Raw genomic sequence first — 126,024 nt, 5'->3', positions numbered from 1 at the left:
AAAGAGCACACGCTACAGGACTGCCCCTTGTGGAATACCTCTGGATTGTTTATATCTTCCAGAATTAAAGCCATTGAGTATACAAAAAAAACTGTCTTGAGGAACGGAGATATCCACGCAAGTAATTAATTCGGAAATTGCAGAGTATGCAATCTTTGCAATAATATGTATAGTGTTCCCCGCTATCATAAGCTTTTGCTACATCTAATGTCACCAACGCAGCATGCATTTTTTGGTGCCGCGCAAGAAAAAAACGACTCTCAAGGCCGGTGTGAGCATTCCATATATATGGAATCTTTTTGACGGAAACCAATTTGACAGGGACTAAGGATATTATTGTGGTCCACAAACTCCGAAACACGTAGGAGTGTGACCCTTTCAATTAACTTAACCCCATTTGAAGTCAATGAAATTGGAGAACAGCCACCTCCAATGTTTTTAGTAAAGGGATCACTTCGGCGATTTTCGACTCAGGAGGAATCCATGCATGTTTGATTGAAAAATTCACCAGCAGCAATAAGGAGGTGGGGGACTCCTCAAAGAGGATTCGTAACATTTTGATGTTACCCTATCAGGGCCAGGAGCAGCAGTTGGTAACCTCCACACTATCAAGGAAAGCTCGGAAAGGGTAATAGGGGGGACATGCTGAATCTGGTGATTAATAGCCATAGGTGAATAGTTGGTATTGCCAGGTAGCACTCGAACTTCAGCGTCCTCCTTCAGTCCAAGTGCAACGGGGCATTTCATATCTTCGTACTTTTCTCTGGTAATGTTCATGCCTCTCGTCAACAAGAATATGTGGACTTGAGATCTGACATTTGTTATTAGATTTTTGAATCCAGATATTCTAAGACCGTGGAAAACTGCAGCATGATTTCTAATTATTTCTTTATTTCGATCTGAACCCTCACAGCCATGGGCTTTTCGCAGTGCTGCACTCAGAGCAGTGAAAGAGGAAAGAACAATGAAACTCAAGCAGTCGCTGCTTAAAGAATGGTAATCATCTTTGCCCACATCAGTTCGCATTGAAAAATACAATAAGAAATGGAGCGCCACGAATGAATACAAGAAGAGGGCTTACTCGGACTGGTCGGTGCATCTTCATGGAAACGACTGAACAACGCTAACAAATGGGACAGAAGAGAACAGCGCGTGTGTCTGTCTTCTTTTCTTCCGTCCCGTCTTTTAGCGCTGTTCACTAACACGACCATTTCCTCCCCCACTTTTTCACTAATCCTAAGGATTTATTGATTGTGTGACTGGTGCAAACCGGGACCTCATTTTTGACAATACGCGTCGTTGACGATTGCGAACAGCCAGCATGCTGAGCGTACCATCGGCTCTTCATTTTCTTTTGCCTTGACGGAGTAGGCATGCAGGGGCTCTTACTACGCTGCTCGCTGGAGAGAGGTTGCGCAGAGGGTCGCTTAATAAGGCGCAGAAAAAAAAAAAACGTAATAACCACATAAATGCCAAGGCTTGGCGTCGGAGCAACACAAGAGAGCTTCATCTTCTGCGCCCTTTTCTTCCTCTCCCCGTCACTGCTGACCCGAGCCGCCCTCGATCACGCTTTGCGTTTTTTCCTTTCTTTAGGGAAGTCCCGTTTCCTATGACCAGCCGAATCAGACACAGCCCCTGTTTTACCTAGTTACTTAGCTACTGTAATAGGAGGCCACACGTGGAGCAGTTCTTTTACTTACATGCAGGCAAGGCGGAGCACCCGGAGAAACCAACATAACGAGCAACGCGAGTTCCTTTTTAGCATTTCGTTCCGGCTCTTGCACGCGTGCTGGCAGCGTTACGTATTGCAGCCAGACATGCTTGCGTGCTTCACTTTCCGACGGTGCTTCCACTGGGACTGCGACAAGTGTCTTTTTCTCGCTTTCTCCCTGCAGAGGGTAAACGAGTTACCTTCCTCGCTGTCGGTGCTCGGCTTCGCATCGGACTTATATACTACTCTCCTCGAAATTGTGAGGCTGCTTGTACAAGGCTTAATTCTCCACGAGCATGTTTTCTCCGGGTAAACTCTGTGCATGCACAGGTATGCTGCTGGAAAGTGGTGAAATTTCATTAACGGCGCGGAGACCCATCGCAATGTGGCGGAGCGCACTTAAGGCTACTTGAGTACTTTGAATACGAAGGCAATGTTTTTATTATTTTATGCACTTTTTATTTTTATTTGTTTTTATTTTCTTCTCTTACTTTCTGAATACACACCTACTCGTCAGCATACAGCCGGAAGGCCGCGTATATACTAAGTTCACTTTTGTTCGCCGATAAATAACGCGGTATTGTGGCCTGCGGGTCTGAGAGTCCTGGGCTGAATTACCCCCCCCCCCCCCCCCACACACACACCTTCGGTAGAAATATTATTTTTTGATACCACTCTGACGTCATCTGGCATTTCTGGGACCACTGCTGCTGGACAATAACGCCGGGTTTCGTTGTCGATGAGTCACTTAATGCTTACGCATTAATAGCGCCTTCTGTGTGTATCTATAAAACTGTATGAGGAATGAGTCACTCTTGCGCATCCCCTCGTCCAGCTGGATTCCGCTGTTGGACTAACACCGGCGGTCTCCATTTGCCCTTGTATTGGGCTGTATGCAGCAGCTGAAGAAGAAGCCGGGCGTTCGGCTGAACACCGTCTGGTCACGGTGAATCATATCGTGAAAAGTACATTGTAACGCCCCGCGCGGCTGGCATTGCGGCTGATACCGAAAAGGACGAAGTGTTCCCAGCACGCGCTAGAGGCAACGCTCGGTATTAACTGCGTTCAGGTGAATAGCCACCCGATTCTTGGCCGATCCACCAGTGTGGGTATGTGCCATTTTTTGATAGGCTAATAATAATAATAATAATAATAATAATGACCTTGGCCACGGCCGGGCGCTGCCGCCGCCGCTCCGCTGCTGTGTCTTCTCTGGCAGCCCTCACAAAATGTGGCCGCGGTCGCCTTCCTGGGCGACCTGCACATTGTGGTGACCTCGGACAGCCCGAACGCCCTCCAAGCCGGAGCGCCCCAGCTGTACCCTCGAGTTGGTCTTTTTCTCTCCGTCTTCCTGACTTCACTCCAATTTTTCTGGCTGATTTATTAGCAGTAATGTTAGCCTTACGAAAATTAAAATCTACCGTTTCCCAGGTCGTGGTTATGACAGACTCTCTGTCCATTTGCTCTTCCTTATCCTCACCCACTGACTCTCGGCCATTACGCCTCTTTAAGTTCCTGATTCTGCTCCATCTAATTTCGGTAAGGTTGCTTTGGGTACCCGGTCACATGGACTTTCACTTAAATGAGGTTGCAGATTCCTTAGCAAGAGCCTCTCTCAGCGGCCCAATTGTTGCTGTCCTGCCATCGTGTGCATATACAGCTGCGGTGAGGTTTCGCAGCTACACAATATTTCAGGAATTTGCTGCCTCGGCTCTTACATCATCTCCCGAATATCAGCATCTTCTGCATCCTTGGAGTAGCAAAGACTGGCGCTCACGCAGACTAGAGGTCTCTTTCACGCGCTTGCGTTGCCGGGTTCCCCTTCTAAATTTCTACCTTCACAGATCTGGCCTGGCAGCTTCCCCACTGTGCCCTTTTTGTGCCGAACCTGAGACAATAGATCACTTCCTGCTGTTCTGCCGCCGCTTTTCTCATTTGAGGAAGCGTCTTTTGCAAATTCCATTTCATCAACGGGGCTTGCCTGTGTCTTCCGCGGTTGTTCTTTCCATTGGCGCTTCTTTGCTTGGACGAAGCGACAGGAGTGTGCGCTCTGCTGTGCAAAATTTTCTTCAAGAAACGCAGCGACTCCCATTCTAATTTCTTTTTCCCGCCCTCAGTCAGTACGACATTGAAACATTACAGGCATTGTGTACTATTATGCACATTAAGCAATTGTCCCGTGTTTGATCTCCAAGTTAACTGGACCCCTTTCCTTCCCTCTTCCAATCTCTCAGACTACATACTATTACCACTCCTTTTCCCGTCAAAAATTTCCTGTATCCAGTAATTAACCGCCTGTGTCTTGGCCACTCCCCCGTGGTGGGTATGTGCCAGCAACGTCTGAGGCCTTCCTTCCTTCCTTCCTTCCTTCCTTCCTTCCTTCCTTCCTTCCTTCCTTCCTTCCTTCCTTCCTTCCTTCCTTCCTTCCTTCCTTCCTTCCTTCCTTCCTTCCTTCCTTCCTTCCTTCCTTCCTTCCTTCCTTCCTTCCTTCCTTCCTTCCTTCCTTCCTTCCTTCCTTCCAGTGAGCAGAGTTCAGATCACGACACTCTTCATCGTCTGCATGCATGTCCCTTCCGCAGCGCGACTGATGCGCCACGTCACCGCTGGCGACTTCGTCACAGCTGCTGCATCTGCTACAGCGCGCAGGCGCGCAAGATGCCGCGTCATACACTCATTCCTCGCCTCGCTCTCACTTCATCAAGTGTGGCCACGATGTTAGCTCGTGCATATATGTGCGCAGGGGTGGAGGGTCATGCGGTCAATCTATCACGTGTCCACGCCGATGCAGTGACCACTAGGCTGCATGACAATAGCCGTCGTCGTGAGGAACGTCCACAACGACGACGACTACTACCGTGCAGCCTAGCCGCCACTACGAAGGCCGTGTTTGCTTAACGGGGTAAAAGACGAGCAACTGCTCACGTCACATGTCCCGAGTTTCCGTATCTCTTATGGAAGTCACGTTTGTGCAAGGGGTTTATCGATATCTCAAGAATTTGATGGTTCTTTGTAAAGAGTGATGTGCCTGTTTAAATTCTTCACGCGGCAATTACGGTGGCACGACCCACTGATCACGTGACCTTCGCACGCGGTGATGTCATATCATTCGGGTGACGGTAACGAGACCACGAGGGGCCTTACTGTAAGAGCTAGTGCTCTAAACGTGTTACCGGCGTCTTCAAAAATGTTTCACTCGAAGGCATCCTCACACTGGCATCTTCCATTATTGTTCTCGCCGAGTCTTCCTGTTCTCTCTCCTATCGTCGCGCACGAGTAACACAGGTAGCCCACCCTGCATCACGTAATCTCATGTGACGATTTACTGAATGCATCAAGTTGCAGAAAGTGAAACCTGCACTGAGAATACCAAACACTGATGAAAACTTTCACTGGTACAAGAATTATCCAAAGCAGCAGTGGCTTGGTCGGTTAGTGTTTGATTTCCCTCATCACGGAAGACTTTTATAAATAATTTTGCGTTAATTACTCAACGAGTCTTTTTTTTCGGCAACCGAAACCACGTCAGATGTCTCAAATACTAGCAGGAAAATCGAGTGAGGCAAAACTTTAAGCAAACGCTTATGGTTTACTCCAACTAAAAGGATACCTCAAGTGACACTGTACTGTCAGCATTTCTCAGTTCTTGCTTGTATTGTCTCATAATTTGATTTCTTAATTAGCAGACTACCTTATTCGGCTGGAAATTTTTGTTATCTCTTTCACGGCGTCTTGTGCATCGTATTAGTGCTTCATTTAAATGCGGGACACTTGTGATATCATATCCTTCCTTGTAACATTTCCCAGCATTACGTTCGCCAATGGACAAAATTAAAACCTTGCTTGGATATCCAACCTCGGAGAGAGGAGCGAGGGTTTTATGAACAACAACTGCCTAATGTGTGCCGGGCAAGCTTCCGTTGTCAAGTGTACATGCTTTGCAGCGTGCAAGGGCAGCGTGCTCATGAAGACCGTCGCAAGTCCTTCATTAGTGGCCCCAAACCACAACCTACTGAGAAGCCGATACATGGAAGTGAAGAGTTCCCTGCGCTCGAGTCGGAAGCTCGGGACGTGGTAGCAAGCGACGTCGCTGCACGACCTGATCCGAGCAAGTCGGCAACGGCCTCCGAGGGTGAGCTGGCTGTTCGATCTGCTTCTGAAAAAAGTGTCCATGTTCCTCAGCGACCAGATCACAGCAAGACTCGACAACATGGAGGACATCCCCTTGCCTTAAAAGAGATGCAGACACCAGCTACCGTGGCCAAGAGTGGGTCCCAGTCCCCGTCTTTTGTCGAAGTGGTGCGCCAGTGCGTGCAGCAAAATAAGGAGCTCAAAAGCCGGAATCTCTCCGACCTTCTACGCGTTTTGTCTCATGTCGTGCGTTCATATAGCCAAGCGATGCAGCCTGGCACTTTGAAGAACTTTATACAGCTGGTGCTTTCCTTTGAGACCTTGATCACCGCCTTCGCAGAGAACTTCAACTCCTAGATGGCTAGTTTTCTTCAACCTGTTGCAACTAAAAACCCTAGAAAAGTGCCGTTTATCATGCAATGGAATTTCGCTGGGATTATAAGTCGATTAGCAGAACTAAAATTGTTCTTGAAAGAGACCTGTGTTCCAGTACTGGCCCTCTCGGGGGCTGGCTTGCCAAGCGGGAGGTCTTTGCCCGGATACGTCGCCCACAAGAATTGCAGCATAAAGTCTTTTCCCGCAGGAAGTGCCGCCCTTTACATACGAAGGGAGATTCCTCATGTGGCTTTGAACGTCAGCGATCTTTGCACCGACAGTATTGAGGTAGTGGCTGTGAGGATTCGGCTCGCCTTCCGAACTCTGTCCATTGCATCAGTATACGTGTCCCCGCGGAAGAAGGTCGATATGGCTTTGTTCCTCCAGCAACTTTGTGACCGCTGCCCAGCACCCAGAATCATCTGCTGTGACTTCAACGCCCACCACCCTGCCTGGGGTGACAGGAACACAGATCCTCGCGGACGCCAACTTGTAGAAGTCATCGACAGTTTGGACCTGTGCGTGGCCAATGACGGAAGTCCCACTTTCTTTCGGCCTCCAACCTCACCCACATCTATAGACCTAACCTTACATTCACCTGACGTCCGTGTGCAGTGGTCAACTAGGGCTGACCGAATGGGAAGTGATCACTACCCGATATTTGTGTTTACTACCGACTTCCATCTGCGTGGTCCTAAAATTTGCCATGTTGTTAATTAGGACAAATACAGGGAGCACTTAGCCTGTGTTTCCGGTGATGTGACAGACAAAATGATTTATGCTAAGATGGCTGCTACCACGGCGCTCAAGCTACCTGATCATTTTCCGACTCCGGATTTAAAACTCAGGAACCTCTGCGCAGCGCGCAGAAGGGCGGAGCGACAACTGTTGCGGAAGAAGGACGACAGAGCCTTGAAGACAACTTTCAACAGGCTCAACTCTGCCATTAGTCGTCATGCGAACAAGCTCTGTAGGTCCCAGTGGACATCCTTTTGCGCTAGTTTGACTGTTTTCTCCCCGATAACGAGAATTTGGCGTGTCGTTGGCAGTCTTGCTGGTGGCTCTCGTCCGAGTAAACCTTTCGAGGCGCTTGCATTGCGCACGCAGAAGCATCTCGTGTGCTTGGCAGAGAAATTTGCGGATGCATTTGTAAATTCCAGACCAGGCATTCATCCCTGCGCTCTGCCTGCTACGTCTCCGTCTGTTATGGACGCCCCGTTCACACTTCGAGAACTACAGACAGCGCTCCGCAGCCTGCGGCGTCGCTGTGCACCAGGTCCTGACGGCATTACCAATCAAATGTTACAGAACCTGCCTCTGGAACACCGGAAGATGCTCCTAACCTATCTCAATCGAGTGTGCGAGTCTGGTGACGTTCCCCCTTCATGGAAGGTGGCTTGTGTAGTCCCACTGCTGAAGGCCAGCAAAGAGATGACAGACGCGGCCTCGTATCGTCCTGTATCGCTGACGTCGTGTGTGGCTAAGCTCATGGAGAAGATGGCAAGTAAGCGTTTGTCTTGGTGGCTTGAGGATAGAAGGGCACTACCAACATGCATGACTGGATTCCGCACAGGTTTAAGCGCGCAAGATAGCGTCCTGGACTTGATAAGCCACATTGAACATCAGAGTGCTTTTGGACTTTCAACACTAGCTATTTTCCGAGACGTATCAAAGGCTTATGATAGCGTCCTCCAGAGCTCAATACTGAATAGTCTGCAGGTCATAGGCGTACAGGGCTATCTTCTGCGATTCATTCACTCATTTCTCAGTGATCGTAAATTTCGAGTGCGGTTAGGCAGTACAATGAGCTCCGAAAGGGCGGTATCGCGAGGGGTACCACAGGGTAGTGTCCTGTCCCCAACGCTCTTTAATGTTGTCATGGCTGGTCTTCCCGCAAAAGTGCAAAAACATTGTAGGCATGTCCATATGTCGATATATGCAGACGACATTTGTCTTTGGTTAACCGGATATCAACACAAACGCTTAGCTATATTAGCGCGACAGGTCGTGCTTTCAGTTAAAAGTTACCTTCAAGGTGTTGGGTTGACTCTCTCGGTGGAAAAAACTGGCTTCGTCCTGTTTCCAGGTAGGGGACGACGGTATGCGCGGCTGAGCATAGACCTCGATCAGTCTTGCCTTCGTCAGGTTAACCACATACGTTTTTTGGGCGTCACTATTGACTCACGTCTACAGTGGCGACGAGCTGTGGACTCGATTGTGGCTTCACTATCTTCGCGTCTCAATGTGCTTCGTAGAGTTGCTAGTGAGCAATGGGGAAACCATCCTGCTTCAATGATCAGGCTTCACGATGCCCTGGTGACAAGTCGCATAATGTACCAGCTCCCTTTAATTTCCCCCTCGGTATCGCAGCTGAAACGCCTTGAGGTTTTGCACAAAATGGGACTAAGGAGGGCTCTCGGCGTTCCGCAGGCTGCTCCAAACAATGCAGTACTGTATGAGTCTCAATCGAAACCTCTCCGGCTAGCTGCTTTACAAAGACTTTTGCGGAAAATTGGCCGCCTCAGAGAGACTGTTGCCGGGAGAGCGCTTCTACAGCGCCTTCGAAAGAGATCTGAGTCCCGGGCGTACTTGGCTCTAAATACTCTTCGTTCTCTGGGTCTCGACCTTCGAGATCGACCGAAGACGTTGGAGCCACCTTGGTCCTTTCCGAGCCTCGATTGTTCCTTGACAATTCCCCACGTTCGCGCTAAGCGGAATTCTCCTTTAGCGGCAATGCGTTCGCTCGTACTGGAACCTCTTGAGACCGAATATGCCCGTCATTCTTCAAATTTTTACAGACGGCTCTGTGGACAAGGTCAGAGGATCTAGTGCAGCTGCTTTTCATATTCCGTCTTTGAAGTATGATTGGTCTGTTCGTTTTACTAAAGTCGTGTCCTCCACAATGGCCGAAAGCGTTGCCCTTGAGGCAGCTCTAAAGAAGCTACGGTGTTGTACGCCTCAACCTACTGTCATAATTACGGATTCAAAATCTGCCCTGCAAAGGTTAGAGTACGGGTTCTCCACTGATGCCTTGAGTCTTAGATCCCTACGTTTGGTGCAGAATCTACATAGCAAAGGCTTCTCTATACGTTTTCAATGGGTGTCCTCGCACATAGGTGTCTTAGGCAACGAGATAGCAGACAACCTCGCCCATACAGCTCTCTCCGGGATTCCAGTACATGGAGTCCCTCATGAAGTCAAGCAAATGTTCAGAGATGTGGTGTTGTGCCACTTCAGTTCTTTGTGGAGCTTTCCTCATCAGCCATGTGTGACCAAGGGTCTCAAAAGGTACCAAGCCACTTTGCTGCACCGCGTTCGCACGGATTCTGCTCGTACGCCGGCGTGGATGTATAAGACTAGCCTAGCGTTGTCACCATTGTGTTCAACGTGTGGTGTGTATGGTGACATAGAACATTACCTCTTGTGCTGTACTTTGTACAACGCGGAACGGGCTGTGTTATTCGGATCCCTCAAGAAGTCAGGAGTTCCTCACAGTTCTCTTCAGGACATTGTTTTCCCGCGCGGGAGCCAGTCGAGTAGAAGGGATGCTTCTCGCCTTCTTCTACTTTACCTGCAGGACGCGGATTTGGCCTCCACATGGTGACCTCAGGAGTGTCTATTTGGGTTTTTGCGGACAGTGTTTCTGTGATTTCTATTTAAGTGTCGCTACGGTGGAGCAATTGCCGGCAGCAACTGTAAGGCTAATCCCACCGGTAGTTTACAACCACTCAACTCAACTCATGAAGACGAAAAAAATGCTCCCCCGTTGCATTGCACCCAGAACGCATTCCAACTCGCCCTGTCCAGCATTCCTCCTTGCAGGCAGCCCTGAAAAAAAAAGTAAAGTTGATTTTTAGGAGTGGAAAGGCGCAGTTACTCGCACTTCACGATGGACGCTTCAACAACGTCGGGATGGAAGGAGCTTAGGGGGAAGAAAGAAGAGAGAAACGGGTGTTTGGGGAGGGCTGCGAAAACATTTCGAACGCTTCCCCTCTCTCACTTGGTAATGGCGCTCTCTCATGCTGCCGCAGGAGCGACCAGGCAGACACAGTTTCCGGGCCGTCTGCCCAGGGGGCGCCACGCGTACGGGCCAAGCAGTGGCGGGAGACGGCACGCGTCGTCCCGTTGCAGACGCCCTCGCAGCCAAGTGGTGGTGTTGGACGTGTCTTTGGTGAGCTCCTCCGGCCGCCCATTTCCGCGTGTGCGGTGCTTTCCAAGTTTCGCTTCTTCGGTGCGCGGAGTAGAGGCAAGGATGCGGCCTCTCAGCCGGCTTTGGATACTCTGCGGCACAGGTGAGTGCCGCGATGCTCCTCTTGGCTCCTCCTTTCTTTACAGCGGGTGTCCGTGGCTTCCGCGTGGCCGTCACTCGCCGAGCACATGGTGTTGCACCCCGAAATCTTCAAATCTTTCTTCCCACTCGATCGATAACTGCAATAAAAAATGAAAAGAAAATCTGAAGCGCCTGTATTATTTCTCTTCGGAATCGTATGTACCTCCACAGGACAGCTTTAAACGGTGCCGTGCTAGTAAAGTACCTGCTTTAGATTTCGTTCTGCTGCACATATTTTTTTTTTTGCGTGAGACGAAGCCAGCGAAATGCTCGAAGGCTGCAAAACTCATCCGCTGCTGGAGTATGCAAAGAAAAATTCAATGTTACATAATTTATTTCGGTTGATATAGTACGATATTACTGAAGAATTAAGGGACTATATGTAGTATATCGTAAGGTGCGCGTCTATATTAAATGACAGCAGTGATGTTTGTTGAAATATTTCAGTGTTGTGCCTCAGTAGATGGTGTCTAATGCTGTTGTCACACCTGCACCCCTTTTGGTCTTTTACCCGGATATCTGTGAACTGACGAACGTAATATTTTAAAACGAAGACACCGTGCAGAATCGCGCTTGCCTGCGAATGCCCTTAGACAATTCGATTCAGGCCTTTCAGCCCTCTGTCCTCAAATCTGGACATAGAACTGGCGCTGAATTTTGTGCACTTATAATTTTTATTTAATACAAGGTGTAACATTTTACAGCACAGAGCTAAAGTCGAAGAGTGAATACTGTCAGATATGCCAGCCTAGGCTGCTTTTTACTCTTAAACAAAGGTGCCAGGCAGAATCGAAATTGGGATGATATGAACCAATCGTCGACACCACACCATTACACGCAGCATACAATGAAGAGCACTGGGGAATAGCTTAGCCCGTTACTGAAATAAGCACTGAGAAAACTCTCTCTCCGCCTCTGCTCTACAGCGCATGCTAAAACGACGCCGACCCAAGGACTTCATTGTGATGTCCTGGGATCCTCGGGAAAAGAAATGACGCTCATAATAATACTTTTGAATCGTGTGTTCTCCCCGGTATGGCATATGTCGGAGAATATGCCGGATTTCTTAGGTACAAATCATTTTATAATGTGTGACTCCAGCCTCTCTTGCTATGTACATCCTATAACTGAAAGTGTAGCTTATCGCTTCATCTCGGAGAATTTTCACTGCCGTATGTCAACTACCTCCATAAACTAAGCTATACATCAGGTACGTATAAGTATAACCGCCCGAAGTTGCACCAGGGGTATTAGAGATGGCGTAATAAAGGGCTCCTGATTAACCTACAGCCCCTCAGGGTCGCAAACGGGACGTTATGTCACACAGTACGTATGCGTTTTTTAGCTATATATGACCGGATGCTTTCTTTAAGTGTCACTCTTGCGTATTGTTCATAAAGGCATGCATTTTTTTAAAAGCGTCGAATAAGCAGTCGTGAACCGCCATGTGAGAAAGCGGAGAGGCGAAAAAGGTTACAATCGGCACACACTTTGTGCGGAAACACGTGTTCTTGGCCGTTTCTGCACTTCTTCGTACGATGATGTATAAGTGTTGGTTAGACCTCGGCGTGGTACTGTTAAAGAACTGTCCCACTGCACATCGTTAGTGCTACTAAACACGAAGTATCTGTATAGTTTAACTGCACTTTTATTTTTACGCTCCGGTGAAGTATTCAGTGCAGAGAACACAGCCTGGAATCGCTAAGCTTTTGTACCGTAAAAGAAAACAATGCTTAATAGCAATCACGAATATCAGGTAGGGAGACAGCGCACATCGATATTATAAAAGGTGGAATATCCCGATTCTGTGAAGCAGAAGCACTGTCCCAGCAACGTGGCTTCAGCAAAGCCACTTCGGTCAAAGTTTACTTGCGAATCTAAATGGGCTCTCGCCATCCACACATGCGGCGTGCAGCGGGCCACATAAAAGCACCGTGGTGTGCACGATGTCCGACTCTAATTGCACAAGTTTTCCGCTTAGAGGTCCGCGCACTTTCTGCAACTCTTAAATAGAACCAGCAGTACACACTTGTGTGTGTGTGTTCGCTTTGATTGCAGAGCAGCTCACCTATCTATGAATGTTGAGTATGCCCATTTCTTCATGTATGGACACATTAACCCATTAGCTTTCGCATCATACACTTAGGGCGGAGCTTAAAGTTTTTTTTTATTTCCTCGTGGCGGAATCCCCACCTGCGAGCTCAGTTCAGCGATAGTGAAGACAGCGCCGATGCGGAGCCTTGATGGGAGCATGGTTGTTCTGTGGAGGCAATAGCCGCCAAGACCATGTCGCTAAATGCACCGGCCAAGTCTACTCGACTTTGTCAGAAGAGTACAACGAGACTGATCCCGAAGGATCGCTTCCATTCCACGAATGTCTGAATATATTTCCCAGCGCATTCGGTTGTTCTGGGCTGCGCAGATTGCCCCCTTGCGATATTATTACAGGTCCCCATTGTTGCCCTATCTGCCCCACCGGTGGCTGTGCTCGAAAAAGCCATCCGCCGAGGCAGTGGCTGCCGGGACGGTGATATGAGCACTCTCCGCCATCTGTGAACCTATGCAAGAGGAGTAGCTGCCCGGCAAGGATTTCCTGCTATCGCATTCTATCCTAAATGGTTGGTTAAGCGTCGTACTAGAAGTTTTTAGTGCGGTGGCACTTACAGTGGCCATGCCCCGCATTTAGTCGTTGTGTGTTTGTCTGTCCGTTTATCTGAAACCTGTTTTGTGGCAAGCGGCTGCCCAATTAATCGAGAGAGGCTGCTCAGGAAGAGCAACCTGGGTGGCAACCCAACCCAAGTGCCACCGATGGCAGCAAATGCCATCGCAGGACAGAGGCGCATCGCTTGACCAATGCACCACTGCGCCAGGAGTGGTGGGAAGACTCCCAGGAATCTGTGAATGGAGATAATGACCAATTCCGTATATATGAACATTAACCTATTATCGCTTTCCGAACAGCTGCCATCCGTGAAAAATGAATCTGAACACCGGAACCGAAGGGAAAACCCATCTGCTAGCGCCACTAATTCACATTTGGCCTAACTACGCAAATCGACCATCATTTGTTCTTCCCACGGTGCTCAAACACACATCGATAATTTGCAGGACGGGCTCGACATTTGAAGCACAATCGAAATGGTGTAGTCCGCGTCTACAGGAATTCACTGCGGCAAATGCATAAGCCAGGCGTTTAAATTATCATCATCATAATCAGCCTGACTACACCCACTGCAGGGCAAAGACCTCTCCCATGTCTCTCCAATTAATCCTGTCCTTTGCCAGCTGCGCCCACCCTATGCCTGCAAACTTCCTGATCTCATCCGCCCACCTAACCTTCTGCCGGCCCCTCCTACGCTTGCCTTCTCTTGAAATCCACTCCGTTACCCTTAAGGACCAGCGGTTATCTTGCCTTCGCATTACATGCCCTGCCCAAGCCCATCTATTCTTCTTGATTTCGACTAGGATGTCATTTACACGCGTTTGTTCCCTCATCCACTCTGCCTGCTTCCGGTCTCTTAACGTTATACCTATCATTTTCCTTTCCATGGCTCGCTGTGTTGCCCTTAACTTAAGCTGAATCCTTTTCGTTAGCCTCCACGTTTCTGGCCCATAGGTAAGTACCGGTAATGTAGAGCTGTTGTACACTTTTCTCTTGAGGGATATTATTAACCTGCTATTCATGATCTGAGATAACCTGCCATATGTGCTCCACCCCATTCTTATCCTTCTAGTTATTTCCCTGTCATGATCCGGATCAGTTGTCACTACCTCCCTAAGTAGCCGTATTCTTTTACCACTTCCAGCATCTCGCTTCCAATTGTGAACTGCTGTTCCCTTGCTAGACTGTTAAACATTACTTTGGTTGTCTGCATGTTAACTTTTAGACCCACCGTACTGCTCTGTCGGTCTAACTCATTGATCATTATTTGCAGTTCATCTCCTGAGTGACTCAGCAAGGCAATGTCATCAGCGAATCGCAGATTTTTAGGTATTCGTCATTAACTCTTATCCCCAACTGTTCCCAATTCAGGCCTCGGAATACCTCCTGCAAACTGGCGGTGAATAGCATTGGCGAGATCGTGTCCCCTTGCCTGACGCCTTTCCTTATTGGCATTTTATTGTTGACCTTATGGAGGACTGTAGTAGCTGTACAGTTCCTATATATATATATATATATATATATATATATATATATATATATATATATATATATATATATATATATATATATATATATATATATATATATATATATATATATATTCCAGTATTTTCACATAATGCTCATCTACAACCTGATTCAGCATTGCCTGTATGACTGCTCAGGTTTCCACTGAGTCAATTGCTTTCTCATAATCAATGAAGACTGTATATGGGGGTTGGTTATATTCTGCACATTTGTCTGCCATCTGATTGATAGCATGAATATGATCCATGGTGGAATATCCTTTATGAAAGTCTGCCTGATCGTTTGGTTGATTAAAGTCTAAGGTTGGCCTGACTCTATTAGCTATTACCTTAGTAAATACCTTGTAGACAACGGACAGTAAGCTGATCGGTCTGTGATATTTCAAGTCTTTGGCGTCTCCTTTCTTATGAAATAGTCCGCGCCGATCATTAGGAAATAACTGCCTTCTTTCCTCAAACGCAGCGGTGGCCTCGCATGCGTCAGGTGCGGAGTTCGATCCCCAGTGCCTCCGGGTACCCACCGGTGATATAATGGGTACAATCTTTCCCCTGGTTTGGGGCTCCACTTATTTGGGGTGAAACGCTTGAGAAACGGGTCTTTGACCCCACCTTAGGTAGAAAAAAATACTCTGCGCCATGGCGCTCTTTGGCCACTTATTTCCTTGCGCTTTAAGAACCCGTCATCATCATCTTCTTTCCTCAGGTGTTGCACCATTTGTCCTCGCAATTCATCCGAAATTTTTTCCAAAAGAGTGTGGGCGGCGTCCGTGTACGTGTTGGTCGCGCATTGTTGCTTCATTGGGCGAGGACCGCTGTGTCGAGCAACAGTGAATGCATGCACTGCCCCGTCCGTGGTGCACAAACGCCGGTAATCTATTACAACTCGCGGGAGGCGACTGCTTCGTGTCCGAACTGAGGAGGCCAGCAAGGCGAAGAGGAGACACATACCAGATTTCACCCTCTTTCTCCTCATCAGTGCACTGCAGCTTATCCTATAACTCTGGCCACTTGTGCAGATTTTCTCGCAACTTTGGTCATCATTCGCCATCGGTTGTTAGTGACAGGTATACGACGCTAGTCATGCAATTGCCGCTTTTCTCTCGCCCAGTGGCACCTTTAACCCTCTCAGGCGCCCCTGGTCCTTTCGGTACCAAATGGCTACTTTCGCAAATAAACAGTATTTAAAGGGAAAAAATAGTAACACCAGTCAAGAAATAGCAAGCAGAGAGAGCAGACGACACGAGGCTGATAAGCAACTGATCTTAACTTGAGCGTAGAGAAACACACATAGGCGTGAGTGCGAGGAGGGCGTAGAGGGAAGCTCGGAATGCTGCACAGCCGCGAGATGAGAGAAGCAGCCACGCGGTGGCTCCTTGCGTTACCTCGGGACTGACTGGGCAGCATTTCTCTCTAGCCTGTCCTTGAAGAGCAAAAGGGTAGGAAAATACTTTGTTTAAGTCGCCCATCTTGCGCACGGTACAGTGCAGCATGCGAGAACACGTTTGAAGAACCGTTTCCCCGTCAGAGATGAGTAAAGATCAACGCATCGCAGTTGCGGCAGAGACAGCTAGCAGAAACTAGCGAAGGCGTTGGTGCTATGCCTCGGCAAGCGAATGACCGAATCGCAGGCGGCCGTGTCCCGGCATAAATGAGTCAGTAAATACTGAGCGAGTAGCGATTAATCCATATTTATGAGAGTGATGGAGACACGAGAACGAAGCGGCGAGCAGCGAAGCTTTATTCGGCGAGCGGCACACACATCTTGAGGAAAGGTAAACGGCCGGGCATGGCACTTTTCGCAATTTCTCCCGCCATTTCTTCAATACCTGACCCTTATGGGCTCTCCGCACATCATTTGCATAGTAAAGGGATGCAGATAAAGTTATACTGATCGCGTACAACCTTTTTCTTAACTCCGCTTTATTAGAACCAGGGCTGGCACGCTTCCAGAGGGGCAACACAGCCAAACAATATAGCCCACCCATCACAACACAGTCTCCACACAGCAAAAGTATCGTTATTATTTTATATTTCAAGAGAACATCAAGAGATACCACACACTGGCTCAGAAGTCGCGGCAAAGAGCAGCTAATCAAGACAGCCTAGCAAGAACCTACAGCCCATACAGTAAACCCAGTCAAAGAAGCAATATTCTGTTATAATGAGCAAGAGGCTATATAGCCAGGACCAAGCAAAATCTAGCAAACCTTTCACACTCAAGACAACCGAAGAACAAATTGCGACACAGCATAGAATGAACAGAACCGAGCAAGAATCTGCACACCCAGTACAGAGGGATACAGGAGTAGGATTTTATGGTAATCATCATCAGCCTGACTACGCCCACTGCACTGCAAAGACCCCTGCAATGTCTCTCTGTTAACCTTGTCTTTTGTCAGCTGCGGCCAACGTATCCTCGCAAACTTCTTAATCTCATCCGCCCACCTGACTTTCTGCCGCCCTCTGCTACGCTTGTCTTCTCTTGGAATCCACTCTGTTACCCTTAAGGACCATCGCTTGTCTTGGCTTCGCATTACATGCCCTATCCTAAAACGCCCATTTTTTCCTCTTGATTTCGACTAGGATGTCGTTAACCCGCGTTCGTTCCCTCGCCGCCTCTGCTCGCTTCCGATCTCTTAATTTTAACCCCATCAATTTTTCTTTCCATAGCTCGCTCCGTTGTACGTAAGCTGAACCCTTTTCGTCACCCTCCACGTTTCTACCGTAAAAAGTTCAGCTTAAGAGTATAGGCAGACAATCAAGCAGGACATGGCTTACATCTTACTGAATACGAATTTGAGCTTATAGTCTATGCGTCGTACATAAGGAGAAGCGTAGGAAATTCAGCTTGCGGATCGAGGTTAATATACCTACGGAAGAAGACGTCGTACAAATCAACAAGGACTTAGAGAGCCAAAGAGGAGGAACAAGCAGGTAGAAAGAAGAAAGGAAAAAAATTGAAGTTATAAGACGGCCCTAGGTCTGGCCCGCACCCGTCGCTGGAAGGCTGTGATGGTAGCCGAACTTACCTCATTTTTCTAAAGAGAGGGAAGGTTGACGGGTTTCCTGACAGCACAGAGTGAACAAGGGTGGGGAAGCCTCAAGGTGCTTGCCAACGTTTCGACAAGAGGAATTGTCCTCTTCGCCCAGATGAGGACAAGTTCTGTTGCCGAAACGTTGGCAAGCACCCTGAGACTTCCCCCTCGTTCGTTCTCTTTGCGTTGTTTTTCTCTCTCTCCTATATTCATCCCCTTATATTCCCCGCTCTTCATGTTTAGCAAAATTTATTTGATTTTCTTTTTCGGTTATATTCCCCTTTCTTTTATTCTAATTACATTTTTGCATCACCCGCGATACATTAGTGGTGAGGGTGAGGTCTTCTATCGACCTCAACGTATGTAGTCTGTCTGTATGTATGTAAGAACATAAACAGAAAGGCCAAATAGGCGAGTAGCGTAACGCTTACATGCAGAGTCAGTATCCAACTTATGCCACTATTGGTCAATGGTGCCACAGGCACTGTTCTGTCTTTGGTCACTGCTGCAAAGCTCGCCCTTCACCCTCATCTTTATTTCGGCATCATTGACGCTGAGGAACGTAGTTGAAAAGCCAGTTAGTGGCTTGATAGAGACTGCGTCCCTGTACGTGGAAACGGTAGGCGGAACACCCTAATGCTGCGTGTTTCAATGCTTGGTTTGGTTTGGTTTGCTTTATGGGGGTTTAACGTCTCAAAAGGTACTAAATGAAGGCACAGCGCACGAAAGGCGGGACTGAGAAAGAGACAAACACAGCGCTGACTTACGACTGAAAGGCTTTATTGCTCGCAGCAATAAATAGGCGAAAAGGAGCACAATCAGCAGAAGAAGGGCATCAGTGATGATTGTCAAAGAACACAAAAAGCACACAATCACAACCTACACAAGCGAACCTAACTGTTAAGATAGTCAATTTTTTTTTTGTGTTAGCGCGACGGAAGGCTTGCTGACGCAGTTGTCAAGTCCCTGGTGAATTAAAAGAGCTTCCACGATTTCCCGCGTACGTTGGTCCTTATGTTTATACAGTATTTTAGTACGACCGAAAAAAGGAGTGCATTTACAGGATAGCCAATGTATAACCAAATTGCTTTTGGGGGGTGGCTTTAGGGAGCGTTTATGCTCACTTAGGCGATCATTAAGGCAGCGCCCTGTTTGGCCTATATAAAATCGTCCACAGGATAGCTCTATCTTATAGACAACATTTTTACGGCACTGCAGATAGGGTGATTCGTGATTTTTTCCGCATTCGGCAGGGGGAGCTCCTTCACCGTTTACGGCTTTACACAAGCGCTGCAGTTTGTTCGGGACAGAAAAGATCACTCTGACACCGGCTTTTCCTGCAATTCTTTTCAGGTTATGTGATACCTTGTGCACATAAGGTATCACCGCGTAGTTTCGGTTTTCTGCTGCAAGCGAACTCGTTGTTTTTGTTCTGAATTCGGCAAGAATTTTCTCCGCTACAGCACGCAGGATGTGGTCTGGAAAGCCGGCCTTTTTCAGCCTCATGATCTGGCTTCTGAAGCTAGATTGCATTTGATGGGAACATGACCTGGAAATGGAATTTTTGAGGGCGGCTGTCGCGACGCCTCGTTTTACTATTTTTGAATGAGAGGATGAGTAAGATAGAAGCCCTTTTGAGCTCGGGGTGAGTAGCACCAGCATACCCCTTCGTCGCACATCATTATCTGTAGGTCCAGAAAGCGAATGCCGTCATGATCTGGAACTTCCATCGTTAGTTGAAATGGTTTTAGATTAGATCTGAACAATGAGAGGATGTCATTGGCTTGATCTGCAACACTGTGGCCGCTCCTTAAACTAAAAATCACCAGAAAGTCATCAACGTAGCGGAACACACGTACCACAGAAGATCCAAGTAAGGCTTTTTGCAAATAAGGCTTTTTGACAACTGCGTCAGCAAGCCTTCCGTCGCGCTAACACAAAAAGAAATTGACTATCTTAACAGTTAGGTTCGCTTGTGTAGGTTGTGATTGTGTGCTTTTTGTGTTCTTTGACAATCATCACTGATGCACTTCTTCTGCTGATTGTGCTCCTTTTCGCCTATTTATTGCGTGCGAGCAATAAAGCCTTTCAGTCGTAAGTCAGCGCTGTGTTTGTCTCTTTCTCAGTCCCGCCTTTCGTGCGCTGTGCCTTCATTTAGTACCATGTACCGACTAGCCCAGACAAACACCTTATTGCAGTACATCTCAAAAGGAACTCAGGCTATGAGGGACCCCGTAGTGAAGGGCTCCGGAAATTTAGGCCACCTGGGGGTCTTTTACATGCACTGACATCGCACAGTACACGGGCCTCTAGAATTTCGCTTACATAGAAATTCAACCGCCGCGGCCGGGATCGAACCCTCGTCTTTAAGGGCCAGCAGCTGAGCGCCATAATCACTCAGCCACCGCGGCGGCGCTGTTTCAATGCAGTCAACAAAAAATAATATGTACAGGAGAAGCATTAGTTGAACACAAAGGTTCCAAAAACATTTTAGGTACACCCCCATCAAGAGACGGATACACGTGAACATACATGCAGGCACTTTTCTCCACCAACGTAGCTGAAAGCTAAAGTAGTCCCAACAGCTGCAAAAGCATTGAATTTGTAAGAGGTTACGGATATGCAAATACGCTTGTTTCCACTTAGCAGCAGCATAAAATCGCGTTCACGCTTCCTGCTCCTCCCAGCACATGTACAGAAGTACTGGTGTTTGTCTCTCATAGATTTACCCTTGCGTTTCGGTCGAAGCTTTTCCGGTGGCTGTAATGACCGTCGGTATATTTCACAGTTATGTTGCTTGTGTTCTCTTCTCCACAAAGGAAGGCTGGTAAGGTCAACGCGGAAAGGGTTTAAACGCCGTGACGCCTTCAAGGACACTTCCCAAAGGCGCCGATATGGTGCGAGCGGTGTTTGTTTTTGGCGGTTTGCTTCACAAAAAGTGTGCATGCACTAAACTGATTTAACACGCTGACATATACATCACGAGAGACACTGCTTTACCACAGGCGTCGAGCCGTATGTGTCTTCCCCTAAGAGGCCAAAAGTCAGCCTCTGAAGGTATAACAAGTGTATAAATATATTATCCATATTTATTTATTTATTCACCAGTAATCAGGACTCATTTTTATTTGCATATTTAGGACCACTGCACCTGCACACAATGGCTACAACAGGAGAAGAAATAGTAGGATGATAGTACAGAGTTACACGAACAAAGGTCAGCAGCTCTCAGTGGCTTCCATGAACTTCTACAGCAGCAAAGGGCGAATAATTTCCAGCAGTTACACGTTTTCGTTGTTGATTACCCCCGCAATGCCCGCTGGAATTCCCAATTCTCACTGCTGGGATTGTCCTGACGGGCGCCCTGCTGTAATAACACTTGGCGGCCGCGACGAGTGCTTGGTCCTGTTTACGTCTGCGTCGCAGATCGTCTTGTGCAGATGAGCGGCGCCACTTAATCACTTAACACAGGTCACAGAATTATGGCGCCGCCGGCGGACCCCGGCGAGACTCGGGGCCACGACGCACGCTTCCCGTTACCGCTTTATATGCGCATCTCCGCTTCTCAGATGGAGACAAGGTCGCCAGAAGCTGCACATGCTGCTCTGTTGCTCACAACGAAGGCTACAGGGTGAGAGAGGAGGATAAGTGTGGAGAGAAAGGATTCGCGCTTCGGAGTACTCGAACGCTCACTGTTGTCGTGTGAAGAAGCGTTGGATGTGAAATTGCTTTCAGCTTCGGAGTAGCCTGGCATCCGAGAAGGAAGGCGGGAAACAGTGAATTTGGTAAACTGGTTACCTTCCACTGCTGTTCAATAGCACAGATAAGAAAGACACGAAACATGCGGGAAGATACATCAGCGGCGTTGTTGGTGTCTTTCAGCATGCGGTTTTTGTCCCTGCTTCTCGCGCTGTTTAATCTGGTGGGGAGCGATTCAGCGGGGTCTGTAAACAGGTCTCTCTCGCGCAACCCGCGTGCAAAATGTCAATAAACCCCTTCTCCTGTATGCATGAGGTCTCTATCTCTTTCAGTATACCGTCGACATCGCCAGCTGAGTAAACAGCCTAGAAATTTCTCTGTCGCTCCACAACTAGTCTTTAGAAAGGTGATTGTCCTTGTTATCTAAAAAAGACAAAAATAAAAAAAGAATATGGTTCAGCGGGGTCTAGTGGCGTATCAAGCTTTCGTGCGCCATACACACTGGTATTTAATTTTTTGTTCTTTTCCGAGAGTTACTCAACGTTTCACAAACGCTTGAGTGTGTTTGAAATGTCTGCGTCCTTTAATAACAAGAAAGGGGCGAATCGTTTAGAGCCTGTTTTCACCATGACGTTGGGCGAGTTAAAAAAACAATAGTAGAACACTGAGAATTACAAAAGGAGACGGTGCGACCGACGAAGACAAAGTAGGCACACAAAACGACAGCACCGTCGCCTACTATGTGCACCTACTTTGTCTTCGTCGGTCGCGCCACCTTCTTTTGTAATTCTCATGCACCAACTAGGCCATACAAGAGTTCCAGTTAACACTGGGACGATGTTTACAAAAAACAGGGAGTTGTAAATGTGGTAGAATACATATTTGGCTGTGTTTTCGAGGGCATTACGCGGCACACACTTCCCACACTGGCTCGAAATTTGTTTTAGGAAACATACGCAACTGCTGATTCGTTCGCTTTTTCTGCGTGGATCACGTGAGTGCGGGCTTGAAATGGAGCGTCCTTCGTCATTATGTTGTATAGCATTTATTCAATTTTCTGACTTTTTATTTTTGCTCAAGAACAGTGTGCTTCTTGACTTCCGCTGGTCGTTTCATTGTCGTGTCGTTTTCTACGGTCAACACTGTCGTTTCTTTGGGTGACATACCGAAAGAGCAACCATAGCTTGAGAAACGACGTAAATTATTAAATTATTATTAAAATATTAGTATCCACAGTGGGCGACTTTAGAAAAATTGGTATTTGGCGATTTCCAAATCTGTTGTCCTTATATCTGCAATGGAGTAGTTACCTCACTGTATGTATTCTGTTGTATGCCACTTCTACCCTTTTCCGCTAAACGAGCAGTCATCTGGTCCCACAATTCCACCTAGATGCCTTCCGCTTGCATCAACTACCACAATTTGCGAAATGGAATGGTCCGCTCCGGTCTTCTTTTTACAATTAAATGTTTATTCTATCTCTCTCTCTCTTTGTCTCTGGCTGTAAGCGTTGAAATAGGCAATGCTTGTGCTCCTCAAAGAAATCAATCTTGACAAGCTCTATGCAAGATGGCGAAGTGCATATTGCGACCACGCAAAACGACGAGGGACGAAGAGAAGAATGCACAAGACACGACGCGGAACTGCAACTGAGGTTTACTACACTGAAAACCACATATATGCAAGATTCGTAATCACACCTGATAAACAGCAGACACCATCACGTGACACTGGCATGCGGGCGCGCGTGGCACAGGTTAGCATCAAGATAGTTGAATTCCTTCTTCTATGATAAAAAGATGTCGCATATTGTGACAAGCGAATCACCGCAAACCTTGGCACAGCCCACTCGGCTAAGATTTTTGGGTATGTAGACGATTATGCCATTTTCTTGAAAGGCCTATCTTGAGAAGGGGCCATTACAGTAGTGAACCAGATTCTTCAAATCTTCAGTGAGTGTGCCTTTCGGTTTAGCTTCACCTATGAGCTGCCGTCGCAGGGATGCTTGCAGTTTTAAGACATCTGTATTGTTACGAATACTAGTGGAACCCAGGTGTGCTGGAGGTACCAGCCTCGCTCAAAAAAAGGTATTTTAAACCACCAGTCAGCTCATTCAAAGCTTATAAAAAGGGGGAATAGCAAAAAACTGCCTGCGCGGCACTCTTTTACAAGTCTTGCCCACATGAAATGCAGAACAGCGTGCAATTTCAGTTACAACGACTGACTAGTGCGGGTTCCCCTTGTGAGCTGGTCACTTCGGTGATAGAAGCCCTCGCCAAGGAAGCTCGATGCCCACCGAAGAACTGCCTAAGTGAAGAACCGCACCGCTGGAGACCCGTGGCTATGCCGTACTTCCACCAGATTTCACATCGCCTCAGAAAAGTGGCCATGAAATATGAGGTCCCGGTGGTCTTCACGGCGGCCAAGAAGCTTTCAGGCATGTGCAATATGGTGCAAGGAAATGGAAAAAAGAACGGGTGCCGCACTAAGCACGTAGAAAGGTTCGCTCCCTGCAAAACAGGGGTGGTGTACCGAGTACCCCTCACATGTGGGAATTGGTACATAGGGCAAACTGGACGTTGCCTGAATGTTAGACTTCACGAGCACCGCGCAGCCGTTGAATCATTGGCGGGGGCGGTGAACTGGCGAAACATTGTCGCAATTGCCGTGACTGCACGCCCTAGTTCCGAGACACAATTGTCCTGAAACAATTACCGACCCAGCTTAGCAGGGAAATTTTTGAAGCCTACAGCATTATAAAAGAAAATGACCGTTGCATAAGCACCTCTTCCGTATCCTTATCTAAGAAGGAATCCAACTATCTTCATGCTAAGCTGTGCCACGCGCGCCCGCATGCCAGTGTCACCTGATGGGGTCTGCTGTATATCAGGTGTGATTACGAACCTTGTATATATGTGGGTTTTCGTGTAGTAAACCTCAGCTGAAGTTCCGCGTCGTGTCTTGTGCTTTCTTCTCTTCGTCCCTCGTCGTTTTGCGCGGTTGCAATGTGCACTCCCCTGTTAACAACCAACTAGCCCGCCTTTGCCTTTTAAAATTCATGCAAGATGACTTAGACTTTAATGGCGCTTTTCTCTCTACTTTGCAGTTAAATTTCAATGCACTTTCGTCGCTACCGCGCAGCTGACTGGTTTCGCGCGTGGTAACTGGCACTTACTGGCGTCTTGATTTCGAAGAACATTGCCCCCCGCGTTATCTTTCGAATGAAAATTTTGCACGCAGCCAATCATAGGCATCTGACTCTCTTATAATTCATGTACCGCAGGGAGTTCCACCCGGCAGGAAAGAAAACAGCGAAGCATCTGCGCGCAGAAAAACAGTCGTGATGCGTCCGGAAAAAATGAATGTGGATTAGCTCAGCTAATCCAGGATATACAAAGCGAAAGCTGTCGGCGTTCATTGGCGTTGACAATGTTCTAGACGCCGATGCTTTCGAGGAAAGGAAGGGTGCATGCGCTGTGCTCTTAGCGGCTGCCCTGCGGCGGAGGATATAAGCCGCTCGCCTCGGCAGAAGGCGCAATGGAAGACGACGACGCGGCTGGTGGCCGCGTGTCTAGCAAGCGGCATCTTCAGAGCCTACAAGAAGCTGCTGCTACTGACCCCGAAGTAACTGCCTGGCATGAGGCTCCCCGTCTACATAAGAATGAAGAGCGGAGAGCTAAGCGCATGTCAGAGACGCCCGAGGTGTACTTGAAGAACGTCTCGCCAAGCGTCTTGACCTACCACCAGCCGCGTCTTCTTCTTCCATTGCGTCTTCTGCCAATGCGAGCGGCCGCTCCGCGGCTGATTCTCTGGCAAGCGGTTATACAGTCGGCCTCCGCGATAAACAGAGAGAGAGAGAAAGAAAGAATAAACTTTATTTTGCTCTAGTTTTCTTCGTCTGCGGTGTCAGATAACTTGGGTCATCTTCTCTTGCACAGGGTCGTCTGCCCCTATTCCAGGGCTCCGCTGGATGCCGCCGCCAGCTTGGCCCGCCGGATTAGACCAATTTGGTCGCACCGGTGGTCGCTGGAGAGCAACCCCTCCCACTGCTCCGCACTCGGGTTTGGTATGGCTGGGACCACGGGTATTCTCGGACATTCCCACGGAATATGATATAACGTGGGTGTTTCGTTACACCACGGACATGTATCTTTATATTGCGTGGGGTGAATTTTGCTTAGTATATGCAGGTTACGGTAGGTACCCGTTTGCAGCTGTCTCCAAGCTACAGCTTCTTCCCTGCTAAGTTATTTGTGTGGTGGGGGGGTAGCGTCTTCTGACCCCCTTAAAATAATCTAAAATCGCCGTATATCCCCGAGGGATAGGTACGAAAACCTCGGGGCCACCTACGCGGGAAGCTCGGCTTTTCGTATGCTCTCGAGCCACCCTGTCGGCCTCTTGGTTGCCTACCACTCCTTCGTGACCTGGCGTCCATACTATCGTATGCAAAAGTGGTCTTCCTTGCTTATCCTTTTGGGGTGCGCCGCAAGAGCGGAGTATGCGGAGCGCGCTGCGGCTCATTCTGCCGTTCATATAGTTTCGGCAGGCTGCTTGCGAGTCTGATATGATCGTTAAAGACTGCTTGGACCGGTAGCCGTCCGCTCCGCTAGAGCTACGGCCGCCTCTTCGGCCTCGACTACCGTGCAGTCGTTTAGAGATGCGCTAGTGATCTCGCGTAGGTCCGAGCCTATCACCGTCGCCATCATGTTGTAATTGCGTTGTCCTGTAATTTTGGCGTATCTGGCTGCGTCCACATACACCGTTGTGTCCCTCAGGGCTAGTGTTCTTTGTATATAGGTGGCTCTGGCCGCTCTGCGTGCAGTGTGCAGATTTGTGTCCATATTTTTGGGCAGTGGAGCCGCCTTTAATGTTTCTCTGTGTTCGTCGGGTATTGTGTCTGTCCTTTGAATTTCTACTATAGCGCTCCTTCGCCACCCAGTTTTCTTAATACTTCCCTGCCCGTTGGTGTAAGCATTAAATGTTGTAGCTGGGTTACAAGCTGACCTCTTTTGAGCTCGTCTAGCGTGTTTAGGAGTCCTAGGGCCATCAACTTTTCGGTCGGTGTGCTGTTTGGTAATTGTAGGGCAGCTTTGTAGGCGCGGCGTAGGATTGCTTCTGCTTGTTGTGTTTCTCCTTGGGTAAGGTTACGGTAGGGGAGACAATAGGTCACCCTGCTCACCACTATGCTCCTTACGAGTTTAAGCGTGTCTTCCTCGCGCATGCCGTATCGTCTCTGCGAGACCCGCTTAATCATGCGAGCAACCTGCAGCGTCGATGCTTTTAGTAGGGCGAGGGTGTGAGTACAGCGCTAATTCGATTGTATCCACATTCTTAAGATTCTAATCATGGGTTTCTCTGGGATCGGTTTGCCTTCGAGGTAGATTTCGAGTTTTAGCTCGTCGTCGTCTGCCGGAACCGTGCGATTCTGTTTGCCTCGCCAGACGCGGAGAATTCCCAATTTTTCTGTCGAGCACGCGAGGCCTCTGGCCTTGGCATAGTTTTCTACGCATGTCGCGGCTTCTTGAAGTTTCTCTTCCTTTCCCTCTAGCGACCCTTCGGTCATCCAAATTGTGATATCGTCGGCGTACATGGCGTGGTGTATGCCGTTGATTGTTTCTAATTGTTTACCTAACCCAATCATCGCTACGTTAAAGAGCTTGGGAGAGATGACGGAGCCCTGGGGTGTTCCTTTGTTTGGGGTGGAGAATTTATCCGATCTAAGTTCTCCTTGTCCAATCGTAGATGTTCTGTCCGAAAGAAACGCTTTAACATAGCCATGGATCCTCCTCCCGCAGTTTAGGTCGTCTAGACACGTAAGGATGGCGTCGTGGCTAACATTGTCGAAAGCTCCCTTTATGTCAATTGCCATTATAACGTGTTCCGCGTTGTAGGGTACTCCTAAGAGTACTTGTTCTTTGATTTGGAGAAGTATATCCTGGGTGGATAGTGTGGCTCGGAAACCAAACATAGAGTGGGGGTACAGCTCATTATCCTCCATATACTGTTGTAGCCTGCGCGTTACCACTCTCTCGTATAGTTTCCCTAAGCACGAGGTGAGCGATATTGGTCTTATTTAGTATTTATTTATTTATTTATTTATTTATTTAGTAAGGAACCCACAGCACCGTGGCATTACAGTGAGGGGGGGGGGGAGGGGCAATGTACAAAAAAAGAAGCACACATGACACCTCCGCTGACACATGACACCTCCACAGATTTTTAATCTGTAGCTTTTTGCCCGGTTTAGGAATCATGACTACCTCGGCATGTTTCCATTGCGCCGGTACCGTTTCCGCTTCCCAATGTGTATTGAGAAATTCGGTTAGTTCCTCTACCAGGGTGTCGCTAAGGTTGCGGATGAGCGCGTTTGTAACTTTGTCCGCGCCTGTGGCCGTATTTTTAGTCGCGCACTGCATAGCCGCGTAGACTTCCTCCCTCGTAATGGGTCTGTCTAGATCGTTATTTTCTTTGCCCCTGTACCCGTCCGTGTAGGCTGCCGGGTTTGAGTCCCCGTAGCATTTGACGCGAACCTTCTCGAGGAGCTCCGCATCCGGTCCTTCGTTTGATGGACCAGGCGGTATATGGCTTTATTATTTTCCGATTTAGTTTTGGTTGGCTCTATGAGCGATAAACACACTCTTGCGGCGAACGTCAAACGATGACGCATAGCGCGCGACAGTGGCCACCTGCGCCGCGCGTGACGTCACGCGCGGCAGCGGCGAAAGGTCAGGCAACGGAGTAGGTGGCGGCCACCTGCACCGTGCGTGACGTCACTCGTGCTCCGACATACGCCGGCTCGCGCGAAGCGCGGTATTGACTAGCGTAGTGAAGTTTTTCGCTTCAAAGAGAGCGCTCTGGCGACTAATGCATTCAACGTAATCCTGCAGGTGGGCGCTGCGGAATATATACCAGGTGCGGACAGTATAGTAAATAATTACTTTTTATTATGTGACACTCAGCCCTACGGACAGTATATGGAAAGGGGACTAGTCCAGAAATTACGGTACTCCAGTTGTTTACTTCATTTCGTGTCTTTCTTCCTTTCTTTTATTGCCACTCTCTCCCTGCCAGCGCATTGTATCGGAAGGCTGAACTCTCTAACATTCGTTGAAGACAGCGTCGGGATTCTTCCTTTCCGAAAACGCCTAAGCCGAAGTCGCCACGCACATATTCCGCTTTTAAGTGTTGACCTTCGTGATCGTGTTCACCAGTATGTCCTCGTCAGTTTGAATAGTTAGTTACGCCGCATTTGACGTCAGCTCCAAGCCAAACACAGCGAGCTGTTGCAACTGGTTTTTGTGTTTTTTGGATGTTTATGGAGTATATTCACCTAATAATATATCGGAAACCAAAGTTATTGCCATGGAGTAGCAGCTCAATAGAAATGCACTTCGAAAGAGTAATCTAGCCCAAAACAACAAATATACATAGTGTTCGGTGGTTGCTAAAAACTAAACGCTCACGCCTGTTACTGCGGTCTTTATGGACCCAGAAATTTGACGATTTAAAGTTGAATCCTTTCTTTTCTTGTTGCACTGGAGCTGAACACACTCGTACAGGGGTCACCATTCCTGCCACACACAGAAGCAGGCTGCGATCGGTGAGGCCCATTTCTGTGGCCAAAGACAAGGCCAACTGCAGTCGACGGGCAGAATGTATCACCTCATTATTTTGCCGCACTTCTTGATGCTCGCAGAATTCTGTTAGTTTTTCACGCATCTTGCACGCACAAGAACTTTCAATTAATCGAAACTTCCCCGCGCGGTATCACTCTGGAATGATCCCCTAGCTGATTCAATTGGATTCTTAACTAACCCTGTTTCATTCCGAGAGCATGTGTTGAGCTGGTACTGCTAGAATAATCCGGCTATATTATTTTGTTGCCATGCTTGCCTTCATATTTTATATATTCTTTCGTATTTTTGTACGCATGTGCATGCACTCTTTTCCGTTGTGACCACATGTACTCCCTTTAATTCTTAGAGAATATGTTATGTTTTTTTAATTATGCGCTGACTAGTGCTTTTCCCTTTGTTTACTGGCATCTACTTTTATAATAATGTCCCCCTTAGCGCAATCTCTTTTGGTGTGGTGCCGTTAAACAAATAAATATATACGGTGGCCGCTGCATCCGCCTGCAGACCAGCCCCTACGCCGCTTAAAGGGGCACTGAGGGCAAATTCAAGTCTTGCTAGGTTACCGCGCTCTAATGAGGAAGAAGCTGCTTCCACTCAAAAAAGAATATGATATAAGCTACAAAAGGTAAAAAAAATGAAATAACAGGTGTCGTCACTCCCGGCCATTTCTTCAAGCAGACTGTGGTGCGTCAAAACAGTTTCTTTGGCGCTCATCCCTGAGGCTGGGCTGCATTGCCGTTCACTTCCGCACGGTGATCACAGAGTCTTTTCTGGTCTTTCTTTCGTTTTCATTTGAGACACGAAACTGTGTCAAGTGCTGCAGCAGAAGGACAATATTCTAACCTGACAAACGTCACATCACCCAAACATGTGTACACTCTGCAGAAGACAACAATACAGCAAGTAGCATAGGTTAGTTCAAAATGTAATAAATAAGACGTCAGAAGAAATATTCCTGCTGCATCAGCCCATATTAAAAAAATATCAAAGTACATAAGGAACTTATTTATTAAAACGGCAAAGAAAGTGTGTTTTAATAACTTTTTCGAACCTCATGGTTTATTTAGAGATTGTAAATTTTTCTTGGGTACTAGCATTATTGTTCAGAAACGTCGATATTTGAAAGTACGAGGCCTGTTTTCCGTAGTTTGTGCGTATCTGCAGTGGCATTGAGATTGCATCATTAAAATTGTGACGTCACAAGTTTGAGTCGAGAGACAGAAAAAATATTTAATCGCATATTCTCCACAAAAAATGCGTCTTTTGCTGCTGCACTAACATCAACATCGCCAGAGAGTTACGTAGAATAAGTGTTTACTGGAAACGAGAATTGCACGGACTTCTCTATGCCCCTTTAAAGCGATTCGTTTCGCCGGCCTTAGTACACGCACATTGCGTTGCCATCAGACCAGTGCGCTGAAACGAGCGCGGGCGTCACGTACTGCTGGCACTAAGCGTAGACACCCACGCGCCGAGTTCAGGGGTCAAACCATGCCAACGCATTCCGCAACAAATCCGCAACAGCTTTGCGGGATTGGAAACAAGCAGGCAGGAGAGCGCTTCCCACATTAGCCCACTTCTGTCACGGCCGCCTTTCGCCGTCGACGGCTGCATTCGCAAGCCGACGTAATTTGCGCGGGCGACCGCAAGGGGGGCGGACGCTGACGCCCGGAAAAAGTTTCGTGCGGATAGGCAGACAGCCGTAACCTACGGGGCGTTTGCCGCTGTCGAACACGACGTGTGTGTTTTAAGAGCGTTAACTCTTAGCGTTACTCATCACGTTTCTCGATTTCTTGCGGTCTGCTACCACCTCCCTTCAGCGTGAAATTTTCTGTCCGAGGAATTCAAGATGGCGGCCCCATAGTAAATGGACATAGCAACCCAATTGGTAATTGATTAGGGCCGTGATTAGTATACCGATTTGGCGATTGATTGGTGACGTCACTGATATATCCAAGCTGGGCACCCATTGATGGCGTCACCGATAAATCCAAGATGGCGGCCGCCATGGGTAATCAGTAGCAACCCAATTGGTGATTGATTGGTGACGTCACTTATCAAAGAGCTAACGCTCACTACTTCAACGTCTTCCAGACTGTGCGCGGCATCATTTTTTTTTCCTTTGCCTGCCTGCCGGCCTTCGATAGCCGAACCACTTTTCTTAATCATTTCTGGACGAGTATCCCGACATACTCTTACCAGAAATTTCACTCGAGCTCGAGTTGTCAAGCTGTCTAAATTAGTTTTTGGGGAAAGGAAACGGCGCATCTCACATGTCGGCGGACAGCTGAACCGCGCCGTAAGGGCGGTGATAGAGGAGGATCTGAGAGAAGAAAAATAGAAAGAGGTGCCGTAGTGGAGGGCTTCGAAATAATTTCGACCACCTGAGGATCTTCAACGTGCACTGATATGGCACAGCACACGGACGCCTTTGAGTTTCGCCTCCATCGAAACGCGGCCGCCGCGGTCCAGTTCGAACCCGGCTACTCCGGCTCAGTAGCCGAGCGCCCTAACCATTGAGCCAGCGCAGCGGGCTGTTTACAAACTGCTTTTTTCTCCACCCTTCCTGGTCCCCTCCTGTGTCAAAGAAAAAAAAATGTTCCGATTCTGTTCCGATTCTTACCCAGCAATCCTGGAAAGGAGTCGCGCGTGGTGGGTGGCAACCTCGCACGTGTTCCCGCCGTAACTGCAGCGGAAAGAACCGCGTTCGCACGATGGGAGACACAAGGAGAGATGCAGCTTCCATTCTTGCACGTGTATTTTTTTTTCTCGCGAACGTGATTGATATGCGCTGATGTTATGTCTGAAGTATTCAAAGTAACTACAGAACTATTCAAACTTTTAAATCGCGCATATTTCTATCGTATCCTAAACAGTGTGCGTGCTACGTTTCTTGCGATAATATCCGGAACACAGCCTGAAACTGCGAATGAGAAAGCGCAGTCGAATTGGACGAGACGCGTTACAACCGTGTGGCGTTAGATGTTCGACACCAGTTCGAGGCGAAGGCAGACGCGGCACGCACCGAAGCGGAGACGACGCTGAGGACGCCACGCTATATACAGAGAGAAGGGGTTCTGCGCAAACACCCCGGTCGTCCGAGGCGATGGAAAAGCCAGACCACTCGACCGCGTTTTATTTTTATTGTTCCTCACTGTGGATTCTTCTGCCGAGCGGTCCACTCCGCGTTGTCGTATCTTCAGCCTCCCGAAAAGTTCGGCGGCCATCTCATGATCGAGGAGGTCGCGACGTCGCCGGCTTTCCCCCTGCATTCGCCCATTGAGCTCTGGGCAGCGTGGCGACGGTTCCGCCGATCGGACGAAATTCACGCAGCGTTGTCGTAAGCCCAACGGGGTCGCGATGGCGGGGCGGGGCTGTGTAGTGCCACGATGGCGTTAGACGCGGGACATTAACGCGGCGGCGAATTCATTCGGTTCTCGATAGCTCGGGTGCGTGGAGCCTGTGCGCACTTCTTACGCCAGCTGCCGCCGGAGATCGGTGGGAAGTTGCGGATGACCCTCAGTTTAATGACCCGCTGTACGCTTGGAGGTGATGCAGCGTTCGAACGCGTCTGCGCTCTGTCCGGCTGTATAGCGAAAGTAATGCACTTAACTAACAGGACGGAGGGCAGTGGCGCAGATGCTGAGCAGATTATACGCTCTCGCATAAGATAAAGAGGAATGGCTTACATCCAGCACGGCTTCGTCGGGCAACGTTCTCTCCTTTAAATTGACTCTCGCTACACGGTTTGATGGAAGCGCTGCGTGTTGCCACGCAAAGTTACCGCCCTCAAAAATGTCGCCTCTGAGTCTTTGGGCAAACCATGAGCTCGAGAAAATACGGCGGGAAGCAGAGATGCTTTAGGGCGACATGGGTATGCCCAAGCGATTAATCGAACGCCTAGGGTGGTGATGCCTCTCGCCTTGTTTCTCCTCTGAAAAGACGCCTGAACCGGTCACGGCGGCAGAAGCAATGCTATTAAAAGCAGTCGTTCTTCCTTTAACAAGAAAAGGTCCTTCTGAATCGGCGCGGGGTAGACGGGTATACAAGGAAGTAATTAGATTACTTAATGCAATAAGAGACTTAGAATTACATTTTTGAATAATTTATAATGTGTTAAATTGCTTTTCCGCGCTAGTAATTATGTGATGTGATGAATTACTTCTGGTCTGTATTCTCGCAAGAAAACTGATTCATTACTTTCTAATTACTTTTAGCAACAGCGCACCGCTGCTTTCTTTACTGACAAAGCGAGCAAAACTTTCGAGCTCTTCTTTAATGCTCAATTGGCCCTGAGCTACAATAAATTAAGAAACATTACATGCTTCTTAAAGCAATCAGAAGTGTGCTGTTTGTATCTGTAGAAGTAAAAAAAAAATGTGCCTTGAAAATGGCGCAGTATCTGTCTCATATATCGTTGGACACCTGAACCGCGCCGTAAGGGAAGGGAAAAAGGAGGGAGTGATAGAGAAAGGAAGAGAGAGGTGCCGTAGTGGAGGGCTCCGGAATAATTTTGACCACCTGGGGATCTTTAACGTGCACGTATATATATATATATATATATATATATATATATATATATATATATATATATATATATATATATATATATATATATATATATATATATATATATATATATATACTGCGGAAGCGTGTTACGTCCGCTGCTATGGACGAGGGTGGCGCTGGTGAACACTCTCAAGGTTCGCTTACATGCAATAAACATAAATACCCACGAGAGCAGCAGATTGGACAGCCGTCGCTGTAGCTGAGTTGGCAAGAGCACCGGACGCGATACTCGGGGGTCGTGGGTTCGGTTCCCACCGGCGGCATGGTTGTTTTTCTGCTGGTTTATAAGTAATCTTCTTTAGGCGATAGATTGATCTAAGTATCATTATCCCACTGACTAGCACTACACATTAAAAGAAATTTAAAAAAAAAACATTCCCCTATGCACGTTGGTTGCGGTGACTGTTGGCTCCCTTCATAAGTTTGTCAAAACGAGTCCCTCATTTCCTTCACCTTGTCTGATATATATATATATATATATATATATATATATATATATATATATATATATATATATATATATATATATATATATATATATAGATTTAAGAGAAGTGGGCATTTCTACAAAGACACTTTTATTTATCAACGTTTCGACCGCGGTGCGGTCTTCTTCAGGACTTCACAGTCCTGAAGAAGACCGCACCGCGGTCGAAACGTTGATAAATAAAAGTGTCTTTGTAGAAGTGCCCACTTCTCTTAAATCTTTATTCTGCGGAGCCAACGCAACCTACGTTCGTAATATATATATATATATATATATATATATATATATATATATATATATATATATATATATATATATATATATATATATATATAGTATAGAAAGCTAAACGTATTTGGTTGCTAGAGGCAAAAATTCAAAGTTGAAAACGCTTCATTTAGCCATAGATTTATTTTGAGTCGACGTTTCGGACAGAGCCTGTCCTTTCTCAAGGACAGGCTCTGTCCGAAACGTCGACTCAAAATAAATCTATGGCTAAATGAAGCGTTTTCAACTATATATATATATATATATCTATGGCTAAATGAAGCGTTTTCAACTATATATATATATATATATATATATATATATATATATATATATATATATATATATATATATATATATATATATATAGTTGAAAACGCTTCATTTAGCCATAGATTTATTTTGAGTCGACGTTTCGGACAGAGCCTGTCCTTGAGAAAGGACAGGCTCTGTCCGAAACGTCGACTCAAAATAAATCTATGGCTATATATATATATATATATATATATATATATATATATATATATATATATATATATATATATATATATATATATATATATATATATATATATATATATATATGCATAATGGAACACAATGTTCTTAGTTTTAGAACTCGGTTAGTGACTCACTTTGCGCATGACCGTTGTCATCGTTTGCGTAACACGTCCCGTGGCCATGTTGTGGCCGCATCACATCACGAGACGATGACGTCGCCATCACGTGGCCAACCAAGGGGCGTCACGTGAAATCACGTGAAAGCGGCGGCATCGCCAAGGGACGCGTGGTCATCCGAGCTCGCTCCGTGCGTATGTTGGTGGATTCTCTTCGTTTCATCTCAAACAGCAAAAGCATAAATCGCAACAGCATAAAGAGCGGTGCTGGCTAAAAAGAGCTTTCTTTTTCTTTATATGTTTGTGCCCGCCGCCGTTTCACGTTTCGCCCGTGTTTTCTTTTCATGTCCATACATCGTGCAGCAGGTGGATTCTTTAGGCCTTCCGGTGCCTGTTATACTTGACTCCGGAAGAGAAAGGATAGACGCGCAGAAGGGACTCATCCTCAGAACAAACATACTGCGCAACGGTAGAGGCGGCCGGTTTCAGCGCTTTCCGAAAGATATCCGAAGTCTTTCCTTCTCGCGACTTTAATGCTCGAAGCAGGCAGTTGTGATCTCTCCTGGTGAAATATGCAAGAGTACGAAGGTACACCGAATGGTATGCAGGGAGAGTTGAGAGCCAAGAGCTGAAAGTGAAGAAAAACATCCTAAGCCTGTATTTCGGCTCTTGTGTCAAGAACAAGAGGATCAGGTGGAAAGCGGCGCTTAAAAGCAAAAACCAAATTTTTTCTAAAAATAAATATTTGTTTATTTATTTAGTCCTCAACTGCCCCTCGGGCAGGGGTTTTACAGGAGGGGTGGGCGGCTTCACAGACGATTTCAAGGGTGGGTGGCTTCACAAAAGAAAATTTGCAATGGCTGTCCTGAAATTTGCCGCACTGGAGTGGTGAACCGCTTCTTCAGGCAGATCATTCCAGTGTTTCGCTGTTTGTGGAAAAACGAGTGAAGGTGCGATGATGTGCGCGCGTGCGGCGGGTATACAGACTTGGAACGACTGGTCCGGGATGAATGGTGGTGAGCGGGAGATGTAGTGCTGTCGTCAATTGGAAAATGATAGAACTTCTGGTAGAGAACGAGTCTGCCTGTTTTACGTCGTGTTTCTAGATTGCGAAGATTTTAATTAAATTTTAGAGCTGTGACACAAGTATAGGAAAAATAGTCATTAAAAATAAACCGAGCTGCCCGGTTTTGGATAGATTCAATGGATTTAGAAAGATTAGCCTGATGAGGATCCCAAACTGAGCATGCATATTCTAGCTTGGACCTTATAAGGGTTTTGTAAGCAAGGTTTTTACGGAAGGGGAGCAGAATTTAAGATTTCGCCTTAGAAAGCCGAGATTGCGGTTAGCCTCGTTAGATATTTTCACTATGTGAGAGGACTATGAAAGATTCTGTGTTAAAATAAGACCTAGATATTTATAAGATGTCACAGAGGATGTTGCTGTGCTACCAAAAAAATACGTGGGCACTACGTGAGAACGGCGGCGGTGAAAAGTAATTAATGACGTTTTGCTGACATTTAAAGACGTTAACCAGGTTTTACACTATTTTTTATACTGTTTGTAAGTCGCGCTGAAAAATGAGGGCATCTGAACAATCGCTAATCGGTCGGTATATAAGACAATCATCAGCAAACAGACGGATGTAATACCCCTGTCACACGGGCACTTTCGATCCTCATTGAGTCAATGCTCATCGAGCTCAATGCAGAACGACTGTTGTCACACGGCCACTTTAAAGCGCAATCGAGCTCGATCCTGCTTGACTCGATGCCGCTTCCCCAAGAGTGCTTGAGGTTCCAAGCGCAATCGAAAGCACTCTCGCTCTCATGAAGCTATAAAAATAAAGACTAGTTAACAAAACAAAACCACAATTGTTATTTTAATTGATTAAAATATAATACAGAACCCTTTTCAGGTACTATGCCTGCTTATATGCAAACATTTGAAAATAATCTCTGCACCACGCTCCAAGCTTCGCCGTCAGTGTAAACAAAGATGGCGTCCTCCTGCTCGTCGGCGCGGAAACTGTCGAGCGAGCGCGAGACAGCCGCTCTCATCGACTGCTGGCAGGACCGCCTAAATGATTTGCGGCGTCAGAAGAGAAACGCCGCAGTCTATGCAAAAATCGCGGAGGCGTTGCGGACCCTCGTTTCATCGCACAACAGCAGAAGTGCGCCACAAGTTTGGAAACCTGACGCAGATACGATGTACCGATTTGGCTACAGATTTGGCAGCCGCTGCCCCCGACTGCACAGTGTTGCCGGGCATCGCCATGTTATGACTGTCGGCGGAACATTTGGCGCCGCCTAACACACACGAGGGAAACTTCGCAATGAGCATTGAAAATGCCCGTGTAGCACCGGATGTTTCGAGCGTGCTCGAAAATCTCGATGCAGATCGAGTTCAATGAGGATCGAAAGTGCCCGTGTGGCAGAGGTATTAGAAGATATATCGTTAGGGAGGTCACTGATGTATATTAAGAAGAGCAATAGGCCGAGAACGGAGCACTTAGGCGCACCAGAAATCACAGGAGACAGCGGAGAGGAATGGTTATTTCCGAAAACAAACTGATGACGGCCGATTAAAAAACTACGTAACCAGTTATAGACGAGGGGATGAAGATTTAGGCGTGAAAGTTTCAAGAAAAGTCGATTATGAGGAACCTTGTCAAAAGCTTTCTCGAAGTCTAAAAACAGTGTATGTTGAAGTCTAGGTGGGAGCTGATGTCATTGATGAATACTGGAAGTTGTGTATCGCAAGATAAATTCTTAAGGAATCCATGGTGACTGGAATGGAAAAAGTTGTTACATTTAAGAAAATTAATTATTTGGCTAAAAATGATATGCTCCATCAACTTAGAACGAACGCTGGTAATGGAAATTGCCCGGTAGTGAAGACATGAAGATGATGACCCTTTTTTAGGAACTGGAATGACCTTACCTGTTCTCCAATCCAGCGGCACCACTCCAGACGAAAGAGACTGTTGAAAAATGTACGACAGGATGACACTGGTAATTCCTTTGGTGTTTTTGAGTACTTTGGCGTTGATGTCGTCAAACCCAGCAGATGGGGTTAGCTTCAGTGATTCGGTTAATTTGCAAATGCCGTGAGGTTCGAAAGTGATATCTGGCAAGCTAGGACGTTGAAGGTTAGGAAAACAAGGAAGATTGCCTTCGGGTTCTTTGGTGAAAACTGAACAAAACGCAGAGTTTAGAGTGGTCACAACTTCGGTATCAGGATTAGGAAGGTCGTTTTGGTCAAGTAATCTTATGGATTTCTTCGGGCATGGATTTATAACCTTCAAAAATTGACTGGGGTGAGTACGCAGCATATCAGGAAGGGAGGTAGAAAAGAAAGATCGCTTAGTTTTTGCAGCTAGAGACTGGAACATTTTATCAGCGCTGCAGTACTTTTCTCATGAGCGTGAAGTGTTATTTTCTTTGGCGATGCGATAGAGTCGTTTCTTTTTATTGTTAAGGCACTTTAACGTGTTATTGAACCAGGGGGAAGACGGCCGTTCGGTTACGGTAATTGTGGGAATAAGGGCTTTGATTATTTCCTGCATTTTTTATTTAAAAATTAGCCAGTTATCTTCAACTGAACGACATGAGAACGTATCAAGAAAAGAGAAACTAAACTGAGTTAACTTTTCATTGAAAGCGATGTAATCACCTCTGTCGTAGAGGGTTATTTTCTTCACCTTTTTTCGGGTATGCTATACGACATTGATAAGGAGCGTGAATTACGGCATGATCGCTGAGCTCGGGCAAAAAAGTTAGCGCAGAAAGGTTATCAGGATGTGTGGTGAACAAAATATTGAGCAGACTGGAGGACTGATTATTATGCCTTGTTGGGGCGGAGATAAGCTGTGACAAGCCAAACGTTAGGCACGTGTTAAGGAAATTTACTTTAGGTGTTTTTCGACATTGTTAGTGCTATGTCCGACCTCGTTATTGCTGGAAAGTTGAAATCCCCGAACAAAAGGACAAAAGGATTGGTGTGCTATGAAAGAGATGTGCCAGAGTGCAAAGTGCCTCGTGGAAAAATGCGACAAAGCTTGGATTGGCGTGTGGGGTCGGTAACATGATCCTAGTATTAAAGGTGGGTGGGAAATTTTAGTGCAAACGAACAGCATTTCCAACGGAGAGGAGATATAAATTTAAAACAGTGTAGACTACGGTTAGTTGCTATTAACACCCTTCCACCACACCTCTCATCGCGATCGCAGCGGAAGATATCAAAGTTAGGTAAAGCAATCTGAAGTTCAGGATTGGGAATGGCAGAATGTAACCAGGTTTCAGTTATAATGACAACGTTGCTATCTGTAGTGGAAACAAGGTTAGCAACTGAGTCAAGCTTTGGCAGAATGCTTCTAGTGTTAGTATATAAAGCGGAAAAAGGACATTTTGGTGGTTACTCTTGACCTAACTCTGAGCTATGCAGGACGTTCAACAACTTTCTCTGTAGGGTGATCATAAACATAGGTAGTGTGTTTCATGGTCAAACGGTCACGTCAAAGTTTATAATATTTACCTTTGGATTTCGCAAATTAGACAAGCTTTTTGCTGGCGAGCCGAGTGTTCGGTGAATAGTCCGATGACACACTGAAATTGGTGTCTTTCAGTTTACCCGCGTTTGTCAAAATACGATCTTTAACTTTGAAATGAGCGAATTTAACAATTATTGGTTTTGTCTTATTGACGGCGAAAGAGCCAATCCTGTGTGCACCTTCAATGTCGACACTGTGTAAGTCGGTGTCAAGCTTCGTTTTGAAGAATTCAATCACCAAACCTTCGGCTTCCTTCCAAGTTTCTTCTTGGCTATCTGATATGCCATAGAAGAGAAGATTTGACCTACGGGCCCTATCCTCGAACGCATCCACTTTTGACGACAGGTGGAATAGTTTGTCTGCATTTTATTGAGCGACAGATTCTACGTCATCCAACTTTTCTTTCAGTGCGGGAACAGAGGAACAATCTTGTTCAATTTTTAGGAGCCGTTTCCTTATTTCTTCGAATTCCTTGTCATTTTGCGATAACTTTGCGTGCATTGCTTTCACTTCATTGAGCAATGATAACTGCCCTGATTTCAGTTCGTCGAGTGCAGACAGTATGTCACCAGTAGTTTCAGTGGAGCGAAGATTAGGGCCCGGGTTTAACTCGACATCGCCCGACAACACTAACAAAGATAGAGCAACTTCGGCACAGTCGTGCGCAATGGAGAAACAACAGCGTGGGCTCGGCAACGCTAAGAGCGCCCGGTAGCGCGTACGGGGAGCATATAACGAGGAGCAGTTCGTTACCTGCGCGGCAAAGAGGCGATGAATGAATGAGTGACCTTTTGAAGCGAAAGCTTCACTACGCTAGGTAAAGCCGATTTCATCGTGCGTTGCCGGGCCTTACCATATGTGGTCCACCATGGTGTCGCACCACTTGACAGTTGACCTTGGCCTTTCGATTCGCCGGGATAAGGCGGTAAAATCAGCCGCAGCGTTCATTGGGTGACCAACCTCTCGCAATGAACCACCCATTTAACGGCCAGGGTGGCAGTGTGAACGCGCTGTGTATACAGCGTGCGGCACGCACTCAACGTTACAGACGCCAAGCAGCGACTATACTTGCCCGAAACACCACAGCTTTCGCTCTCTAACCGGGTGCAGCAGTAGTTAAACTACAGCTAATTTTTTCGCCCCTGACCACATTCGGCCGCCTCTACAGACGTAGTCTGAGATGATCCTTCGATCGTACAGTGGCCCCGCCTCAGGGTGACAACTATTGACCCCAGCATAGCGATAACGCAGCTGAATGACTGCACGTGTCGAAGTACCACATTGATTTCGTTGCTCCAATAATGAAAGCGCTGCAGGAGCTGACATGCTGCCGTGGCGCCTGTCTCAGAACCTGGCTGCGAAGCAGTTCAAAGGCGCCTTTCAGGATCCCCGAGGGGAGCAGGCAATTGCGTCACCGCTGTCCCACGTGCCGATCTGAAATCAATGGGAGGCCTCTCCAGCGGAGGCATCTCCAATGACTCGGAACACAACACCCCGCGATGCATTGTGGGAACAAAGGGGACTCGTCTTCGAACTGCCTTTGTGCGCGAAAATAAGAATAAATAATTGGAAGCATTTGTTTACCTGATATGAATGTACACACATTCGTGCACTAAACGAAGGCGGCGGTGAAGGTGGCTCAAGTTGGGCAATAAAAGCGGGCGCGCCGTGCGGCCTGGCTGCGGACGCCGTTGGGCAGAGGTGTGTGTCAGTCTGCCACCCGAGAGGGAGTCTTGGAATTGAAATTTCACGTTACCGACTGCGTCTGTTGAGGAGAGCCCGCGAGCGAAACAAATAAATCTCGCGAACATTTCATCTAATGTCTCCTGCCTTGTAGAAAACGGTTTCCTGTCTGATAGAGAAAAGGGTGGCGCAGTTGCTTCATCGCGTTGTTGACGCTTTCGATGTTTCTCCTGGTGCTTTCACTCTTTAAGGTCCACTAAAGAGGAATCTTAACTCGTACGTTTACTTCGGGAACTCGACCTAAACGTTCCGAGCATTCTTTGAAACTTCATATTATTGCACTGTGCGGCCGATTTCTCCAATTTAAATCGGGTTAAACGTCCCGGCTCCCGCCTTTTTTAAACGCAATGTTGAAGGCAGGAGGAGTAAGCTAACGCGTGGAGTGCCTGTCAGCCAGTCGCGTGGCGGCTTCGCTTCTGCTTTTATTTTGTTTTTTAGGTTTATGTGAACAAAGTTTCAGTCGCAGAGAACATAGCCACAAATTAGACCCACAGAAATAAAACGACTCTTTGATTTACGTACCACTCCGCCGAAGGCAGAGCGGCAGGCTGGCACGGGACTGGCTGAAAGGCACTCCACGCGTTGGTTGATTCCTCCTACTTTTGGAGGTGAGGTCAAGAAAAAAAAAAGCGGGAGCCGGGACGTTTAATCCGATGTAAATAGGGGAAATCGGCCGCAGAGGACAATAATTCGAAGTTTCTAAGAATGCTCGGAACGTGTAGATCGAGTTTCTGCGGCAAAAATACGAGTTCAGATTCCTCTCCGGTGCACCTTTAAGAAGGGCAGTAAAAACTTAACTTTACTGTGGAAAAAAGTGTGAAGGATGCTGTTTCATATCTGATTGCTTTCTCCTTTTCTAGTCCATAATTTCCGTCCTTGAGACCACAGAACAAGGGTGGCATTCACAGAACTTCTCTAACGCTAGCGTGTACCGAGATTTGTCAGCAGGCATGATTCAACAATGCTGGTACTTCCATTCAATCATATAGTTTCTAAAGTTATATAATGTTATTCACCTGAGCTTCGTTTTTCTGTCTCACATTCTGAAAGAAGCTGGCGCTCCATACACGGCTGCCAGGCATAGCTTTGGCGGAGAAGGGTAAATGTTTCCGCTGCTTTGCAGGCATGTAATGCGGGAGAGCAAAATTTACAGCAATTTTTAATATGAATAGTATAAGTAGGCACCTGTGAAGAAAAATGCTCCGTGAGTCGTCTTCTACATCGAAGCGGTCCTGCAAAAATGTAAAAAAGGGAAAATCCCTCCTCCCAACCCTGAGTGCAGGTATGACCCGACTACACCACCCAACATCACACTTGGTACTTGTTGGTTTTCAGAATATGTCCACTCTCAGGATGCATGATGATGATGATGATTAGGGCGACAAGTGCCAGGCCCGTATGGATTACACCACCAAACAAAACGCATTAGAAGTATTGGCAGAAGTACCTATGCATCCACTGCTGTGAAAGGAAAGCGCTCTTTCCGCGATAGGCTGGCACTGATATCAACGTTCCGCGCACAACAGAAGCCAACAGTTATGTGCTTTGATGCTGACGGAAGCGACTGATTAGTCCGGGAAAATGACCTCTCGGACACGGCACACTTGCCGCTGAGCTCAGCCCTCTTTTTTCTCATGGTTTCATGTCAGATGAGTGTGCTTGAAAGTTTTCTGACACAAGTTCCGATCGTCACTACCGGCCTATGAAGGGGGAAGAAAACTTGCAATTATTTTAAGATTTTAATTAGGCACCTCGTTAATATTGCATAAAACATAAATTGTGCAGAATATTCAATAGTTTGTAGTGGGAAAATTCAGTTCACAAATGCTGTACATTAATTTCGAACAAACTGAAACTCAAAAATCGGACTAGCAATTATATTTTAAGCTAGTTAGGCTTTAAATAGATAATACGACAATTAAATGTAACCATAAATAAATTCAGTGTACCGCAGTAAACTAAATTAGAAAACACCACTTTGGTCGTTCCTTGCTACACGAGATGCCGCACGAAGAAAAAGCCGCCACTTTGATGTTTTTTTAAACAGTGCTTCAGTGGACAGGAGGCAGCACCTCTCAAACAGCACATGAACCGTAACGTGCACATCCAACTGTGCGATATTTTAATGCTGATTTATGACTCGCTTAACCGTATGGTGTAAGACTTACTTTCCATTCCGTGCGGTCACATGAAAACGGGAATAAAGTTCATTCATTCATTCAACCGTATGGTGCTTCAAAATTATTCTTCACAAATATGGATGCCGGTGCTGAAGAGGTTTCAAGCAAGATTCGCTCGATTGCTAACACTGTTTGCAGGAGAACCTTGAATGGTATATAACGTCCCGGCCGCCCGCAAACAATGCCAATTTGGTGCATGGTAGCCGTTGTCGCCTATGTGCCGTAAAAAAGCGACACAAGAACACAATACCCTTGGACAGCCTCTAGCGTAGCCTCCGCATTCTTACTGCACGCCGCAGACCTTCGGTATCCGGCGATGTTGTGCGCATGTAGCACACTCTCGTGTAGACAGCGCCTCGGGACCAGGAGGACTGCTGGCTACGCGCGCCTTCCCACAGGCGTTCATTTGCTCCGCTCCGGAGGCGGCGTCGGCCAGCGATCGATGATGCGTCGAGGAGCCCCTTTGTGTCGCCGCACCGTCGTTTGGTCGTGGCGCGAACCTCCAGGTGCTCTGATTGACGGCGACTCATTACAGCAGCCGATTCGTGCTCTGATTTACGGCCTCCGTGTGCTGTTACGGGACTAGCGACGTGTGCGGTGGCACGTAGTCTTGGAGCAGGTCGTGGCTGTGCCGCAGCGCTTCCTTGGCACTGATTCTCAGAACGTGCGCGTAAAATATGCAGGCGCCAGCAGAAGCCCACTGTGCGCTGCTGCTCTAATCGCAGGTATAAAACATTTATCTGCCGAAGGGAAGGGGGGAGGGTTTAAGGAGACCTTTAGTCCAAGACTAGGGGCCTTGGCCGAAGAGGTCTTGACCCGGATGAGCTCTTCTTGGCCCTACCGGGTGGCGCTAGTCAGCTGTTCCTCCCTTTTCTCCAAGGCCGGGCTATCGCTCATTAAGTATTGCATTTTCTGTAGACATGTCCAGGTGATGGTGAGTGAGCGCAGGTGGATCACCGCATCAGGGTAGGCATTTGGTATCGTGAGGGATGTAGACATACCCCTTCAACACCACCATTGCCTTAATAACCATCATCATTAACAACAACGCAGAAGTTCGGTCTAATGCCTAGACCTCCCAATTCCCTCTGATTATTTCTGCTTCGCGCCATCCACGGCAACGTTATCCAAATAAATTTTCAAAGTTCGCCACTCGACCGGACTCTCGGCCGCGCACCACTGCGGCTCCTTTGTCACGACGACTGCTCGGGCACTCCATCCATGTCAGTCCTGTGCGCTTGATGCCCCGCTCAGGTATAATGTGCCGGTGACCGTTGAGCTGAAATACCCTAAACTCACGTTCCTTCTATAATACACGATGCCTTCTAGTGCCTATAGCGCCACACTTACCGTGTATTTTCTATCGCTCGCTGCACCATTCTTAGCCTCATTTCTAGACTCATTCTTAGCCTCAAAGTTGGGCTATGCGCGTGCACAAATTTCAAATATGGTGCTTATTAAGGGGGTCATTATTCTGGGGTGTAGATGATGGAAGTAGCCAGACTATGCATGTAGCTGTGCAGTTAGCACGCACGGAGGATAAATGTAAGGGTTGCCGTGCAGTGGGCGGACATGTGCCTGCGGAAGAAGTGAAGAAAGTCAGCAGCCATCGGCCAGGACGACCGGGGTTGCCGGCTGGGCTGTGTTTAGCCATCGTAGGCAGCACTCCGCAGGTAGGCCGCCAGTACAACGTCTTCCCGAACCACCTCCCGCACGTAAACGCACAGTGGTGATCGCGTGAACAGGCTGCGCGGGCCTTTCTCTTCCCCCTCGACGTTGAAGCGTCATCTGCTCTGGTGCAGCGTAGACTGTTTCGTTCGGCTTCTTCTCGCCAGTGAAGGTCTCTTAATCTGGCGATATACTGTGGCAACAGTGCCGAAAAGAATGCGCTCCCGTGCTGACGGTGACAATCATCGCCACGGCACCTAGCTGCGGTCTGTCGGGAACAAACCACATCCACGCGCGCAACGTCCGGGCGCCAAGATTGAACTCCGGACGTATAGCTTTCACAGGGCATGTCGGAACAAGTGGCGACAAACCTTAGCGTATACGGTTACTCTAACGCGTAAGAGGTGGGCGCATGTCCCGAGGCAATTACCATAAGCTCTCGTCGAGCGGGCGAAGGAGCGTCGCACTCTGCGGGAGGGGGGTCACCTCCAGTGGACGCGCTAATGAGCCAGGCACGGTGCGCTCGAAGCGAGCGAGGACCTCTCTCAAGGGAAGCCTGCAGGCAGTCGGATTCGGCCATTAGTGCCGTTTCTCGCCTTCACGTGGAGTTGCGTTTAAGCGCACAATTTGAGCGCTTTTATTTATTTTTTGTCAAAGTGAATTCACACGGCAAAAGGCGTGAGAGGAGACAGGGAGAATTTCTCCTGAGACAGACGAGCGTGGAGGAGGAGGGCCATTTCCAAAGGCACGCCAGTTTTGCGCAACGTGTGGACAGGGAAAAAGAACCTAATTTCTTCACCAAGAAACTTGCCAAAAGAATGGGAACTTAGCAAAAGAAACGTAAAAAGAAGCAGCTAATTTAGGTGTCACGACGCCTGTCGGTATACGTTTGGGCTCCTAACAGTTTACTTCAGAATTAGGCCTTGGCCATTTCTCAATTTTAGCCTCCCCCAGGTGCGAGCGCTAGAAGACACTGCACACGCGCTTTGAGTGCTATGGTGGGCAAAATGAGTCTCGACGCTGCTAACTGGCTCTGAAAGCCCCCGTAGCAGAGGGCCCCAGTCTGCTCTCGGCGGCGCCGATAAACAGAACGCTGTTGGCCGCGCTCAATTTAAAAGCCACAAAGCAGTGTGCATATAAGGCGCGATAGCACCTCCGCAAATCTCTGACGTCCAAGAAGCACTTGCACGCGGCCAGAATTGCGACAGACAAATCTGCTCCCCTCTCGCGTCATGCAGAAAACGATAAGGGCACATGCAGGCGGCTTCGAGCGCGAGCAAAAAAAACAAGCATAGCTTCCCGGCAACAATAAGTAAATGAACTAGTTGTCAGGAAAGAAAACAGGCAGTCACAGTGTCACGCTCAGTGTACAAGCGCATTTATAAACTAGTATCACAGGTGACCGACCACCGAAGCGAGGTAATCACGACTCGCGGCGCTTAGGCTCACAAACACGCCGGTAACCGGGATGACGGACCTCCACAGTCTTGAGAGAGATTGAGCAAAAAGTCATCGCTTGCAAAGAATTCTGTCCTTTTATTTTCCTCCATCGCACCAGTCGTTGGTCATTTGTGCCAAACTTTTAACTCGCCTCTCTACACCTGAACAGTGCCATGAGTGAAGGGATGAAGAAGGCAATGAAGGAAGGGAAAGAGGAGAGCCGTGAAGCGTAGGGCTGCGAATTATTCCACACTACCCGCTGTTGCGACTCAGCTAGCAAGGCTGGGCCGGAGCAGGGGGGTTACGAGGAAGACACCGAAAAACTGCATAGAACTATTTACATTGTGTACACGTACAGAAACTGAGAGTGTCCCTCAGCAAAAGAGTCTCGCTGAGAGGCAGCTTCTCGGCCGTACTTGGGGCCGAGTTTTATAGGGTTTCCCTTCCTTGAAATACCTAGATGGCGGCCAGGCCTGACGAGAAAGGCATGTCCTGAAAACTTCGCTGTGGCACTCATCACACACTCTCTCCTTGGGGCGAAGAGGATGCCATCTACTTCACGCAGACACCGGAACGTCCGCGAATGGCGTTCCCGCGGTTTGCAAGGGGTCGCACGTGTTCCTCATCAGTGCAGGGCCAGGGCTACGCGCAAAGGCCACGCGGGATGGGGAAACCGCTCGCCGTGAACTTCTCCTTTGAAGATGGATGCCGCTGTTCAACATGAGGCGACTGGACCCAGCTGACCCCCTCTCGGGAAGGTCAATCACGGCTGGCCTTGGCGGCTACCTTCGCCATGCAGATGAGGGTGCACTGGCAGAGCTGCGCTGGCGGCTTTCAGGGCAGGATTGCTGTCGCGGCTGCCGTGGCCGTGCCGGGAGTTGACCCCGCGTCGCCTACACCAACCCATCGGCAGCCCGTGGGAGCGTACGCTGCAGCCGCGTCGGTTTCCCCACGCGACGAAGGGGAAACGTAACAATGCGCTTCCTCAGCCTAGCAGTGACATCGCACAGCACACGCGGGCGGGTCTTGATCTCGCGTCCTCGGGCTCGGCAGCCGAACACCGCGACACTCGGTCAGCGAGCTGGGCAAGCGCCAAGCCATCGGGCTCGAAATGAAATTTAGGCTTCGCGCGGGGCATACTATGAGTACGCTGGCGACCGTGCAAGCAACGTACGCGTCCCGTACTATCGTTTGCTTGATATTCTACGATTTTTGTTTAGCATTCGGGCTGAATAGCTGACCAAAGCACATCGGTTCATTCGTATTCGCTGCTTGCAAGTAAACACGGTGTAAATTGTAACGAACCACTCATATTTATGGCATTATCAGTTTGTTTTGAAGCTATTAGCGAGCAAAAATTGTTCCAGGCGCAGTTCGGGCAAATTCGTAATTCCAAGGACGAAAACGACGCGCCGTAACGTAGTCATACGAGACCTGAATAATGCGCAAGCGCGGAAGGTCCTAGCTTAACACTATTACTCTGTGTTTGCACTCCTTTCGCTTCGTTTTTGTTAAGGTAGGCTAAAAAGCACCGATGTCGCAAAGGTATCGCTTTGCTTTTGATAAAGAAGTTCTGTGCAAAAATGTGAAAACCGGTAGCGCATATTATTAAAAAGTTCAGCACAGATTGTGTTCCATCGAAATTAGATGTTTTCGAAAGATACTATCAACGTAAAGAAGTTGAGCCAAGGGGTGGTAGAAAAATACCGTCCCATATCAACTATTTTATTTTAAGCTAACATACATGAGAATGCACCGTTCTTTCGATTCTGCATAATATATAAATATGGATTACTGATAAAAATACATAAACATAAAAATATGAAACTATCAATAGAGGTGGCACAACTCACAATACGCCTTTTATTGATGTAACAAAAATCATTTGACCTATTAAGCCACGACATTTCATTATCAAAATCTTGAACCTATGAAATCCCATATACTCTTTTAGAAATACTCAAAGCTTACCTGCACAATCGTGAACAATACTTAACCGCTGATGAATGCATCAATTCACTACCAACAGCCAGCTCTGGAGGGTTCTGTTGTCGGTGCTTCCCCATATTTGCATACATTAGTGACCTAGCATCCTACATATCTGACGAGTGTGTTCCTTAGGTAAGCAACACTAAAATATTTGTAACGGAAGATAACAAAACACAATTCTAAGATAACTTAAAAACATCCTAAAGAAAAGAGAACTTTAAAGGGGCTCTGAAGCGCCTTCCGGGGAGAGCACATTAACTCACTTAATCGCTGCACTGTGTTGCCAAGAAAACCGAAACCAAATAATACTCTTCTACACGCAGCAGACGTCCCACAATCACGCGTCAAAGTTGGCGAGCCCTTCCCGGCGACTTTTTCATGCCCGCACCCTCCTCCGTCCCCCGCATCTGCGTAGACAAGGTGAGAGGTGGCCATTGGTTAGATTCTCTCAAACGTCAGACAGCTACCGTGGCCGCGGCTAATAAGCCGCTGATCTCCGGCGGGTCGGGAAGCTCCGCTCCCAGAGGGGGGTCGGCGAAGGAGCGCCTACCTTCCAGCGTGCAAAAAGTGACGACAGGAGAAAGATAGGCGCGAAGACGCTGACATTCAAATTTAAACTACAGATAACTCAGCTTCTACAAAGCTCATTTAAGAAATCCTTGCTGGAAACTATTCGTGAAGCGGCGTGCTTCAATATCCCATGCATGCCGCAACTTTATTAGAGCCCCGCGCAGCCCCTTTAAAAAACTCAGAGTGGTTAGATATTAATAAACTTTTTGTGAACGTTACTGAAAGGAACTTCGCTTCATAGAACCCATTATTATAAAGCAAAAGTAATTTTTTGTTTAATGGCACTATATTATGGTGTTAAAAAACAAAATCTCCGTGTCAATACTTTAACTGTCGGCTGCCATGACACGCGCAAATTCATATTAACCTTTTCAGGCGCGGAAAGGTATACTTTGGCCAGACTGGGCGATGCTTCAACGAGAGAGGAGGTGGGCACTTCCCAAATGTGAAAAACAAGTCCGGAAGACATATGTCCTACCACTGCAATCAACCCTGCCGCGTCTGTCTTTGATCTCGGACACTAAGTTCTTGTCGACAGCAAAGAAGAACAAAACACAAAGAGAAATCGTTTTAGGTTTTTTTCATTGAAAAGGCTGGGGATCCGTGCATCAGCACCCTGTCATTATTTCTGCATGACAAAGGACGGTTTTTCTTGAAAAGCACTCGATATTTGCGTTACAGCCACCAATTGGACACCTGAGTGAATGCTCTCTTGATGACTCTGTGTTCCACCTGTTTTTACGGTTCTATTTTTTCTCTTTACTTAGATACGCGCGCTGTTTACTATAATTTTAATTGTTTTGTCGCGTTAACTGTTGACCGTTGGTAGAATTTTTGAATTTTTTCCGCCTTGGTAATTGTTGGCTGTCGGTGGTGCTGCACACTGACTCCGCCTTTTGCCCCGGAGTTTTGTTAATTTTTTACAACTTCTTCATCTTACCCGTCTTTCACGTTTCCTACTTTTTTATTTTCTTTTATACGCTCCGGTCATTTTCTGTTCATCATTTGCACTTTGTTGTTATTTGGTACCGATACTCATGCGTTTTCTGGCGGGTGTTGTACACACGAGCAGCTGTTTTGGCTTTCTCTGAGCCGCACTGGCGACGGTGTTCTTGTATTTCGTCGACAGCTGCCTCATCTTTTTCCAGCCGCTCTCCGCGTTATCATTTGGCCGACGACGCCACGTGGTCCAGTGTGAGCGGCATTTGTCGTTTTGCGAAAAATAAAAAGTTGGTGGTCAGCGCCCGTCCTGCTTTGCGTGTTCCCTCTTGCCCCCGTTCTTCCGTGCTGTGGTTGACAGGAAGCAGCCCAGGCAAAACACTTGATTTAATAATCAGCTTTGATGTACGTTGCTTGGTTTAAGGGCCCCTCATAAGACTACTGTGTTGAGTACTGGTGTGCCTCTTTTATAAAAAATGCATTCTAAAAGCAGGGAATAACAGCAGTTTACGAATAGCGGTACCGAGGCGCTGGAAGTGGTAGGGGCATACGTCTATCTTAGGGCAGGTAACCAGGTCAGGAAAGCGTAATAAATAGATGGGGTGGAGCGCACTTGGCAGGTTCTCTCAGATTTACCAATATTCCTCAAGAGAAAAGTTTATAACAGTTTTATCTTACTAGTACTCACCTATGGGGCAGAAATGTGGAGGCTAACGAAGAAGGTTCAGGTTTAATCCACGACAACCCAGCAACCTAGACAAAGGAAAATGATAGATGTAACGTTAAAGTACAAGATGGATCAGGAAACAAACGCTGATTGATGACAATATTAGTGGAAAAAAAGAGGAAAAAATGGGCTTGGGCAGGGCATGTAATTCAAAGACATGATAACCGACGGTCGTTAAGGGTAACGTAGTGGATTCCACGAGAACGCAAGTAACAGGAGGCGGCGGAAAGTTAGGATGGCGGATAACATTAAGACTCGACATGTAGGAAAGTTGGTACGGTGGGTTTTTAATTTTACCAGCACGAAAGATGAGGGCATGAAGCAGACACGGCAAGAATCGAGGAGTTTGTTTTTAGAAACAGTTGTGGAATTCCAACTCACTAATTTTTAGAATTAAGCTTTTTTTATTTCAAGAGCATGCTTGGAAAGAATGACGATGCGGCTGATGTCCAAAAATCTGGAGTATTTATTGGTTCGAAGGTGAGCACTGCGTTAAGTGGTATTTTCCTAAGCCGAGTATAAGAAACAGTTGCCAAGAACTTGCTTGGGCTGGCGGAAAAAATCTTTAGGCACATGGAGAATTTTTTTTTGCCTTCTACAAAGGCTGTGATCGCATAGCGAGCTGTAAATATTCTGAAGTTGTTTAAAGAACAAGGCGTTGGGCTTAGGTTTACAATGGAACAAATGTCCAAAGAAGAAGAGCTCAGGTTTCTGGACCTCAGCATGATGTTCCACACGTGCCATGTGTGTTGACGATATTCACCAATGAGTGTTAAGCCGCTACTTGTTTACAGGCCTAACCATTCCAAGCTTGTTAAACATCGCATAGAGGTTTCCAGCCCGGGCTCAGTCGGGATGAAGTAACAGCGTGGGGATTAGTTTGCAGGAACTACGAACTCAGGATTACCGAGCCGCTTCGCTGCAAGCGCGTGCGATAAATTGGTTAAAAAGGTGAGACCGCTGCGCGGGAACAGGCAGGGGCTGTACAGCAGAGTGCTTTCAAGAGACCAGCACTGCTTTATGCGCATATAGGCTTAGTAAAGAAAAAGAACGCGGGAAGAGAAAGAACACAACGGCGCAAAGCGCTGTTTCTGCGTCCCGTGTTTCTGGGCTGTTTTTCCATCCTAAATGAGATGCAGCAATTTTCCCGAGTCTCCGCCTTATAGTACTTAGGTTATCGCATAATTAAAAAAAATATTGCCAGAAGGTATACGACGTTCGAGTGGTGTTCTCGGCTCTTAATGAGCTATTAAAAATCTGCGACATTGTTAAGAATAAAGCGGCAAATATTGTTCCAGAACGAAGTACGTGTCGGGTGAAAAGTGAGAATGTGTATGTACCATGCAAAATGACTGGTGTTTATCGAATATCGTTATCCTGCCGAAGGGGTACGTGCGCCATACTCAGAGATGTGTTAATGTACGATTACGGCAACATGAGAGGTTTTTCGAGATAGCAAGGGTCCAAACTTGGCTGTGCATTGCAAGGCGTGTGAAGGTAACTAACCATATCTTTCGGCAACTGACATTTTGGCAGTTCATTCTTTGCAGATTAACCGGGAAGTCACTGAGGCTAGACATATCTTGCGACTGGGTAACGAGTGTGTCAGCGAGCCGTCCATCGCGTCAACGAGCAGCAAGTCGGGCTGGATTTCGGGGCTGTTCATGAATTTTGATTTTCAGTATGCTTATTGGTGGTTGTGTGCTTTGATGCCCTGCTTGGCGTGGCTGCGTAATCAATGTTTGGTTCAATAAATTTCAGTCGCAAGTCCGCGTCTGTCATGTCTACTCCATGCCCTTGTTTTTCGCGCTGGTGAATTTAAAAAAACAAAGATTAAAAAGTCTGCGGATATTGGGCTTCCGCATCCGGAACAGGACAGGGTTGATTGGAGAGATAGGGGGTGGCCTTTGTCCTGCAGTTGGCGTAGTCAGGCTGCTGATGATGAGTAAACATTTCTTATTGTGGCTTAAATGTTCCACAACGTCTCTCAACTCTAATAGAGCTATGTGATCCCCACGTGGCATGGCCATCGCATTATGCGCGTCCTGGACTAACGGTTTGCAGTGAATGGGCATATTTGACTTTCCACATAAAACCTGTTTCGTTATCGTTCAATAGCCAGCGCAGCCGATCTCAAAACGTGCAATGCCAGAAATTCGCCCATCGTTTCTGGGGCATTAGCCCTGAACTACTGTAAAGAACTTGTCCCCCATCTATTTCCCAGCTTAGGGGCTAAATGTACATTGTTTCAACATAAAGAAAGCATAATAATGGAGAAACAAGAAGGCAGTAATTGAATTTCAAAACCTTGGGAAATCGCAGCAATGTCTCGCTACCTCAATCCGCAGGTCAAGTGCGTTTAGTCGCGCGACGCCATTGGATTAAACGCCCTCGTGGTGCATCCAGCCCCTTCTGACGACTTGCGCCAGAGGCGTTATCGGCTCCAGGCGGCAAATCCAGCTGGGTGTCTGCGCAATTGCGAAGTCCCCTTAATTACTGCGCCAATCCTCCGTTCACCTAATCCTTGCGTTGCATTCCGTTTCCTGCGGAGGCTAAAGCCAGAGACAGAGCGGTGTTCGCGCACGTGGGGACACAGACGATGGCTCTGCGATGCATGCAAATGTCGGTGGTCGCTGAATGGCTGCATCTAACTCTCTGCGTGGGATTTCGCCCGAACGCAACGGCCCTTAATTTGACACAACAGATTGCCTTCAAGGCTCGTGGACAATTTTGGCGGACACTCGTTACGCTGGGGCAACCTAAAAAGAATGAAAAATAATAAGCCCCTGCCTGCACCACTAACGTACAACAGGCTTAATCCAATCTGAATATAAATGAAAAGGCCCGAATGCAATGATATAATTTTACCACCCGTAAGTGGGGAGAATGGGAAAAAATGAGGGGGTAAAAAGGTACATAACGACCCACAGCCGGGGGGCGGGGCCGGGGAGACTCCCCTGATCTCCCCTGGGACGTAGCGGAGAGGATGGGGAAAAAGGTTATGGGAACTGGGATCGGAATGGGGACATCGAGTTTTTTGCTGTGATCCTTCATATATCTCGACTCCATTACTGGCCTGCCTCGCTAGGGCAGGGACGGCGTCCAGATTGCCAAATGGTGCGGCCCCGCTATCGGGATGCCCGACCACCCACAAACGCAACGGGCTCCGACCGCCGGAGAAAGGCAAACCTAACCAGGGGTCAGCTACCTCGGGCCCCTCCTCGACATTCAGGGCTTTTTCGGAACTGCCAGCTACTTGCCGTCGAGTGCTTTTCGCGGTTTTTTCGACCGGAAGCGATGACGACCGAAAGGACGCGGTCATGGCAGAGAACCAAACGCTGCACGTGGGAACGGAATTAGCGAGACAACTATCGCGCTGTCTGAGCGAGGCCGATGTCTCTTTGTCGCTTTTGGCCGCAAACATAATGCGAGTGTTCTAAGGCGTCGGTATGCTCAAGTGAGGGATCATGGCAGTTTATTTACTCTTTTCAAACATCTGCATGCCTAGCTTCCTGATTTTCGCAAATCATATTCACATTTAACTGTAGGTGCTTTGAGGATGGCGGCACTTCGGCTTTCGTTTCCAGCTCGTCCATTAACATTGCGAAACGACTGTGTCTGATGCATCTATTGTTTGGTCTGCTGCGTGTCCTCGTCCTTGTTTTCCGGCGCTGTAGCATTCTCAGCACCAACCAGCTCAAAAAAGCCTAGCGAAGCGACGCGTCCAATCATCGCTTTCCACGCTTACTTCGTGTCGCGTGTAAGGAAGCTGGAAGACTTTGAGCAGAGGAATAAAAGTAATGCCTTCGATTCGGTTCATTTGCAGATTGTCGACCATTCGGCTGCGTAGTATCAATACAAAACACCACGAAGCTTTCATCTAAGCCCTCCCAGTGCCACTGAAATTAACGCGCGAAATTCTTGACACTGCATTTTCAGGCAGGGTCATGCTACCGCTGCTTAAATTCGGTGAAGTAATGCGCAAGGCATTTTTATGTGGTGTGTATACCCGCTGTAATGAGGTTAACGTTGTGATGTGAGTAAAGACTCCGTAACGGCATTTTGGCATTGCACCGTGTGCGACACCCGTGTCTAGGCGCGCATGTTTGCTGTCAGGCAGCAGTAATAGCAAAATGCACGGAGATACTAGTACACAGTTTCTCCTGATTACGTAATGACACAGCCTCCAAAGAGACGCTGTCCCAGAGAGTAGGTTGCTAGAAAGGGACAGCAGCGATACGGTGTTGATATAATCGCCGTCTCGCTGAAACACTTGGAATGAAACAGAACCAGCAAGTTATTACGCCTCCATCGTCTGAAAATTGGTTTGATCATAGAAGGTCTGAAAAGGCAATCGTTTCAGATTGAAACATATTAGGGGTCCTACAAGGTTACTACTAACTGGCTGTGACAAAGAGAGGGTCGTAAGGCGTACTTTGAGAGGCCGCTGATATTAATTTAAAAACTCACAATCTTCCTTTTACCAGTGGAAGCAAATTACAATTCGAATGTAAGCGCTTTTAGGTATAATTTTTCTTTTAGATTGAAAAGAAATATTTTTCCGCCTAAACAACATACCCAGGCATAAGGAAGTCGTTTTAGTACTTTTGCAACGGCACACACCAATGGTGAATTTTTTAAACGCATGTGCAAAATTTCTTGCAAGCGCTCAAAATAGAAACTGCTTTACTAAAATGCCAGAATTGGTTAACACATGACCAATCGCAAAATCGTTTTTTTTTTCGAAGATGCAGATTGCACTAGAAATTTGGAAGAAAAAAATGGGTTGGCGGCAGAATCTCTCAGCAAAATATGGTGGATTGCTGTGCTACGCATAGCACATTCCGAGAAAGAGCTGCGAGTTGTTAATGAAGACAGTTTTGCATTAAGCGCCTTAAGTGGTTGGAATATCAATGAATGAGCCATATAGGGTACTGCCATGTGACTAAGACGCAAAATAGTCACGTGACTGTCTGTCACCCATGTGGCGCATCGTTCGATTGTGTTGCACGCTGCATTCACGCGTCACTAACGCCTCCATATGCGCGCGAATGGTTGCTCCCCTGCAATCTCTTCCCATGCGACGACATGCGCATTTCAGAGCGCATCGCGTCAAACGCCACTTGCACACGCGGTGCGATTCATTGCAGCATCCAGCGTTGCACTTTGCCGGCCTGTAAACACGCGAAAAATGCCTCAGTGTCAGCCGACAAAATGGAGGCACTTTTCTGGCACCGTTCCTCTCTCCTGTTTTCTTTTTAAAGATTGCTTCTTTAGTTGTTTTCTTTTTCCTGTCTTCTGCGGCTACCTCGCCATACTCCATCGCTTCTCGGCTGAGCGGTGTCAGTCACGCGAGCTACATTGGTCATTTCGCGCTCCAAATCTTTCTTCCCCTCTTCCTTCGTCCTCTCTCTCAACTTTTCTTTCATTCTTTTGCACTTTGTTGCTGTGTCTCCTTTTTCTTGACTCTTCCTCGCTGCTTGCCCCTCCCCACCCCCCTTCCCCTCGCTTACTGCCGCTGTTCCGCCCGTGGGACGGCGAGGTGTCGGAGCTGCCGATTACCGGCGAAGGCTCACGCACGCCTTCCTCGCTGTCTCCGCTTCTTTTTCTCTCGTGCTCACCCCATCTCTCCTTCAGCGCTAGCCTCATCGGTGCCGCGAGAAATCGTGCGGAACGCGACCGCGCCTTTTCCCGCAGAGACCCCGGGACGAGCGAAGCAGTTATATCCCTCCTTCTTCGCCGCTGCTTTTTGCGCCTTCGGCTGCGTCTTTCACCGGCTTGTCGACAACATCCTTTACTTGCGGAGTTCTTTGCGGACACTGGTCACTGCAATTAGGTTTGCGGCTTGTGTCTTTTGCTCGACTGGGCTCGAGTTGTAGGGATATTTTGTAAAACCCCGAATCAGCACTCTGCACATTTACTACGGTATTCACTACACTTTTTACGAACAGTGTTTTACTAAAGAAACCTTTAATTAGTTTTATATTTGTATTAGAAGTTACATCGTAGATGACTATAGACACACTTCACTAAATGACAGATGATTCAGAGAATCGCAGATAATTAACCCGCTGCTGTGTTATTTTTAGTTTTTGATCTGACTGCGGGTACATTGATACGAAATGGGTGACTATGTCTCTTTCTGGCCACCTCTCTCGCTGGATGAAATCTATTACTCAGTGTTTACCGAATGTGTGTGTTCAGTTGCAATAAATGCATTGAGTACCTTGCTTGGCGATCCTTGCTTCCTTGTTTATTTATAATAGTACAAACCAAGTCAAGTAGTTTCGACTGACGGCTCCGAGTTGGAAGGCAGCAGCCAGTTTTCATGCACGAGGACAAATTCTGCAATAACTTCTACACCGAATGTACAAAACTTCTCATCGTCATTAGGTCAAAGAGGAAAACTGTTTCGAATAGAGGGGAAAAGTGTGTCTTTTACTCAAACTTCTGTTGAATGTGGCTAATGCGTTTCTCTTCCACACTGCATTTGCCGCTACATTTGGTTATTGATATAGGCCGTCTTATGCACGACATGCGGTTGCTATTTCCTTTTTGTCATTTCTGTTTTGCTATCCAAGACTTGAATGTAGACCAATGAACTGGGTCGTGTCGTTTTGGTCTCCTCCAACATCAGAAATACTCTGTTAAGAAATGAAATAAACGATGTTTAAGAGAGCAGTTTTGTAAAGACTGCAGACGGCGAGTGTGATCGTATGGGTCAATTTTTTTCTTCGTCTGAATGTCGGAGATATTCTCCGGCAGCAGCCATTCATGCAGCGGAGACGCCACCAAACACTAAGCGTCGGGTATCCACAAGGCCTGGTCTTGACCCAGAAATGGCGCGCGCCTGGGCGGGAGTGCTCGAGAGCTGCCTCCTGGTTGCCGCAGGCAGGGCGAGAGACGAAGCGAGGGCGCCTGTCTGGTTTGACGCCACAAATGGCGCCGTCAGCGCGTTGAAAAGCAAGGGCGGGATGGAGGCGACGGCGTTGTTGTGCTACAGAGGGGTCGGTTCAAGTGGCCGACTCAATCGCTGCGTGTGTCCTCGCCACGTCGCGCTGGCGCCCACACTGGGTGGACACCGGGCGGGCCCATTCCTCGGCGAAGGAAACAAACTGTAGCCTCTCCTCCGGTTCAATCCGTGTACGTTTTCTGCTCCCGCGAACGAAAAAAAATATCGTTAGTTCTAAGCTTACCAGCTGCTGACTGGCATTAGCGGCTGAGAGCTCTAGAGTGGCAGGTTCATTTTCACGTTTCACCGGCGGCTGCCCGGTTGGGCGTCGCACAAGCATCAAAAGCCCCAAAAGCATCATCACCAAAGCAAATAATTTGTTAGCTAGATGCTGGGAATTCAAGCAAGGACCTCCAGATTGCGAGGCGAGCACTCAACCCGTAAAGCAGCGTTTGTGCTGTGTCTTTCTTTCGTTGGCCCCTCGTCTTCTGAGCTGTGGTGCAAGGAACCGTGTCGGCCACAAAACCGCGTTGCTTCTTGGCGAATAAAGACGAACCCGGCGTATGCGTTCCCTTACGACTGTATGATAATGAGTATACGTGTGCGATCAGAAACGAAGGAAAAATATAAATTAAAAAATTAACGCTTCCCCCTTGAAAGCACCTAAGTAGTCGTAAGCGCGCTCCGTAATTTTTTACTCCTATTGCATCTCTCCATGAGATAGCAGAATGCTGCCGTGCTATAATATTGGTAGTATGCCGCTATACACAACCACATAGTGTGGCTCGCCGTTTTGACGCGACAGTGTTAAGGCTCCCGTTCTGCAGAAAATCCGGCGTCGTGGTCGTCGTTGGCGTCGGCGCTGTAAGCGGGAAATCCGCGAAGAAGCAACCTGCGTGGGCCACCTATGTCACGTGGCACTGTGACGTCATCACAAAGTGCCCACCGGATTGCGAATAAACTGAGCATCGCGGTGTACCACATTTCCACTATACCAGAGAAATCTGGTATACAGCGCCTCGCGGCCGCAGTAGGCCTGCGCCAACGACTCTAGCACGCTAGCACGTACCTGACGCTAGCACTGTGGAAGCGGCAGCGGAACCAGTTTGCAGCAGTCCAGAAAGGAGGCATTTAACTATCACCCTCGGCCGATTGAAATCTCTATAGAGTCGTGCACCCTGCCCGGAGTTCTTTCGCGTTTCGTTCTCCGTACACGGGAAACGAATCATCTTGCCGCAATAAATAGTTCCACGGTCTGCTATGGCGATGTCGTTGCCTCGCTGCGAGAAGAAATATGGCCGCGTGACGGCAGAGTGGCGAGCAGGTCAGCACTCCTTCCCTCCCCTTGCGAACGATGGTCAAGGTGGTTCTTATTGCCACTGGTCGGCGCCATGTTGTGTAGCATTGCTCGAGACGTTGCAATGCTTCTTTTAACACACATATACGCACACTGTTCAGCGGAGTGCGTCATTGTTGCTGCATTTTGTTTCACGTGACTGACAGCTTACTCTCTATATCTATGCTTTCCTGCCTGCTGTAGTGTTCGTACCTTTACGACTGGTGGTGGTGAAATGCCTTTATTTAATGAAAGAGGTGAGGCTCTTTAAAGAGCGCCGCAATGGGTGGAGTCCTTATTCCGGGACCCCATTGGTCGAAGCCGCCAGCTTAGCCCTCTTGACCAAAGCCTTTTGGGACTGAAGATCCGAACAGCCAAGCAGGGCCGCCTCCCATTCCTCTCTGGTAGGGTTGGGGTGGGGGGAGAGAGCTGAGTTGCGCTGGCAAGCCCAAACCATGTGGTAGGTGTCAGCCACCTCCCCACAGTGTTTGCACCTGCCAGTGAACGCGGGATCGAAGTGTTTCAGTACTGCCGGGCACAGCATTGTGTTCGTGAATAATCGGAGTAGAACGCGTTCGTTTGCTTTCCCCAGTCCCTTTGCAGGGGCCGGGTAGAGGCGATGCCTATCCTTATAATAGGATGTGATAGCTTTGAAGGAGAGTAAGTAGCTACCTTCAGGTTCCAGGTGCTCAGGAGCCAATGGGAACGCCCGGTGAATGAGTGCTCGGGCCGCCGCGTCTGCAGCTTCTTTTCCTGCTAGGCCCTGATGGCCCGGAGTCCAAACCAGACAGCGGGGTGTAGGATCGGTATCCCGGCTGCAGTTCCTTAGTATTCGTTCAGCTAGTGGAGTTATCCAGCCAGCCTCATAATTGCGACATGCCGAACGCGAGTCTGTTATTATGTGTTTGGATTTTGAATCAGAAGCAGCTAGGGCGATGGCAACCTCTTCAGCTTGTGTTGTGCCTGGGCCTCGAAAGGAAAGCCCATCCACCTGTATTTCTTGATGTATGACCGCGGCCGTGTACCACCCACCCCCCGTGGGTAGGCCCCGCTACATCTACGTAAAAGACACCATGTTTGTTTTTACGACTGGGCGAGCGCTCCCGGTGGTGCCAAGGAATAAAAGGGTAAGTAGTAGTAAAAAAAAAAAGAACTACGGGGACACTTTGTGGGCCTAAAGTGTGCATGGCGAAAGCCTTACTGACTACTCTGTCACCTCGACTGTCTGTTACTGTGTTACTCTGCTACTCCAACTGTTCTCGATGCACCTGCCGGCGCGGATGTCGTCCCTGTTGCAATACACGACTGTGCGTGCGCCGCGTGCCACAGCGGCCACTGGGGCGAGCGGCGCGACTGACGTCGCTGTTGCTATGCGACACCTGCCGCTGGGGGTGCGAGGAGGATGCGCAGGTGGAGGGTAGAAGCTGGCACTGCGCCAAGATGAGCCGGAAGGCTTTCGCCTTAACAGCGGCGAAAGGAGTGCGCTAGAGAAACCGAATAGTGCAGCGGCGACCGAGTGAGTTGTTCTGCTGCAGCTATCGCGCCTTTGCATATCGGCCCGTGTCAGGGAAGCCGAAACCCTAAAGCCTGTTTCACATGCAAGCGAACCGCTCGCGCACTCCGCCGCGGCGGCGAGTACACCCTCTCTCAAGCGGCGGAGAAAGCCCCAGCGGCTGGAGCGGCGAGGTTCGGGCAAGTTGGAAATTTTCGCGGCGGCGACAGCGGCAGCACCGCATCTCAACCAATGAAGGCCCGGCGTTGCCACGCGAGTTTGTACGCCGCAAGTACGAACTTTTGTTTAAAAAATAAATTGTATAAAGTGCTGTTTAATGCTTAAAACGCAAGAACTATATTTATTTAAAGAAACTGTGAAAAGAATTGACAAAATAATGTATTTATATTACGCTTTTTTTGTGTTTGCAGGCCAACAAAACTGGTTGCAGGCCACCAAAACCGGTTGCAGGCGCATATCTTTTGCCAGCAACGTTGGTTTTCGCAGCGGTGGGAAACGCGCAGCGGCGATGCATGTGAAACGAAAGCTCGCGAACCGCTTCGCAGCGCCGCGCCGCTGTTCGCTCTGTTCGCCAGTTCGCTTGCATGTGAACCGCCCTTAACGACGCGGACTAAACTCCCGGTCGGGCTTCGATGTGTGCGAAATGCAAGGCGCTCGATTACTGCGCGGTGTCAGGGAAGGTTAAGGAACGCAGGGAGGCCGAAACCTTTCCGGAGTTGTTGTTGTGGACGAGAAAAATGGGGAATCGTATTCTCGGAGACTGTATGACACGACGGGTAGGGCCCTCAATCCTGGCTGCGGCCGTCGTTGGTGGGGCGCCCTCGGTGAGCCGTAGCCGATGGTCGCGTGCCATAGTTGTCGGCATCCTTCTTTCACGCCCTTCTCTGACGACAGCGTTGAGGTTAGGCTTCCACCCAGATGTAGAACCAACTCTGCTCCCATTTTCTGACGGGCAGTTTCGCGAGTGGTCCCGGTTGAAAACGGGGTTGGCAGTCAGTATACCGTCCACGTCAGCTGCGGCCTTCGTTAACGCGCGTTGTAAGGAGCGCAAAGAAAAATTTTGAGGTAATAAATAGTGCTACGCAAGGCTGAGCACAAACTCAGAGAACGCCGCACGGCGCGCAGGTATTACGAAGAGTTATCGGGTGTCGCGTAATGCTCGCTGCTGCACCATGATGCTCGCATCTGGCCTGCGTATGGGGAAAGGCGCGCCGGTATTGAATCCATCATTGAAATCAGTCCCTGGGCGCTGGTCCCATGACGCCAGCAGACACCGTGCCTCCTGTGCTTGGTGCAGAGACAAGAACCAACGCCTGCTGCCGGCAAGCGAGCAAAGAATGCTATTGTTTATTTGCATCAGCCGAGGATACGTACAGAAGATACAAGAGTGCCAATGGTCAAATATTTAGGGGAATCCCCCAAGGTGGAGTAGATTTGTAATAAGGGGAGGTAGTTACTCCCTTGTTATAAGATACAAGACCAAGTGACTCGTGTTGCCGCCGATCGGCTTCCGCTTATCGTGGCACACAGCTCATGTGAAGGGGCACCGAGCACCTCCCCCTCCAACCGTGACGGCACCTTCCGCTTCTAGCGATAATTGCTTTTACTACAAACCAGTGCAATTAAGCATTTCCCAGCTCAACACTGTCGACCACAGGATAATTGGAAAATTCACTTCTCATACGTCGACGCCAAACCCAGCTGGCTTCCTCGTTCCACTTCCGCACAATGCCACTGTTTGGATCCGAGGCATCGGCGTTTCTGTGTTCCATTCTGCAGTCTCAGCGAAGAGCTCTCACCGAGTCGGCCGGATCAGCTGCGAGCCCTTGTAGGCCGAAGTCACTGTGCAGCCTTGTACTCTCTGGGCGGAGGCAAATAAATGGGTCTCTCCGCAGAGCACGGGAGGCACGGTGTCGGTCATGGGTGACTACGCGGGGAGGGGGGCTTCACAAGTGGGGCAGAATGGCATATCTGTTCCGGAGAGAGGCGCCGCTTTTGATACATGAGTCCGCAGGGCTTCCCCCAGTTGCCGCACGTGAACACGTGACTCGGCCTGGACTCATGTCAAAGGAAAACGAGTAAGGAGCGCCGTTAAAAGTTTGGGGTTAATATTTAAAGGACATTTTGGCCTTGCTCCCTTCCTTTGCTTCCTTCGCCACGTGACAATGCCCCGTGCGACCGGCGACGCTTCCTTCTTGTCTCCCGAGGGCGATACATATGGTTTCTCTTGCTATGGCTGGGTGAGGCTGAGCCTATGCATGGCTTCTGCACCGGCGTCACATCCGATTACCGTGGAATGCCAGTCGGCCATGCTGTCGAACCACTGCTTCCAGCTTACCGCCGCCTCTGTCAGATCGCATCGCGTCGGTGCGCGTCCATCCGCAGTTTCAATATGGTTTCATGTGCTGTCGTTGGCTGCTCCAACTGCAGCGGCAGCTACAGGCGAAAGAAGAAGCCGACTAACGGGAACTTCTTCCGCATTTCTGAGATCACCGCAGACAAGTACAACTGCTTCAAGATGTTCAGTACGAATCGGCGCGGGTTGTGGCTGGCCGATTTGAGCCCCGAGAACCCCAATTTGCGTGTGTGCACTTCGTGACAGGTAATAGGATTGTGCCGTGAACTAAATGTCTGCGAAAACGTGGGAAGCAGGGACTGTATTCACCTGAATGCTTTTTCATTTGCGGGGACGCCATCCCATTTGCTTTACAGCACAAGCCGAGACTAGTCCCCGTCGCTGCATCCTGCACTAGGCAAGCCGATTTGGATCGCTACAAGCGCAGCGAGCAACAACGGCGCAGAAAGCGGCGTGTCGGGGCTCACGTTGCACACAGGCTTCTCACCCACCCGCGAGTGAAATGGTTGTATGCCGCCAAAGATTTGAAAGCATACATTTCTGCCAACGTCACAAAGCTCGGGGAGTAATCCAGATAGTTTACGATATACTCGTGGGCCGCTTGAAGGAACGCATCAACGGCCATTGTAGCGTCGATTGCCGGTGCCAACGTGCACGGATTCATGTAGTCGCACATCTAGGCTCTTTCTGCGCAGCGTACGCGCGCCTGCACTGCATGGTTCATTCCTCTATGAGGCATCGCGCCCGAAAGGATAAAAAAGACGTAATGCAAAGCGTCCCAGCAGCGGTCAGGCATCACAGGGCGAGCGGGCGGGGACGCCGAATTAGAACGAACTAGACTGTAGCCGAATGGTTCGGCAGCATGGCCGCCAGCTCTTGATGGGGGCGGAAGTGACATATCGTGGGCAGTTGCAAGGAGCGGCCGCGGATGAATGGATGGATGAATAAGGCTGAACCCTTTAAATCGGGCGGTGGCTCAAGCCACCAAGCCATTAACTGTGTAATTTTACTCTTGTGTTGCTTTTAGCCACCAATCATATAAGCTTCGATTGGTTACTTCTACCCGCTTAAAATCTACTTTCCCTTCATTGTCCTTAAACCCCAATGCCTTGGTTAAATCAGCCCCGCTGCTTTCCACTGCAGGGTGAGGCCCTTTGCAGAAAAGTATCAAGTGTTCAGCCGTTTCCTCCTCCTCTCCGCACGCAATGCACAACGTGTCTATCTCGTGGTACGTGACTCTATATGTCTTATTCCGCAAAACTCCATTTCTGGCCTCAAAGGACAAAGAGCTTCCCCTACAATTATCATAGATATTTTATTTGACAATTTCCTGCTTAAAGGTCTGGTATATTCCCAGTGCCGATTTCGTCAGCATCCCTGTTTTCCACAGAGCTCTCTCTGCTTCTTTAAGCTTTTCTTTAACCGATAATTGCTCATTTGCCGCCTTACTGCTGTCCAGGTATTTGCTTGTCAATTTTCTAGTTTGCTTTCTCCATTTCGTGTCAACATTCTTTATATACAGGTATCTGAAAACTTTCCTAGCCCACCGCTTTTCCTCCATCTTTCTCAATCATTCCTCAAATGCTATCTTACTGCTAGCCTCTCTGCTCTCGAAAGACGCCCATCCCATATCACCCTGTACCCCCTGATTTGGTGTATTGCCATATGTGCTCCCAAAGCTAACCTCCCTACACCACGTTAATTTCTAACCTTGCTTGAATATGTGGTCTCATGCACAGGACCGCATTACCGAAAGTCAGGCTAGGAACCATCACCCCTTTCCGGATCCCTCTTACCACTTCATACCTATTGTAATTCCACAGTGCCCTATTTTTCATGACAGCTGCATTCCTACTAGCTTTATTCATTACATACTTTTCATGCTCTGTCAGATTCTCAGCACTGTTATTTATCCACATCCCAAGATACTTGTACTCATCCGCTACTTCTAGCGTGAACTCTTGTATTCTATGCTCGCCGCCCTCTTCATTAAATATCATGACTGCAGATTTTTCCTTACTAAACTTGAAACCTAATCTATCTCCCTCTGTACTTCATATGTCTAACAACTTCTGCAGGTCTTCCTTGCTGTCAGCCATTATCACTATATCATCTGCGTATATTAGTCCCGGTAATGACTGTTTAATCTATTCCCCTTGCTTGAAATAAGAAAGGTTGAAGCCTAGTCCGCTCCCCTCTATCTTGGTCTCCAACCCTTGCAGGTACAACATGAACAACAATGGCGACAGAGGACATCCTTGCCTAAGCCCCCGCTGTATCTCTACAGGCCCTGATACATTTTTTTCCCCATTTTATGAGCACTCTGTTACCTTTATATATATCTCTTAAAAGATTAATTACCCTAGCGAGCGGTGGTGGGAGTACTGCCTAGCGCGAAACCGAAGGCGCCGCAAGAGAAAGCGTGCGGATAATTGCGGATAATTGTCTCTACAGCACTGCATAGCTTAGAGGGTTGAATTAGGAGATTCTTTTTGTTCATAAAATAAATTTTAAACGGGCCCGCGCTTTGTTCAATAAGGACGCGTAAGTACCGCCGGCAGCAACGCTTAACAGGAACGCTCGACTGCTCGTCTTGCGCTGTATTACAGCCCCTGAGCGCTGGGTGCTGAGTGCGAGAGCATGCTGCACGGTGTGCTAGCAAGGTCCTTTTCTGCTTCCGCCCTAGTATTGCCTGAGGCTTAATGTCAGTGGAAGACACGCACTCGAGGAGAATTCGTGTTAAGCGCACTGTCAGTGGTACATCACGTGAAAGAGCTAGAGTTGTCAGACGGCTCTGAGATCACAGCGAAATGCACGCCACCGACGATGAACGTGCCGCATACTTCCTCACAATAAACGCCTCTATTTTCTGTGCCAACAGATTTCTTTGCTTTCTGACTGCTTTGGCTGAGTCACGTGTTCGGCCAGTACAGTAATGCATGGCCGCTGCTCAGGCTGCATTATCCGGGCTGTCGTAGAGATAGCGTAGTTAGCTTACTTGCCCTATGATGCCGCTAAAACTCTCTATTGCCGATGCCAAAATAGTCCCGGCGTCCTGAGGCTGTAGTGCGGCAAGCGAAAAAATGCGACCATGGTGCACCTGTGGCGATGTAATCTCATGAGGCGAAGTTTCGGTGAGCCGAACACGAGCTTGGGCCGTTTCTGAAGGTAAAGCAATCGTCGCTTGGCCTACAATAATAATAATATAATAATAATAACAGCTTTATTTCCATCAAAACGATGGAGGGGCCGTGGGTAAAAGCTGCTGGAGGAGGACATCAGGAAGTGAAGGGCGCAATTCATAATTAATACCGGCTGAAATGAAATGATCCCCCAAGTGATCAAACAGTTTATTCCAGCGTAAACGAGTTGACACTGCTGCTGAAAAAAAAAAAAACTTCCCTAAACGAACTGACCACTAGTGACAAGAAGGGTGGCATATGTTTGCAACGAGCTGTACTGATCCAGCCGTAAATTCATGAGGCGCTTTCAAGCAAGACGAAAGAAACCGTTGCGGCACGATGAGAAAATTCCCTGGAGGGTATTTTCATTTCCATAATTTTCTCGCGCGTGCCGCTGCTTTTGCAGTGATTCCTGTGACCGCTGCATGCTTTACGTCGAAACAGGTTCCGCAGCAGAAACAGCTTCCCCGTGTGCCGTTTTGCCCTGAAATCATCACATATTGGTTTTAAAAAGTGACAGAGCTATGAAAATTTGCGCTCAAAACAAATTACTTCCGGGGGAATCTTTTCTGACAGAAAAATTTGCACTAATGTATATCGATCCCTTAGCCAGAGGTCAGAGTGTCGCTTTTGCAACAGTGGTAGTAAACCGGGTGGGCCTCATTTGTGTTCGCGCACTGCAAACAAAAAGGTTGCCACATATTCTTGAGTGATGTGCGGGGAGCCATGTCAAGTATCGTTGCATACCATTTTCATTCATTCTGCGGTTGCCGACAAGCGCTAGTGTGTGTGATGCAACGTTTGCCGCGGGACAATCGACCGGAGCTGTGAAACGACTTCCCAGCGAAATGTGGCATCATGTAAGTACAAGTCTGTCAAGCAGAAAACTAGGCGAAAACTTAACGGTCCGTGTTTAAGACAAGCAGTATCTGCAAACTGGGTACGCGGCAGGACGCGCCACCGCAATCGGGTTGCAGCCGTTGGTGCTCACGTTGCGACGGGACTATTCTGCAGCAGGCGCGCCCCCATCGGCTCTGTTCGCCCGCTGCTTATGGGCCCGAAACAAGGTCAGAACTTATAGGGCCGGAAAGGCAATATAAAAGAAAAAAAATGAATAAATGACTCCTGGCCTGTCACTAATGGCCTTACAGGGCAAATAATTCCTCACGTCCGTGTTGGCGCAGTTTTATTTCGTGTTTTCTTTTCTTTCATGCCGGAGAGTTATAGGAGCGATAGCGGCGTCAGATTGGGTCGCGCGGTGTAGCTGCGGCCGTGCGTGGTGCGTTTTGCGAAGGCGGTCAGCGGAACTTACTTCCGGCTGGTTTCGGGGCACTCCCCGCGCCGCCTGAGAGCCAGGCGGAAGAAGCCGCCGTTCTCACTTCCCCGCGGATGAGACGCCACGGTCACTCTGCCACGGCGAAAAGCTGCCGCGGCCAGCAGGGCCCGCTCTCCGCGCCTCGTTCCCGCACAAATCGCCGGGTGGTCAACAGCACTGCGTGCGGCCGGCCCCCTTCGGGTTTAGCATGCGCAACTAGTTCCACAGTTCGTGGCTTGCGTGCGTGGGATGAACGGCTCTCAACACGTTGGGCCTTTCGCGGTTGTAAGACAGACTCAGGTGTCACGCAGGGCTCGGTCTAAGAATTGAGTGAAGGCTTTTGGGAAGGTGATAAGCAGCGTAATCCAGTATATTCAACGAAACAGCGCGAACTAGAATGAATATCTAACAGGAGAGTGACTACAATTAACTTCAATCTGAGTGCAGACGTTGTAACGCGCTACTATGCCAGCAACACTGTAGCCAAGCGCTGGTATAAATATGAACCCACGTCTACAAAATACTCTGCTTTGGCCACTACCACGTTCAGCGCGCTCGATACGGATGTATACAGCCTGTAAGCTCTACTGCTGGTCGTTTTCTTTTACAGCTTTCTTTGTTAGCGCCTGCATTTTTCATTATTCTCGTCACCTTCTTTCCAACCCTCTCCTTTAACCCAGTTCAGGTCTCTGCGTTGCATTTGAAGTAATAATATTATTGAAAATAATCGATGAAATCTAAAAAAATGCTAGAGAAAATATGGCATTGTTCCCGAAAACGATCAGTCTGCCTTCTTGTGGCGATTTGAGTGCGTTCCAGCCTACCTATCACTTTCAAGTGGCATGCAGCAATGCATATCATTGTGGTCAATTACGGGAACGGAGCATTGTCTTTTGATCGCAAGGTCTGGAGCCAAAGGAATGTGTCGGGAAGGTTTAACTTTAAAATTAGTGTTACTAACACACGTGCAACGACCTATCGTCCGCCAGAAAGCCGAGCGAGCAGCACGCGCTGATTTGCGTAGATGTAGGCGCAGCGCACGCCAATAGACTATAGTTGGATACAAGTCAAGAAAATAAGCGACTTTTCCTCGTCAAAGGACTCCTTCCAGCCAATGGCGTCGGCCGATTCTCATCAATCTGCGAGCGTGAATAGCGTGACAATGCAAGGGAGGGGTTTATCCCCTTTCTTCTGCTACTCCCTGTATTGTCATGCTTGCAGGTTCACGAGTATCAGTCGACGCCATTGGCTGGAGGGGACCCTTTGACGAGGAAAATTCGCTTTTTTCTTGACTTGTATCGGGTGTAGTTTCCAGAAATTTCTGTTTTCTTTTCTATCCGCCCGTGTCCATTATTTGTGCGCAGGTGAAGTGAAGCATGTGGAACTAACTAGCCTCAGCTGTTCCTTTTGACGAAATACGTGACTTGTATCCTCAGCCTAGTATCGCGATGGAATTTATAAACAACCACCATGGGGCGTTTTTGCGACGGAGTTTTGTTTATAACCTGTTGAATGATAGAAATGGTATTTTAAAAGAAAAAGCACACAAACCTATCAGCTATTATCGCGCCCGTGCTAACCACCCATTAAAGTTGCCTGAATACAAGTGCAGAATAAAAACATTCAAATAACGTTTTCTCACACGAACCACGCGTCATCCGAACAGCCTAGCAGCGCAAATCGCTGTGCGGTGGTCCGTACCGAGTCCTTTTCTGCTGCTTTGTACAGCCTCGTGCTTAAATGATTGCTGTGTTCCCTCTTCTGTATTTACGAGTGTACGGCTTAGCTCTACTTCTTGCCTGTATCCAAAAGGGGCAGTATTTCTTATACTGCCATATGCTTCCTGTGCTCAAACCAACTATTTCAAAGATCCATAGAAAATCGGTAGGATGTATCGAACAATCGAAACGCCCGTGATGGTTTTAAATGTTCAGCACCACGTGACACGTTATGGCAGCCGTGAAGCACTTGTCGAAATTCGAGTCGACTGAGTGACACTCCAGAACACGAGTTGCTCCTTGGTAGCCCAGAACACGAGGTACCACATGTGAACAGATGACATTGCACTGCCGTTGGTCCACAGCTTCACGACCGCCAGCATCACCTTCGCACAGACGCGTGAGCCTTTCGCCGAGAAAAACCGTCAGGCAGACAGACAGTGCGACCGCTGCTCTCTGACCGGACTCCCCGAGGCGCCGATTAACCTCGATGCCTCATCAATTATTCGCCGCTCCCTGGCGCGCATCTTATCTGACGCGATCCCAAGGCTCGCCCTACTTGTTCCACCGGGTATGCGGCATTGATGCGGAAAGGGGACAAGCTCTACAAAGGCTGAGTATGACTTCGAGCTAATTTTCTAAGCTTTAAGCGAATACGAGCGAATTAGACCTCGAGCCAGATTTTCAATACGCGCCTGTATCCTACAGGAAAAAACGGTAGTTTTCAATGAACTCAACTGAGGCCAAAGATGTGGGCGGAGTAATTCGCCTTCAGCAGGGCGTTGATGCTAAGAAGAAGAATATGGATACAAACGCTGATAGTAAATGGAAGACATGAGTAATAAAAAAAAAAGTAGGAAAGGCAGAGAATAAATTAAAAAAGCGGAGCATAAAAAGGCAGAAATAATGAACCGTAAGAATGATGAAAATATTAAAGGAAAAACATAAAAAAGAAGGAAAGAACAAAGAAAGCGTTTTGCTTACCCTGAACGCGCATTACAACCTAGTATACACAGTACAAAGAAGACAGACAAGCAGATGGCCTCCCGCGTTACCATGTCAAAAATAACATTTGAATCGTACAATGCCCTGAGGCCTCCAGTGTAAAATGGGCAAACAGTCGTCCACTTCAAGAACATGGAACTGTCCCACGTCGGTCCTGTTAACATATAGCTCTGTTTACCGGGGCAGAGCTGGGGCATTGTCGTGCGCAGCTGCAGTTGGGGAGCGCCATCGACGCAGTCGGCCAAAACAAACTTTCAGTTTTCCGGAGAAATTCACTCGTTTGAACACTGAAGTCTTTTTGACGTCTACGCGATCGCAAAACACCAGGTTTTCCTCTGCATAAGCAGCGCTCATTTTGAGGAAAGCAAATGGCACAGTAACTGTGTCATTTCTCGGTGGACACCTCGACCGCGCTGTAAGGGAATGGAGTAATGTGGTAGTGAAAAGAAAAAAAACAGAAAGAGGTGCCGTACGTAGTGCAGGTTTCTGGATTATGCGGACATTACAGCGTATCTGCGCCTCAGAAGGCAGAGGTTCCCAGAGCCTGCCAAAGGCCTAGATAGAACTAAGGGACACCACCTCAGAAGGCTGCAAACGGAGTCGTTTATAACCCCTGTGATTCTAAAACACATAGACCCTACTTTTTCGGGGTACTGTAAGTTTTGTGAGACGTGCGCAGACAAATATCATATAGTATGGGCCTGCCAAAAAAATCCGGGAATAAAGAGAGTAAATCAGCTAACGAGACAAAGCTGGGAGGCGACCTTGTCCGACTGCTTGAACTTGGAGTCCTAGAGGCCTCCGGTTCAAAGAGCGCGTGCAGCGGCTACCGCCAATGGTGTCGAGGAATGAGGACTGCCACCCAGGCAAGGGAGCGGTGAAACCCTCCACTCTCCTCGAAAACCCTCCGCAGTGCACCCAATAAAGTTTTACCACCACCACCGGAATAATATCGGCTACCTGGAGATCTTGAGTGGCATCGCACGGCACACGGGTGCTTTTTTCGTTTCGCCTAGACTGAAACGCGGCCCTGGCGGTCAGTTTCGAACCCGGGTACTTCAGATCAGAAGCCGAGCGCTCTAGCCAATGGGCTACCGGGGCGGGTTGTTTGGGGTATATTTAAAGTGCAGTGAACGGGAAGGAGGCTACCGGCACCATTCAGAAAGGAAACCTTTTATTCAAAACATCAATGGACTAATGTTTTTCGTTTGCTGAACTACGTTTGAAGATTGCAGGGGACACTTAAGCTCCGCCTGAAGGGTATGACGCGATGGGTTAATTCCCATATATGCAGAACGTCATTCTCTATACACTACATTCATAGATGCCCGGGAGTACTCATACCCCTCCTGGCACAGTGGCGATGCGCCATTGTTCTGCAGCCATGGCAGGTGCTCTTAGTGGTGGGCCTTCATGACCTAGCTTGTTCTTCCCGATCGACCAATCATTTAACTCATTGCCACCTGCAACGGTGCGCAGTTTGCTCACTATCCGGTGGGCTGGTTTTGATGACTCCGCAAGGCCATGTGACGTAGGTGGCCCACCTGCCTGTTATAGGTTGCCTCTCTGGGGACCACCTGCCGTAGCCATGCCTGCGATTTTTCGCTCGCAACGCTGACGCCGACAACACCAACACCGGATTTTCTGGTGAAAGGGGCCTCTGATGCTGTCGCGTTAAAATATCGGCGATGGACATATGGGGGCCATTTCCATACGGGGTCCTCTACATTCGGGACTGACCAAAGTTATCGTTCGCTTGTACTCGCCTCAATTGGGTCCAGCATGGGAGTGTAGCAAGAATGAGTACCCCTGTCATCTATAAGCCAGAAATCGAGTACCCCGTGGCTCAGTGGTAAGGGCGCTCGGCTACTGATCCGGACTTCCCGGGTTCGAACGCGACCACGGCGGGTGCGTATCGATGGAGGCGAAACGCTATGGCGCCCGTGTGCTGTGCGATGTCAGTGCACGTTAATGATCCCCAGGCGGTTGAAATTATTCCGGAGCCGTCCACTACGGCACCTCTTTCTTCCTTTTTTCTCTCAGTCCCACCCTTTATTCCTTCCCTTAAGGCGCGATTCGGTTTGGTTTGGTTTGGTTTATAGGGGTTTAACGTCCCAAAGCAACTCAGGCTATGAGAGGCGCCGTAGTGAAGGGCTCCGGAAATTTCGACCACCTGGGGTTCTTTAACGTGCACTGACATCGCACAGTACACGGGCCTCTAGAATTTCGCCTCCATTGAAATTCTACCGCCGCGGCCGGGATCGAACCCGCGTCTTTCGGGCCGGCAGCCGAGCGCCATAACCACTCAGACACCGCGGCGGCATAGGCGCGGATCGGGTGTCAACCAATATGTGAGACACATACTGCGCCATTTCTTTTCCCCAAAAAACCAATTATTGTTATTAACCCAGGTGGTCGAAATTATAATCCGGAGCCCTCCACTAGGACACCTCTTTCTTTATTCTCTCAGTTTCTCCTTTTTCCCTTCCCTTAAGGCGCGGTTCAGGGGTCGGCCGATATGTGAGACAGATAAAAAAGGCGGCTGCGTTTTTATGGAGGAAAAACGCTAAGGCGCCCGTGTGCTGTGCGATGTCAGTGCACGTTAAAGATCCCCAGGTGGTCGAAATTATTCCGGAGCCCTCCACTACGGACCTATTCGTTCCTATTTTCTTTCACTGCCTCCTTTATCCCTTCCCTTACGGCGCGGTTCAGGTGTCCAACGATATATGAGACAGATACTGCGCCATTTCCATTCCACCAAAAAACCAATTATTATTATTATTACAAGGTTCAGGAAATACGTCTTCAGCGTAGCTACCAATGCAGCATTAGTGCAGCAGTCAAGAACACCATGACCAATAATTGCTGTCGTAGTTGCTGCGGCAGTACTGCACGCAACTTGCACGCAGAGAGGTATACTTGGAAGAGAAATCCGCGGAAACTGGAGACCAGCGCGATGTGTGCGTTTCTCTGCGGAGCAGGCTATCCTGCAACCTGCCTGCACTCAGCCCGGGCGTCGTTTCCGTCGCGAAGAGGCGAGGGCGACCAGCTTACCCCCTTTCCAGCGCATCATTCTCCTCGCCCTCTCTGAGGCGCGTGCACCGTGGACAAGGAATATAGTCTAGAAAAGTTATTTGGGGCATATGCGCGACATTCAGGATGCCGATAAGGCACGGTTGAACGGGCAGAGCAACAAGGTTTGGAATCTCACCAGAGAAAGTCCGAGCTGGAGGTGAGAGGAGCGAAAAGCCGGACGACTTTGCAGCGATGCGCAGGTAGCTGAAAACGTCGTAACTTACGTCGCGAACGTCGGCAGCTTTTGTGTGCCTTGTTCAGAGTGCTTGCGTGTGTTTTTCGGCGGGTGCTGGAATGGAGGGCGCTCGTTGCGTTTTGCGACCATGGAAGAAGGCAACGGTGGGCGGCCTGCATCCTATCAACGTGACGTGGGGCGCGCGGCGTATGCCAGAAAAATCCTCCCCCCCCCCCCCCCCCCCGATAAAAAAAGATAATTTTTTTCTTCCTCTTCAGCCGTGTTCGCCACCTTTAAAATGTGCAGGTGAACTTGTAATGCGCCTTTTTGCTAGTGAGGGCGCATGGGTCGACTTCCTTTACCACATTCGTAGATGGATCCGGCTTCAGCGCTGCGTTCTAAAGAGAAAAAAGGAAAAAATAAAGAGGAAGGAAGAAAAAAGAAACAGATATAAAGAAGCATCAAATGCGGCGGGGTTGAGTTATTTGTGCTATTTTCTCAAACGCTCCTCAATGCGAGTGTCCATATTTGGCATCATCAATCAATCAATCAATCAATCCATCAATCACTTGAATGATTGATTGATCAGTTGATTGATTGATTGATTGATTGAATATTTCACAGACCCCGAAGGCGGTGTAACCCGTCTCCAGCAACGCAGACGGCGCGTCTACCGCGGGTCATTCCCTTGATGCGAATTGGGAAAGAGAGAGAGGAACAAAAGGCTAACGATTATCGCTACCTGCGCTCGCATAAAGGGGCCCGCGAGCAAAGCGCTGAGGGAGAAAGAGAACTCTTTTGAACGTAATATGAAGGGTCGAGGATGTCGTGGGTCACCAAAGCCGACTGCTCCGTCATCTGGCGCCTGTCCTTCTTGTGCCTCTGTTGCCCTTGTTCCTTTCGCGCCGTCCTGACGTCAGCTCCGTCAGCTGGTCCGAGGTTCGCCAAGTCCGCCACGATGGGGGAGAAGGGTATGGAAAATGAGGGGTATGAATGGCAACGCCGCAGGAGAAAAGGCAATGTTCTAAATTAGCACAGAGTTCGGCACAATTGGAGCATGAGTGTCGCATACGGTAGAAATAAAAACGGCCAGGAGTATACGGAGTGTATATTTGGGTGTATGCGTCGAATAATGCGTAGTGATGAGAGATCTCTCCGGAACAGGAAGGATTACTTTAATGTTGTCATACTGATGATTGATTTCTCGTTTGCAGAGGAGAGCTTTGTCCCACGTGGATGGATAATTATGGCCAGGGGATCCACCTCAGTGCGACAGTGTCGGGACTTAGTTTGGTGAGAGCTTCTTGTAGATCACCCCGCAGTTGTTCAGAATGGGTGTATATGGTGTGCTCTGTTTAGCATCAAGTTTCAGTCGGGTGTTAGCAAAAAGAAAATAAAGACATGCGTGGGGTTATACAAATGAGAGCGATGAACTAGCCGGGGGAAATAATTAATAGCGGAAATGATAATTCCCCGCGAAACCTATTTTGAGGCCACTGTAATACGCCTAAAAAGTTGCACGCGGAAGCTACATCCTACATACCATTGGTAGCGTAAAAAGGACGGGAACCCAGCAGCCTGGAGCACCATTGTGCAGAGCACATCATGCTCGTTTTCTCGCGAGAAACCGATGCGTCTGTTTCTCTTTACTTCTTTCCGCTTCCTCGTCGCATACGGAGACCCTTCTTTCCAACGGATCGCCGGGAGACCGCGATCAGCTCGGATTATTTTCCCTACGGCGCCCGACGACAACTGCTGGCGAAGAGCGGACAGGTTCCTTTAGTTTTGCTTCTCCTGGCAGCCTTTGCGGAGTCATCAAAGGACGTATTTTGGACGATGTTTTGCGGCAGTTTAGTTTCACCGTCTAGAGTTTTCTCGAAAAGACTTCCAGTCTTGAGCGGTGAGAGCTTGTGGATAGCGGGGTTTGGGGCAGTACTTGTAACAGCTAACGCGTATGCATCAAACATGCCGAACGACATATGGCTTGCCGCCCGACATTTGCTGCGCCAGTGTGAAAAGCCAAGTGTCACGAGTGAGAGTCTGGTTCAGTTTTCCTGCTGAAAATCATGTTGCGGCCAAGTTATTTACTCTAAAGTGTAATTATTTACTACAGTGCATTGAGGCGTTTTCTTGAGGCATTGCGGTGCAGACATTTTTTCTCAGGCACAGTCATCCATTTCTAAGATTGTACAGCTGGACACAGCATCTATTCTTTATTTTAAAAAATGCGCAGTGCTAGAGACATTATTGTGGGGGACACATAGATTTGTAAAATCCTTCCACACAGTTGTAGAACATCACATCCGCAGGTAAACGATTCCAACCATCAATGTTCCGAACAAAAAAATATATATTTTTGGAAAGAGAAGTCCTGGAGGTATGAGATCGAATTTCACAGCTGTGATCTTTTCGACAAGACCGATAAGGGAGCGAATGAAGATACGAAGACAGAGATATTCCCGCTTGATTGTGGTAAATAGAATAAAAAAAGTTTCGGCCATAGATTTTTTTGACGATCACAAAGCGACATCCAGCCTACGGCTTTCTATAACACAGTGGAACAATGAAAGCGATCGCGTTTGCCTATGACGAACCTGGCAGCAAGAGATTTAATTATCTCAAGTACATCGATATGAACAGGGTGAACCGGATCCCACACAGTACAGGCGTACTCAAGAATAGGCCTGACATGAGTATGATATGCGGCCTTTTTTACATTCTTACTTATGTCGTTTAGATTACGTTCTAAAGAACTGAGAGATCGTCCAGCCCTAGTAACTATACTGTTAAAATGGGGTGAACATGAACCGATTTCAGAAAAAAGCGCTCTGAAATGTTTTTAAATAGATTGCCTTTTTAGGACGTGTCCATGCAGTGGGAACGATAGGAAATTCACCCCCAAGTCTATATAAGATATAGATATGGTCTAGTGTTCTTGGCAGCGGGTGCATCTGTTGTGCATAAATGTTTCGTGTCTGGCAAGAAAGTGCTTGTGAAGTGTGTACAGAGTGAGCGTTGCGTTTTCAATTACTTTGTTTAACATCTCTTGTGGCCGAGTGAGCTTTCCCTTAGTGTCGAGCACCGACGCTGGGTTCCTTCCAAATGAAACATTTAAAGATTATGTATAGTATGAAACAACGAAGAGAAAAGACCCGATATGCGTGCCTTAAAGTCCACATTTAATAATTATTTATATTTATAAGTGCAATGCGTTATTTTTTTGCTGATGCACAACAGGGAAGGCGATGTGGTCTTGGCTTTTGTTTTTTTCATCGCCGTTGCGTTGCATTGAACTATTAAGGTACAAGCCACCGGGGTAAGGTGAGAGTGGCGACGTGCACGGCTTCAGTGAGTCTGTGCATTTTACTTTTGACGAGTGACCAGTTAGTTATGATGGAATGTTGCATTAACTGGGTAAAACATCACCCACAGAACACGGTCAAATATTTCTGCATCGTAGTGAGCCTTTTCAGGAAGAGTAAGCGCCTATTTACATTTATATGTCTATCACAGCTGACAATGAAATGATGAGACGTGCCTTACTTCATGGTCGCCAAAACCAATGCCAGAATGTTCGTTGCTCAAACTTTTCTTTCACACTCCTTTGTAAATAAATATCGTCCTGAGATATTATACGTGCATTAGAGGCCGCCGTAAGTAAAGATTTGCTGCAAACAACAGCAAAAACAAAGCCTTGTATCGTTTTCTCGAGAGGTACTGAAAGGCTGAACAAGCAGCGGTGGAATTTCTTCGAAATCCTTACAGTTCTTTTTATCTTTTTCTCGTTTCGTCTCGGCCATTTCCTGGTTGATCTGATTCCCTTCGTAAATAAGAGCGACGTTCACACACACGTGGTAGCATTCCTGTAGCACAAGATAGATATGACCCCCCCCTTAAGAAGCATCGAAGATTGAGCCCTGTTTACACGCTCAGCGACATTCGCCCGGCTTCCCTAAAGCTTTTGTCTGTATTCGCATCTCAGTGTGCATTTACGTTCGAGCTTTTCATTTTCTTTTAGCCGCGAGACCCTCGCCGCAGCGGGAACCAAGGAAACGATCGGATTCCGGCGCCCCTTTCACGCTACGCCTTCGCAGAAAAACCATTGCGTACCGAGCACGCTAAAGAAGGCGGAAGGAAATTGCCGCTATATACTTTACCCAGCTGGAATTGTGCCGCGCAGGCTCTTATTCTCACTCTAGGGCTGGCGGCCTCCAATCGCAGAAGGGTGTCGCTGAGCCGTCCCCACCTGTGAACAGCTCGTGATTGATTGGCAGCTGTAGGCTCTTGCTTACGCCTCGGTTCTCGCCATTCGCCGACGGTCGCATGGTGGCCACTGGGAGACCGCTGCTGCGAGACAGCTCGGAGAAATGGGCGCATGCTGCGGTGACCGTGGCTGGAGCTGTTTCAATGCTGCCTGCCTTACGCCTCAGGCGGAGTATGGGGTCATAAGGGTGAAGCTTGCGTGGGCACATTGCGCTCACCTGCGACAGACAGACAGACAGACAGACAGACAGACAGACAGACAGACAGACAGACAGACAGACAGACAGACAGACAGACAGACAGACAGACAGACAGACAGGCAGGCAGGCAGACAGACAGACAGACAGACAGACAGACAGACAGACAGACAGACAGACAGACAGACAGACAGACAGACAGACAGACAGACAGACAGGCAGACAGGCAGGCAGGCAGACAGACAGACAGACAGACAGACAGACAGACAGACAGACAGACAGACAGACAGACAGACAGACAGACAGACAGACAGACAGACAGACAGGCAGACAGACAGGCAGGCAGGCAGGCAGGCAGGCAGGCAGGCTGGCTGGCTGGCTGGCTGGCTGGCTGGCTGAAACTGACTGGCTGACGGACGGACGGATGGACGGTGGCATCTCCCCAGTCCGTGTAAACGCTGCTGTCATGTAGCTTTTTTTTTTAATGAAAGGCGAGTCGGCGTGTGCAAAACAAAACGAGAAGCAAAAAGGGAAAGGAGGTGCCACGTTATTTTAGTGCGCCCCGAAAAGAGAAGTGACTCCTTTCACGCAAGCTGCTTTCTCTCATGCCGAGAGAGAGAGAGAGAGAGTACTATCCCCTCGCAGCCCTTCTCGTTCGCGGCGACGAAGAAAGCGTCCAATATCCAGTTCGCGCGTCTGGAGATCATGGACAATGCTTTCAGCCGGACTTGTCTTGCCGGATACATTTTTCATTGGCAGCTCTCTCGCGGTAAGCGTCCTGTAGAAGTCATTTGGTAAGCATCAGATGTTTCGTAATCGAGCTGCAGGGACACTTGATCATTTCTAGTGTCACGGACGCGTCTTCGTTTCCCGAAGTTTTTGTCTCGTGACATACAAAGTTCCAATTGTTCAGAGACCAATCCGTTCCAGCGTGTCTGCCCAAGTTTTGAACGGCGACGTAGCTACACACAACAGGTACACACAACACCTGAAGGTTCCCGTCTGCATGCTGTAGGCTCTGACATGAGGGATAACCTTCTCTTTTGTATAGTCTCCCACTGACTTCTCGCTCCATTTTAATGTAAGCCGTAGTTGAATTGGGCGCGAGTGCAAATAAGCAGTCACAGGGCGGTGGTCAGAGCCCTGTGACTTCTTCCTTCCACTCGCACCATTACGCTGTCGCTAGTGAGGTCACTGCTCGGACCACTAAGCCTCGGTGCTTTGCAGTGGCGTCGAGCATGACGTCAACGAATGCTCACCAGTAAAAGCGGCGCTCTGATTGGTCACGCCGGTGGAGGCATAACACAGCAAGCGATACATTTCGTCACCGGTCAGGGGTCGTAGGTTCGAATGAGCTTGCCGCAGTGAACAGATTCTTCCGGGGCTTCGGTGTCAGTACAACCGTGAGAGCCTTGTCTATGCAACGCACTACACTCAATGTCTCGTCTCCTCTGTCTCGTTTCCTTCTCTTGTGTGTGTGTGGTTTTGGCGCCTAAAAAGTACAATCTTTCCCGACCGTATTGCTAGTGGAGTTTTCGATGGGTGAAACTTTCATGGCTCTGCTTTCATTCGCAAAGATGGGATGCCAGTTTTAAGAGAAGGCTAAAATAACGCAAGTAAGGCTACGAAATCGCCTCAACAAAAGAGGAAGAAAAGAGGCCAGGGGAGGAAGGTCAAAGCCTAATGTCTGGTGTGGTATAGTATGGTGATTTTTTAGCTTGTTTATTTATTCAGAAATCCGCAGGGCGAAACTACAAGAAAAGGGGGGGGGGAGAGGTGGAATAGTTTGAATAGGAAGACTTTGCTTTTGACACCTCTGTCATGCACAGAGTAAAAAGCGTGCAACAGAAGAAACAAATAAAATATTATTTAGACATGCACTCTTGCAACATTTAAATGAAAGCTTCCTTTCATATAACACTGAGTGCACAACTCGGAGTTCTATCTGATTTCCTGTGTTCTTTGCAAAAGAATATATCCGGTACAATTCCCTTTTGATACCAAATTCACCAACCTTAAAATCATAGTCAACGCGCTTAGATCTGAAAATGAATTGTTTGACATATTTTTCATTCAATTTTTTTCACATCATTTTGTTTGCCTAGCATTCTGTGCTTATCTTGAGCTGCGCTCACTGGCCCATCCCAGTGACAGCTCGGTTCAGGTCCGTTTGTATCAATGATGAAGGGCTATTGGAATAGAAGAGCAACAGGATAATAATAATCGGCTTATTTTTTATTAATTCCAAACAGGCTGAAGAGGTTTTAAAGAAACCGGTGACCCAGTTGACGAACTTGTAAGCGCCTGCGCACACTGCAGACGCAGTAAACAATAGCCGCTTACTGAATTGTGCTAGAATCAAAACATTTCTTCTCGTATTCCTGCGGAGGTTTTTTTTTTTTCGCGTCTTGATTGCTTCTGCACATATGCTTGTATACGTTACGGGCCTACACTAGTTTCAGCTATTGGCCCAAAACTCATTTGCTTATATTTTTGTTAAGCTTCATGATGAAAAGCAAAAAAAAAGTGTTAGATGTCTCATTTCTATGTTCTTTATTTGACTGAACGTGTCCGATGCAAGCCACATGAAACTGTACAAGCGCCGTGAAACTGTTCGTTTTACTTAGTTCTGTGGCCCTCAGCATCTGTGCACTTCACATTGGCTTAAAGAAAGGAGCACTGGCATGTCAAAACTCAGGGGGGCACTTTGTTGACCTATAGTGCGGTGAGGCGAAAGCCTTTAGCACGGTGTTGCTGCTTGTGTCACTGATGCGTGGTTAAGATACTGCAAAATGGCATTTTTCTGGGCCAGTTGGTATGAATCCATGATTTGGGCCAGCATGAACTTTGGGACAGAAATGAAGAGAGACACGTGGAACACGGAACACACTGCTTACTAACAACTTTAATGAAAAGGCGCGGAACAGTGGTAAAGGTGGAGAGAAGGATGGAGAGAAGGCAAAGGGCATGGCGAAAGAAGGCCGCACCAAAGGCAAATGTAACAACAATCCTTAGAACAGATGACGAAACAGCCGTTACCGGGAAAGCGAAATCACTGAGCCCCCCAGAATCTTAGGCCGCGTTGCAAAACTGTGCGCACGTGATGGGAACCAAAGCATGATCGATAATCAGTTCTAAGGGTAGTCACAGGATAAGATCTAGGCCACAACAAAGACAGTGAAAGAGCAAAAGCTGCGTCATAAAAACAAAACACGAAACAACTGAAAGAATATATGAATGAAAAACCCGCAAGAAATCACGCCAAAGCAAAGCTAGAAGTTTAACATGAAGATGGACATGAGGCTGCGAAATCATGAAAAGCTCCTTCGCCTTCAGGTGAGACGAGAGTTGAATAAAAACCAAACAATGCCAACAGTAACACGGCTAAAACAGAGCTAAAAACCTGAAGTTGAATTAAAGCCAAAATGCCAACAGTGACACGACTAAAACAGGGCTAGAAACCTAAAACATGATGTGGGAGATAAAAAACAAAAAGCACAAACACGGTGCCGAACAGGACGGGCGTATAATTTGGCCGGTTCATGGGACAGGGCAAACATCATGGAGGAACGTTTTTTCTTTGGTTGAGAGTGCAATTGACGGGGTGCTTACGCAGTCCTTCCCTTTCTTGTGGATGGCTACAGCTTCGATGATTTCCCTGGCCAGCCTATCTTTTTTTCTTCCAAGGATCGAGATGTTGTCGAGGTTGGCCGTGCACGGGTGCTTAGGCTGGCGGCAATGAAGAGCCAGGAAGCCTGATGTGGCAGTTGCCGCCGAGTCGTCGGGCTGAGGAGTCGGGAATCGCGCGCGTCGAGGGCAGCGGCTCGTGTCGTTCTCTCGGTGGCGACACGCGACAGCGCTCCGGTGCCATCGTCAGGAGAAACGGAAGGGGTGAGGGGGACAGGAGGGTCGGGAAATGGCGCGCTCTCCGGGAAGCGAATGGCTGCTGTTCCGAGTTCGTATAGTTGCTCGAAACTAAGTAAAGGAACGTGGCTACAGGTAAAGGAACGGCAATTCATTCATTCATTCATTCATTTGTTGATTCATTCGCTTGTTCATTCGTGCGTTAATTCATTCATTTGTTCATTCATGCGTTGATTCACTCACTCACTCAATCATAAGATGATTCATTCGTTCATTCATGCACTACGTGGGACAGGTATTTAATGAACTAGGAAAGAATTTGGAGATTTCACAAAGAAACAAAAGGTGACAAAACCAATAAAAAGTGGCGCTTATCACTCATTACCTAATCGTCTCTTCCGTGTTCAACGGCGATTCTGTTTGTTATGCTGCTGCTTCTTTTTTCAAGCAGATAATCTGCCACTGATTTCTACGCGTGGGTCACTTCGAGCACTTCTGAAGTTTATTTTCTTTTCATTTGTCCGAGTTGAATTTCTGAGTGCTCAGTACGTGCGCATAAGTTCGAAATATATGCTTCAGTAATTACACAGAGATACAGTGAACTTTATTTATTTGCGTTGAATTTTTTATACGCGTACTCTGTGGTTAGGCCTCAAACGAAACGAAAACGCATGTACCAAAGCAAGAGAACATATTTTGTTTTGATTTCATTCATTCGTTTATTCGTTAGTTACCTCGTTCTTTCGTTCGTTCTTTCACTGAACCGTTCGCTAGTTCGTTATAGTTCGTTCATTCCTTTTTCTTTTGTTTTTTTTTCAGGGAAGGAAATGGCGCATTAACTGACTCACGTCGCGGTGGACACCTGAACCGCGCTATTAGGGAAGTGGAAAGGAGAAAGAGAGAAAGAGGTGCCGCCATGGAGGGCTTCTGAATAATTTTCACCACCTGAGCATCTTTTACGTGCACTGACATCGCACTGCACACGGGCGCCTATTGCGTTTCGCCTCCATCGAAACGCGGCTTCCACGGCCGAGTTCGAAACCGGCAACTCCGGCTCAGTAGCCAAGCGCCCTAACTCGTTCATTCTTTCGTTACTTCGTTCGTTAGTTAGTTCACTCGTTCATCCGTTCAAGTTGGAGCCAGCGACTCCAACTGGAGTTAGCGCCCATCCTGTCGTGACTGTCTCTGAGCTCGTCTGAAATAAGTTGTGCTGAACTACTTCCCGAAAGACACGTGTGTGAAAGACGCTGGCCGCAGCGGTCGAATCCCGATGGAGGCGAAATTCTAGAGGCCCGTGTACTGTACCATGTCAGTGTACGTTAAAAAACCCCAGGTGGTCGAAATTTTCGGCACCCTCCACTCCGGCGTCCCTCATAACCTGAGTCGCTTTGGGACGTTAAACCCCCATAAATCAAACCATAGTAAGCCTATTTCATTTCTCTTCACAAATCAAATTCATTTTACTCTGTTGCCACCTTACCGGAATTCGCTTGTTTGTTATGACTGCATCCACTGCTTTGCATTTCAACTTCATTAATCAGCTTGATTCAAATTTCTACTATCCCCGCGCATGTGCCTTTAGGAATATTTGCTTTCACCTTTTTCCAGTTAAGGTTGGTGAGGCTCACGCCTTACGGCTCCTGCGTAGGCCCGGGGGCGGCAGGGAGGGGAGCATGTGGCAACTGCATTGAATTTGACAACGGTGAGCAGGTTGCCAGGCAGGTTGTGTTGACGTCACAAGGACACGCGACAACTCTCGGCTAATCATGAGTTTTGTGGGGAATTTGAAATTTCCCGGTTCACTTTGATTGGTCAATTGAGGTCACGCGACCCTGATGACGTTATCATGGTATGTACCAATCAGATAATTTTGTTGTGGAGAAGCCAGAAGCTTTTTGTGAGACGGCAGCCTCAATGCTACAGTATTAAAACAGTTTTCAAAGTAAAAAGTAAAATGTGTTACTCGGTGCCCTGCTCAGCAGATTCAGGATTCATAGCATAGACCGCCAACATCCGGTCACGTGACCAGTCACATGTCTTTCCGTGCCTAGCACCGCCCACGTGACCATGCCCCGGTTGCGATCGTTCTGGTGACGTAGGTCCAGGTTGCAACAAAGTCTGTTTGTCTTATACTTTAATGTAGGCCGTAGTCATTAGCCAAAAGACAGCAAGCACCACGGCGACAGCTTTCGTATAGTTAAGCACATTCCGCAATAGAGCGTAAACTTCTGGTACTTTATTTATGCGCACCTTATTAATGTCAGGAATGTTCAGCAGCAGTTTTCCTGCTCCTCAGGCTCTAGGGGCCGCTCCTCTATTAGTAGCTGGGACAGCGCCGTGTCCCTCCACTGAAGCAAGTGTGAGGAGGAATGGTGGCTGGCTAATACGGCGAAAATCGGAGGCAGCGAAAATGACATTAGGAGCAAACATTTTTGCTGCAGAACGGCAACGCTGCTTTTCCTGTGGAACCGCCCCGGCCAACGTAAAGCGTGCAATTTACAGAAACTCAGCCATGAGCAATGGGAGGCGAAGCTGGCTCCCCCTTCAGCGCCAGCTGATCGGTCGGGCCTGGAGGGCCGTATTCGCCGATGGTTTCCCGGGCCTGGGTGAACCGCCCGAGTAATTACTTTATAGAAATAAATTTAATTCTCTCCCTCTCTTTCTCTTGAGTCGACACTATACACTTCATAGTCATCAGTATCATCATCGTCATCAGCCTGACTACGCCCACTGCAGGGCAAGGGCCTCTCCCATGTCTCTCCAGTTAACCCTCTCCTTTGCCAGCTGCGCCCACCCTATGCCTGAAAAGTTCTTAATCTCATCCGCCCACCTGACCTTCTGCCGCTCCCTGCTACGCTTGCCTTCTCTTATAATCCACTCCGTTACCCTCAAGGATCAGCGGTTATCTTGCCTCTGCATTACATGCTCTGCCAAAGCCCATTTCTTCCTCTTGATTTTAACTAGGATGCCATTAACACGCATTTGTTCTGTCACCCACTTTGCCTGCTTCCAGTCTCTTATCATTACACCTATCATTCTTCTTTCTATGGCTTGCTGTGTTGTCTTTAAGCTGAACCCTTTTCATTAAACCTCTACGTTTCTGTCCCATAGGTAAGTACCGGTAAGATACAGCTGTTGTACATTTTCCTCTTGAGGGATATCGGTAACCTGCTATTCATGATCTGACAGAACCTGCCACATGCACTCCACCCCATTCTTATCCTTCTAGTTATTTCCCTCTCATGATCCGGATAAGCTGCCGCTACCTGCCCTAACTAGACGTATTCAGGAAGGGCTCTTCAGGCAGAGATTACCTCCTTCGCTGGGACACATATGGTGCCCTTCTACTGTGGTGCCAAGAGGCCACTTAATACCAAATAATCTTTAGCCGCTGCCCAACAATCTCCGGCTCCATATTGTTTAGTGTCAACAGCCGCTCAGTAATCTGCGATTCTTTCACCTAATTTTATGGCCTGCCCAGGCTTTGTTCAAGGGTAAAAATTGCGCACTTTAAATCTTGGGACACTGCAACCTTTTAGTTGGATATTTGCAAAATGTGGTGTCTAAAGGGACACTGAGGGAAACACCATCAAATTATTTTTTTCGGTAAAAAAAAAACGATCCTCTGGTTTATTTTTTTATATGTTTGTCCATCAGCATCAGTGGGCGAGCAAATTGAATTTAAAATCTTCCCTTAAGTTGATACTAACTCGTGATGTCCGTTGATACAAACTCGTGATGTCCATAACGAAAAGCAGAGGTTGCCGCAGTCTTGAACTCAATGGCAGCGCAGCCTCTGGTATACATGCCAAGAAATCGGTGTCGGCGCATGCATTTTATTCTGGTTTAAGGTTAAAGTGACATCTGTAGTTCATTTGTTTTCTTGCATGCCTTACAAAAGCTCCACCTTCGGCGAACTGGTCTAGTTGTGATTATATAATGCGATACGCTATCGGTGCAGCCCAACATCTATTCGTTGTCAATGTTCTTCTAGCGTCCCGAAGTGACATTATGAGGGATACCAATAGTGGAGCGCTCCAGATTAATATTGACCTCCTGAGATTTATAATGCCCGCTGACAAAGTGCAACACAGAGGCGTTTCTGCATTTCACTTCCGTAGAAATGCGCCCGCCGTGGCCGAAATTGAACGTTACACCTTGGAATCAGCAGCCGAAAGCGAGAAGTCACTGAGCCACTAGAGCGGGTTCAGTGCAGTTGGGTTTACTATTCGTGTTTACTGCGAAAACAACTTGTGAAGTTATTTTGAGCGCTTTGATAAAATAGATTCACTGATAACAAGGAAAAGTCAAGGAGGCACGGACATCTGAAGGAAAGTAAGACAGCCGCCGCGGTGGCTCAGCCGTTATGGCGCTCGGCTGCTGACCCGAAAGACGCGGGTTTGATTCTGGCCGCGGCGGTCGAATTTCGATGGAGGCGAAATTCTAGAGGCCCGTGTACTGTGCGATGTCGGTGCACGTTAACCCCAGGTGGTCGAAATTTTTGGAGCCCTTCATTACGGCGTCCCTCATAGCCTGAGTCACTTTGGGACGTTAAACCCCCATAAACCAAAGGAAAGGAAAGCTGGCGCTAAAGAACCTTTTTTTAATATGTGTCCCCTTACGTCTTCTTATTCGCTCTTATCTGGATGAAATATGAAGGCTCCCGTCATAAAGGAGCCCACAAAATAATTTATCTGACACGTTTTGTGACTTTGAAGCTTGAGGCCGCTTAATCGCGCTGGGATCATAGAATTTTATATACGACGTGGTGTGGCGGAGAAAAATAAGTAATTAATCTCCTGATAAAAATACAACAGTGCGAAATATATAAAAAGTTCCTTTTTCTTCTGGCAGGGCTCCAGCGAGGGCTCCAGCGAGGAAGTGTGTGTGTGTGCTCAAGTTTTCCACAGAAGCGGGAAAGGAAGAACCAAATATGCTTTGATGAAGGGGCGTGTAGACCGGCTGGAAACCTTCTCGAGAATCTAGCGGTCTTTTTATTCCGTCGCTGTTTTCTTGGTATACTTAGTTTTCGTTCACATCAAGTTGGTCCAAACAGCTTTTGAAAGAGGATATTGAGTTGGCTTGCAACGAATGGCCCCTTTTTCGTTCCCTTTTACATCCCACGTCTCCTTTCGTTCCTTGTTGTCTCGCTGTAAAGGAACGCTGCGTGTTTGAAAGGAACATATTCCAAGAGCAGCCTTTCGTTTTACTGCGTCCTTGTTTTTGTTTCCCCAATCAGCGCCTCCTTTCTCCGGCAAACTGGCCCACTTGACGCAGCGTTTGCAGTAGCCTTTATCCGTGGATGTGGCCGGCTCGACCGTTGAAAGGGCACTTATTACGCTTCGCTGAAAGGAGACGATGAGGAATCCTTTTATTTCCTTCTCTGTAACTTTATTTTCCGATTGTTATGAAGCTCGGACATCAATAAAGAGGCCAGAGTCTCCGAAAAGAGCTGCGCTGCTTTTTCTCCTTTTTTTTTGCAGCAAGATTCCTTTGGAGCACTCTTTTGTGGGCGCTGTCTATAAAGCCTAGCCAGTGCCACGGGCTGGAACACTTTATTTTTTTTATTCTTTTCCCTTCTGAACAAACTTTTTGTCTATTAAGCCCTCGCAGGAAGTCAGTGGCCTCCCGTCCTCCTTATCGCCTTTCAACATGCAGGGCAGAACGGACGATAGTATCCTGGGCGTAGTTGATGGTGGCTAGCACCACCATCAACTACGCTCTTAGCATATAAAATTCATAAGACCGATACTAGAATACGCTGACGCTATCTGGTTTTCTCAATCAGTGACTAATATTGCAAAACTGAACAGGATACAAAGAAAGGCGTTGCAATACGTCCATAAGTATTGGCGCACTGACTCCCACTCTAACCTAGCAGTTGCCTCAGGCCTAGCGACCCTCTCCGCTAGAGCCAAGAACGCATCGCTAAAATTTTTGTATCAGCTGCTACAAAACAGTTATAATACCAAATCTGTCCAAATATATTTCTCCTTCTCAGACTTGACCGACACCGGACAAACATGGGTAAACACTAACTGAATACTCTTTCAATACAGACCGATTTAATAACACATTTTTTCCTTTCGCCATCCGAAATTAGAATCGACAGGGCGCCTCAATTGCCCATGCACAGACTTTTGAAACATTTACTGCAAAGACAGAGGTCATAACAGAAGCCGCATAATGCTCTCACTCTTGTACAATGGGTCGTGAATATTGCTGTATCGTTCTGCTCCGCCATTTTTCGAAACAAAGCGCGCACGTGGGTTTGCGTCATGCTTACTTTGCTCCTTCATTCTCATTGATTACGTCTGTACAAAAAGTGGCATTTCTTTGTATTGTTAATATAGTTACTCTCCTTATTCAATTTACATGCATTGCGTTTTTGCGCTGAGTTACCCCTTTCCGCAATGGTCTGTCGGTTTCATATTCATAACTCTGCTCTGATCATGTATTTGTTCTTGGCGCCATGTGAACTAGCTTTTACGCTTGTTGCCTCGATGAAGCTTTGGACTGAGTGCAAAAATTGTGCACGCCCATCTGCAAGGGCCTCGTGAAGGGGCCTGCAGTATTCAAAATAAATAAGTAGTAAATAAATCAATGAATACAGAAGTGCAGCAAAGCACAAGCAGAGTCAGAGAAAGAAAACACGCGATCTTTGGTGGATTGCTTAAATGAGTTAGCATTGTGAGGTGGTGGTATACTTAAGTTTGTCACAGCGCCGAGCTTTACCGGGGTTTCAAATATCTAAATGCATTAATCAAAAGACTAGCGCATATAACTAGGACACAGACATAGAAGAAGACAGGACGCGCGCTCGTCCTTTCTACCTCTATGTCTGTGTCCTAGTTATATGCGCTAGTCTTTTAATAAATGATGACACACCAACTAGCCAAGCTTTCCGCCTTGATCGCATTAAAATTCTAAAAACTTGCTTGGTTATTACCAAAAGCCAGCTGCAGATCTCTAACGGCAGGTAGGCGCCCGACTGGAGAAGTTAAGAAGCTGAGATTAGAATTTAGTTAACCAGCTTACTTTCGCCCGTTTGCTGACCTCCACCACAACTGGTATTACTGCATATTCCACAAAAGCCATTATTATACCTCAAAAGACTATTAGAAAGATATTGGTAGATTTCGCTGGAACACACTGCATGGCGTCAAAAGGAAGTGAAAACAAGCTCGTCAAAAAAGAATGAGCGCTTTCAAAGGCTCAGCAGGATGACTCCAACAGTCAGGTCGCCGATGAGGTTCGTCGAGTGAGGGATAACCAGACGACGTCGCTGTACGCGGAGGACGCCCAATGGCGGCCTGCCTTCGCTGTGGGCCTTTGCGGCTGTTGCTCGTCACTACCAAATTAAAAAAAAACGATAGCTCTCTCGATGTGCTTATATCGATCCTTGCTGTCGCCTTGAATTATGTCTCCCCAGTCGCCGAAGCTGGAAGTTTGAGCACCTGTTCCTCGCGAAAGCAGCGGCTGTGTTTTTGCTTTTTCTTTCTCTCCCGTTATCGCTGCGCCCATTCCTGCTGCCTGTCCTAAAGCCTTGGACGTGTAATTTTTCACCTGGTTTATTCTGTTCATTCCTGCCAGTGCTTTCAAAAGCCCATCAAGTAGACTAGACCAAATGCGGGATGAAGTTACGGTGTGTGTGTGTGTGTGTGTGTGTGTGTGTGTGTGTGTGTGTGTGTGTGTGTGTGTGTGTGTGTGTGTGTGTGTGTGTGTGTGTGTGTGTGTGTGTGTGTGTGTGTGTGTGTGTGTGTGTGTGTGTGTGTGTGCGTGCGTGCGTGCGTGCGTGTGTGCGTGTGTGCGTGTGTGCGTGTGTGCGCGTGTGTGTGTGTGTGTGTGTGTGTGCGTGTGTGTGTGTGTGTGTGTGTGTGTGCGTGCGTGCGTGCGTGCGTGTGCGTGTGCGTGTGCGTGTGTGTGTGTGTGTGTGTGTGTGTGTGTGTTCTAGATTTTTCGCAGATGCGAATTAAAAAAAAAGATCTTTTTTCGGAAAAGGAAACTTAATTTACGGTGAGGCTTTCGGGCGTTATGGATGACGTGAAATCTGCTTATGGAAGTTCCGCTTTAAGGGATCAATGTGAGCTGGTTAGAACAAAATTAAAAGGAAGTGGTCTAGAGAGGTCACGTATCATTTGGGCGTTCCTGCGCGCATAAGGGCATGCGGGGGGTATCTACGCGGGATTCGGACAGATACACACCGTCTGATAACTTGTGCACTCCTTTCCTGAAGGAACGAGCCTTAGATGCAGACTGCCATACCTGTGAGGGTTGGTAGCGAACTCGTGAGAGCAGAAGCATTGACGAAAGCCGTTGTCTCCAAATGGTTGCATCTGTCTACCGCGAACAAGTTGTGAGATGTGCACAGCTGAGTCAAATAAATCAATTTGCATGCTGTGACAAAATATTAAAAAAAAACACACAGACCACATAGCCTTCAAGCATGGTGCATATATTCGCACGCTAAGAATGCAAAAGGTATGGAAAGGGTTGAAGGTGGCTTGGAGTGCAATAAAATCGTATTTACCTAGTCAGGAAAGTCTTCTCTTTCTCTGTTGATGCCACGCTAACGCAGCCTGGTTTTAGGTGGTCAATGATGGCTGCCACAATTATTTCTCAAGTGAGCTGGTTTTTGTTTTTTTTTCCCACGATTCTTGTGTTCGCGAAGTTTAGAAGCCGGCGCTTGCAGGGTGAGCAGGCACGACAGTGGATGGCCAGTTTGCTAGATTTTTATCTCTAGAAAGACAGTGAGGAGCGGAAAAAATAGCCTCAACTCCTGCTTATTTTTTTTCCCAGTTATTTCTAAGTTGTGCATTATCTGGTGAGCGTAGGGAATGACGGTTAGTATTTTGTTCCGATCTTTTTGATTCGACGAAGTGCGCCTGTGGCTTTGCATGGTATTAAGCATTATCTCGGCTCTCGACGAGGGAAGCATTGGCGGGTACTCCGAAAAGCGCATTCTCTGGCCCTGATTCTGAAAGGAAGTCTCTAGGAGTGCTCACAAGACTTGGTTAGCGCTTTATTGAAGGCGGCTTTAACAATGCTTCTTTTTACTAGCTTTGAGTGTGCGGAGTCATGGGGGATGGCAGGTTTGTTGGGCCCTTGGCTCAAAAGACCAGCAGACATGTTGTGGCGGTAACCTGCAACCTCAGCTCCGGAAAGCGGGTGGAGAAATTCTCCGCAATCTCATGCGTTAAAACCAGGGGCGATAAACACTTTCTGAAGATGGCAGGAACTCATTGCTGCGGCTGTCTAAAACAACAATATAATCGTCCACGTACCGGAAAATTTTCTAGCTTTGCGTTGAGTGCTCTGTCATGCATTGCTAGGCACCGCCGTCGGCACGGTTAACACGAACGCTCGATTGCCCGTCCTGCACTGATGTTACAGCCCCTGAACACTGGCCACTGGGTCCGAGGCTATGCTGCTGTGCACGGTACGTCTGCGGCACCTGTAGACAGCTCGTGCCCTGCTTCAACTCTAACGTTGTCTCAGACCCATGCAGCGGCCGACACCCAGCGGCGCTACTGTCAGTGCAAGACACGCGCTTGAGCGTTCCTCTTTAGCGTGCTGACGGCTGTACAAGTCGCTCAAGATGGGCGCGATACATCATCCGATACAGATACCTCGTTTCTGAATAAAAAGCGAGCCGTTCCACTCAGTGTGGATGGATTTGAGATAAGCGAATAATTATTCCAAAAAGACGCTAACTGAAATGCCGCTGGCATTTTGGAAAGCCAAACTGCCAAGCCGATCAATGCACACACTAACACATCGAAGCAATCCATTCTGAGGGATTGAGTAATAAGCCTTTAACGTCCCAGGAAGGCTCTACTGTTTCTAGCAGGCTCAGTTTGGCGCGTAGAAAAGCTGCAATGGATTTTGCCAAGTTTGTTTTTATCAGGTGATCACGTGGAGCGGGCATTCAGCTTTGTGTGTTGCCCCACCTACGTCATCCTTCTATATGCCTGCTTTTAGCGCCTCATTCAATTTTAGCGGTGCTGATCGTTTCATCTACTTTTTAGCGCTTATTGAATTTTTGCAATATCTTTTGTTGCCTCTTCCATGTCATCTTTTAGCTGATATTATGCCTCGTTTTTAGGCCTTGTTAGCGTATTTGCCGCGTTAGTAGTTGGAATTTGTTGACCCTGCTTTGGCCATTCTTTCTTACGATGGTTTTTTCGTGTTATTTTTGGTTATGCTGTGGTTGAACACTATGGGATTGTCTTATCACAAGTGGCTGCTGCAGATTGTCTTCATATCTGTGTTGTAGGTACGCTTGCGCGTCAGTGCCCTTAAAAATTTATTTAGACAGTCTATAGACTGTCCATAGACTGTCCATAGACTTCTGTTTATAAAGTCTATAAACTCTCTATAGACAAACCCTAGAGAACAGTCTATAGGCAACAAATTCAACAGAAAGTCAGTAGGCAATCTATAGATTTTTGGCCACGCAGTTTAAGTAGTTTTTTCTATAGACCATCTATAGACTACGAATAGCCAAACTAAATGTCTATAGGAAAACTATAGAGTCTATAAGAAAACTATAGACTGTCTATAGACCATTTTTGTAAAGGTGTCCTGTAAAATATAAGACGCTGATAAAAACACTTCCAACATTAAGTTGATAATTCACCGCAGTTGTGCGCATGTGTCCTCGTGTGCAAGCGCTATGCTTCCATGATGACCGACCGGTTTTATCGTAATTTGTATGCTAGAGGCAGTCTACACCTTGGCGGTGGTGTAAAAAGGTCTTCTTGGCATCTCAATAAGAAGGAAAAAAGAGAGCGGAAGCCTTGACTCTTAGCATAGGCGACCTCATGAAGCATACCTCCTCAATCCCTGGGTTAGAACTTCTCAATTTTGGTCGGGCCAGTTGACTTTCTTGAAATTGAAAATTGGTCTTTGGGGAAAGGAAATGGTGCTAAGGCGCCCGTGTACTGTGCGATGTCAGTGCACGTTAAAGATCCCCAGGTGGTCGAAATTATTCCGGAGCCCTCCACTACGGCACCTCCTTCTTCCTTTCCTCTTTCACTCCCTCCCTTATCCCTTCCCTTACGGAGCGGTTCAGGTGTCCAACGGTATATGAGACAGATACTGCGCCATTTCCTTTCCCCCAAAAAACCAATTATAATTATTATTAAAGGAAATGGCGCAGTATCTGTCTCGTACATCGTTGGACACCTGAACCGCGCCATAAGAAAAGGGGTAAAGGAGGGACTGAGACAGGAAAGAAGTGCCGTAGTGGAGGTCTCCGCAATAATTTCGACCACCTGGGAATCTTTAACGTGCACTGAAATCGCTTGAAGTCTTGGGTCTGACGGAAACCCGTCTGGTCGGGATGGTACGAGACGAAAGTAGAAGGCGCCGACCAAAAGAAAGGATGGGATGACGTTTCGGCTCCCCCACGGGAGCCTTGTTCACAATGAGGCGTAACGTAGCTTCGCCGTTTATTTATACACGGCGCATGAGCGAACCCAGGCACCTGGCGTAGACTGGGGGCAAGTTTCCGTCATTCCGATTGAGCGTGTGCGCTGTCGTCTGAATAATCAGCGATTCTAGATAGAGCCGTGACTTCCTGTCCCTTTCTTTTGCGATAACACGTGCCTCTGCCCAGTTTATGTTGTGTGCGGCGGACACCGAGTGCTCGGCAAGCGCATTTTGATCTGCGCGCCGGTTTCTTACGTCACTCTGGTGATAACGTATTCTTCACTTAAAGTCACCCGACTCGCCGATATACACAGTCGGGCAGTCCGCACATGGTATCGAATACACGACACCTGGGAACTTTTCCTTCTTCAGCTTGTCTTTGATTTGCATAAGCTGACTCCTCAGTTTCCGAGCTGGCACGTGCGCGATAGGACCGTAATATGCGCGCCAAAGGTTCGCTGATGCCAGAAACATAGAGAATCGCGGCTCGTTTCTGGGTAGCGGGATTAGCTTGCAGCCTGCTACGTTCCATTTGGCGGTGTGCAGAGTCGATGACGTGTACAGGATAGCCACAGGTGGACAATTCACGCCGTACGCGCACATCTTCAGCAATCCGGTCTTCTTCTCTGGAATACATTTCTTTTCGTCGAAGGAGCGATGACACCACAGACCGTTTCTGGCAATAAGGTTGAACGGACTTAAAATGGAGGTAACGGCCGGTGCGCGTGAGTTTTCTGTAAACGGTGAAATTTAGACGTGAGGACTGTCTGGAAACAGGTATATCTAAAAAACGGGCGGCGGCCGTCGATTTCCTCTGCAACGGTGAACTGTATGCTAGGCTCCAAACTGTCGAGCTGAATAGTAAAGTCATGTAATGCTTCTTTCTTCAGGATGCAAAAGCAAGCGTCCACGTACCTCAGGAACACTTTTGGGGCAGGCGTGAATGACGCAAGAGCACGGCCTTCGATTTCCTCCATGGCCAAGTTAGCGACTGTCACCGAAATCGATGCACCCACGGCGACTCCGTGAATCTGCCTGAACGGGACATCCTCAAAAGTGAAGTGCGTGTTTGACGGGAAGAATCTGAGAAGGCGGGTCAGGTCATGCACATCTATCGGAATCCTTTCTGGCAGTGATAGGTCTGATTCAAGGGCGGCGATGCATACTTCCACGGCAAGGTCAATCGGCACACTTGTGCAGAGTGACTTCACGTCGAATGAGACCATTTCTCCGGCGTTGATTGTAAGGTTTGGAACCTTTTCGATGAAGTGATGAGTGTTGCGTAAGTGTGTAGGGCCCCTGCCGAAGAGGGGAGAGAAAGCTCTGTGTAGAAACTTGGACAGATTCTGAAAAGGCGAACGCGTAAAATCCACGCAGAGGGACGTCAGGCTTGTGAATCTTTGGTAGGCCGTAGATCGCCGGGGCTCAACCATTATGGCATAACAGGTAGAAACACAGCGACCTGTGCTGCGGGGGCACTACTCGAAAGGCGTCGGCCAGCAATTTCTGTAGTTCTCTCTGCACCTTGGCCGTCGGATCTTGAGCGAGACGAGCGTGTTACCGTCTTCCAAGAGGGTCAGCATTTTCTTTTTGTAATCGCACTTGTCAAAAAGTACAGTGACATTCCCGTTGTCGGCCGGAAGTATCACAATGTCTGGATTGGTGCGGAGGCTTGTAATAGCTTCTTTTTTTTTTTTGGCGCGTAAGGACAGAAACCGAAGAATGCAGAAGCAGCTTGGAAAGGACGCTGACCACGTGTGTGCGGGCTTCGTCTCGGCGCGACGGGTCAACCTGGTTCAAAGCATTCTCTGCAGCACATATAACCTTCCTGGTGTCGTGGGCGGGGCCAGTGTTGAAGTTCAGGCCCAGGCTCAGGACAGACATCTCCGCCCTGTTCGGCTGTTAGGACGAAAGGTTCTGCACAAACGCTTTCGGGGCATCCGAGGAGCTGTCTCCCCGGCTCCACCTCAGCCTCTCCAACTTGTTCTCGTGAGCAAGCTTAGCTTGTCGCGTCCGAAGGCCAGCTTGGAAGTTTGCATGCAGTTGTATGCTAGGGAATTCTTCCGGCGGTTGAACTCTAACTGTCGTCTTGCGAAAAACACATCGTTTTACAGCTTTCTGATTTTGTCTTTGCATTCCAGGATCCTGGCCTGTAGAAGCTGTCGTTCCGCTTTTGGGACTACACACAACCCAAACCTTGTACAAACCGGCCGATGCAGTATTAATGAATGGGGAATCAAACATTGGGCTTTGCAGGCGAGGTTGAACTGAAGGTGCCCTTTGAATGCAGTGATCCGGGTTGTCAACGAAACGTAGCGTCGTGTCTCAGTGATGATGGGTTGGCCATACGCCTGGCGAATATGCTTCAAGTCCAGAGTCTGACGGAACCCGTCTGGTCGGGATGGTACGTGGCGAAAGTAGAAGGCGCCGACCAAAAGAAAGGATGGGATGTCGTTTCGGCTCCCCCATGGGAGCCTTGTTCAGAATGAGGCGTAACGTAGCTGCGTCGTTTATTTATACACGGCGCATGAGCGAACCCAGGCACCTGGCGTAGACTGGGGGCAAGTTTCCGTCATTCCGATTGAGCGTATGCGCTGTCGAAGATCGAGCCGTGACTTCCTGTCCCTTTCTTTTGCGATAACCCGTGCCTCTGCCCAGTTTATGTTGTGTGCGGCGGACACCGAGTGCTCGTCAAGCGCATTTTGATCTGCGCGCCAGTTTCTGACGTCACTGGTGATCACGTATTCTTCGCTCAAAGCTACCCGACTCGCGATGTACACAGACGGGCAGTCCGCACATGGAAGCAATGTCATCGCACAGCACACGGGCGCCTTAGCGTTTCGCTTCCATCGAAACGCGGCTATCGCGGTCGGGTTCGAGCCCGGATACTATGGATCATTAGCCGAGCGCCCTAACCACCAAGGCGCCGCGGGCGTGAAAGAAATTAGATTTTGGGGTGGGCTGCTCATACCTGGCATTAAAATTGAATGAATGAATGAAAGTAAAAGCCGTTCATGTGCTTGCGCATGCAAACCTGGAAACCTTCTCATTTCCGGCACGCAATGCGACGGAAGAAGCGTTATCTGTATCGCTCTCGCCGCAAATGTACACGCTGTGCTGTGCGCAAAACAGTGCAAATGAGGAAATTACACTCATAAAGGTCTCGATGCCTTGCGGAGTAAGGTTTCGTTCTCATTAGAGGCTCAGATATCCCATACTTGAAAGTGTTGCTAAGCGTTTCTTTCGCACTGACAAGCACCGACGCACCTCTGCTAGCGCACTTACGCTCTTTTAAAAGACGACCGCTGCTGCGAACGAAGCTCCTAGCCTCACTAAGCCCTGTGACATCCCATTTAATAGCCGCTCGTTCCTCGAACATCACTGCTAGGCTAGCCTCACTAGATAAGGTCCTAGCGTTAAACGCTGCAATGTTCGGTTTCCACAAAAGACGGCCTATCCAGAGCCAGTCATTCTTAGCACCCTCCGCTGCATCACAGGTCTGACCGCCCCCTTCGCCAGTTGGTCTGCAGCCGCTGGGGATTTGGGGCTGAGGGTTAATTGGTCTGTTCAGAGAAGGTTGTGGCCAAATACTGCACCAGGGTGGCCAAGTCCTGCTCAGGTGAGGGAGTGCACTGAGTGCATTGGGGCTCATTCCGATCCTTACTCGGCCCTTTTACGTATCCATGAACGAGAGCGCTATGAGATGCGGTAGCCTTTCTTTTATGTAATTTGGGGCGGCACTCACGGAGCGAGACAGAACGAAATAGAATGTGTTTGAAGGACCACACGTTGTAGTGGTGGCCCGTAGGCATTCATGGCTTGCGGCTCTATAGATGCGTTTCGCAACTTGGTTCCTTGAAAATTAATTGCACCTATCTTCTATCGCAGAGAGGTTCTCGTTGTAATGAGTCAGAGGTCACAGCAATGTAAGGATCAGATTACCTGACGAAACTGCGGAAAGAGAGCCAGAATAAAAAGAAAACGTTTTAAGCTCTATTCGTCTCAAGGTCTAGAAACAGGTCCCAACCACGTAGTGTTGTCCTTAAGATACACGTCTCTTGCCATGGTATCTTGCCGGGGTATGATGTAGTTACTTGGCATTTCTGTTTATGGCAACAGTTCATCATTAAAGGTGCTCAGTCGACGTTTCGCACTCCCATCTGTGTCGGTCGCATGTGGCGTATTTCGGCGCCCCTTCCTTCTTGGTGTGGAGATAGGAGATAGGACGGACACATTGAAGGAGCACGGCACAAAGCGCTCTCCCGTGTTTACCTTGTGCTGTGTTTTTTTCTGAGGTCCCTCATGTGTGGCGCCATATAGCTTTATGCACCAGCCACACCAACCAGCAAGTTGTCTGTAGTGTAATGACCCGGCTGTCTCTGTCTGTCTCTGCTACGAAGCCTCGTAAATTCCAGTATACATGCTGCAAGAATCACATGTTTATTGGTAAAAAGCTTTGAGATTTGTTCACTATACGTAGATATTGACTTATAATAAACTCTAACCATAATCAACTCTATAAATACGGACTATACATAACTTCATTTTCAATAGCTTGTGATATAGCATAAAATGCCGCATGCGATTCTAGGTATACCGGGTACGGGCAGATTAGTGACAATTACTTTTTAGACAAAATTGAACCTTGCAGACTATACGAAGGTTATGGACAAAGTATCGGGAATTACGTACCTTTTAATCAGACACGTACGTAGCCAGGAATCTTTTTCGGGAGGGGCCCAAGGTAATTTCTTCTAGCTTGCTTGAGGGGGAGGGGGGGGGGGGAGGGGGGGGGGGCTCGGTCTCCCTTAGATACGTGCCTGCTTCTAATATTAATCAACCTGCCGCAGAGCCCATCTCTTGTCTTTTCCTTCAATCTGGGACGACCGCGCCAGTGTAAGCTCTGCTTTCTAACGTACACAAACATTACGCATATCCGCATGTAAATATAGGTGTGTACAGACACACAAAGCTAACAACGCTCGGCATAATAACGCAGCGTTGCACGTAGTTGAAGGTTTTCGCTCGGCGGTAAGACGATCTGACACGCTCTGCCGCGTCTTAATTAAGGCAGGGCTGCTGGCGCTGATGAGCAACGCTCAGCGGACGCTTAGGGCGCTTGTTAGGTGCGCAAATGGAGCGGAAGGCAGTCCTTTTTCGCTAAAGACTCTGGCTTTAGGCACTACACTTGGCTACGTAACGAAATGCCGTGCAATATTAGGCGAAATTAGAGGAACGCCTACCTAATTGCTGGTCTGCAGACGTCATTCGGCTGCACACAAGCAAATAACGATTTCTTATTCAGGTACGTGCAGGCTTCATCTTCTCTGCTGACAGGGATGTTTTATTGCGCCGCGAGTAGTGCTAAAGCGCAGTCTGTTAATAAGTTTGTGCCGGAACAGACTGAATGAAGTATACCTAGAATAAAGAAGTTAGGAGCACAGTGGAATCACGCAGGGAACCGCTTTGTCCTCAAAAGCCAAGGTATTAAGAAGCTGCGACGAAATGTATATACTCTAGCGGCAGTCGCCCTACTGGTTAGTGCCGGCAGTATTCGGACTGCGGCATCTGGTTGCTGAGGTATTGACTCAAGGTTAGCCTAAAAGTGTAAACAGGCAGAGAGTGGGACCCGATGTTCGTTGAGAAACTGGCTATTTCGAATTAGTTATAATAGAGACAAAAAAGTTTAAGTAAAGCGACATCCATGGGGAGTTCGTTTAACAGTACCTCTTGCTGGGCCAGCTGGTGTAACATTTTGTAACAAAAGAAAAACAGGGCTAATTTTTACACAAACCTCCCAGGAGGACCAGACAGGACGGGCGCTGGTAAGAAAGGACAGCGCCCGTCCTGTCTGGTCTTTCTGCGTGGTTTGTGTAAAAATTAGCGCTGTTTTACTTTTGTTACACAATCCATGGGGAGCTGAAGTTATAATGTATGCCCTCTTCCTAGCGTTTCTCTGCAGGCAGCACAGAAAATTTGGAACACTGCGGCCTCAATTCAATGCGCACATACGTGAACGGGGAGAGCACGTTCATTCAATTAGCCGGCGGTCTAATTTCGAGCTGGGAGGACTGGGAAATAATGTGGCGGTTGTGAAAGCTTAAGGGCACACCCAAGTTTTACAAGTACCGCTGATAGTGACATGAAAAGCTGCAGACAAAATAATTCAATCTTGCTTCGTACCTCTGCATGTACCCGAACCATTTCTTTAGTTTCTCTATAGAAATGCGCCTTCGGAGGTGTCGCTGTTTGCGCGTGGCTTCTCCAATGCCCCCTCTGGGCGACGCTTCTCTGCAATGCGATTTCTGAGCGCAGCTGCCGCGTACTATGAGCGACCACGCAGTGCCTAACGCAGGCGGCTCCAGTCTCGCTGTCTTGTGTTCGTCTATTCGCGCTGCTTTTTTATTATTATGCGGCTCTGGGGTTCGGCCTGGGCAGCGCACACCGCGCTCCGCTGCATGCCGCTGAGCCTCGCCTCATGTGAAGGGACGGCGGCACACGCTACTCTCTTATCGCGTCCCCGCCGCGAAGCCAGTCTTCAGGCTGCCGCCGTGCTCTCCTCCTTCTCAGTCCCTCCATTATCCCTTCTCTTACGGCGCGGTTCAGGTGTCCGCCGATGCGGGAGACAGATGCCGCGCCATTTGCTTTCCCCAAAAACCAATTTAAAATTTCAATTTCCGCCCGCCGCGGTGGCTCAATGGTTATGTGCACTTCGAATTTCAATTCGGTTCCTGTGTTCGGGTGGTGTTAATTAGTTAATGCCCATATATGCTAAATTGGTCATTCTCTATTTTACGTTCGTATGTCCCTGGAAGTCCTCATACCCCTCCTGGCACGATGATGCAGCGGTTAATTGGTGCGCCACTGCCATGACGTAGCAAATGTTGCCATCGTTAGTGCTTGTGAGGTTCAGGCTGCTGCTCTTCCTGAGCAACGGCTTGTGAACAACCATTGAGTGAAGTGCCACCTGCCATGGTTTGAACTTGTTCACAATCCGGTGGGTGAATAAGCAGCCTGCCACAAAGCAGGTTTCAGACAAATAAACAAAAAAGCGAACGCACAATGGCTAAACGCAGGGAATAACCACTATATGTGCTAGTGCACTAACAACTTCTCGAAGCCATGTGTCACGTCACTAGGTGCGCGCAATGCCAAGCGACATCGCAGACGAGTGAGGCCAGTTGGTGCACGATGAGAGCCAGTCGAAAAGGACCAGGGCAGGCATGCGACTGGGGCTAGCAACGGTGCTTTAATGAAAGGAGGAACCCCCCAGCGAGGATAATGCGGGCATGCGCGGCAGAACCATCGCCCCATTCCGGAAGTAACAAAGGGGTGATAATCAGCGTGTCTGTCGGCGGCGATCAAAGAAGGCAAATTCTTTTTCCAGCACGCGCGCTGAATTGGTACGGACGCAGTTATCGCCACATCCAGTATGCCCCTGGGATTTCTTGCTCTTCTTTGCCCCTACCTATGCTCAGATTACCAAACCGAGAGTAGCAATCACACTTCGAGGCAAATTTTCTCCATCATCAGCAGAACCCGAGGCCTTGGGGTGTTCACGCACTGCCTTTTCGCAAGCCCGCGGCAGCTTACAGCCCACGCGCGTGGGCATGAACATGCTGCGTCAAACAAGCGCACGGTCTCCTCTCGTCCCTTGTGACTGGTCCTCCCCTGCATCCCGCACCCATGGGCCACTCGACCCCGTGTCGTCGAAACATAGCGGGCTGTTCTCACAATGATGCGCCATGACGTCAACCTCGCCAGCCCCCGTGAGCACGGGGCAGAGCATAGTACACGTACGCACTATGACGTCCCTGCGACGTGCAACCACGTGATGTCTTGGCGTCACAGGATCGCCACAAAGGGTGCATGGAGTGCCGCAAGAACCTGCGCGATTATAAAACAAGCGCTCGCATTTTTTGCGCAGGGGAGATAATCGTTTATCCACCTCTTCTGTGACAGGCTTGGCGCTGCTGTGCCGGTGGGACGGATGCTGGGCCGCCTCCACGGCTCCTTCGCGGGCGCCGCACCCTGGCGCCTCCGGCGGCGGCTCGTGTCAGAACGAGGAGGTGACCGAGTGCGTGGGCAAGCTGGACCTGCTGTCGCAGAACAAGAGCCTCGCCTTCGCCACCACCGAGGCCGAGCTGAAGCGCATCTGCGAGTGAGTGCACACCACCTTGTTGCGTGCATGCCTTAGAGCCTGTCAAGCGGCACTGCTGCGCGCTGTGCAGAGTGTACGCATTTCACCGCAGGCCCCATCCACGAACCATTGTTTCTGCACTGGTCAATATGCAACCAGTTCATTTTCGCTCTCAGCGCAACACGAACGGGACACAAGACGAAGGACTAGCACAAACAGGCGCTGACTGTCAACTGGTTTTTTATTGGAGAACGAAAAGCGTATAAATAAGAACAGTGAACTACTTATCAATCAACGAAAGTTATCTGGAAGGCACGTGGGAGGTTAGATAGCTCAATTCCCTCTCGGATAACGTTATGGAAGGGCTGCTGATACACTTTGCGCCGTTGTGGTAAATATAAAAAGCTTCCATAACTTCGCGTGTTAATTTATTGTTATGTCGGAACAAGATGCGCGTGTTCTTGTAATCGGGAACACATTGGCATTTTTGCACTGAAAAGACGCCTGGGCAAGGGGGTCCCCTTTAGCTCTCCTTTCTGCATGATCCTTTTCATGCCTGCATTGGCATTGCCTGCTGTGGGAGCCTGTGTGAGACAGGGGGTCATTTTTTCTGGTATTTTAATGCTCCATCAAGCGTTTGTTAACGGACCTGCCAGTCTGGCCAATGTAGATGGCACCGCAAGAGAAGGGGACCTGGTATACCACCCCTACCTCGCAAGGTATAGATGGCGACACATGACGCACTTGACAAGCATCCCTCTTGCTCTTGCCGTAGTGCCTCTGATTCACCTGTTTGCACATTGCGCTGAGTTTTTTAGGTGCAGAAAAGACGACATCAACGTCGTATCTTCCCGCAACTTTTTTCAGCCCATGTGACAAGCAGTGTGCATACAGGACCACAGCCGGCTTTTTCTTTTTGGCTTCTTTCGGCTGAGCCCCATTCTTGAGCTGCCTAAGAAGTTTCTCCGCTGCCCTGGAAATGAGTTGATCTGGGTACCCGTTCACACGTAACCTGCCTGTTTGCGCCCAAATGCTCTCTCGCGTCCTTTCATGGCAAGATTTCCTGAGAGCTGATTGCAGGCAAGATGCGGCAATGCCCTCCTTTATGAGCTTAGAATGGCCAGACCGGAAGTTTAGCAATGGTTTGGCAGTCCTCGGGCGATACCACCAACACTGTGTGGCACTGTGTGTGTGTGGGGGGGGGGGGGGGGGGGGGGACACTTGTGTTGGTGGTATCGCCCAAGGACTGCCAAACCATTGCTAAACTTCCGGTCTGGCCATTCTAAGCTCATAAAGGAGGGCATTGCCGCATCTTGCCTGCAATCAGCTCTGAGGAAATCTTGCCATGAAAGGACTCGAGAGAGCATTTCGGCGCAAACAGGCAGGTTACGTGTGAACGGGTACCCAGATCAACTCATTTCCAGGGCAGCGGAGAAACTTCTTAGGCAGCTCAAGAATGGGGCTCAGCCGAAAAAAGCCAAAAAGAAAAAGCCGGCTGGGGTCCCGTATGCACACTGCTTGTCACATGGGCTGAAAAAAGTTGCGGGTAGATACGACGTTGATGTCGTCTTTTCTGCACCTAAAAAACTTAGCGCAATGTGCAAACAGGTGAATCAGAGGCACTACAGCAAGAGCAAGAAGGATGCTTGTCAAGTGCGTCATGTGTCGCCATCTATACCTTGCGAGGTAGGGGTGGTATACCAGGTCCCCTTCTCTTGCGGTGCTATGTACATTGGCCAGACTGGCAGGTGCGTTAACAAACGCTTGATGGAGCGTGAAAATACCAGAAAAAATGACCCTCTGTCTCACACAGGCTTCCACAGCAGGCAATGCCAATGCAGGCATGAAAAGGATCATACAGAAAGGAGAGCTAAAGGGGACCCCCTTGCCCAGGCGTCTTTCCAGTGCAAAAAATGCCACTGTGTTCCCGATTACAAGAACACGCGCATCTTGTTCCGACATAACAATAAATTAACACGCGAAGTTATGGAAGCTTTTTATATTTACCACAACGGCGCAAAATGTATCAGCAGCCCTTCCATAACGTTATCCGAGAGGGAATTGAGCTATCTAACCTCCCACGTGCCTTCCAGATAACTTTTGTTGATTGATAAGTAGTTCACTGTTTGTATTTATACGCTTTTCGTTCTTCAATAAAAAACCAGTTGATAGTCAGCGCCTGTTTGTGCTAGTCCTTCGTTTTGTGTCCCGTTCGTGTTGCGCTGAGAGCGAAAATGAACACTTACCAACTCGCCCAAATTTCCGCCTTGGTGAATGCAACCAGTTGTAATTTTACAGCGAAGGAGTTTTACGGGAGACCTTCCGACGCGGCTGACTTGGCGAACTCGCAGCCTACCACGCGTAGCTGTTCTCCGCGATTAGGCCGCACCCTCGTGCAGCCTTCGTTGTGCTGTGGTGGCATGTGCGGTCGTAAAATGCCCCAAAAGCTTCTCTTGCGATCAGCGAACGTCTGTCTATAGAGCGGGAAAGGCGCGCTATCGTCGGATGCACCTTAAGGCAACAGTGAGTCGGGCCCTGATTGTTGACCCTCACACAGAGTTCTTCCTCGACGAAAAGCCTGTCCGTCGCTATGCACCTAAACGAATAGATAATTACGAGACAAAATTATAACTGCAATAATTTTTTAACAGCCAAGCATTCCAAAAGTTGATTTAGTTTACTTTTGCTACTGGTGAGGTTAGTAATGAAGGACACCCCGGTTCACGGCCGACTGCTATCAACACAAGTTTTTTCGGTTGCGTCCTGCAACACTCCACTATCACTTTTTTTTTTTCAGGAGTGGAGCTCAAGCTACGAAACAGAAGCGCGCCCTTTCTTCCCATACAGCGCAATAGAGTTCCCGGTTCTTTGCATTTTCTCCTTAGAACATGGTGTAATGGTGCGAAAGCACAATCTTGATGTGTCAACCCCGAGCAAGATCCTGGGATGTTTGTTTGCTTGCGATGTTTGTGGCTTTGCGCCAAGTAAAACTCATAAATAAAAATAAGTTACATAAATATCGGCGATTGGGATTTGAACCCGCGGTGGAGCAAACAGATCAGCTTCGCGGGCCGCTGCGCGAAAGGCTTGACTATCGCCGCTTTTTTTTCTTTATTGACTTGGCTATCGCCGCAGCCAATCACGCCTCGTGTTAAACATCTACACACTCTCGAGCTGTGCACTGCGCATCGTCTTCGTCATCAACTCTCAAACTAATATTCGAGCTTTGAGCTACGTGGCGGCAGTGGCAGAGATATGTGCGTTCCATGCGTTGGCTTGGATAACGTTATGACAGAAACAAGGCACTAGAGCAATACACGTTGGCGTTGACAACACTGCTGCAGAAACGCGGCACTGGAGCATAGGCGTAAATTGGGCAAATTGGCATTGCCGATGAAAAAGTTGAAGACGCGCATAACTGGCTCCGTGGGTCCGTGGACATCTCAGTTGCGCTTTCAGGTGCGTGGCGGTGGTGTCCATCTGCAAAAAAAAAAAAAAAAAAAGCTGTGCTTTCGCACAATATTTCGTGGTTAACAATGTTAAACCGCCAACCAGTTTTTTGTCAGCGTACGTTATATAAGGCGCAATTATAACGTCAATCTTGATTTTGAACGGTAAAACTCGAAGAGAAAAACTTGAGCGGGCGCCTAAGCTCCCTCCACCGTAAGGATATGAAGCGATAGAGTTAATGGGTTTATGTACATATATGCGGAATTGTACATTATTCTCAGGGAGCCCCCACACGTCTCCGGGCTCCGTGGTCCAGCGCTTAAGCGATGCACCGCTGCCTCGCCAGGAGGCTGTTTCAAACACAGCCACCTGTGGTTGTACAAGCCCCACCGGTGGCTGTTTCAAGCACAGCCTTAACACTTCTTTTTGGGCGAGTTGGTGCATACTTGATTTGAAGAAAATAGCGCCAGAGCATGCAAACCACGAAAAGACAAGGACGAGACACAAGCCACCGGTAGCGCTTGTGCAAGTTCTCATGACCAATCATTAATTTAACTGCCGCCTTGCACGGTGGGGAGGTTGTGATGACGTCACACGGTCACGTGAACTAGGTGGACCACCTGGCACCCGGATGTGCCGCCTTGGTTGCTTCTTTGAGGATTATTCGCTCACGCCGCCTCCGACGACGAAGCCGGGTTCTCCGCTGAACGGGACCCTTGACGCCGTCGCGTCAACAGCGCTTGGCCTCGCCAAGTTACGCTATACGTACGCGCACAGCGCAAGCGCAGTCATTTTTTACCGTCACAGCTGCGTTAGGGACCTACTCCAGGATTAATTCTTATCTTGTCCTCCGTTGGCCTTGCACGTCCGTAATTGAAGATTTGGGATGATCTGCTGGCCAGCAAAATAGGGATCTATGTGGTAGACACTCGCGTGGTCTGCTGGTAGGAGATCCCCTGCGGAGATGTATGGCAGCTGCAGTCACGACATTCCGCGGGGTCCCTGAGCTCATTCGGTATTGTGGGGAAAACAGGCTGGGGCAATAGGGATAATTGTGTCCCATTTTTGTCCCGGTGAAGGAAAACTCTATACGGGTGCTTTCCACTCTATACCCTGTGGGACATTGGAGATGTGTGGAGAGGCGGCAAACACTGCGTTATTTATTTTCTTATGTATTTTTATATTTTCATTATTTATTCGTATTGTTATCTTCTTCTAAAACAAAGTTGTGGTTATTAAAAGAGCGCAGCATAACACATATACCGCAGTGCTTGCAGCTGGGCCAACATTTAAACAATTCAATACATTCCAATCAGGGTAGCGCGCATTAATCAATGCCTTGTTGACTAAGTAGTGTGTTTGATATAACGAACTGAAACAGCGGATCTCTCTCTTTTTTTCGGACGCGACAAGAAAGTAAGTGTTTTGACTGTTATGGGGAGTTATAGCGTCAAGAGTGTGCCTTGCCGTGAGAGCCGAATGAAGAGCATCAACTTCTGCCGTGCCCCCTCCCCTCGATAAGATTTCGCTGCGAGGCTTGACTTCGCTCGTGTCTTAGTGCTGCAGTAATCGTGGCTCCCACTTAAGCAGTGCCCAGAGATAGGGGTGAACTCAATCCACTTGCTGCGAGGGAGACACGAAAGTGCGGAGACGAAGAAAGCCTGCTACTCCGGTTTCCAAGACAAGCCGCGGGCGAAGAGAGAAACATGAGCACCTTACGCCTTCGAAAGAATCGCTTAGTTTTTCTTCTTTTGTTTTTTGTACGCTTTTTTTGCGGCTAGACTTTCCTTGTCTTTCGTGGTCTCTGGCTTAATATTTGTTCGAGCAGACGCCTGTGTGCGTCTTGTGCTGTTTCGCAACTAATTTACTCTGCCCAAAAAAAAACGGCAGTCTCTGCACTGGGTTGGTTCTCGCCTCATGTGCCTAGCGTATCGATCACGAACTCTTTACCGGTTTCGGCACGTGTGGTAAGGGACCCCGCTGCTTCCTCGGCTCCAGCCGCCCATGTGACTCAGCAGCTGAGCCGATCTTTGGTGCTGAGCGTTAGATTTCAGCTGCTCGATTCCCCACAGAGGGATGCGTATTCTCGAGGCCAACACGTAGAAATTATATTGTAAGGAGACCTTCGAACAAGCTTAGATAAATAGGGTCACGATCCGTGCCAGTCTTTAACTATCGACTGCCTAGTAATCAATAGCCTGCAGTACTTATTGGGGACGCAAAAGTGGACACGTGTTCTCTGCTGTTTTGTAGGTTGCTGTGAGCTTCTGAAACAAGGCCGCGCGTAATATGACTTAATCGTCACCGGTATACAGCATTAGGTTAAAATGTTTTCCGTTTTGGTCTTGCTGTTAGCACACACGTATTTCAAGACACCAGGTCAACACCATTCTGAACAGCACAGCGACCACAAAGCCAGGTCTCAGGATAACATAGACTATGCTACCAGTGAATGTCGTTGAGGTTGTAGAGAAAGCCACCTACCATTTTTTTATCGATGTATTTAAGTCACGAACTTGCGCTTCAGAGCCGTTATTCGGCAGCGCTAAGGGCTGAGTTCATCAACTCTCGCCTTGTTTCCTGGTGCATCCATCTTGCAGCCACCTGACGGGCGCAATGGATTGCGTGAATGCATTCACCCACCGTTGCTTCAACGAGAAGCAGCGGGAGATCTACAAGCGGCTTACCAGCGGTGCGGCGCAGCTCATTGAAGACTTCTGCCGGGAAGGGTCCCGCTTCAGGCTTAGTGAGTGGCCGCTTTTTTTCCCACATCGTTACCTGACACGCCTCGCTAGAGAACGGTGACGAAGTGCGAAGTTAGTTTACAAAATGAGGGAAAAGAGAAGAAATCAGCGAACCTGGACTAATTTTCTTCTGCTCGCCACTCTCTGTGTACTGCGAACCTACAGCAAGTTTTTGAATCGCATTTTCCTTTCCAACGTTTGCACCGAGAGAAGAAAATACTTTATGCTACATTATTACATATCAACGAAAACCTACGACCTACTGAAAGTGCCGTAGTTTTAATGTGACACATATGCACTCAAACTGCCGTATTTTCTTAGCATAATTCAGGACTGGCATAATTAGCCATGTTAGCCGCATTGTGTGTTCAGTTTTATGTTTGCATACCCCGTAATTACATATCTCTTGGTTTGAACTGTTCAGTTATCGCCCATATTCTGAATCTAATTGACACGTGTTGATGAAGCTCGGCACGTTACTGATGTTTCTCTTCAACACGCAAGCACCTCGCCTCCCTAAACCCCCCTCCCCCGCGATTTTGACAACTGCAGTGGTGGCGAATGGCGCTTAAGGAATATGTTAATAGCAGAAAAAAAATACATTGCAAAAATGGGGTACGGTAGACAGAAAACAGACAAAGCGTTATAGTAACTTGTGCTATCGGTTGGAATTGTACATAGATGTAAATATGGATATCAGTAGCAGTGGTATTGAAATTTCCTCCATCATCACCTTTGTTGACCTCGGGTACTTTATCTCTTCAGTAAATGACCCACTGCCGAACTTGGCACAAACATTGGCCGCGAAATAAAGTACAGTGGTGAAGAAGGGACTAAATGGTTTCCTAGAACCAATGAAAAGAACGGCACGCAGATTTGACCGGAATTTCTAGCAGACACAAACACCCAGCCGTACATTTATGCTTGCTACGCAGTTGTACTTTTCCTTTCTTCTGTTTCGTCAGAGAGGTCGCTTTTGCTCTTCTTGTTTAGCCTACCTGAAGCACTCCAAGTGCTACAAAGAGCTGCAGGACGACTACAACCACTGCGCCTCGGTCTACATGGCTCAGCGTGCGGAAACACAGGGGCAGGTGCTGAGCTCCCAGGACAAGATACGACACTCGTGCTGGTACGCTTTTGGCCGCAGCTGCATGTGACGCTTCAAGCTCAGATTGCAAGATGATGTGCGAATGCTTGAAATATTAAACCCTAGCAAACGTTTCCTCTTTTACTTTTGATGTTGCTTAGGGCACTGCAGTGTGTTTTGCGTTGTGTTCTGCGCACGTGTGCACCGTGCGTTTCGAAATATAGGGCTGTGACGTTAAGTGTCAAACGCGTAGGCTACACACGTGACCCCTCTTCTTGGTTGATGGGCTTTGACGGTTTAACGTGTTATATGACACACTATGCCGAGCAGGCAGTGTTTGTCCGTCCTGTCCTTGTGTACAGACGAAGAAACCCCTAAACTAGTTAACTCCATGTTTGGTGGGGCAGGTCTCGATGAGTGATGGAAGGGCTCGAAAAAGAAACTGCTGTTCCATGATTTTTTCCCGAGGCATGAACAGCGCTAAAAAAGAAAAAAAAAAACAAGCATGGTCTAGTAGCCCTTAAAATATATAATAAACAGTTATTTCCGTCAACACTGACCGTAAGATGGTTTCCAGTGTTTTAAAAAAAGGCGAAGTGGAGCGCTTCATTATTAGCAGTATTATGAATAAGTCGCAAAATATTTGGGATTCAACTATGAAGTCATGATTCCTTGTCAATTCATTAAAGAGGTTAAACAACTGCGGCAAGAATTACTGAAGCCGTATTCTTGTAATGTGTCTGCTTTTCGTTCTAACCGAGCTGGAACCAGGGCGATATCCGATGCGTTGCGAGAACGCGCCTGCACGTGGTGAAAATTTTAAAATAGGGTTTTTAAATGAGCTGCTGAATCGGGTTAGGCTTAACACAACTCAAGAGATGACGCCGGAATCGCCGAGGGTCCCAAACTCACCCACACTTGGCGACTGCATTGAATGCGTGGAATCGTGAGAAATTCTGGGATTGGAGTGTATGCGCTCAAGGTGCTTTCGTCCAAGGAAATAGTGCAAACTATTTGTGTTAAGGTGGCCATATTTGTTTTTAGATCGAATTCCGCGAACTTTTGGGTGGCACCTATTACTATCCAAGAGATGGCAAGCGCAGCACGGGGCAGCAAAATGCTGTTAGGTGGGCGGATGAGACTAAGAAGATTGAGGGGATAAGCTGGCCGCGGCTAACGCATGACAATGTTAACTGGAGAGATTTGAAGAGCTCGTTGTACTGCAGTGGGCGCAGTAAGGCTGATGATGATGATGATGATGATGACGACGATGATGATGATGACAGGCTTGTTTTCAGAACCCTTCTTAGCCGCGGTGCTGTCAGGTTTTTAACCGTACACTCCTAGGTCTGGCATCTTAAAGGTGCACTAAAGACCGTTCTGCAAAAAACTGCTTTCACTTTTTAGTTTGCTTCTTTTTTTGGGGGGGAGGGGGGGAGGGGATTCTTTGAATAAATAGTAGTAGTCGCAGATATGATAGCCGGAAATTAAACCCACGGGAATAAAAACACGCGAGGCCTATTTTCTTTCGCGAGACTGAACCTCATCAATCTGTAATGACCAATGAGTGTCGTCCAATCCGTCAAGACGCCCAAAGTAATATTTTACACTTTTTTGACACAACGTAAGTAATAGTTCGATAAAAACGTTATACAAAACCAAACTAACATGCACGGACCGTTTTCTCCTCGTCTCCTTACACATGGGTGATACGCCCGCCTGTCTGCTCTAGTTGCGCTCATCACTCGGGGTATTACTCCGCCGACGGCGGAGCGGCAAGCCGCCATGCAATTAGCTGAAAGGCACCAACCACTCCGGCGGAGTATTTCGCCATGGCGACCATGTCTCCGCGGCGAGTTCAAAAAATAGAGGCCGGACCAGGGAAGTTTAATATGATTTATTAGGAAAATTGGCCGCACAGATTAGTTGAGAACGACGAAGGTTAAGAACGCTCGGAGCGTGCAGATCGATTAGCGGGGTAAAAAGACGTACTAGAAATTTCCTGTAGTGCATTTTTAACAACTTGGCTCCTGGAGTGGCTGTAATGAGATTAAATCCTTGAAACGCAGCTTTGTCCAAACTGAGCTGTCGGCGTAATGTACGATGGGCCAGCAAACAGCAGCCTTTGGGAAGTCAAAGTACTAGTAAAATATTAAGTGCAGATCTGAACAAGAATGCCTAAAATATATTTTGTTGTCACACTGCGGGCTTTCTTGGCAATAAATGACGCGCATACTGTTGTTTCGAGCATTTCTGTAATCTTTCCAAAATTTCTTGAACAAATTTTCTTTTCTCGTTTTTTTCCCGGGCCGGCCTTAAAAATTTGCGGAAATTTTGCACCGTTAGTCTCAATGCGGGTGCATGAGCAGAAATATTGTGCTGCTTGTTGACGTCCTAACGGCTGTAGTGTATGCTAATGTTGCAAAGTTAGCGCTCTCTGCCCTCACGATTCCTTGCCTATGATTTTCCGTGCAGCCAGATGGACGGCTACAAGCAGTGCGCCAAGACGGCGGTGCTCCTGCGCTGCGACGTGGAAGCAGCCGAGCTCGCGGAGGACATCATCGTCAAGGCCGGCGGCTACCTCGTGTCCACGCACTGCTCGGGGTACCGCATCAACGAGCCCAGCTGCAGCGGCTGCTCACCAAAGGCGGCCGTCCCGGTGCTGCTTATTATTATGGCGCTGGTGTCCTGGCTGCACCTCTCCTCCAGAAGAACTTAGCTGCCACCCTCGCCTCGTCGGTGTCTCGTGCGACCAGGAGAGACGAACTACGTGCGGTGCGGTTCTCAGCTACCCTAGACACAATGGACAAAGTGACGAGGTGTCTGCACTTAGCTGCACTGAGGTGTCTGTTCTTGGCGCTTGCTGACTTGGGGGATTTTTTGGGATGACCGCAACTCTTGCTGTAGTCGGCCACCGGACCCGATTGTGAGTTGCTAGCTCAAGAGGCTTCGAAACGACATGTTCGCCGCTGTCCGCTGTTGTGCACAGAAAGCTACAGCGATGGAATTTTTCCATGGCGTCAGCACATTGGACAATGCACTGTGAGCGCCGCTGAAGCACGCATTCTTCCTGGCGTTGACAGCGCCGATGCTGGCGCTAGAGGAATTTGTATAGACTACTGCTTTCTCGGAGACCTTATACCTGCCACATCGCGTTAATCATCACATTGCGCAGTCAAATATCGCAGGTTCCAGAAAGGAGTCGCTCCCACGTTATGCCCCGTAGGTGGGATCAGTCGAGAAGATCGCATGCTCTATTAACATCAGAGTTTTTGTTCAGCATGCAAGTGTAGCTGTTTTTCACCGTGACATCGTAAAAAAGGAATGTGACAGGAATGAATGAGCACATCAAAACTGTACTACACAGTCTATCGTTGCTGCCTTTTTCAGCACAATTTTGTCGTCGCGCTTAAAGGGCACAGAAACCCAGCATTCTCAGTAATAAAGCACAGCCACATTGACAGCCTAAACGCGATATGTCATCTTCAGATAAAGACCATGCTCGCCTTGCTTGCCACATTGCCGATGCTTCCGTCTCCTGGTGCCAGAGACACTGTGGTGTCTTCGGTAGTGGCCTCTCTCGTTGGAATTCTTAATCATTTTCAGTTTTCAACTACGGCCAACCTGACGTATTTAAAGAAGACATAGCACGTCAATTTGGAGGCCCCAAACGGTACGTGAATTTCGTTGTGCTGCATTGCAACTGCACCAGGTTAAACACAAGGCGCCCATTTTCGTGACCTGTGGACGCCCAGACACTGATGGGTCCATTGGAGGCCGCGTCATGAACATCAGAGATCATAGTTCTCATGCTCTGATTTATCCTTTTTCCTCGCCTGCGTACGGCTAACTGGAGTGCCGGGCAGAGGGCGAAGATAACAAGCGGGCTAGCGACATCGACGAGCTGCATGGTCTCGTCTCAAAAGCGAAGAGTGATTGTTACTGCCGGATATGGGGGCAGGCGAGAAGCACGTGTCAAGAAAAGCCGTTAGCTGTCCTCGAGGCACTAACGCAGGGCAGTCGAGGCAGGCGATTCTGTGCAGTAGCCCAAGAAGCACGGTAAGCAAGGAATCACAATGGTTGTGTTCTTTGAAACTGCATTGGATAAACGACCTCAGCTTCGAAGTTCAGCACCTGTGTTACCGTGACCAATACGAACCCTGCCAGCTTGCCAACAAGACCTAGAAGCTCGTGCCAGCTGCTTTGGCTAAACACTGGAACTGTTTGATTTTTGTGCTGTGTTGACGTCACTGACTGCTGTAAGTCGGACGGAAGATCATGGACACGTAATACGACGCGGATGATGTCCGCCATACTTGGACAACAGTGAAGTGGGGAGGACTCTTGTCAAGGTGTCCGGTGTGTATGGAACGTCATAGCCTCTAACTTTACGAGCCTGCTTTGCACACATGACGTGGACTGTGCGGCACAGTTTCCTACTCCTTCTAGTGAGGAACAGCAACAGCGCTTTAGTCCGACTTTCACAACCAGGCACAAAGCTCGTCATCACGTTACATGGCTGATTTATGTTACGTCTCCTTGTTAAAGATAAGCTTGGTAATCGCTTTTAAAGTTTGAAGTGTTCTCTTCAGAAGCCATGTAACCACGTATTTAGCTGTTGCTTGTTGGTGATAAAATATTGCGTGAGTAAACGTGGTGAGTAGTTTGTTGATATAGTTTTTTGTTAGAAATTTATTTCCTTCAGCCGGTTGTAGCAGGACATCACTTTTTTGTACGTCTGCACATGTACTTCATGTATAGGGTACTAACTACACAGATATGAACAGATATGGCTGGTTTGTTTCCTGCTCGCTTTGCCTGTTGGAACGAACTTCGTGTAACGCCTCTTGCAAGAATACAAATCAGTTTTACTTAACAATTTTTAGTATTTTAGTAAAAGCGGGCGTGTGTTGATTGCTGTTGGCACGTGCCAGAACGGGCTAAGAACTGGGAACACGAAAAGAGGAGTGAATTACTGTATCTCATTCCTTGATGTTACGCTGATCTGTTGAACTGAATTGCTGCTTTAAAAATAAAGCGCAGATAATTGTTTTAATCTTTTTGTGCATTATGAAAGACGCAGTTTCTGAGAGTGTTGGCACTATACTGAGACACGAAGGTTATACGGAGCCTCGTTCTAACTGTGACGCGGCGTTCCGGTGCCCTCGAATTTCCTACACGCGGAAACTGCCGGCGTTGTCGCTCAGTTTTGTACAGAACGTACGACGTGGAGAAGTCGTGTATTTGGGTTTACTACTGGCACGTTTTCTTTTTCTTGTGATTTGACTGCTAGAAACTAAAAAAACTTGAAAAGAAATCGCGCTCTAAAACTCAGATACCGGATTCCATTTGGTCCCCACTGTTTAAGCCCTTTAAGGCAGAGTTCGCCATTACTTATCAGGAGATTTATTTTTTCGTGCAGTGAGTGCAGGACTAAAAAATACAATTAGTCTCGTTTGCAATTCAAAACACGAAGGGTAATCGTTTTACGGGTTTGTGCAAATTGCGGACAAAATTTCGCAATGCCTGGGAACTGTAACATCAAAACATCCGGATTTGTCTGATGAGTGTTCGAGGGGTCAGGGGATTGATATTATTTATCTCGAAGACGCACATAACACTAAAAGTGCAGAAAAATTATATTACCGGTGACAAAAACCTTTTCCCATGAAAATGGTTGACGACCTGCAACCTGGCACAGTATATTCAGAAACAGTATTTACTGCGTTGGCTAGTTCACATAAATATGCACCCTATTTTGAATATAAAGGTCACTAAGCAATAAATAAGCAACTGTAGCACACTCCCAGAAAAAGCCCTGAATTGGCAGTGAACGCAGTTGTGGACACTGGTGTGTGCTTCAGTTAAAATCAGCGCTAACATATTTCACAAGAAGTTGGAGAAAGGTCGCAAGGGGTTAAGTGGACCAACTGGTTCTTTCCGGCGAGCCTCTTGTTCCTGGCTGTGGTGCATGGCTGCTGTGTGTGACGGCTGCAGGGCTCGCAGTCTCGAAGGCGGTTCTCGGAGCCCATCGGCCACAAACGTGCGGCGCCTTGCTTGAATGCCGCGTGGGCTCCATCAGCTCGGCAGAAGAACAGCCTGAAAGGAAAAGGAACGCCAACACCCGCGGAGAAAGGAAGAGGCGAGGCGGTCTTGATGCCATTCTCGTCTCGTCTAGCAGTCCTCCCATTTCCTCTTTGCCTGCTTTGGCTGTGGTAGTTGCGCCAGTCTCGCCACTCTGTACGACATAAATATTTTGTTTGTCTCCGCCTGCCTTGAAGCCGACCAGCTGCCTTCTGTGGCCGCAGCGAATGTTGACGCCGCGTCTAGAACGCAGGTTGGGTGCGGCATGCGACAGCTAAACTCGCTACTTTTTAGGATCTACAAAACGGGCGTGTTACTTGAGCGCAGAATTACCTTGATTTTACTGCCATGCTAACAATTATCTAAAAAGCATTGTTGCTCTGGTTTATCGATGAAACTTGACTTTAAACTTGGCTAGTTTTTTCTGGTAAAAAAAAAATCTCGCAAATACTTTACAACCTTGGCAGCGTTTGCTGCATTAATCTTGTTCACCTAGCTTCGCGTTGTCGGTGTCGTCTTCATCGTCGTCCCGTGCTTCATTCCACTGCCCAAAGGTTGACAGCTTTATACACGTGTACAAAGCTCACGGTGCGATCAAGGCCACCCCGTTTTTCACCCTCTGGTGAAGGGGAACTTGGGCAGCCGCATTCGGAACCCAATTCCAGACCGCGGAGCAGAGTACGCACTTCTCCGCAGCCACGAATGCGCCCAATGGCTCACAGGCTTTTTGTGTTTGTTCAGTGGCAGTCGTGCATGACGTCATCATTGTGGCAATCGTTTCGCGACCCAGCCAGCGCTAATCACTCGTCCTGTTGTCTGGTTAAGCGGCTGTAATGTTTTTCATATTTAAAACCACTCAAAATTTTTAAACAAAAGTTAACACCCTTCTGAGCATGTTGCGCCTAAAGATAATGTATATAAACATAATTGACCCTGCGTTGGGTGCAGGAGGGTTTAATGCGCAATTCTATGCCACACAAGTCACCCTGTCCCTCTGACGAAAAAAGAAGACAGATTTCTGGCTTCCAGGCTTTCTCAGCATCTTCTACGCGGTGGGTTTAAGGCCCTCGGTAGAGAAGAAGATGATGAGTGCCATATTACTTGAGGAGAAGAAGAAGAAGAAGAAGAAGAAGAAGAAGAAGAAGAAGAAGAAGAAGAAGAAGAAGAAGAAGAAGAAGAAGAAGAAGAAGAAGAAGAAGAAGAAGAAGAAGAAGAAGAAGAAGAAGAAGAAGAAGAAGAAGAAGAAGAAGAAGAAGAAGAAGAAGAAGAAGAAGAAGAAGAAGAAGAAGAAGAAGAAGAAGAAGAAGAAGAAGATTCAAACGAAACGTCCTGCGTCAGCCCCGCACAGATTGGCTTTCGTCGCGGTTGTTCCATATGGTCCGCGCATGTGGATCTCGAGAGCCGAATACGACTCTCAATGCGCCAGAGAGAAGTTTCGGCCTTGGTGACGCTTGACGTTGCGAAGGCCTATGACAGCGTGGAGCACACAGTCCTCATTAACAAGCTTGCTCAACTACAACCACCGCATTACCTCTACGCCTGGATTTGTGAATTTCTAAAAGATAGATTTTTCTTCTGTACAGACGGATCTTTTTGTTCTAATACCTATGGTCAATCAAGAGGTGTGCCGCAAGGCTCTGTTCTTTCTCCGCTGCTTTTCAACATATTAGTTCGGGACATCCCCATTCATCCTAACGTTACAGTTTATGTATACGCAGATGATATAGCTTTTTTCGCATCAGCAAATGATATTCATGTGCTCTACGGGTATTTGCAGGCATATCTGAATGCTCTTGAAGTCTGGTTGGACCAAATCAATTTATCACTTAATGTCAGCAAATGCGGCGTGCTGGTATTTCCACCCGACGCTCCTATGTACATCTCGCTAGCCTTCCGCTCCACTCCAATTCCGCAGGTGGAGTCGGTTAAATACCTAGGTGTTACTTATGACCAAAATTTGGATTGGCGACACCATATTAAGAATAATGTTATTAAAGGGGAACGTGCACTGGGCCGTTTGACCCGAGTTGGCAATAAAAAGTTTGGCATGCGTCGTGACACGCTACTGTTGCTCTATAAGGCTTATATGAGACCGATTCTGGAATTTGGTTGCCCCTTGTTCTCTGGTAGCGCGAACTACAAGCTGCAGCCATTAGCCTTACTGGAAAGACGTGCCCTACGGCTATGCCTCGGGCTCCCAAAATCAGCTTCCAACGCTGTCCTTTATCTGGAAGCGCGTATCCCCAACCTCTATTCCCGCTTCCAACTTCTAACAGTGCGTACTTTCCTCAAGTCTTTTGACCCGGCCCCAGGCGTTAGTATTCCAATTTTTGTATCCCAACCACACCTTTTTTTGACTAATCACTGGCCACGTTATCAGCTTCCGCAAGTTAGGTTCACGCAGAATCTGTTAGCTCCGCTTCAGGTTGATCTGATCTCCTTGCAACGAGTTGCTGACACGCAGGCTGATCCCGTCTTCTATTACGACTTTATTTTCCCGTCCCATGCGAAGCATATGCCCGCACATACCCTAAATGGTCTTCTTTCTGAACACCTACAGAATTTTCCACATCATACTGTTCTCTCCACTGATGCCTCCGGCAGCTGTGAGAAGGCGGCGATTGGCATATATTCGCAGGATCTAGATTGGAGCTACTCCGTTCGTATCCCTGATTATACTCCTATATTCTTCGCAGAGTTTTTGGCCATTGGTTTGGCTCTTCTCAAAATTCCCAGACATGTCGCACGGGTTCTTATTCTCACAGACTGCCTTTCAGTTATTGTCTCTCTCCAAAATTCGGAAAAATCTTTCTTGACTCGTTCACTTAGGTTTTTTGTTCCGAGCACAGTGCGCGAGATCCGTTTGGTCTGGGTACCTGGGCATTCAGGCGTCTATTTTAACGAGGTGGCTGATTTATTGGCAAGGTCAGCTCTCAGCGCACCTGTAATATATCCCGTCCCTCACCTCATTCTGTTAGCAGCTTCACGTTTCCAGCGGTTCCAACATATTTCAGCCACTTTGAGTGATCCGTTGCTGAATACCGTGGACTTTCAACACCTAAAGTACCCATGGAATATCCGGTGGTGTAAGTCAAGGCTTTGTGAAGTGTCCATGACGCTCCTGCGATGTAGAATCCCTCACTTAAACTTGTACTTATGCAGGTGCGGGTTCGCTGCGACAAACCTTTGTGTATCATGTGGGCAAGTTGAATCAATCGATCATTTTCTCCTCTCTTGCCGGCGGTTCGCGGTTCAGAGAAAGCAATATCTGGAGGTTCCTCTTTCGAGACTAGGGCTGCCTCTGTCTCTTACAGTTCTTCTATCGTTCGGTGCGAGTGCCAAGGGATTCCCGTTAAGCAGTGTATGCGGCTACCTTCACGATTACATAAGTGCAACTAATCGATTATCTTGTTAGCTATACACGAAATTCTTTCGCACGTCCAAAAAAGGCTAGATTGATTCTATTCCGGATGACTCATACCTCTTGAATTCATTTTATTTTTCCCAATTTTTTTTATCTTGATTCAGTCTTCTGACGTTTCCTTCCCCGCGCAAATGCTTCCTTGGCATTCTACCCTATACCTTGGCCAATCCCCCCCACGTGGGTATGTGCCATATTACTTGAGGAGAAGAAGAAGAAGAAGAAGAACGTCCTGCGAGCGCTGCGACTGCTGCAGCCAGTAGCCAGACAGCGTCTTCGTTTGGCAGCAGCACAGTGGGCTTTGTCGAAAGGGAGAACAGGGCTGTGTACCTGTCGTTAACACAGCCGAAAAATATTTTCGGCGTGTATTATCATAACTAATGTTAGCGTCTTGCAACAGTTGTGAACAATGAATTCGCGTATAGACCTCAGCGATGGCCTGGTGGCCTGAGCATCCGCCTCGAATGCGGGAGTTGCGGCGCCTATCCCAGGTACCCACTGATTATACATACATCGGTGGCAAACTTTTCCTTGGCCTAGCGTTCGGCTCTTTTGGAATGAAATGCTTGGAAATGCGGTGTGGCCCCACCTTGTGTAGACGCAAAATACTTTGTTCTATGGCGCTCTATGGCCGAGCTGGCCTGGCACCATTTACACAAATTATCATCACCACTTCGCGTATATAATTTTACTCTTAAGGTAGCCGTCGCTGTCTAATTTTTTGCTTCACAGCTGGACTTCCCTGTTGCCCTTCACGTGATAAAAAAATGATAAAATATCAGTGTACTCAATGCTTAGGGCAAAGTTCGCGTCTACAACAAAACGAGGAACTGTTTGGCATGCGTTAATTGACAACCTCTGGGTCACGTTGCAAATAATGTTCGTTGGCTAGCTGGTGGAAGACGGACATGACAGAAAGACGGACATGACAGCGCCCGTCCTGTCCGTCTTTCTGCGTAGTTTGTGTCATATTTAGCGCATTTTTTACCTTTGTTAGCAAATGTTGTTATATATACAAAAACCATATGGCACAATACGGGTATTTGGTAGTGTGGTCGCGAACTGGGGAGTAAGTACGAAGGAAGACAGAAAATGGTTCCGTTTGGCTATTCTCTATTAAGATTGTGGGACACAAAGTGAAAAGAGGATAATAAAGGAAAGTTGCCAGAGGCACTTAAGGACCTTACGTGCGAGTGATGCGAAAGCATTCCAATTCTGTTGCAATTCTATTTCCATTTTATTTCAATTCTGTTATAATTTCATTCTAATTCTATCCAGTTTCATTTGAGTTCTGTTCGCATCGTGTTCAAATTCTGTTCTAATTTTATTCCAGTTCCATTCTAATTCTATTGTATTTGCTTGTAGTTGGTGCAGTTCTATAGTGAAGTACAACTCAAGAACGAAGCTGTAGATACCCGCAAGAAGACCCTCCAGGCAATGCGGTCGAGTGATTTTCCTGTCGCCACGGTTATTCCTCTTTTATCTGCCGCCCCCTGCGATTTCACGCTAGCAGATCAAAGGAGACTAAGCACGACGTCATCAGGATCGGTCGACGCTCTTGGCTGGAGGGCCCCTTTTGAGTGGTGTGGGCTGCTGCGTTCTTGAGCTGTATCCGACTCCAGTAATGACAGTTACTGGTCAACGGTGCGCATTTTCCCGCTTTTGTTGATTTTACAGTGCTTCGACCAAACGCGAGTTCTGCAGCGCCGCCACTTTTTGGGTAACACCGGGTTTCCGGGTCGAGAAGCCATCTATGCAAAGCTTTCGCAGTAATAATTCAAGACGTCAGTTTGCTTATTATTCATTTAATAGATACTGTTGGCCTCAATTTTAGGCCATAACAGGATTGGGTTTGCATAGAATACAAGCAGCACAGAAAAAAACAAGCGTCACGGAGAATCGCACGTGATGTTGTTAAGCAAAAATTTTAGGTGTACTCTCTCATGAAAACCATAAATGGACGCGATACGCTGAGAGCATTTGTACCAACATACCAAAAACTCTTGGTGTCCTAAACAAATCTAAATACATATTGCCCGCCTGATTGAAGCTACAGTCGCAGTATGCAATGGGTTTCTCTCGATTGCATTGTTTCATACTGGTATGGGGCAGAACTTGAAAGGGTAATGTTGAACTTCTTCATATTATGCAGAAAAAAGCAATTCGATTCATCGAAAACCTATCAGTACACGAGCATACTCAAGGAATTATCTATAAAAACAAAGTTCTCACATTTACTAACATACTTCGCCAACACTTAGCATTATGAATATTCAGAGAAATAAAATACGATGAGCCTGGTTTTTTCTCTACATATGAGCGTCCTGATTGCGACTACGATCTGGAAAAAGTAGCATTTGCTACAAAACGGGCTACAACGTCCTATGAAACGCAGTCAGTGAACTATCATATTCCCGCATTATTAAACTTGTTTCAGAAGTTAGTTTCAGAAGAAACAGTTTCAGAAGAAACAAGTGAAACAGTTCTCGCTGCATTAAACATAATAACTAACTCACTGAGATGCATGCTACGTTACCCTGTATTTGGTCTGTTTTCTATTTTTAAGAAACAACATTCTAAAGAACACAGAATGATCCCGCTCAAGGCTGCGAACTGGGCGAGTTGGTACTGATTCATATTTGAACAGTGCAATAAAACTACGGGGCACAACGAAGAATGGACACCACAAGCGCTGAACTCGCAACTAGATTTTTATTCACGTCAAAGGCATCTTAAGTACCAAGAACGCCAAACACAAACCAGAGGGAAAACAAAAGAACACAAAAGCTAATCATCATGCCCACAACGGTGACAATCGGCACGAGCGCAAAGCTACACATCTTAGCCAGATAAGTACATCATTTCTTTATCAGTGCGACAGAAGGGTCACTAATGCAACTATCTGATTCCAAGCGGATGTGAAAAGCCTCCAATATCTCTCGTGTTAGGCTGTCATTATGTTTACATAAGATGACGGTGTTAGAAATTCAGCGCTTGTGGTGTCCATTCTTCGTTGTGTCCGGTTGTTTTATTGGGCTGTTCAAACATGAATGATCCCGCTGACGCAAGACGGCTGCTTAACCCGTGCTCTGACATGCGTTGTCTATTTTTGTTGCTGTCTATATGCTGGACAACGTGGGTCTCGATGTGCATTGCTGATGTGGTTTGTGTGTGTAGAGGAAGTGATCACTTCTACGCCATTTTTTTTTTCAATCGCGCAACCGGCAGATTGTATATCTAGTAGTGCAGTGCATTCAGAGGCGTTCCTTAAGCGCATTTTGCCTCTTCAACCATGGCAGTACTTTGCAAATTACTTTGTGGCCTGCTTTTGCTTTCTGCAATCATCTGTCGAAATATAAGAAACTAAAAAAGAATTTCAGAGCATCTTGTCAATTTTCTTGATTAAAGTGACACCTGCTTTGCAATTTCTGAAGGAAACAAATTCCACTCTCGGGTCACATGCGGGAAAAAAGAAAATTTGAATGCATCACCACAATAGAATCTGTATTCGGTTAAAGGTCTTGCATGTTTCATTCCAGTGTCGCCGTTTTCCGACTCAACCAGGCATGCAGTTTTATCAACTTTCGTATTGATATTCAAGAAGAGGAAAAGAAACAAGCCGCCGCAGTCTGGCTCGTGTGAGGATCGTAGGGAGGCAGACTTTTTGCAGAAGCAGTGTGGGTGATTCATGACGGCTATAGTTGTTGAAGATAAATATGAGAGCTTTTCGCTGGGCACTCTATAATCTATCGATGTAATGTTCAGCGTGAGGCAGCCAGCTAACTCTACTGCATTCTATCACCGGGCGGACAAATGAAGTGCGCTCTAGAAGTTTCGTCTCTGGTGAAGCAAATCGAAGCGGACGCCTTACCGTGCAAAGAGCTGAATGTGCCTTGGCAGTAATGTGTGCCACGTGCTTCTCCCGTCGTAAGTCCGAGGCAATGATGACATTAAGATACTTGAACTTTTCTACTTTGGTGAGTGTTTTTGTAGCGATAGCCACATTACGGTAGCATTTTGAGCCTTCAGCGTGGCTGCGCCGCCGCGCTGTCACGTGGTTGGTCACGTGACCAAGTTCCACTCAGCCAGCTGTAGCAATCGCGTCACTCCAGGTTTCACCAGAGCTAACCCACCGCCACCAATTTTTTTTTTGTTGGATTTCATGAGCTGAGCTTAATGCAGTTTTCTTTCTAGTGACAGTCATGCAGACAGTTTATTTCCAGGTTCAGGGCCATCTGCCACCCCGCCGCGGTGGCTCAGTGGTTATGGCGCTCGGCTGCTGAGCCGAAGGACGCGGGTTTCGATGGAGGCGAAATTCTAGAGGCCCGTGTACTGTGCGATGTCAGTGCACGTTGAAGAAGCCCAGGTGGTCGAAATTTCCGGAGTCCTTCACTACGGCGTCCCTCATAGCCTGAGTCGCTGTGAGAGGTTGAAATCCCGTAAAAAAAAAACAAGCAAGTATATATTTGTAGCTAGGATGATCTCTAGTAATTTCGTAGCAGTGGGCGAACCTTTTCCAAAGCCGTGTTGATTGACAGTAATTAATTGGCGGTCTTCAGCAAACATTGCAATGTGCTTGAAAATTTAATGTTGAAGTATTTTACAGGCCGCACAAGTAAGTGAAACGGGGCGATAATTCGAAGCATTGGCAGGGTCTCCAGATTTATGTATCGGGATTACGTTTGCTATTTTCCGTATTTCCGGTAGGTCGGCAGTCTGCAGGGCTTGCTTGTAAATGGTACATTGTCAGGTCCCGTCGATTTCTTCGTTTCAGTATCGAGTAGTAAGTCAAATACTTCTGCTTCAGTTGCTGTTCTTTCGCCGAGTGCTTTGCCACTTTCGCTAATCGGAGATTCTAGCGTACGGATGGCGCCATCATCCAGTGTAAACAGAGATTGAAAGTAAACATTAAAAGAAATGTGCCTTTGTTCACTGCTAGGTTTGGACGAGGTTTACTATGCCTAGGTTTTTACTTTAGATATCGCCAGAATTTATGAGGAACTGCCTTGATAAAATTAGGTGATGTGACATTCATGTATTCCTGCTTGGCCGCTTTCACAGCTTGTTCGAGTGCCTGGGAATCACTGGGGAATTTCGCGGAGTATATATTCCAGCTTTGTTAGTCGAGCTATTTTGTGATACAACATGAACTGGTGGGCGAGTTGGTCGAGCCGTTGCGCTGGTTTACAAGAACTATTTTGTGATGTGATAGGCTGTATAATGCCTTTTGTTATGCATGGGTTCGTCCGATTCACCGTCTTGGTTTTCTGTGAGACATACATAGATTGGCAATCCTGAACGACAGTTTCAAACGTCAGCCATAAATGATCGAAAGACAATGTAGGGTCTTGAGAAGAACAGAAGTTTGAGCATAACAGTTCTAGGTGGTCAAGAATGCTTACATTGTGTGCTTTGGACCAGTCAAAAATACATGCTTTGCGCTTTTGGACATAAGTCGGTGTGCCTGATTGGAGGGCGCATAAAGTAGTCCCGTGATCTGAAACACCATTTACAGCCTCGCGCCAATAATTAGTAAATTGCACTATGCCGATAACAATCGTAAGGTCGAGAGTGCTGCCAGTTGTTTTCGTCACACGCGTTGGGTCACGGATTACTTCAATGCCACCCAAGTTGGGAGAAGAAGAAGATGAGGACGCCTGAGCACTCCAGGCGCGCTTCTCGTCATCGCTGGTGGACCTCGGGCTGCTGACTCCGGCTTGCTATCTTGTCCTGCTGCGAACTGGCTGCTGCCTGCGTTGATCACCGTGACCCATCAGTGGGTCCACTTCTCACTTGGTGGAGGATCCTCACCTCCGACGTCGCCCCGGAACTCCGCAGTCGCACGGCGGGGACGAGTCATGCAGCAGCCCCCGGGCCGCTTCCGCCTGCCACCTGCTGTGGCGCCTTACGTCTACGAGACCCCGCTATCTTCAGTGGCAGCTGGACTGGTAGAGGATGCTCTCAAGCTTAACACTGTAATATTCTACTCAACTGACGTGGGCAGTCTGTGGTATCGGAGCCGCGAGTCGGATATCACCACCTGGCCTGCATTCAAGACCACGTTTGCTGAAGTATCCGGGAGTCCTGCCATTGAAAAACTTCGTGCTGAGCAGTGTATACGCTGTCGAGTCCAGCGGGCAGGAGAAAGCTTCACAATCAAGTTGCATCGAGGACGTCGTGGACTGATGGAAGCGCATCAACCCGACTATGGCGGAGGGAGATCACATTCGGCGCGTCGTGCAGGGCATCGATGACAGCGCCTCCAACATGCTCATCCCAAAGAGTGCGACTACCATCGCTACGGTCTACGAGCTCTGCCAGAGCTTTAAAGAGCTACCCAAGCAGCGTGTTTTGGTTCGGCACCCGGCTGACGCGCTTTTCCCAGGACTGGCCCCGGACATCGAGCCCTCTTGGCTCTCCGCCGAAATCTAGCAGTTTGTGCGTGAGGAGGTCGCCCGTCAGCTGTCTCTGCTGCCCTGTCCGTCGGAACCACCGTCATTCCTTGCGTCACATCTCAGGCACGAAATACAGCGACAGGTCTCCTTTCCGGCCATCCTCCAGTTCCTGTCGCTGCCCACCTGCCCTACATACATAACGCAATCTTTGTAAAAAAGAAATCAAAAGGAAGGAAGAAAAACAAATGAAAAAGGACAGTATAGTCTCCATTAAGGTGTCCTAATAATAAAATGCAGTGAACAGTTGTGAAGCAATAGCTATAACAGTGTAAACGACTTGTCTGTGCCAAAATTCAAAATAGCATATTTCAGCAATTGAAGAGAAAATGAGGGAAAAAAGGAAAAATGGTACAGCCAAGATACACGGAGTACATTGTGCTTTGCGAATACCATTCGAATACATTGCATCAATAGAGCAGTACATCAGATGGATGCAACACAAATCGTGTCTCAGAAAGCACGCCGATATGTAAGGCAGTGAATTTTCCATATGAAAGAGGTGAGAGTGAGTCAACATGAATACCAATAAGTGTAATTTGTTTAACATGTGATGTAACAGGTGCTTTAATCTTTGCTCTTCATAACTGGATCTTCTGAGCGGAAGATACCACTGCGGAATGTATCGCAGCTGTCTGATTTTTCTGTTTGGCGTTGTTAAGAACGGAGAACGCCAGCATGCCAACAATTTCAAGAGACTGGGAGTCGTCAATCGACAGAGGCTTCAAGGAGACGTCGGCGTGGCTTCGGCGCCACGAATGCAGGTGGCGGCGTCGACGAGGGATCTTCCTGGTGTTTCACGGGGATTGAAATGGACATCCGCTGCCTGCGCACAGGCATGGTGACGGGTGTCGGCGGAGGCGGCGTGCAGCGGTGCTGCGAGTGAGTCACGGCGGACGCGGCTGTGTTTGTTTTAAGACGAGCAACGACGCCGGAATGCTCGCGCTTCGGAGGAGACCTCGTCTTGCCCCGAGTGAAGCCCTCCGCGCAAGTGTAGCATCGGCCTTTCGTTACCACGGAGCGCTGTGCAATGCAGGTGTCTGACCTCTGACCTTCGACGCCGGCTGGTCCTCTAATGGGGCTTGTCATCACTGCTGCCAGGACAGCACGGACCGCAACTTGCCGAAAGTGTAGACAGTGTGTTGGGACGTCCTGGCGGGCGGCTCCTAAAGTCTGGACACAAAACCAAAATCACAGTGATTGGACGCATTTAAATAAACTGTAATGCCCTCCGTCCACGCGCCATCCGTAACCGGAGCCGCGAAGGCGGCGAAGTCCGTCGGCTGCGCAGGCGGCGTTTCTTTCGCTCCGCGAGACAGGGCAAGGAGACCGCAGATAAATAAACTCGGGCTTTGTTCGGCATTCACAGCTCTCGGTCCGGCTCTTGACCCGCGCTAGCATCCC

At 48.0% G+C, this 126,024-nt stretch overlaps 1 protein-coding gene across 1 annotated transcript; it reads left to right on the top strand.

Annotated features, from left to right (window-relative positions):
- The first annotated feature begins 10,347 nt into the window (after positions 1 to 10,347).
- Positions 10,348 to 115,856, top strand: LOC144106682 (uncharacterized). Its single transcript, XM_077639524.1, has 5 exons — positions 10,348 to 10,506; positions 101,205 to 101,403; positions 107,433 to 107,578; positions 108,570 to 108,705; positions 111,139 to 115,856. Exons 1-5 carry the CDS (start codon positions 10,467 to 10,469, stop codon positions 111,380 to 111,382), a joined length of 765 nt encoding a protein of 254 aa, XP_077495650.1. The 5' UTR covers positions 10,348 to 10,466; the 3' UTR covers positions 111,383 to 115,856.
- Positions 115,857 to 126,024: the final 10,168 nt, after the last annotated feature.

This window comes from Amblyomma americanum, chromosome 10 (genome assembly GCF_052857255.1).
Source record: "Amblyomma americanum isolate KBUSLIRL-KWMA chromosome 10, ASM5285725v1, whole genome shotgun sequence".
Lineage (NCBI taxonomy): Eukaryota > Metazoa > Arthropoda > Arachnida > Ixodida > Ixodidae > Amblyomma > Amblyomma americanum.
The sequence above is the reverse complement of the archived record's forward strand: the minus strand, read 5'-3'. Positions and strand labels throughout refer to the sequence as shown.

Excerpts from the sequence above, each read along its gene's own strand:
- LOC144106682 (XM_077639524.1), top strand. The coding sequence starts at position 10,467 with ATGCGGCCTCTCAGCCGGCTTTGGATACTCTGCGGCACAG. Across the intron at positions 10,507-101,204 it reads TTGGATACTCTGCGGCACAG|GCTTGGCGCTGCTGTGCCGG; the intron begins GTGAGTGCCGCG and ends CTTCTGTGACAG. Across the intron at positions 107,579-108,569 it reads AGGGTCCCGCTTCAGGCTTA|CCTACCTGAAGCACTCCAAG; the intron begins GTGAGTGGCCGC and ends CTTCTTGTTTAG.